The 144,179-nt window shown below is 40.4% G+C and overlaps 5 protein-coding genes and 2 long non-coding RNA genes across 19 annotated transcripts in view; 4 read left to right on the plus strand and 3 right to left on the minus strand.

Moving 5' to 3' along the window:
- LOC111572313 (transcriptional repressor p66 alpha-like) overlaps nt 1–10,357 on the minus strand; it is a 20,162-nt gene extending 9,805 nt beyond the window's left edge. For 2 of the 10 annotated variants that reach the window (XM_023275930.3, XM_023275924.3), the window contains exons 1-2: nt 8,895–9,075; nt 824–1,356 (exon numbers count right to left, since the gene is read on the minus strand). In XM_023275930.3, coding sequence (XP_023131698.2) covers nt 824–1,356; nt 8,895–8,906 — 545 coding nt within the window. In that variant the 5' untranslated portion in view covers nt 8,907–9,075. Of the gene's footprint in view, nt 1–823; nt 1,357–8,894; nt 9,079–9,780; nt 10,055–10,200 lie in introns of those variants that run through there. The other 8 variants (XM_023275926.3, XM_023275929.3, XM_023275927.3 and 5 more) reach the window with 8 other exon arrangements.
- Nucleotides 10,358–18,922: 8,565 nt separating this feature from the next.
- Nucleotides 18,923–28,490, minus strand: mau2 (MAU2 sister chromatid cohesion factor). Of its 2 annotated transcripts, none has more exons than XM_055014558.1 (19): nt 28,091–28,490; nt 27,889–27,906; nt 27,681–27,746; nt 27,404–27,499; nt 27,217–27,311; nt 27,095–27,122; nt 26,836–26,991; nt 26,189–26,335; nt 26,009–26,099; nt 25,828–25,931; nt 25,603–25,680; nt 25,367–25,432; nt 24,380–24,463; nt 24,227–24,276; nt 24,055–24,132; nt 23,838–23,949; nt 23,632–23,722; nt 21,638–21,768; nt 18,923–21,540 (listed from the first exon to the last, which is right to left on the minus strand). In XM_055014558.1, exons 1-19 carry the CDS (start codon nt 28,322–28,324, stop codon nt 21,466–21,468), a joined length of 1,800 nt encoding a protein of 599 aa, XP_054870533.1. In that variant the 5' UTR covers nt 28,325–28,490; the 3' UTR covers nt 18,923–21,465. The 2 variants fall into 2 exon arrangements, with proteins under 2 accessions (XP_054870533.1, XP_023131718.1); XM_023275950.3 differs by having other exon boundaries at nt 21,638–21,765; nt 28,091–28,488.
- A 1,568-nt stretch (nt 28,491–30,058) lies between these two features.
- On the plus strand, nt 30,059–34,501 carry armc6 (armadillo repeat containing 6). Of its 2 annotated transcripts, none has more exons than XM_023275966.3 (8): nt 30,059–30,190; nt 30,448–30,589; nt 32,194–32,279; nt 32,367–32,937; nt 33,050–33,195; nt 33,281–33,412; nt 33,582–33,719; nt 33,822–34,501. In XM_023275966.3, exons 2-8 carry the CDS (start codon nt 30,469–30,471, stop codon nt 34,032–34,034), a joined length of 1,407 nt encoding a protein of 468 aa, XP_023131734.1. In that variant the 5' UTR covers nt 30,059–30,190; nt 30,448–30,468; the 3' UTR covers nt 34,035–34,501. The 2 variants fall into 2 exon arrangements, with proteins under 2 accessions (XP_023131734.1, XP_023131735.1); XM_023275967.3 differs by lacking the exon at nt 30,059–30,190 and adding an exon at nt 30,221–30,374.
- Nucleotides 34,502–35,216: 715 nt separating this feature from the next.
- On the plus strand, nt 35,217–48,307 carry slc25a42 (solute carrier family 25 member 42). 2 transcript variants are annotated; one of them, XM_023275940.3, is made up of 8 exons: nt 35,217–35,611; nt 38,391–38,559; nt 40,636–40,747; nt 40,920–40,945; nt 41,201–41,367; nt 41,479–41,595; nt 42,377–42,528; nt 43,882–48,307. In XM_023275940.3, exons 2-8 carry the CDS (start codon nt 38,467–38,469, stop codon nt 44,205–44,207), a joined length of 993 nt encoding a protein of 330 aa, XP_023131708.1. In that variant the 5' UTR covers nt 35,217–35,611; nt 38,391–38,466; the 3' UTR covers nt 44,208–48,307. The 2 variants fall into 2 exon arrangements, with proteins under 2 accessions (XP_023131708.1, XP_023131712.1); XM_023275944.3 differs by lacking the exon at nt 35,217–35,611 and having other exon boundaries at nt 38,420–38,559; nt 40,581–40,747.
- A 3,348-nt stretch (nt 48,308–51,655) lies between these two features.
- Nucleotides 51,656–72,491, plus strand: LOC118470702 (uncharacterized). Its single transcript, XR_004847832.2, has 3 exons — nt 51,656–55,373; nt 55,582–55,748; nt 65,628–72,491. It is a non-coding gene; the product is annotated as an uncharacterized LOC118470702 (long non-coding RNA).
- Nucleotides 60,904–72,630, minus strand: LOC111572336 (uncharacterized). Its single transcript, XR_002746461.3, has 3 exons — nt 72,489–72,630; nt 69,701–69,795; nt 60,904–61,817 (listed from the first exon to the last, which is right to left on the minus strand). It is a non-coding gene; the product is annotated as an uncharacterized LOC111572336 (long non-coding RNA).
- A 27,211-nt stretch (nt 72,631–99,841) lies between these two features.
- Nucleotides 99,842–144,179, plus strand: part of LOC111572332 (neurocan core protein) — a 49,639-nt gene continuing 5,301 nt past the window's right edge. The window contains exons 1-17 of the mRNA XM_023275972.3: nt 99,842–100,222; nt 112,068–112,147; nt 116,412–116,615; nt 118,400–118,582; nt 119,177–119,351; nt 120,454–120,581; nt 122,073–122,357; nt 122,910–123,053; nt 123,182–123,271; nt 123,367–123,524; nt 125,101–125,263; nt 129,023–130,150; nt 134,785–134,901; nt 139,557–139,670; nt 143,078–143,129; nt 143,332–143,438; nt 143,853–143,935. Of these exons, the coding sequence (XP_023131740.1) occupies nt 112,075–112,147; nt 116,412–116,615; nt 118,400–118,582; nt 119,177–119,351; nt 120,454–120,581; nt 122,073–122,357; nt 122,910–123,053; nt 123,182–123,271; nt 123,367–123,524; nt 125,101–125,263; nt 129,023–130,150; nt 134,785–134,901; nt 139,557–139,670; nt 143,078–143,129; nt 143,332–143,438; nt 143,853–143,935 (3,204 nt within the window). The 5' untranslated portion in view covers nt 99,842–100,222; nt 112,068–112,074. The remainder of the gene's footprint in view (nt 100,223–112,067; nt 112,148–116,411; nt 116,616–118,399; nt 118,583–119,176; nt 119,352–120,453; nt 120,582–122,072; nt 122,358–122,909; nt 123,054–123,181; nt 123,272–123,366; nt 123,525–125,100; nt 125,264–129,022; nt 130,151–134,784; nt 134,902–139,556; nt 139,671–143,077; nt 143,130–143,331; nt 143,439–143,852; nt 143,936–144,179) is intronic.

Consider the following 144,179-nt stretch of genomic DNA (forward strand, 5'->3'; position numbering starts at 1 on the left):
CGTTCAAATAAAAACGAGGCTGGCACCGTGATTACACAGATTATGAATTTCTGTGTTGCACGGGAAGTTGTTAAAGTCAACACACGGCAACGTGAGGCCCGTCTCTGCTCGCCGTCCTCCTTGTGTGTGTGTGTGTGTGTGTGTGTGTGTGTGTGTGTGTGTGTGTGTGTGTGTGTGTGTGTGTGTGTGTTAGTCTCTCCTCAGGGCTTAGCGTCATCATCACTTCCTGTGGATTAATCACTACTCTTCCAAAGAAGTCACGTGACCTCAAAGTCATCATCACGTGACATGTTCACTTTTCCTCCCCCCCACCCCCACCCCCACCCCTACCACCCTCCTCCACCCCCCTCCTCCCCTTGCTGTTCCTTCCACTGTGGAAACCATGGCAACAACCGGCTGGAACCAGTTTGTGACACACGGCTTCATTTTGTGTGAGGGGAGTTTTTAGGGTTCAGGTGGTGAGTAGGGGGAAAATGGAGGTAGACTAAAAGATAAAGTTAAACATCACATCTGAGCACAGGACATGCAAACCCCCACCACCCCACCACCGCCCATCCCATTAGGTTTAAAGAACATCAGGATTACACAAGTAACTTTAAAACATGTCTTTGGTCTTTTCATACACAAATGAAGTGCCATTTATCTTTAATTCCCATAAGTGAAGTTTTTAGGACAGAAAGTCTAGACAAGGAGCCGGCAGTCTTCCAGACAAGCCACATGACTCGTGTAGAAGTTTTCAGCATATTCACATCATTACTTTTTTCCCTCACTGCTCCATGAGGTTGTCACGGCTCAACAGAGTTTACAATATAGTGCTTCTCACCCTTTGGAGGTGCTCATGTCCACGGGCTGCTCTCCCGTCTGAACTTCCACTTTAATGGTGGCCTTCACCTCCCCTGCAGCCAGCATGCCACTGGACGCCTTTGGCTCTGTCTGTCGGACCCGGCTCCTAGTATCCATTGCCGGCTCTGTCCTGGCCTTGCCGCCTTTATCATTGCAGTCAGTCCGATTGTCTGAGCTGGGTTCAACCATCTGCTGTCTCTGGGTCTGATCCTGGTCATCCTTCACCGGCTGCGAGGCCAAGGGTAACGCTAAAGGTAATGGCGAGCCTTTCTGACCCTGCTCCTGCTCCTTCTCGAGCTCTGATGTAGCTGTAGTCCGGCTCTCGCCATCCTGTGCCACTATAAGGTCGGATTTAGGTTTAGTTTGCTCCTCTGTTTCAGGTTCAGATGGGTCCAGTTTAGGTTTTTTGCTTTCATTGTCAGCATTGGAGGGTTCTCCAGACGGTGGAGCAGCCTCCCTCTCCAGCGCCCTCTTCTGGCTGCGTGTCTGGCGGACAGCCTCCTCAGACATCCCCTGCAGACACAGGAAATTAACAACTGTATCATCTCAATTGTTTAATATTCAAACTGCGACTAACAATTATGTTCCTTGTCGACTGATCTGTCAGTTATTTTCTTGATTAATTTATTATTCATTTGTTCTATAAAAAGTCAGAAAATGGCTACAAATGTTGATCTATTTTCCAAATCCCAAGATAAGAAGATTTCATTTTACTGTACAGTTTACAATAGTTTTCAGTTTACTTTTAGAGTAAAGAAACCATAATTATATTCACATTTAAGAAACCACAATATGAACATCTTGGCATTTTTCTGTTTATTAATATTACTCAACTATAATGAATTATCATCATCATCAATTAATTAATGAATTAGATCCTTTCTAAGACTAAATTTAAACTAAGTCTTTTCCCATACCAAAGTTCAATGTCACATTTCACACCAACAGACAACCATATAATACAATCCGAGTCAGAACCGGCAAATATGGTGACAAACAGAATACGTGGCCCAAGCACACTAAATATAAATAGAAAGCTTTTTAATGACAAGCTTGCTGAAGTCACTGGTCTACAAGACAAACCAGAATGGAGTCACTTCCAAAAGGATCACAGAAATTTTGAAATTCATACTGAAAACAGCAGGTTGTAAACCACTTCACGCGACCTAAAATGTAGAATCACTGAAAGCAGTTGAGAAGTCAGTTGAAGCAGCTGGCGTAGGTCTTTAAATATGACTTATTTGCTTGTAAAATAGTTGTAAAATAGTGCTGGAGCTTAAACACTAGAAAACTGCGGTAGTGCAATCTCTGAATGTAGTTAAAAATGTAGTGTCAAGTTTAAACTCTGTAGGCACTGAGATTAAAAAAAAGATAGGTAGGTCCGGAAAGAAGTAAAACTGGTCAAAGTAAGAGCTTAAAGTAGTTAAAATGTCAGCTGAAAATAATGACATAAAAATCATCAGAAGCATCAGTCAAGTTATTTAGCAACAAATGCTCAGCTCTAGGAAAGGATACATGAAAAAAATAAATTTGTTGTCATACTGATGTCAGGTCTGAATAGAGCGAGACAAATAAATTGTGAACAGCATATTCCACATCGCCAAAACTAGATTCTTTTGTAAAGCTATCAGCAACCAAGGCAAACCCGGCAATGTGTAGACCATTAATATTTCTCAGCGTATACAGTTTACTCAAGTTCAAAATAAATGTAATTACAGTCTTCTTAAATATCACAGCTGCACTGCGTGTGTTTTTACAATTTTAATCTCTTATTATTCTCTTAGTGTTACCTTGATAGGCTAAATCTACACTACAGAGCTCTCACCCAATAATAAACTATGATGCTATTTTACTCAAAGTGCAGTCATGATTGTGAACCTATCATTCAGTACTGAAGCAGACAAAACTGACCTTGAATCTGCTGCAAGGGACAAAGCCTGACTAAAATGGCCCCCAGACAAAACATGTTGGATTAGCGTGGTCACATGACCAAGATGTTGACTCAAGTGTAATTCCAACACATCCAATTACCATAATTTCAGTCTGAACCAAAAACCAAAAGAAAAGAAAACATAGGAGTACTCAGTAGGTGCTCAGTGTTTAGTACCAAACAAAAAAAACCCTGAAAGCTGGAAGAACATGACAACACTGTAATCAAGTCAGACTTAAAAGGGATTTGGGGAATATCTAAAATTAACAGAAGCATGATGTCTGTTCAAATATTTACACTGACTCATAAATCCACAGATTTTAGTGACATCTATGTGTTCAAGTGGAATTATTTTTTAATGGTTTTAAAGCCTCCAGTTTGTGTATACCTTTCCCTCTCCGAGTCAGGCACCTTTACTTTCCAAGTACGATCTCCTGTTCAGCACGTTCAGTCCCACCAGATGCTGTCACGCCAGCAGCAGCGGAGACAAAGACGTACGGCGGCTCGCTGTGTCAGACAGACGAGCGCTACACAGTGTACTTGTGCCCTGACAAAAGTGCACCAGTACGTGGTACATAGTGTCACACGTTATCCCTGCAGTGGCTGCCCATTCCCATTCCTCAGGTCAGAAATGAGAGAGGAGACACAGGGAGATGGAAGACCACATCAGTCATTACATGTTTACCTTGATGGTTTGGATAATGGCGTATCACACTGTTCTCTGTACAAAAAATACACTATTTTCATGCAGCGTCTCTTACACACACGTATAAAAAGATGCGGTTCCTAAGCTTGTACAGTTATTAACACGTTGGGAAGGGCAAAAAAGTACTGAGAATACAGTGGTCAAAATCATTACACATTGACTGACTCTCTTCTCTAAACAGCCAATCTGATCAGCCGCTTTACACAGCATCTGGTTTGAACTTCTTGCTCTAGTTCTCTCGCTTTTCTGCCACTTTATGTGTGTACAGCAGAGTTTAACACCACAAATGCCTTCCAGGAGAGCTGTCAAAAGGTATGCACCTTTATATAAACGTTTATTTCATCTCCATCCTCTCTACCATGGTCAGGGTTCAGCACATTTTCAGGTGTGGCTGCTCAAAAACAGTTTTGACATATTTGCTGTCTAATGTGGTCAAACAACACATCGTATCAACTGTTAACTGGGCCAACATCTCAATTTATCTCTGTTATCATCAGGTTTTTGGCATTTCCTTGTTATGTGTTGTGCATGCAAACATCACATCCTACTTTCAGAAATGTCCCTAGCTGGAGAGCTCTGACAGAAACATGAACACTGGGGCATGTAAGCTCTGTCTACAGGTCTCTGATCATTCCCTGCCTTGTGCAATGGCTTGTCTTGAACTGATGTTACCTAACAGTTAGTCAGAAAAACAAGAAACATGTTGGTAAATAATGAATGACATGAATAAATGATCGATAAGCTGAGGCAAAGGAAAAGCAGGAGTTTGATAATGCAGAACACAAGTAGTATTTTTACCCTCATTTTCCATCACCAGTGGTCTGGATAGAGTTGCTAAAACAAGCAAAGAGGTAAATTTAGCAGACAGAAAGCAAACTGTGTTTACAACTCAGTTAGTACAGAAATGGCACAATCATGGTACAGTGTGCAGAAACCTGGATACAGTTACGATCATGTAAACCAAGTATGCCAACTACTTGGGTCCATGTAAACTTAACATCCGGAAGAAAACCAAAACCAGGCAAGGCTCAAAACTGGGATACTATCATGCATGTGCACACGCTCAAATTGATTTTTGTCATTATCAGATGCTTTAAAGGTACACGTGCTGACCCATAAGTCATGTCACACTGAGAGGTTGTCCCCTGCGCTCAAAGTTCACAGAATCTCAAACAGAAAGAACAAATGACATCCACAGACATGCAAAGATTGTTGCTATTTGCAGGATGACATGAAGAAAAAACACTGCACAGTTATATACTGAATCATATTTATGACTGCATGTTACAGAATGGAGACCCAGTCCTCCCAAGAGCGCTGAGGCCCTCAGTCTGCCCAGCGACGTGCTACAGGAAGCTGTGGTTTTTTGGGGGATAAGAAGGACTACAATTAACCCTTACAACCTGGGCTACGTCTCAGTGACACACACGACATACACACTCCTACCCCCTCCTGTTCTCTCAACGCTTATGGCGGCGATCATAAAGCACCCTCAGTGTGTCCATGATGTACCTATACAATATACATGCAGAGTCACAATGCAGCATGAACAGCAATCATCTGATAACAGAGAGCTGACTAAGTTTTTTTTTTAATACTCTGACATCACTGAGACACACATGACATGACCCTTCCCAGGATTCAGTGGGACACACAAAGCACTTTTCCTGAGAACCGGTTTAAACCGGTTGGCTAGTGTGTGTGTGGTGTGTGTGTGTGTGTGTGTGTGAGACTCTGTCAGTGTGTGTGTATGACTGAGAGAAGCTGAAGCTGGTTTTAACCCTTCAGGTGCTGGAGCCGGCGCAGGGCTTCCACACTGACAGCCATTATACAGTGTGTGCACAAAGTGTGTGTGTGTGTGTGTGTGTGTGTGTGTGTGTGTGTGTGTGTGTGTGTGTGTGTGTGTGTGTGTGTGTGTGTGTGTGTGTGTGTGTGTGTGTGTGTGTCTGTGCGTGCGTGCGTGCGAAGGGGTGGAGTGGGGTGTTGTGATGACAGTATCAATTGTGGTGCATTTAGCTGTGAAATGATGCTGGTGGAGGGAGTTAGACATGAGGAACACCACCCAACACCCCACCACCACCCACACCCAACCTTACACGGACACTGACCCTATCTTTGTAATGAGGGATCTGAATGGCTGACAGGTTTCACATTTCATCTCCATGGCACTTTACACACACCTCCTCAAGCCCACACACACACACACACACACACACACACACACACACACACACACACACACTCAGACTGTGGATCAGACACCCACTGACCCACCCAAGAACTTGAACTTACATGCAACCAGTGGAAAGCAACTGAAAGGAAAACTCAACTGTACACGTTTCACAAACTCATGCCATGGAGACAAACTGTCCATTTCAGTATTATACTATTTTTATCAGGAGGCACGTGTGATTATGAAAGAGTCACAGTTGAATTATCTGAGCTACATTATTGTCCTGATAAATATTTAAATAAGATGGAAATCCTCAAACAGCATTAATGGCACTGTAAAGGCTTCATTGCACAGTGAGGGATGGTGGTCATGGTTCTTAAGTTTGCTGAGCCGACTGTTTAGTCGTCACTCTTCTTATATATTTTCATCAATGCAATAGTCTCACATCTACATTCCTTTCACTAGTATCAACAAACATCTTCTGTCAAATCTTTTTTGACAAGGGACAAAGTTTGACTATCTCCACGGAAACATTATTTCTCCTCCTTTGCACAGTAACTAGGCATTTCCCATCCAGCTCCTGGGAAAATTAGACTTCTGTAGCTGGTTTACAACTACTGTCCACTAGTACAAATATGTCATGTGCCACAATGAGACTTTTTGTACTGTGAAAAATGTGATTTTAACTGTCGCACCATAATCATCTGTACAAGCTAAATTAGCCAGTGTAGCTGTTGAGGTAGACAGTGTAACACATATGTATTGAGTCTCACTATTGAACCCTATAGTAAGAGCCAAACCATAAACCCAAACTGTAACTGCGTTTCCAAATGTATTATTAATTAATTATACTATTTAAAAAAATCTAAATGCCTGTGGTGAGAGCTGCCAGGTTTGCAAACAACAAAAGACACCCAAATTTATGTTTAATGAGAATTAGGTACAAAATAAATAACTTATCTCGTATGCTGTTTGAACGCTCCACTGTTTGGAGAGGTTTTAGAAAATATAAGCTGTTGCAACTACACCCAAAAGTAATAAAACTCTAATGACAAAATTGTTGTTCAATCAGTATGCAATAGTCACTTTTAATGTGACACAGCATTGTCGGAAATACTCTGTGGCTCCTGCTTTGTAAAATGACTTCAGTGCTTAGATAAATAAACAGTTTCAAAACTGATTGCAATTAATATTTTTTGCAATAACGTTGCAGCCCTCAGCCTGTCTGTGTGCTCATTACTCCAGATACAGTAGCATAATGAAAACAAACACTACCTTTGTCATCATCATCCCAACTATATCTTTAAGATACGATACATCTTGAGAGTTAATATGGCTCTTAAATACAACCAAATAATATGTTTAGTTTAGTCGGGTTCATTATTAGCACTTAATTCTTGACACTCCATTAATTGCTAATCTGTATTTGATAAGCTAATTCACATGGGTCTTTGAATACTTTTTGTTGTGCTTTTGCAAGTATTTATCTAATCAAACTCAATTACCCAATTAGCAGTCGTGGTGTAATTAAATCACAACGATCAGCACCACATTATCAAATTGCACTGTGTAGGTACTTGACTCTTGACAAGTGTGCCTTTCACCAGTGCAGAATAAGCGTACTTTAAGCTGGTGTCAAGTTTCCACCACTATCACAGCTCTGCTCATCTCTGTCTTCTCTTCCTGCTTCGAGGTGGTTATTTATCTAGTCACTCATGGATCCTGTCAGCCGTCCGTCACTCAATCATCTTTCGTTCCCACCGACAGACTCCCTCCTCAACCATCACTGACGTCTGGGTACATGTACAGTATGTGTTCAGCACTTTATTTACCCACTGACAGACCTTTATCTTGTGAAAACATATTTCTACATCGCTCCAGGGTTAAAAAACAAAAAAAACCCCAAAAAAACAGTGCAACATCGCAGCTACACAACCTTGTAAAACTGCTGCGCCAGCAAAGTATTCTTATCCATTAAGTGGCTGCATATGTCAGAAGAACCAGTGATAGCGATGATGCACTGACAAAAAAACAAAACTTTCATGGCTTGACTACAATAGAAGAATTGAAACTGAGTTAGTGTATTTGAACAGATTAGCTCCAGAGCAAGTCACAGCTACAGTAAACTATTGTGGGTCACTGATTAGCTCAGTTAAAAACCTTAAATCTGTAGCAGGTAACATCCCTGTGTACACAAAACAGGCTGAAAAAGGCAATTAATGAGCAAATTGCTCATATATACTTGATGAAGTCTCTGATGCTTGACCAAACAGCTGCTCTGTGACCCCAGCAGTTATGCGCAGCAGCTTCAAATGCGACCAACAGATGACCCTTTACAGAACAGTGGCTGATTGCACAACGACTCTGGATCAGTCTTGTGTGTGATCACTGGAACAGTGCTTTCTGGAAAGGCTGAATTTCATGAGCAATTTCTGACTCATACGATTTTGTAATTTTAATACTACAAAAAACAGACACACTGGGGTGGGTAGTACAAGCAGCACATCACGCTGCGGATGCACAACTTCCACGCTGTCAATCAGAACAAGCAGTTCAGTAGTCCCAGAATCAAAGCACAACACTCTCCTCTCCTCTGAAAAGCCCTTGACTAAAGGCAACCTGTGTATTGTTTACATGTAAATAACACTTTACAAGGCCTTTGTTCCCATGAACAACTGAGGGTTCATTCCAGATCACCACAAAGAGGCAATAAAGTCTCCTAAAAGCAGCTCGCTTTGGCACCAGACCATCCACAGTATACAAGGCATGCCGGGCTGTTGTACTAACTGATCAATAATTACTGCAAAGAATGCTAAAAATATAGAAGTAGAATCGCAGACTGATTAGTCAACAACAACAAAAAGTGAGAAAATGTACGCACAACATTCAACGAAATAATTGGGGGTCTGGATGTTGGTCTAACTATTTATCATTTTACAAACCAAGACATTAATTAGAAAATAATCAGCAGATTTATTTAATTCCATGGAATCATAAACTAGCAATACAATAGAAATCACGTGACAACTTAATGGCATTAATTTATTCTGTAATGTGTTCCTTTTTCTAACAGTCTAATATTAGTAAACCACGAGCCAGAAAGCGGTCAATGCAAGTGTCAGAATAATAAACTCAATCAAAAGCAGTTTTTTATCAAAAGTGCGATAAACAAAAAGAATCCCAGATGAAGTTAGCAGCTGTAAGATTCCCAACAAAAACGCCTCGTGGTTTTGTGAACATACCATGAGCAGCATCGGCTTCCGTCATGTTCAGTCATTAAATATTAAAAAGCTTTTTGAATCCATCAGAGCGCGTGCAGATAAACAGACAATAGAAAATTACGATATAAAACTGGTTCGATGGCAGAAATCCTGAGGCACAGCTTTGTCCTGGAGCGCTGCACAAACTCTGTGTGGGGAAATGTGTGTCTGTCTGGGTGAGAGGAAGAGACAGGGAGTGTGTGTGTGTGTGTGTGTGTGTGTGTGTGTGTGTGTGTGTGTGTGTGTGTGTGTGTGTGTGTGTGTGTGTGTGTGTGTGTGTGTGTGTGTGTGTGTGTGTGTGTGTGTGTGTGTGTGTGTTCAGCTTTAAGAGGAGGAAGACTACGGTTGTCACAGAGAGAAGTAGGAAGATTAGCTACCAGATAGCAGAACCAACACTGGTGCCACGGGGCTTAAAGCGGGCAGCAGCGTCCACCATTAAGCAACAGTACACCGTCCAAAGCAAACTCAGCCCTTTAAAAACTAAACCCTGCCCACAGTACATGTGCAACTAGCCGGCTTTTTTATTATTGACACCGCCTCGGAGGAGGTGTGCGTGTTATTAGTTAGCGAGCTAACATTAGCTACATCGCACAAACAAAAACACGAAGCCACTTTAGCTAGCATTTAAAAAAAAAAAAAAAAACGACCAACGTCTCAGCGTGACCGGCTCCAGTCAAACTACACAAAGTCTTCCGGACCGGTCGTTCAGCTGCTCGTCACAACATGACCCGCACAAACCCAGAACCGAGCCCGAATCGCTGACCTGGCAGAGCCCCCGATGCGGGACAACCGTCGGTTCGGAAAGGAGGCACAAACTTTCACCCCCGCTGCCCCTTCAAAAAAAAAAGTGCCGCTGTACGGGGCTCACCGGGACTGTTTACCTGGTTGCCCCCTCCCGAGGAACAAACCTTCGGGTCGGAACTCCTAAATTTCACCGACCGGCCCAAGCTCGCCGCCGCCGCCGACGAGCCGTTGGCGATGTAACGTTGTAATCCTCACCTCGTTTACCGACTTCTACCGACCAGAACCAAGTCCGCCGCTCATATTTACGAGCCGGCGTGTTTAAGGAAACGAAAAATAAAATATTTTTTGGCCCGGCGAGCCCCCCCTCTCCTCCCCGGTGCTCAACCTTTGGCTCTGCGGAGAAGTGTTACTTTTCAACAGCCCATCAGCTTCTTTATCGTCACAGATAGGTGGAGGAAAACCTGGCTCCTCTCGACGAGTCCGAATAAAAGGCTCCCCTCGATCCACTTACTAAAAAACTTCGGCTTCACCTAAGTCAACTTACTCGGTAGCTTTGTCGCCCGTTCTTCTCCGATGGTCGACCGAGGAATGTTTAATCTGCAGTTAACCTCGATAAATCGTTGCTTTTTTGAAATCCAGGGGATATCCTCTTTTTTTCGGCCCTCCCCACTGCCGCGTCTGTTGCCAAATAATGCGCCTCAACACACATGGAGCCGCTGCGTCCTCTTAGTGGGCATGCGCACCTCGGCATACCAGGGCGACCGGATCACATCATGTAAGCCACTGACCACCAAGGGCCAGAGCGGGACGACAATGTCAGGGGGCCCCGGGGTCCTCGGAGTGACCCATGACTGTACCGGCAAGTACACAGATCCCTTACAATACACACACACACACACACACACACACACACACACACACACACACACACACACACACACACACCATATTACAGCAAGGACGTAAACTATGCACACACATTTCCACCAAAACACTCCTCAGCATCACATTTGCCTCCATGTCTCACAACATGTACCAAACCCCAAGTCAACACACAACATTTACACCCAGTCTGATGAGCACGGTGAATCTGATTACACCTAAAGCACAGAATCACATGAGACAACCGAGAAAGAACATATGGGACATTATCAGTTCCCACAGAAACCAGAACTAACAGTGCATAACTGATATACAGGAGGGGCAAGAGTGGTGAAGTTGTGCACCGATGTCTGCAACATACAGTGGTGGTTTGTTGGGGAATTTGCACCACTGATGCATCATATCTCTTAAATGTGGGTTCTGGTAGAAGCACCTGTTACTGAATCTAGTCTGCAGACCTTATTTGCTTTGTATGTTGATATAGCATATAGGGAGACGTGCGTAATCAAAACAGTACTTTATGATGTGTTTACATGTCACATATATTTAAATAAAGCGTGTTTACTCACACATGTTAGTTTGCTGTTTCCGATGGAAACTCCGAGGCAGCACATGCTCTGGGACTTGTGGGTGCAGGGGTCAATAGGGGTCAACACCCAGTTTAAGCCTCCTATAATAGGTTAATTAAACCATGGCAGGAAGTTCAGGAAATACTTGTATTCATAGATAGATAGATAGATAGATAGATAGATAGATAGATAGATAGATAGATAGATAGATAGATAGATAGATAGATAGATAGATAGATAGATAGATAGATAGATAGATAGATAGATAGATTACTATTTACCTCCAATGTGTCTACAGACATGGAGATGTGCATCACCATGACATCCTCAGCATCATATAATTATCTCCAATCTCTTCAGGTTTAGCCATACATTTATCTCCCTGACCCCAAATTTAGATCTTAACTATGCCACATTTTATCTTATGTATTAACAATTTAAAAAAAAAAAAAAAAAGACATTCCAGCAACCAATTATCTCCTTATTCTGAGTTACTGTCTGTAGCAGTAAGGTTATATGTCATGAATCCAGTCAACATGTGGTATTTATGTCAGGTTTTAGTGTAAGGATCAGAGGAGGGTTACTTTAATGAGTGGTCGTCCACGCTCGCAGTTACACTCGGATCCAAACGTGCACCTCCAGAACTCTCTCTGTAAAGGCTCCAGCTGGCTTCCTCTTTCATGACAAGACCTGCATCCCTTCAAAGCATCCCTGTGAACTGAACTAATCCTCACTCATCCACAAACACGCATCTAAATACGCACACACACACACACACACACACACACACACACACACACACACACACACACACACGCGCGCACACACACACACACACACACACACACACGTGAACACACACATACGTGGCGTTTGAAATACGGTGATCTAAAAGAAGTAGTTGTCCATAAAGACTGAAGTGGGCTGGGGGATGCTATTCTCCAACAGGTGGGGGGTTGAAGTGCTTTGTCAGCCTCACTCTGCCGTTCTTTAAATGACAAAGAAGAGAGCTCTCTAGATGTTGCTTTGTCATCAGGTCTGATTGTTTCCACTCGCTCATGCTGCCACTCCATCTCCAGAGGTTACAGATTGTCTCGTATGAAGGCAATCAAATCTGCAGCAAGGGCCCGTCTCCTCATAATCACCCAGCAACAGAGCAAAAATCAAATGAAGACCGAAAAACACTCTGGAGTTTACAGGTAATGATGAATCTTTCGGTTAAATATTATTGCTGTTCCTGCGCACCCAGAGATGAGTGGATGTTACCCCAGTCAGTAACAACTCAATTAGAAAACAATCAGGACTGGGGCTCCACTTGAGAACACTGAGGTCATGTCCTTTGTATTTCAGTTTCCTGGGTTGTTGGTTTATTTCAACAAGACTGGGGAGAGTTTACATTTAAGAGTGAAGGGTTTTCAGGTATAAGGCCACACAACAAAACTCTTCAAATGAAAATACAAAAAGTCTGGAACCATTTATGTCTAGAAAAAAAGCGGAAAAGTCAAGGACTCACTTTAGTAATTAGGATGCACAATACAGGCTAAAGATGTCTGTAATAAATTTGTGTCATTTTTTCTTGAAGATAAGAGACTAGTTTCACTGTTGCTGTTGCTAAATAAAAAAGTCAGGGAACTAGCATCTATTTAAATGAATAATCCTCTGGGGACCATGAGTGTTTGTGCAAAACCACACACAGCCAAGTGTCACCGCTTTCCTCTGCAATAATAATAAATGTGGATAAAAATGCACATAGTTGGTGTTTAACTTATCGATTGCAATAATAATATAATAATATAATAATTATAATTATAATTATAATAATAATAATTCAGCACATGTTAATTTTATTACTTTCCAGCCTAATAAATAAATAAATAAATAATTTGTTATTCCCACACTGGGACAGCTTTGTTAAAAAATCTTTCAAAAACATTTGTTGAGACTTGTTTTCTGGTGAGATTTTTCTCTAAGTGGGGGGTGCACTAGGTAGACTTGGATTTTATAAATATTTATGTATACATACGCTGAATTTCTTTATCACTGCTGTACAGTTAGTACACACTTTCAGTATAAATGTAGAATGTGGTTTTGAAATATACATACATCTTTTCAAACTATACACCTCTTCTGTATATATGCATATCAGCCTATACAACACACATTATAACCATAAACCTGTGGGCAGCAGATAACACAATCTGACCTAAACATACTTATTATTAGCCCAAACATTACAGACATCATACCCACTGCTGCCAATATGCTGCTCATAGGGAATTTTGGGATTTATTAGGTTTCCATGTCTAATTTTGTAATCTTGATTAATGATCTAAATTACTACTTATTTTGTTATAGTATAGAATACTATAGAGTTCTAACTGTAATAATTAATTAGTCGGGTTGATTTGCATTTTAAATAATACAGTGTGGTTTTAACCTTACTATTTAAACTTAGATGCATTCACAACATTAACCTTATTTCCTTAACGGAAACCACTTTGTCTCAGCTTGTCGTTGAAATGTGATGTATAAATGACTTCTGGGTGTCCTGCTTTTGCTTTGCCTGTCAAAGCATTTTCTAAACCCTTAATTCTAAAAGTGCTGTATAAACTAAGTTATTGTTATGATTAGCAACAGTTGAATAAATGTAAAAAAGTAAACAAAATAATAGGATTTTTAATACAATAAATCAACCCTGCAGTCTTATAAAATTACAATAAAGAACTGGCAGCTGTGGTTGACAGTATTTTACAGGTTTTACATTGTTGGCAGTGAAATTTACTTAAACAGTTTATTACTGTAAACTGAGATCTACGAACTTAGTCAAACAATTAAAATATGTACACAACAGAAACCCAAAACAATAAAATCTAAATAATAAGGAACATCAGGGTGGATCAGGAAGATCAAAGACAGCAATATATGACATGGTAAAGTCTATTAAATATATTTTAGAAACTAAAGGAAATAGGGAAAAAAAAGAACAATTGCCTAAATCAAGTGTCTGGTGTGAATAGTGCTTTGCAAACTGTCAATTCACACGATAATTTCTTACAGTATCCTGCACTGAACAATCATTCTTGTTTTTAGTTCCAAAAAACATCAGATCTTACAGATTTTAACCATATTTTGGAAAAACAGTCACTACTCTCACAGTTTTTCTGCACTATTATAGTAAATGATTAAGGTGTCCAGTATGCGGTACTTATAATAAAGATCAGGTCATGTGGTGACGCTCTCAGGCTGGACTTTGTGATGTTGTGTTAGAGCTCGCAATCTCGTTTCTTTGTCCACATAATCTGATCGAGAGGTGTAAATGATTTGTTTCGCCTTCCTACCAGTTGTTTATAACCACGAATTACCAAACCAGGAAGCCACAAAGATAAGATAGGAAAATACAAGAATAGATAAGATAAAGTGAGATACTGAAAAGCAGACCTTAATTAATTCTAAAGAAAGATATTGCGTGGAAAAGCAACACAATAACATGAGAACAAATGCAGTGCAAATATGATAGCAATAAGATGATACATCAGTAGAAATAAAAGCTAAAATAAACCAGAACAGAAAAAGTAAGAAGTTGTATTAGCAATAATGTAATGAAGTAAGTGTGCACATTATAATGAGATATTGCACACTACAAAGAAACTGATATTGCACATACTATTGAGAAAATAATACTGCCAATGATATTGATGTTATTTAAGAAGCCCCCCTGGGGGTAATTGTACCTCATGAGTCATTTTCATCAGTGCAACCTTGGTACTTATGCATAACATTACATTTTTTTTTTCAAGTTTTGATGTTGCTTTGACTTTAACTGCAAAATAAATGATAGATAAGAAAATTATTTTAAAATGTTCTTTTAAAACGGGTTGATTGCCGTCAATTACTTTCAAACTGAGCGGCCTAGGACAAAAGCCGTACCTTTGCTGTCACAGATTTTTTAAAAATTCCTGGAATAACAAAGTCAAATCAGCAACCATCAGGGACGCTGAGCCTGCAAAAAAAGTTTTTATTTAAAACTAATGCAAAACCCTCCACAAGACTCTCGTGTAAGCAGTTTAAAAGTCTGTATAAGATAAGATAGAATCAGACTGGCTTAGAAAAGTAAAAGGTAATAATATTAATGATGTAATGTTGCATATGACACTGAAACTGATGTTGCACAAAACTACTGAGAAAACAATACTGCAAATTAAATTGATATTATTGTTTAATTTTAAGAGTCTGATGTTTCAGCTGTCATTCCTGCAGAAAAGAGGTAAACAGATTTTGTACTGCCTCAACATTTTATTATCAAGCATTTGCTCTGATCTCCTCCCATCATCCAAGAAAAGACCTGAAATAAAAATGTACTACAACTACCAGTTACTGAGAAGGAGGCTTCTTACCTCAGGGGGGCGTCTTATCCTGGTTTACCCTGTGTAATTCTTTAATTGATATTCTGGGAGGATGGGGAGTGAATCCAGGTTAAACACTCTGCCAGGTTTAAAAATATATGTGTGCAGTTTGGAGGACAGTGAGGCTTGTGCAGGTGAAGGATCAGGCTGCTATCAGAGAGAGGAGGCCCAGACTGCAGCTCCTCTCCGCCTCTCTCCGTGTGGAGGAGGCCTAATGGCCGCCCGGTACAACATGACAGCTTCAACTTAATCCTCATTAAGCACTGTAACAATGCAGGAAGTAGCTGCTGCAGTCACGATTAGACCGGCGCACTATTTGGCAGGAAACGGCTCCTTTCAGCAGCTATGTCCAAGACACCGTGAGCGTCCAAAAACTTTTCTCTGCCCACCGAAAGCTCCCTGATCGGGGGTAGACCGACTCCCTGCAGCACCGGGCGACGAGAGAGAACCGAGGAGAGGACATGGGATAATTAGAGAGGAATAGTTTCACTTAAATACATATGTTTATTTATAAAAAGACGCAATTAACGATGCGCTCTGGGAGGGTTTCCATTAGATACTGACGTCTAGTTTTCATTTCAGGTCTTTTCTTGGGTTATAGCGGTTTTCCTAGACATCCACTAGCGCTGGAATCAGTTTTCTGAAGAAGTGGTTTACGAAATATTTGACAGCACAAAATGATCCAGCAAACAGGAATCTCCGGGGAACATTTTGTTTACTAAAGGTTTTTGTGCTTAAAAATAAAATACAATCTACATATGCAAACTTTTGTTTACTGATCACATAGGATTTACATTGGAGATATGCATAAGGTTGAGCAAAAATAAATGCTTCTTCTGTTATATGTGAAAGTGTAAGGGTGCACTGTAAAAAATCTGTAAAAATAAATGAATAAAATAAAAAATTAAAAAATCGTGAAAATCTGGCAGTGTAGGTCCCAAGAAATAAAAAAAGTTAGAAAATGGTGAAATACAGTAATGTTGAAAAACTGTAAAAAGTATGAAAATAAAGTAAAAATATCTGTAAAATAATGAGATTTTCTTTTGCTGATTTAAATACAGTAAAACATTGCAACTTTGTGCTCACATTCTAAAAGAACAAGTTGCTATTTGTAAAAATACAACTATCTGATGTGGATGCTATTTACAATTTTGGCCTTTTTAAATTAATTGTGTTATAATTAATTCTTGTGGGGTTTTTTTGTGATTTTTTTCAAATCCGACAAAACAGACAGTATTGTAAAATAATAAAAATGATTTACCATTTTTACTCCACTAAGGAACGCGGTGGAGTTATGTGATGATCAGCATTAGTTTGTCTGTCTGTCTGCTTGTCTGTTTGCAACATTACTCAAAAACAGACTAACAGATTTCAATGAAATTTTCAGGGAAGGTCAGAAATGACACAAGGACCAAGTGATTAGATTTTGGCAGTGATTTGGCTTATAGTCTGGATCCACGGATTTGTGAAAGATATTGGCATGGCCTCAGTGTAACTACGACAACAAGACGCCAGCTGTCTGCTGATGATCACATGACTGCGATCCTACTATAAATCAACTACTGTGGATTTATCAGGACTTATCTGTCGGAAATCATACAGTGACTGGGCAGCCTTGGCAGAGTACTACGCTCTCTGAGTGCTTTTCTTGTTTGTTGTTTTCAAGGGTTTTTTATGTTTGTTTTTGCAGATAACACATGAATCATTTTTCAGTGATGTTAATGGTTATCTGTAATTTACCAAAATTACAATACATTGTTAAAAAAGTTACAGTTGAAACTCTGCCAAATAATGTCAAAGTAAAATATAAAAATATTTTGAACCAAGACAGTGATACATTTAGGTAATATTCTTCCTTGACGTTACTTTAAAATGGCATTTATTTTGCCCAAACCAGGTCTGGGTCTCTTACGACAGCTATTTTTTTTGTAAAACTTTAAGTTTCAATTTAAGATTTTTTGAAAAAACAAAAAATAAATCAAATAAAATACAATGTAGTTCAACATCTTTTTATAGTAGACAAAGGAATGTAAATGTCTGGGCAGTTTCAGTAATATAATAACATCTGTTAAGTTAAATATTCATGTTTTCAAGACCAAACTACTATGTGTAGCCCTAAAGAAGCAACCCTTGCAAGTTTTAGCTCCCTGATTATAAATCCTGCACACATTTTCGTTTGTTCATTATAAATACAGAGTAGCAGAATGTCATTATCCTACATAATAAATGAACACTGGCATGAATGAATGCAGACTTCACAGCAACAACTTCAAAGTCCTCTTGTCTCAATGTCTGAGTAGTTTGTGTTATAACATCTGCAGTTCTTTGACATTGAAATTGAACTTATGGACTTTCCACATCTGTACTAATGCTGTTGGTGTTGCCAGTCTGATGTAAAACCATTTTAAAATCGGGTTATACATGTTACAGTGAGTGTAGTATAAATGTAATGGAGTCACCCCCCTCTGTCTCCCTCTGTAGCTGGACTCCACAGGCCAGCTGCTCACTGAAGACTAACACCCTGACACCCTCTGCCCCTGGTGGGCCTTCATTCATACCTCACATCCACCTCACTGGAGGAGACAGATTTTCAAAAACAACCACAGCACTTACATTGTGTCCCACGGGGGCAAATAGATCATCCTCAATGAGCCGTGGTTGTGCTGTGTTCAAGCAGCAAACATCTGGTTTTCCACTGAGGGTTGAATATATTGTGACACACACCACATTCCTTTTGACTCAACATCTCCTGCAAAACATTCACTGAAAAGCCACTTTTTCAAATAACTTGTCAGAAAAATGGGTGTCGCTACCTCCGATCTGGAACATGAGACCTTTTGATGACTTCTGTCCAAACAGGAGATGATCCTCACCTCTCTTGTTGGTTTGATGACCAATGTATTGTTCTGAGAAATGGTGCTCACACATAATATGCACACTGTGTCGTGGTTCTGTACAACACCACTGTGGCTATAAGACTCCTCCCTCTGCAGAGCTTAATAAAATGCTAATCCACCAAATGTACACTATATTTTCTAACATCAAAACAATGCACTGCATCATAGTTGTTTTCCTCGTGGAAACAATCTTTGCTCAACCATAAGAAGCACATTAACACAACATCCAGTGGTTTCATTTAAAAAAATACTTATGGACATTAGTTAGTAGCATGTGATTACATTTTGTAGTTATTTTTGTCAGGCTTTAATTGCAAATAAAGGCTTTAACCCAGAGATGCTCAATGTGCTTTGCTGGGCCTTTTTGTCAGGGGGCCATTTAATAAAAGATAATTATATTTAAGTAAACATTAAAAGACACAGATTTTAGCTTTCTTTGAAATCACTTTTCCTCAAAATAATCTCAGAGCAAAGGGGCATTTTTAAACATTTAGGATATAAACAAGCAATAAAACTCCAGTTTCAATCAGTTTAATTTCATTGTGAACTAGACATTGGTCGGTGGGCCAGCTGGCTTCATGTTGTGGGCCTGATTTCACCAGCAGGCCTAAACTTGAACATCACTATTTTAACCAGTTAAAACATTTTTTAGGCTAGTGTTAACATCTCAGCTCTTGTGATTGAAAATTGCTCTCAAATTTTCAGAATAAATCTACCATGTGTGGCCTTAAAGGAGTATTCTTTGCAACTTTAAGCTCTCTGACTACACACATGCACACATTTTCAAGCAGCATTTTCAAATGAATGCTATGAAGTTGAAAACAATTGAATGTGTTTTTACTACTGTTGTAGGAATTTCCATACATTTCTGTTTGCCAAGCATGCAGCGGGAGTGCAGTTGATGTCTATACTTTCCATTATCATAACATAAAGTAACCCTGACATAAAGTAATGGAGCAATCACTTCACAGTAAGAACTTAAGAGTCTTCTTACAAATTCCTCTAATGTACAGAAACTAATGGAAACCATTGGATACACTGATCAACTGGAAAACAAAGTCCTTCAAATTAAAACATGACAGCATGGTTTGCATAATGGTTAGCTGTGACGCAGAGTGCACTGTATGTGTTTGTACAATGTAGCACTTTGACTTTACTGCACATTAAAAACGCAATCACCGTTATCTACTCCACCCACTTTACTTCTTTCATTATCTGTAATTTGTGCTAAACGCACTGTCAGTTATCAGTGTTGGGCTGTGTTTATTTATTTTATGTGCAGTTATATACAAGTGCAGGAGTACACAAAGCATCTACATTTTTCCATATTCATAACCAATTCCCATGTTGTCATGTTTCATGTGCTGCAGTAAATCAAGCTTCACAGAATTATCCAATAAAAAAAATTTTTAAAAAAAATCAAGTCATTGAACTTTTGAATTCTTATTTATAAAAAAGTTATACAAGTGTCAAAGTTAAGCAGCTAAAATGAGAATGGGGAAAACACAAATCAAACATTTCCTTTTATAACATGCTGTAAAATGCCAATAAAATAAATGGCATTCTGTTTTATTGCAGTAATCAAGATGCAGATGACCAAACTCAGTAGTTTGTTTGGTAATAAACTATCATTGCAGAAATCTGTATAACTGTGGTAACTATATAAAACTAAAATTGTACATTTCCTACATTAGCATGATTAAATTATAGTCCTACCAGGTGTTTGATAATATATCAAAACTGTAACCAACCATACTGGCAAAGAAAATCAGCATCATTAAATAAATAAGTTATTTAAATACAGATTCATACCGCCATCGTCTGGAAGAAACGAGTAAAACAGGAACTTAGTGAAAAAAATACTATTTAAAAATGCTTCCATGGAAAAGGTAAAAATGTGAGTTTCATCGTGAAACAACATATATACAGAGAGGCAAGAGTCAATCTTATTCAGTAGAAATATTATTGTTACTAATTTCTTGACCGTGAACAAAATGTGCACAGCATACAAACATACACGTTGAGAGTGAAAAGGCAAAAATCTAAAGGGAAGAACAGTCAGGCAGCAAGTTGACTGAGCCGTCGTGTCAAAAAATACTGTTTTTTTTATGCATCACGGTCTCAAAACATGTTAAAAACTATTGGGTGTCAAGCAAGTCAGTGTTTCTATGGTCAGCTCTATTCAAGGTCTCATAACTCGAATTCTGAATTGTCTTCAGCTCAACAAGACACGTTTGTCTTTTTGAGTCAACCAAGTACATATCAACAAACCACTACACTACAACAGGATCACTACAGCTATTTAGTACAATACATATACTGTGTATCTTCACTAATACTGTATCAGAACTGGCCATCCGGTGCTTTGAAAAGGCAGATATTAAGTCCATGCACAACAACAGACTGAATCCAATTTGTCTGTGTCTGACTGGCCAGTGGGTGGTTAAAATTTAACAGTAATTTGACCTTAAAGAAAAAAGTTTTTTTTAATGAAAATGTTACTTTTGCAGTCCCCATAGCTAAAATACTTCCCTGATGGTCTTGCAAGAAGAAGTTAAGAGATGAGCTAAATGAATGGTACAGACCGCTTGTTTAACAGGAAAAGCTAAGCATTTGGGAACAAAACAAATACTTAGGTTTTACTGTAAATAGAGCTTGTAAATTAGTGACTTCACAGCTGCTATTGGGTGGATTTTGTTACTTCTGCACAGAGCCACACTGGCTGTTTCCAGCCTTTGTGCCAAACTAAGTTAGCTAAACCCCGGAGGGAACAGATTTGCCATATAGATCTGACACTTGAGCAATTTTCTCATTTAACTTTTTCATTATGTTTAGGTGGCAGAAAATATGTTACCTAAAATCCAGCCCTGATGCCCCAGTGCCCCAAATAAGTGAAGGAATGCACCAAATGGAAGTCTGCCAAATGACACAGTGCAGTGTGCCTTCTCTTTCTAACTTCGTTACCCTCGATTTCTCCTCACAATTTTATCAGCTGCTCCTGTCTTTCCTCTCTTCTTGCAACAGCTCCTGTGTCTCATTTTCCCTGTCAGTCTTGTTCTCAGAGCAGGCCGGCCAGGCTGGTTGTAGGTCCATTCTGAGGCTGAAACTGCACGGGGGGGAGGCCGTCTGTCCACTGGAACGCAACACATAACACAAAAGTTTCTCAGAAAACACGAGCAGGGTGAGATGAGTCACTGTTTATAGCATGACTTGATCGATGTTGTGCTTACACTGATGAGGTTGTGTTCGGGAAGGCTGCAGGCTGCGATGTGGTCCTGCAGGAGCTGCTGGGAAAAGTTCTGATGCATCTGGGCGGCCTCGTGGGCGTCCATGGTGTTTCCACAGGCCTTGTTCAGATCTGCTGAGAAAAGACCATTGTGACTTTTGATCCAAACGTCTGATCTCAACTTAGATGTATGTAGCTATTGCACTAGGACTACATGTTTCTTGACTCACTTTGTTGTATTGCCTAAATATTGTCGTCTTTTAATTCAGCTGTGGCTTCATTGCTCTGTGATGTACTGAAGCTATAACTGTATGACAAATGGGTAAGTCTCTCTTCTCTGTATGCTGAATACTGGAATGAAATGGTTGGATGGAAAACAAAAAAAGTAGCTTTAATATTTTTCATAGTTCAATTGTTTTTGTACATATAAACATCTGTTCTTCTGTGCTAGAGATATGTTAAGATAATGTTACGGTGTGTTCATGTAACCAGTTACCTTGGAGACAAAAATAAATAAAAATAAATAAATGGTCTAAGTGTGGACCAAGGAAACTAGATTACATCACCAACAACTGTTCTCTGTTAGTGGGGAGCCTAAAAATGGTAGCATTTGTCAGCTGGTCAGTTTATCTTGCACTTCTATCTTTATACTTCCTACCAGCCAGGCAGCTATGAGAAGGGTTTGGATATTTATTAATTTATGACTCGACAATAGATCTGTAGTCATGCAAAGAAAATCTTGGTTAACTGAAATTGTACTAACTTGTCTCATTATTTATTTTACTGAAATGATAACAACAGACTCAGAGCATGATTTCGAACTATATCAGCTGGTGATTACATAACTTAAACTATCGAGGAATATAATCCAGACAAGTTAGCCCGCTGTTTTTAGATGTTATGTCATGTTGGTTGTTGAGGTGTAACATGCAAACTACTGTTTGCAAAGTATACACTTGAATATTTTGAACAAAATGCAGCCACACCGACAACATCTTTGTCATAGTGTCAGTTAGTTTGGAGCTGAATCTGAGTAAATGTTTAATAAATGCTACAGAATTCATATCTGGCTGTCTGCATTAAATTAAGCAAATTCAAAGTTGTGAAAATGCAGGAGTGTTCGCATGTTGCATGAGCTTCCTGTCACCGAAAAAAAGAAAAAAGAAGGATTAATCCTGAATGATTGTTGATGTAGTGCTTTTCTCTTTCGAAAGTAACGCTAGTGTTTATACGGCCAGTGTGAATTGTGTTGGATGACAGCGTATTACTGTAGCTCTGCTCTACATCACATAACAAAACATCTTTTAACAGAGTTCCAGTGAGATCTGATATTGATCACAATCACATTATAAATCCTGACCTTTTACATTTCATTTAGTTCCAGCATCAGAACAAATTGTCCCATTGAGGGTTTATGCTCTACTGCCAGTTTATTAGGTACACCAAGCTAAAACTAATGCAGTCTAATATACACTCCTGTGATACACATCAAATTCATGAATGTCCTAATGTTCACTTTTTGTGTCATAATGCATCTTTGTCTCTGCTTTTTTATCTATACCATTATATCAGTGAGGGCAGGCTAGATAAAAAATTACACACAATGGTTGTATAATTCAACACAGTTCAACACCACCACAAACTGCATCCAAAATGAACGTAACATTGAATCAGGACAAGTGTAAAGCGGTTTTAACACAAATTAATCATTATAACCTTCCTAAGGACATTCACACTGCTGGACTGTTGGATTAGTCTACATTAGCTTAAGCTACGTGCACCTAATAAACTGGTAACTCAGTGTATACTCTACATTGAAACCACTCTATTTTGGGACACTCCGTATACTTGGCTCTTGTGCCCCCTTTGGGCCAAAATGTAAACTAAATCTGTAGAGGACAAATTAAATATTTTTTCATACAGCATTTCAGCTGGTAAAAGGCTCACAGCTGGACATTACACTGTGACATTTTAACATCTTCTGGTTGATAGTTGTACCTTTGAGAAGAGCAGAGGACCAGAGCTGCACAGACATGTCAGGGATCTTGCTGGCCAGCTGCATGGCAGGAACCACCATATTGTTACTTTCCTACAGAACATGCAGAAGCAGACAAGTACTCAAGATCACACCTGCAGTCCAAAGATAACTGCACAACAGCATGTGTAGTCTAACAGATAGGGCATTCGGTGACTTGTTGACTCACCCTGTGGTTGCCTAGAACAAAGAAGATGTGACCCAGTAGGACCAGTGAGCAGGCCGTCAGCCTATTTAGATCCTCGGCATTAGACATCTTCAAAGTCTCCCTTAGAAATCTTCTGTTGATACAAACTGACATGTTAATGTCTCTTATTCTAAACTAAATGACAAGGAGAAATTACTTTTACAGTACACATATTAACATTGTACATAGCTGTTCTTACTTGGCCTCGTTGTAACGTCCCTGGAAGAAAGACAGGAGCCCTCTGATGTAAAACGCTGCAGCTCGTAGACAATGAGAGCTGAAGAAGTCAAAGTTACAGCGTTTTAAAATACATAAAAAACATGGAAAAGGTTTTCATGATGTGTTGTTGTCCACACTGCATCTACAGTTACCTGACAGGAAAGTTGTGATCAGGGTTAATCCTCTCCAAGAGGCTGTACAGCTGTTGATTCAAAAAGGTATTTGAAAGAATGAGCGATGAAAAAACAGACTTATATGTTTTGTACATGTTTAAATGCTTGAGGAACCAGCAGCATTTTCCAAACCTCTTGATGTCTGTTCCCTTCGCGGATGTAAACGCTGGCCAAGTTTGTCACAATAAATGTCCACAGCTCCTGGTGTGTTGTCATCTAAGAGAAAAAAGAAGAGAAGAGAAATACTGACAATCGAGTTGAATAGTTGGACTTTTTTTTTTTTTTTTTTTAAACATTTTTTTATATTTATTGCTGCCACACAGTTACTTTGTGTTTTCAAAAGTGTTGGCTTTTCAGAAACTGATACAAACAGCCTATGTATTTCAGACTTTCTGCTCAAGCTTTTCGTGGCTCAGAAGGTGCCGTTGAGATATGACTAGACCTGACATTAAGATCAGTCCATACACAGGAAAGGCGATGAGTTTTTTATTTGGAATTCTTAGGATTTTAGAGCTGGTGATTTTCCTCTGACACTGGCTAAAATCTCTTTGGGGAGGCAGCAGCATTTTCTCTGTGCAGGAAAAACATGCTAGTGAGTTTCCAATTTCTGGATAAAGACAAGAGTTCAGAGAGAGTTCAAACCCCATAGCAACCTTTTCTAACTTTTTCACCTTCTTTTAACTTTTCTTTTATGTCCAAATTGTGTGAATTACTGCTGGTGACTTTTTTGAACTGTGCTGTCTCTAGATATGCTCGTTGGGAGGCTTTAGCTCTGCTCTCTGCAGATAGAAACAAAGCAATGAGGGAAAAGTGCCAGGTGCAGACAAGCCAGAACAAGTCAGGTCACTGGACAGTTAGATGGACAAGCTAATGGCCCTAGTGAGAAATAAAGGAACTCTGTGACTGTACTGTAAGATGCTTCACAGAGACATGGCTACTGGTATAAGTCTGGATTTCTTTGTTTTCATCAATGGACAATTTAGACACAAGAATAAATTCTTGAGTGGCAAGAAAAAAGGCAGATGGCTGCTGCTTTTTTGACAACAACATGTTGGCACCCTGGTCACAATCCAAAGGTACAAAAAAAAAAAAATCTAATAGAGATTATATGAAACTCACCTGTAGTGCAGCAGTGAACTGTGCCTCAGCGTTATCCATGCAGTTCACCGAGATACAGTAGAGGCCCTGACGGAAAAAAGAGGAAACAGCTGTGAATGGTTCATACTACATGGGACACAAGTACTTCTGTAGCTACTTTAGTCTGGAACCAAGGCTTTTAGGAAAAATTATAAATGAGACATGAGGGAAAGGTCCAAATGTCTGCTTTTTTTTTTTTTTTTTGCATACGGACTTACCAACAATGTATGCAGCTGGGCAGCATGATTTGTAAACAACCTGGGTGACTGCTGGCAGAGCTGACAAACCTGAGAAATCTGAACACAGTTCATCAAAAACTTAAGCTACAGCCACAAAATTCAGACTTTCTCCAGAGAAAGTTGGTGTTGTAGAATCTGAGCTTTTGTTCAGTATCAACAACTATCTGGCAATGTGCAGATGGATCTCTACAGCTGATGACTCACTTCTTGTAAGGCTGTGGCCTTGTGTCCAGTAACCAGCCGGCACATGATGATATGCTCCAGCAGGATGACTTGGAACGTGGACAGGATGGGACTGTTGTCCAGCACTTTGAGAACACACAGATGGATCAGAGTTGATTCACTAACACTGTCATCAAGGGGGAGCGTATTCCAATACACTTACTCTTCAGCTTCTCCAGCTGCATGAGAGCTTTGTCTGTGTACTTCTGTGCCTTCTCCAAGTAGCCCGCCTGCATGGAGTGCATCACTGTCACCTTTTGTACAAAAAACAAGACACATTTTGGGTTGCAGTTTCAGAACATTACACTCTTTTAGAAGCTGTGTGGGTGTGACAAAATCTCACCAAGTACACTAGCACACACATATGCTCTTTGGGGAGCCAGTGGAAGAGAGCTGCTGGATTAGTGGGAAGGATCTCATCATCGTGGAGGGTGGAGATGGTCTGGATACACTGTTGAAGCTGCTTCAGACATGGCTTCACACTCTTTACCTACACCCAATACGCATATAAGGACTATCTGAGCATTAAATCTTATCTACAATGTTAGTTACTTTTTTACCATTATGAAACTGACTACAAAACAAGCACATTAAGCAGTACTTTACTACTAGGTACAACACCAATTTACATTCTAATCCATCAATTTACTCAAGTGCACAAGTTTTTGGTACAAGCTAGAGTTATGGGGCATTGCACTAATTCAGCATGCATAATTATATCTTTTGAGTATTTTATTTTATCTGTATATAGTGTGTGTCTTTTTCTATTTTTTTTATCTACAGCTGGGAATCACAAATCGAAATTTCATCATCTGAAAACATAAAAACAACATAGACTGTTGATTCAAAAATCATCTGCTGAAAAGTTTAACAGTTTCAAACTTTTGGAGGAAAAGTTAAAAAATATTCCAGTTATTACAGTTCTATATCAGAGCCTGGTATTGGTATAATACTGAGAGTCAGCAATGAAATATGGGAATGCTGTTGTACCTGTCCAGCATCCAGGTAGTGTGTAACCTGCAGCACCAGGAAGAAAACTCTCAGAGACTCCTTCTGAATGGGGTTTCCCTGCCAGTTTTCAACAATGGTCCCACACAGCGTCAGTAGTGGGTGCACCTCGCTCAGCTTCCTCTCCATCAGCAGCAGCTGCAGAGTCACAAATGCACAGACGGTTGACAGAACTGCACAGTGAAAAGGCACAAACAATACATAGAGCACATTTAATGAGAAAAAAATTATTTAAGCTTACCATTCCTTTACTTAATAAGAACAGAGATCTGAAAGAAAACAACAAACTGAATGTGAGACAATGCACAACAACCGCTCAATGTGCAGTCTTAGTGTGATCAAACCCAAATCTAATCTGTTTACCTTGTGTATTCTGATCCCATGACTCTTGCATACTCTGCACCCACTCCTAAGAGGTCACAGGCAGACACTAAATCTTTCTCTAGAGTGTGTAGTTGCTGACAGAGAGAAGATCATCACACCTATAATTAAACATGCTCCAATCAATAAACCAAATACCAGTAAGTTTGTAATGCATGACACTACTTACTGCCAGCTGGAAGAGCAGTCTACAGTGCCAATAGGGAGTTTGCTGAGAAATCTGGATGGCCTTCCGCAGCACTGGTTTTGCAGAGTCCACCAAGTTCTTAAACAAACAAACCAATAAGTGCAAGTAACATCTGCAACAGAATCTGCATTATTTTACTTATTTACGTATAGAAGTTATAACCTAACATACATTTATACATGTTTACTAAAGTTTCCCTCCCACTACTTTTTGCAGTGCATTAGTATTACATGATATGTCATGAGACAGATGCACCTACCTGTTGACAGTAGAACTCTGACAGAATACTTGCAGCTTCAAACTTGACATCTTCAAATTGAGAGATCTGATTGACATTATTAAAGAATATAAAACCAGATGATGTTCATATAGCATGTATATAGGGTTTTAAGGGGATGCACTGATGCTGGGGTAACACATTTGGTAGAAGTTTGTATGCATATTCGTGTTATGCATTAAAAGGATACTTGCTGTGATATAAACCACTGAGGAATGAAACCAGAAAAAGAAAGCAGAATATTAGCGTCAGCATCACAGTGAGAATTCATTTTGACAGAGAGCTGCTGCAGTGAACATAAAAAGCATCACACACCGGTGTACATGTCGCTGCTAGTACCTCATTGTACCACAGTCTGCTATCTATCAGACACAAACATGGCTTCTGCTCACCGCTTTCTCCAGGTGAGTCTGGGCCAGCTCGCTGTTCTTTGTGTGTCGGTACAGCACCGAGCCCAGCTGGAGGTGAGTCCGGGCCTCGACCCTCGGAGGCGGCTTGAACTGAAACACAGCCTGCAGACAGTGGACGCAGAGACGGATCTTCGGCGGACTCGACGTGCGGAAATGTTCTGCGAAGCCCAGCAGGGCCAGGTACCAGGGTTCCGGGGTCTCTGTGCTCGCTGCCATTCCGACTACGTCCGGAGACAAAAGCAACAACAACAAAAACGTATCAATTCACCGCTGGGACGACGTCCACCAAGCCAGCGCTCAGCTCCAGTCGCCCGCTCCGCTGTTTTCAGTCATTTGCGCGTATCTGAGAACCAGCGCGAAGCGGGTGTTGCGCATGCGTAGTCTGGAGCGTCTCTGGAAGTTTTGCGGAAGTTGGTGATGAATTTCCGCCACCTGCTGGACGGAGGAGGAAGTTCATTTACTGACCGTCTAGTTTTATTTAGAAAAAAAATAGTGTGCTTGTGATTATACATGTTATGTTGCCGATAAAGCTAACTTTTAAAAGTATGTTTTACGACCTCCGACCATATGCCTCCGACCCAAGCCCACATTGAGAAAGAAGGTGAATCTGTTCTGCCTGGCAACCGCTTCTGATTGGTGGGAAAATCTACAAGCCGGACATGTTCGAATCAGAGCGCTAAATTAATATTTATATTCTTGTAAATAAGTAGTAATTAAAATTCACGTTTGAATTATATTAATATTAAAAAGAATTGCATTGATTTTTATTTAAGGCCTCAGGTTTGAACATACAGCAGTTTACCTGTCTTTAATATTTAAATGAATCAATTCAATGCTTGTGATAAATATTATTGTCAGGTCGTATTTTAATGATAAAATTGTAATTATTTATGTAGATGCGTGTCATAACTAATATTGTATAATCTTACTTAAATATATCCAAATTAATCAAGTGTATTTGTATTTTATATTATATTTTTCTTAATCATAGTATTTAAATTAGTCAGTAATATTTGCATGATAAATAATATTTTAGAGTCTTCATTTTTTTTAAATAGTAAAGGAAATTTGTGTAATGAATAATACGTGTGATATATAAGTGCAGTATATTATGTGTGAAAATAACAGTTTCCCATGTACAATTGCATTTCATATCATATATCTGCTAAACATGGAATCATTTTATAATACTGAAAACGCCTGCTTTATTTTTAAGGGATATAAATGTATCACTTGAAATTGGCCGTTTCATTTCTACTGTGTGTTCCGGGTCTAGGCTGGAAATAATCACGTGACGCCTTTCTCTAATATGTTCCAAAGTAGTCCATTTATATTTTCACATTGTCATTTACCCTCCTATTGTCTTCATTTATGGGCACCAAAAAATATTGTTTCCTTGTCTGAAAAAAATCCAAAAATTCAGAAAAAAAAAAAAATCCATACATTTCTGAAAATGTGCAAAACCTTCAGGAAGAAAATTCCAATAATTTCTTAAAAGTTTCCCTTAAAAGTTTTATTTTTGAAAAATACCTCAAATTTGTCAAGAAAATTCTTGTAAATATTTTCAAAAAATGAATAAAAACCTTCCAAAAAAATCCTAAAAATATCTAAAGCGATTACATATATATCAGTAAAACTTCTATTTTCTTTAAGAACATTCAGAAAAAAAATCAACCAAAATCCAGCGAAATTCGCTGGATTTTGGTTGATTTTTTTATGAATGTTCCTAAACATTTTTAACATTTCTGTTTTTCCACCAAAAAATGTTCAGAGATTTCCGAAAAATGTTGAAAATGTGGACATCAGAAGTTTCTCTGTGAAAATATATACTTTTTCCCCTATTTTCAAACTTTTAAACGGGTCAGTTTTGACCCGCAAGACAACACGAGGGTTAAAATACGTCAAGTTGATTGGAACATGTCGTTTACAGGTTTTGTTTCAGCCGAGCAAATATATGTGTGGGACATTTGGCGCAACTTTCTATTCACTATTCTTCCGCAGCTCGCAGCGACCGCACAGCCGGCAACGGAAAGTGCGTAATTTCATTGAACAGTAAAGCAGAGTGCCTGTCACTGGGCGGAGGTAGGAGTTAAGGGATTTCGCTTGATTTTATTTAAGTGCATGTTCTTAAATAAAAACAAAAAATACATTACATCAGTAGTTTTATTGAACAATAGCTCTTCTTACCACAACGACCAAAGCGACAGCAGAAGAAAAATAACATCCACTAGCTAACAATAGCTGACGTTATCACTAGCTAGCTTGGGTAGGACTCATCAACACAACGTAAGTGATGCTTCTCATCTCTTGACATTACTAATCATTTTTTAAAATTTCAGATTAGAGCTTAACGCGGAATAATGGCTAAACGGAGGATCACACAGGAAACCTTTGATGCTGCTGTCAGGGAAAATATGGAGGAGTTCGAGATGGATCCAGATGAAGCTTTGAGGGAGGCTGTGGAGCAGTTTGAGTCTCAAGGTAAATGTTACAGAAACTGCAGTGTCTCATTGTTGGCTAATGGTTAATGTGCAGTTTTGTTGCTTACTGGTATTAATATTGATATCCACTGACAGACCAAATTAATTTTACTGAAACAGCATGCATGAAACAACCTTAGTTGACCAAGGTGCTGTACAAGTTGTCAGACAGTCAAGAGAGAAAATAGGTGCCATAAGCAAGGCAGGATAAGACTTGAAAAATCTGATTCTCATAGAAGATACATAGTTTACAATATATAAACAAAGTTAAAGAGGATAACAACTTTGACGATCTAGTCCTAAAATCAAATAAACATAGAACACGAAAATATCGAGACCATTAAGAGCAGCCAAAAGCTACTGGAAACACTTGTGTCTTGAGATTTTTCTTCAAAGTATCGTAGGAGAAGAAACACTTCAAAGCGTTGCAGCTGCTTCTGCAAAGACACAGCCTCCTTTACTCACTAGACTCAGTCTGAGGATCTATGAGGCCTCAAGGTATAACACTGGCAGAGGATTTCAGAAATGTAACTTTATGGACATTATTTATATATATATATATATATATATATATATATATATATATATATATATATATATATATATATATATATATATATATATATAAACTTACAGTGACAATCAGAATCACAAAGTGAAACATACACTTGCTAAATGTTACGTATATATATATCTATTATTTCCTCTTCCAAGGCAATGACATCATTTATTGCCAAGCTGCTGATGCTGTTCTTTCTAAAACCTACTAAATTATTTATCAGGACTGGAGCATGGTCTCAAGTGAGACATTTTATAGGAGCCATGAGGTCTGATGATAAATATTAAATATAGAATAGTGCTCAAGAAATATGTGACCATTTTAGGGAATATGCTTTTGGAGGGTTTTTTTGTATTCTCAAATTACAAATTGACACTAGCTGGCTATCCAACACATCTTTTAAAAAAATACTTCAGCCATTGAGTTAACTCTGAAAAACTAATTTCTGAGTTTTCCATGAAAGTAATCCCTTCCTACCTTGAAATGATTTAGATTACACCGTTGTTTTCTCTGAAGTGTGCCAATCTATTAAGTCCCCGCCTCTCTCTCCACCCACCCTTCCACACCCTCCACAGATTCAAAGATATTCTTATACACACCAGCCACTGCTCACATTTTTTCATGCTAATTGTCCACTCCTGAGATGCTAGTTGGTTCTTCTGTGAATTTATGTTGAAGTTTTGACTTTCTCTCTTGTGCACTTGCTGGTTTTGTTGCTCCTCCAAAAAGTTTTGAGGCAACACAAAAGGAAAATCACCAGTGACGGAATAAAAAATGATAATTAAAACAAGATTTTTTTAAATTAGTTTGATCAAAAGGGACTACATTTGCTCAAGCATGATATACATTTTTGTTCATCAAATAGTCAAAAATGACAGCAAAATGGGGAGATATATATAAAATAAAGAAACAGACTCATTCTTTTTACTGCACGAGGGAAGATAATGTTTACTGTTGTGCATGCTGAACCCCCAAAGGCGGAAAACCTCCGCATTTGATGCTGTGTTTACTCAGAACTTTGACACTAATCTTATGTTTGGACGCAGGTGTGGACCTCAATTGTATAGTAAAAGCTGTACCGGCTGTGTCATCTGAGGACAAACAAGAAGAGCAAACACATGAGGTCTTACAGGTGAGTATTGACCTGTCTGGTGAAAAGGGACTGCTTTCTACCAAAATATCTGCTGTCAAAATCTCACTCTGTGTTTATCTCTTGCAGGCTTTGGATTCCCTCCGTACTGGAAAGGACTCTGCTAGTGTAAAGGAGGTGACAGCAGATATAAAATGTTTCACTGAGCAGTGCTCTCTTGGATTTGCCCAGAGGTACCTTGCTGCCCAAAAAGATGCATACCCCATCATCTTCTCCTACTGCAAAAAGAGCATGGAGGAGCAAGAAGCTGTGCTGGCTGCGCTGTCCGCTCTGGCTGCTCTGACAGATGGACAGCCAGACTTGTTGGATGCGGACGGCCAGCAGTTCCTTTTAGATGTCTTAAAGAAGTACCAGGCAGATTCCTCAGTGACGTGTGTCGCCATCTGCGCTGTGCGTCACTGTTGCTTAAAACATGAACAGAACAGGCAGGATTTGGTGAAAGGTGGCGTCCTGCCTCTGCTGACTGGTGCCGTTACTCAACACAGTGGACGTGCCGAGCTGGTCAAGGAGGCCTCTGCAGCTCTTAGGGTCATGACCTTCGATGATGACGTCCGAGTTACGTTTGGGCATGCTCATGAACATGCCAAGATTATTGTTCTTGAGCACAATGGACTGAAGGTTTTAATTGAAGCTGCAAAGGGTAAGGCAAGCTGATCACTCGTATGTGTGTTTATCATAGTAATATAGATTTAGTTACTGCGTTTTCGTTATATTAATGCAGTATCTTTGTTTCTTTTGTACCTTCCCCACAGCTCACCTTGGTAATACTTCTGTTCTGAGTGAGCTGTGTGCAACTTTGTCCCGTCTGGCTGTAAGGAATGAGTTTTGTCAAGACATCTGTGATCTGGGTGGATTGAAGCTCATGATGACATTGCTTGCAGACAGCTATGAGTCAGCGGTAAACAGCGAGGATTATGATACAAATTATTTCAAGATGCAACTTCCATGTTTCTTTTTTCGCTGATGTGTTTTTCTGTGTGCAGGAACTCGTTCGGCAGGTCCTTAGTGCAATACGAGCCGTAGCGGGAAATGATGACGTGAAAGATGCAGTTGTTAATGCTGGTGGGGTTCAGCTCATTGTCATTGCCATGAACAGACACATGAGCAACTCTGCAGTGAGTTAAATGTCACACTTACATGCAAAATGACTATTCAAGTTTTTTTTCTTTCTAGTAGTAATTACAGATGTGACACAGAAAAATGTTATTTTAGGCGATAAAATAAAGTCAAGTCATACAGTGATGAAACAAAATGTTCCAAGATGATGTTCACATTATGCCCTAGGTGTGTGAGCAGGGCTGTGCATGCCTCTCTGTCCTTGCATTACGCAAACCCAACAACTGCAAAGTCATCATGGAGAATGGAGGTGCCTTGGCTGCTGTTCAGGCTATGAAGGCTCATCCTGATGCGGTCAATGTACAGGTAATATAACCCCACTGATAACTGATATGCTCCCTTCAAATGACCAGCCCTCTGATAGCCTTCCATCTCTTTATGTCGTTTTTTTTCTTTCTTTTATAACAGAAACAAGGATGCATGGTGTTGAGAAACTTGGTCTCACGTATGCGTAACTTCAGCCAACTGATCTTGGAGATGGGAGCAGAGACCCTGATAGCCCAGGCACTGAAGACTCATCAAGACTGTGGTGACGTGGCTAAAGCAGCCCTCAGAGATCTGGGATGTCAGGTGGAGCTTCGAGAGTTGTGGACCGGCAAACATGGCAGCCTTACCAACTGAAAGTGGAGAGGAACTTCATGAGGATCATACACGTTACAATGAGTTTGCCTGAGAGCAATTTTAAAGAAAATGAAATGCTGTGATGTTGGTGTATACTATACAGTATGGCCAAAAGCTGAAGTGTATGTACTTGCCTAGCTAAACATATTTGTACAGTGTAGTTGTAGAAAAGCCTTGCAGGTAGCGTGAACAGCAACATTATCAGTTCCACACACAACGCCTTAGAGAGGTTGCATATATTTTCCAGTACAGTCTGGTTGCACATGTTTTCTTTGCATTTTTGTATCACATTTTTGTTAATGTGTGTTTTGTAAAATGAGTTAATATAAATGCATTTGCTGGTATGCAAGTAGTTGCACTGTATTGTGCAAGCTCTTTTCTATAGCCTTTTTTCAGACATGGGATATGTAACATTTCTGGCTTAATCAGTCTATAAAAGGATGGCATTCCCTCATTCTTAATGTTAATGTTCTTCGTGGCTTCATTCAGACATTCCCACCACTGTGACAGAGAGAACCACGGTACGATAATCGTCATCAAGTGAGGTGTAATATTAAATAGTAACTAATAGCAGGCTTATCGAAATGTCAAAACAACTAATTGCCTAGTTTGTTTAAGATTTCCCTAATTGCTTAAAGTCCTGTCCAAGTGTGATGATAATCTAACTTCTTCTTTACCAAGATTGAAACAAAAATATCCAGACAGCTGGATACTCAACCTAACAAACAATTGAACTACCTGTCTGATGTGAAAAAAATCATGTGAACAGTCAAATTTGAAGATTTTGGATGCCTTACACTTTATACTAAAGCCAAATAAGTCATTTTAAAAAAAAAAAACAAAAAACTGAGTTTGTTTATTCATGATTACAGTGTAAACAACATTAAACTGTATATTCTGCATGATCATGATAAAACAGACTTTGGCTCTTTATCTTACTGCGTGTATATGTGGTATTAATATCTGCAAACACTACATTTAGTAAGACTGAGGATGAAAATACTGTAGAAAAAAAAAAGAATTTCCAGTCTACTTGACGGACAAGAAAAGACTTGAGAGATTGTTCCAAGTAATCTCGTTGCCAAGTGTTTCTCCTGTTCACGCCCCTCTTACCGACCTATCCAAGCTTGCCCCACCTCGGTCAGACTTCATTTCCCACAATGCCCCTGCGTTCGTCCTTGTCAAACCTCGCTGTGGCGGCCGAGCTAACGTGAAGCGGCTCGGGTCGCTGACAGGAGTAGTAACGGCAGAAACACAGCAGCATGGAGGATGCCTGTCATTTGAAGTCACCGCTGTACTGGTGGATTTGAGAAATGTGCGGACGACAGTGCCTTTAGCACCGGGACATATTTTCTGTCAAGACTCAGGTTTCCCGTTGATATTTCCACGGCGCTGTTGACGAGAGTAACATTGGCGTTAGTGTAGCAGTAAGCTAACAGCTAGCTTACGTTACTTAACCTGCCATTTGGCTCACTTAGAAATATCTCCCTAAAAAGCCGCAAACAACCCAAATTAACGCACCAAGGGGGGAAATATCAAAGCGTCAGAAGTCGTCGTGCTGGTGTCATATTTATACGGTAAGAAATGTTGTATTTGTGGGCACTGACAGCTAGCTGGCTGCAAGGGGTGGTCGTGTTGTGTTAGTGGGCAAGTTTCGACGAGACAAGCCAGCAGCAGACAGAGGCTCAGTGTTTATCTGAAATATGACCAGTTTGTGCTTGAAGTGTGTCTGTCTTGGCTCAAATAACAACAATAATACCACACGCCAAGGAAAATTGTGACTTATGGGATATAAAGCTTTTTCAAAACTATTACCTAACATTGCAACAGTCTGTACATCAGGAGGCAGACAAAATAACATGAACACCTCATAATATAATCCAGCTCACTACAGAAATACACCTTATTAAATGTGTTCATGTAATTTTCAAAAATAAAAAATGCATATACATTCCTTAGATCAACAGATAATCAACAGTTCATCCCAAACAATTGTGATAATCGATTAATAATCTGATTGCACCGTTTGTCTGTTTTGTTAATGTATAAATTGCAAATCATTTAATTTTTTGGGACTGTTAGTCTGACAAAAATGCAGTTTGAAGCTGCATCATAAACTTCCCAAATGCAGCATTTTTGCATGGATGTTTGATTTGAATCGGTTAACTGAAGTGATCTTATTGTACTGTCTACTTGGTACACTTTCGAGTTACCATAATTTTCATACATTTCCTTTTCTGACAACCATTATGTGACTCAGTTGAGTGGGCAGGTTGATTACAAGAAGCAACTGTTGTGAGTTACACTGTTAATCTACACCGGAGGTCAGCCATATCTGCCCTTTGCAGCATGTATAGTATGGGAACGGGGTATTGAGCCATAGATCAAGCATACAAAGCAAACATAAATAGCCGTCGGGAACAAGGAACTGCAAAGTGATATGCACAAGGAAGGAGGCTGCAGGGAGGGGTGAGGGACAACTTGTCAGTACGGACAGTGGGTGAGGTGAAAAGGGGCCACACCAGGGGTTTAAGTGCACATTTGAGGATCTGGCTTGCAGCCCTGTTGTACTGATGCCAATATTAGTTGCCCGTGACTACCCAGCTTTTCAGCAGACCCTCTGTTTGCACTTGTCTCATCGCTTTTCTCTCCATCTTTTTGTGCTCGATTCTCCTCACTGTTGCTAAAGTCTTTGAACTCTGATATTTCTTAGTGTGCTTTTGTTCTCCCATTAATGCTTTAACAGATATTCAGTATCTACAAATTCTGGACTAAACCTCTATTTGGTGAAGAATTAAAGGCTAAAGGTTGTATCTGTTCAAGGTGCACTTCAGTGTAATAGTTTAATGCTGAAACACCTAGATTGTTAACTGAGTAGAGGAAAGGTAAAAGATGCATCTGTACCATGAGGATAAGTGTTCTAGTAAATCATCACTTTGGTATAATATAATTTACTGCTTCCATCTCATCAAGGATGTGTTGTTTTTTTGTCTAATTTGTACCACTGTTACTGTTCAGACATGAACCAGATCAGTAAATTGGTATTTGTGTAAAAATGACAGATAGTTTAAGATAGTTTGGAAGTGGTGATCTTGGCTATAACCAACATATGTATAGTAAAAACTACGTATTAAATGACATTGTATTGGTGTGCTTTGAACTATCACTTAAATCTGTAGCTCCTTTAAGCTTTTCATGGTTTATTAGGGAGTTTCAGTAATTTTTTAGTTGTCTGGCATGCAACATACTGTTTTTATGCCATTGTAGGTCACAGCAGACACCTGTTTTCAGAAAACAAGTGAAGAAGATAATGCAGCATTTAGTGTCTGAAGTGGCTTTCCCTCAGGAGTTGGTGGAGGCCAAAAACAGAGCTCAGTTCTTCATTCATTCTGATACTTTTTCAGCGGCTTTATCTGTTCTTTTCACTCCTGTGCAGCAGAATTCTATTTTTTTTTTAATTAAATATAACAAAAGATACCTATTTAAAACAGAACAGCAATATTTTATCCCTGGAAACAAATCTAAATCCTAAATGATATGAATAATATTTTGGACATTGAAACACTGCCTAAAGATTGCAGGTTTTGCACATTTGAGAGCTTGTGACTGTGTTCTGAAGCAGAGTTGTTCTAAATGGTGCCTTTCTATGAAACTTGTGTGGTATTTAAGAACAAACCAGTAAGGTTGTAGGGGCTGAAGGTTACATGAATGAGTGATTTTTCTGGTGAAATGATTAGCTCATTGAAAACCATGAAGATGTGCTTGTTTGTAAAAGTAGTGAATAATAATGTTTGTCCTCTGCAGTTCATCTCATGCTTATTAACTAGATGAGCATGAATGTGGTAATACTGCTGTTTGGCATTCTATCAAGAGTGGACCTTCAAATGTGCTTGCGAAGTTCAAACAGACACCTTTCACCTACAAATCCTCAACTGTGTCCTTCAAGAGATTTTTATATAACCTTCATAGGTGTGGCAGTGGACTAAGGGGGACTGGATTATTCTCCATGCAACTATTCACCTGAAGTGTGCATTGTGTTTATAGTTTCTGTTTTCTGTCTGTTATCACAACTTTACATGACACATCTATAGTCTGCAAGGGAATGCAAAGACCTACTAAACAGACTTTGTTTATAGGGGGTAAGCGCTAGGATACTATCTCACTGCTCTCTGTCTTCTTTGTAAACAGTGTTTGAATGACAATTTTTCAGAATCATGATTGTCACTTGATCCTGATGCTGTTATCTAAGAGAAGGCGCTTGCTCACCTAAATAACTTGACATTCGTTTTATATTTAGGCTAACCTAAAACTGACCTCTGTGTTTTTTTTTCTCTGAACTCTTTCTCTCCTCGGTAGCTCTCAGCCCCTGGTGTTGCTGCCCCCTTCCCCGGTGGTTGAATTAATGAGCGTGCTCAGTGCATAGTCCTTGGGCATGGGGAGTGGAGTCCAGGAACAACGGGCATCACTCACGCAGGGAGAAGTGCTGCCGCTGGCTTCGTCCAGTCAATCAGAAGTGAGCTATGAGGTAAAATCATTGGTGACGAATTCAAAGAAAAACACCACTCAACTCTCAAATGTGCATTCAGCTTTTGTAATGAAAGGTTTCTACACTGCAACCCTACACCCAGTCATCTAAGGAAGACCTGTCATTCTGGTTTTCATTGCATTAAGCACTAATGCATGAACATATGGTCTTCAAATGTTCCCTATTCACTGCAATTTTCAACCCTATTTATTATATTCTTTACCTCAGTTCTAAACGCAGGTTTGACTTTTTTCAGCGTTCCTATTGAGACACTACCCGGCTTAGCAGTCTTTGTGACTGAAGCGCCTCCCATCTGTGCCCCGACAATGAACCCTTTCTCAGAGTCTCTCAGATCTTTTCCTCATTTCGATACAAAGCTGCTCAGCATTATTATACATCCCACAGAACATGGTTGGGTGTTAAAGGTTTGTGCACCTATTTGGAAGCATCAGCATTCACTGTGTTTCTCCATGTACTTAGTATTTTTTCCTTTAATTTGTCACCCATCTTTTGCTTGTGACATACAGCTCTGTTATAAAGAATTTAAACATGTGACTCATTTAGAGACAAATAACAAGGCTGGTCAGTTAATGGCGAATATGGGGCAACTCCTAAGACATCAGAGCTGGGATTTATTAAAGTTCTACTGGGTTGGAGTTACTATGTGCAATACTGAATAGTTTCACAAATGACTGTCGGTTTTGATTCAGTTGTGTGTGTTGAATGTGTTCATTTTTTGAGATACAAGGCAAACCACTTCTCTCCAATTAAGCTGTTTATTTTCTACATATCAGTGTTCCAAAAGAATCTTGTACAAGGACCTTTTCTGTTTGGAACAGCATCCCAGAAAAGGATAAAATCGAAAGTGAACACAACATTTTATTCAGTCTAGTATTGTGTGATAGGTCATAGATATAAACATCTAATTCAAATATTGAAATGTGATTGGCTAAAGGTGAAGATAAACCGTTGTTTAGACTTGGTTCTCCCATTAGTTGGCTTAATGTCCATATCTCTTGGCACATGATTCATCCAATCCTCAGGAGCTGCACCATGTAAAAAGAACCTCCTGCAAACTTTTTCCTGCTTTCTACCAGTTAGTATTATTCCATTGTTAGCTGAGATGTGATGCAGCCATTAGTGGTATCTCATCGGGAGGATGTAGGTGTCCCTTAGGGAGGATTATTATGGTTTTCTCCCTCAAACAACCTTGAGTTAGCAGTTTCAGTACAATTAATTGTTACATTATAAGAAAATAGGAATGTGCTGTGTATCAAAGCCAAAATTCTATCTTTGTTAGTGTGTGTGCATGTGTAGAAGAAACATTTTTTGTGACCTGACCTGTCTGTGTCCATCAGAGCTTGGAGTTAGAGCTTAGCTCCATCTCTTCCCTTTTAAAGGTCAAGCACAACTCATGGATTTGTTGCACATTAAATGGCTGTTATTATCAATACTATAACACTCATATTTAATATCAATTTCAGTGTTGAGTTATTAGTTCCTTCGTGAGATAGAAATCCTAACAAATTTCAGTGTTCAGGTAGTAGTGCCTTTGTGAGATAAAAAATCCTAATGTGTAAATAATGACAACCGTAAAACATTGCTGTAACATCATCATGTCATAAAATTATGTATTGAAAATAGATTTCTTCATCTGTTTATGCAACTACGGTTTACTTTTCATTTTTGTGATTACATACTGTAAAGGGAATCTGACATTGCTAAAATTTCTATATTGTTACATTTAAATATAGAATATTTGTGCCATGACTTGACAGCCCTTAATGACAGAAATGTTATGACAACGCACTACTATTTTAGTGTCTTTGTTTTGAGATGAACTGAGCCAGGCTTGGTAGCTTCATTGCCACTTCGGTTCATTTAACGACAGCTGCTCCCATGTGTGAGGTTTTGTGAGCTGGCTAGTCAGATGTGATCTGTTATCCTGATGAAACTCTGGCTTAATGATCAACAGCATCTCAAACACAACTTTGTTCATGGAGCTGGTTGGAAATTTACAGGGTTCACTCTGTTGCTGTTGGTGACCCTAAATGCGATTCCTCCATTGCTGCGCAGGGCCTGAAGCACACTCGGTCTGTCCTCAACTCACTCTTCTCAGGGGCTTTAGCAGGAGCTGTGGCCAAGACAGCTGTTGCCCCTTTGGATAGAACTAAAATCATCTTCCAAGGCAAGTTGAATGCTCTGTTGGTCTGAAAGTGGAAAGTGTTTTTAGACTGCAAATGACCTGAATGAATGACTTGGAATATGTTCTGCAGTGTGAAATTAGGAAAATGTGTTACTGGTGTCACTAAAATTCTGCACAAACGTTCTTTATATTGTTCATATGGTTTGTTTTTCAGTGTCTTCAGCACGATTCTCTGCCAAGGTGCGTTTTAGCATCACATATTTCATGTTGTTTGGCTGCTTCTCTTTCATAACAGTGTTATTTATGTCCATTTCAGTTAACATAAGCCACATGTTTTAGTTTAGTTTGATTCACAGTTAAAATCACGCATGCATACTCGTATTTGTTTTCAGACCTGAAGAATATTTGGAGGGACTTGAAAGGCAAAAATAGTAACAAAAATGGGTTATTGTTCCTTCAAATTGAAAATGTGTACGTGTTTGCGCTGCATTGCAGGAAGCTTACAGGTTGATCTACCGCACCTACCTGAAGGATGGCTTCTTCAGTTTGTGGAGGGGGAACTCTGCCACCATGGTGCGAGTCATCCCATACGCTGCCATCCAGTTCTGCGCACATGAGCAGTACAAGAGGCTGCTGGGAGGCTACTATGGCTTTCAAGGGAAGTAAGTGTCCTGAGTTTTATTTTCTTCTACCTGTTTTTGAACGTCTGTATCTTACGGGAGGTTAAGAAAATTTGGAAAACCAAGACAGATTTGTTATACTGTCTGTTTCAGAGCCCTACCTCCGTTGCCACGGTTACTGGCCGGGTCTATGGCCGGGACCACAGCAGCCATGCTGACCTACCCTCTTGACATGGTGCGAGCAAGGATGGCTGTAACACCAAAGGAAATGTAAGGTCATTTTTTTGTTGCAAATAAATATTAATCAGGTAATATTAGGGGATTTTTTTTTTAAGTGACCAATGCATGGCAGCAAATAATATGAAGGTGTTGCTACATGATGTACAATACTAGTCAAAAGTTTGGACACACCTTCGCATTCAGTGGTTTTTATTTACTTATTTAGTAAATTGTAGATCAATACTGAAGACATCAAAACTGTGAAAGAATACATATGGATTTATGTTGTAAACAAAAAAATTTTAATCTTCAATATTAATCTACAATGTGGAAAATAATACAAATAAATAAAACCACTGAATGAGAAGCTGTGTCCAGACTTTTGATTGATTGTGTATGTTTAGGATGACATTCAACATTATACTTACTAAAAGTCAAAAGGCCTCACAGGAATTTACAGCCAGATAAAAATGCTACAGTACATACCTGGCAAGTCATATGCAGAACAAAAAACATTGATTCAACTCTTAGATCTGCTGGACATTTGATTTTTGTTATGGAGACTGGAAAATCGAGACAACAACAGATATCTTGTAAATATTTTTTTATAGCTGTGCTGCATAGACATCTGCTGTAGTTTGTGTTCCTGTCCAGCTCCTCATTGGCAAGGCACAGCACTGTTGAGCTTGATGCAGATTCAGTTTAACTCTGAGCTATTCATTTTTTTGACTCTGCAAACCAGCAAGCCAGAATATGGTCATGAGTATTGCTTCCACTTTTTTTCCTACCACAAAAATGTTTTTGGTATCTTTTTTATTTATTTCTGTTTTAGGTACAGTAATATTCTGCACGTGTTTGTGCGAATATCTCGAGAAGAGGGTCTGAAAACACTGTATCGAGGCTTTACTCCCACTATACTGGGTGTCGTTCCCTATGCTGGTCTCAGCTTCTTTACCTATGAGACACTGAAGAAATTACATGCAGGTATTGTATTGCTACTCTTAACAGTTCCATACAGTGAAAATCACTTTTAATGTGTTTTGTGGTTGTTATGAACTTGAAAGTAGTAAGAAGCTGGTAGGATATGAAGACATTTACTTCTGCCGTTCCTTAAGCTTCTCCATAACTAGATATGCTCCCAGCTTTACAAGCCAGTAAGAAGTTTACTGAGCTGCTGTGTACTGACTATGAAACCAACCACAGATGCTCAGTCTTCTCCCTGACGGGGACAGGGGCAGCAGTAGCTCAGCAGTATGTAAAGCTACACATACTGACCCGATTAGAAAAGGACTAAAATTATATACTTACATTGTCATTGTAAAATTAATCATCTGTGCAATATTTTGAGCTGAGACATTGAAAGACTTCTGAGGACATATGGAATTTTGATTTACAGAGGATCCTCGACTTACATTAGAGTTCCGTTCGTACAAATCAACGCAAGTCAATTTTTGCCATAAGCCGGAACTCCGGCGAAAATGTAAACGTGTAAATGTTGCGTGCATCATGATATTGATCAGTTCTTTGGAAAAGTCATAAACACCAATGACTTTCATGCATGTATGAGTCAGTTTACAAGAAGATAACAGAATATTGCAATGGACTGATATTGTTGATGATTTTTATTGTTCAGTTCGAAATTAACCTAATGTCAGTGAACGTGCCATGTTTAGTTTGCTCACCTCTGATTGGCTGAGAGTCAGCAGTAGTGTGCAGAGTGAGAGAGAGCTGGGAACTGCGGCTAATTCTGGAGCTAAGTTACGGGGTTTTTGTAGCTATTTTGGCATTGGCTATGGCCCACAGTAGCCTGTGTGAAGGTTCAATAAACGACCAGAAAACGAGACAAAGTCTCACTCATTCATCACAGAGGGTCGCTACAATATGTTGCACTGTTTTTACAATTTGACCGATGTTTGTCGGTGTTTCGCCCTGTTCCAAACGTTTTGTTATATCTAATTTCACTTCCAAGGAGATGACTTTCTTTTCCTTCAAAGCACTGCCATCAGAAGAGCCTGACTCACGCATGGGAGCCTTAATGAAGGACAAAAAGTTAGCAAATGTAGTACAATCCAAGGTGGCGTACAACCAGAGAATGTAAACAAAACTGCCTTATAGCACTGCACGACGATGTATTTGTCCACTCCACTCCTCAACTAGTTCCAGTAACCAGTAACGACGGAAAGCCGTAGGTCGATGATGCCATAAACCGAGGACCCCTGTATTGGCTGAAAATGTGCACAATATGGAATCTGCAAATCTATGTGTATCTAAGTATTGATCTACATTGTTGTTGTTTATATAAAATGCTTATACCTTCCACCGTCCTCCTCCATGTAGAGCAAAGTGGCCGCCCGCAGCCCTACTCATATGAACGTCTGGCTTTTGGAGCCTGTGCAGGTCTGATTGGCCAGTCGGCGTCTTATCCTCTGGATGTGGTACGACGTCGCATGCAGACTGCAGGTGTCACAGGTCACACGTACGGCACCATCCTGGGCACCATGAAGGAGATTGTGTCTGAGGAGGGGGTTATCCGTGGACTCTACAAAGGCCTCAGTATGAACTGGGTCAAAGGACCTATTGCGGTGGGGATCAGCTTCACCACGTTTGACCTTACTCAGATTCTCCTGAGGAAGCTGCATCAAATGGGCTATACTGCCCGATAGTAGAGATACAGAGAAAAGAAAACAGGGATAGTGGGATAACAAGATCCCCGTATGTCCTCTGAAGGGAAACAAAGAGGGAGAGAGTGAAGAAAATGTATTGCTGGATTGAAGCAAAAGCACAGTGGCTCAGGATGCGTGGGTAATATTAAGTTATTCTCTCGCTTTGTCTGTGTGCAACAGAGGCAAGTGGGATGGTACAGAGTACACCCTGTTGTTCTGTACATCTAAGTGCAATATGATCAATGATTTTTTGTGCTTACATGTAAATTGTAATGCATCTACCCTCGTGAAGCAGAGGGGTGTATTACGAAGTGAGATAGTTAGGTACCAATTCATTTCCTGATCCAGTGCAGGTTCTCAGCTAAAGAGAATACATTACATCTGCAACCCTGTTAAGCTAAACGTTAGTAATCCCACTGAATGAAGCCACGCCGTTACAGTAATGCAAACTGTGTTTATTGCGCTGCCATGAGAACTCTACATGTATTCAGTTGGCGATGCAGAAAATGAACAGATATGTTTTTATACTTGGTCCTCATTTGGACCATTTTACACTGCTGGTGATGCAGCTAGTAGAACACAGATTAGAAAATTGATGAATCTGTTGGTATCTATCACAGAGAATAGCCAGTAACATTCATTTCATTTTAATTTGGCCAAAAACTTAAATGATTTAACCGTATCCTTTACTATCGGACAGTACCAGACCTAAATGCACTTATACAGCATCACATTTCAATTAATACATTTCTCCATTCTAATGTGACGTGTTATATGAACTGTTTGTATGAGTGTACACTGACTCTGAAGAGGAACACTTACTTCGTGTTACACCCTTCAGGCCTCTAAAGGCATTTATCAATCAGAGCTTAGAGACTCACACACACAGGTCTCCCAGCTTACATGTGTGTTTGCTGAAAACAGACACTTTCCAATGCAATGCAGGGTTTCACTCATTTGCTATTGAATTTTAAGAATCATTTGATTTATTAAGAGCGAAATATGCCCCCTTTGAGATTTGTCTTGTTCAGAGCTTGTTTTTAGAAATTACACCAAAGGTTATGATCTGCTAGCTGCAGATTATATGATATTAGTATGTTTAAGTAAGACTTTAGCACAGTGTTTCCCATCACAGAGGTTTATAGCAGCTTGGAGCTGCTGGAGGTAGATTAGTAGATTAGATTAATAGATTACAGCCTCTATGAGTCCAGTATCCTTACGCGATACTCTTGAGGATTGAATTCACAACTTTATTAATACTTTCGCCATGGCAGCAGACAGATGAGCTATAATTTATGCCAGTGCCAACAGATATGAAGAGTGCCCATATTGATTTATGTTTGTTTTCACTGTGATCATATCATTGGGTTTATGAAAGTGTTAATTGTGATCGACAGTTTTGTTGTCTGAAATATCAATGCAGATTTTACTCCAGTTTAACCTCTTTTTGACCTGCAGTCCTAAGTAAAGCGCATCAAAGAATTTGATAAATAATTCTCCAAATGTTAGATCTTGTACTCTGAAATAACAGATTAGTATAAACACCTGCACTGTCTAATGTAATCCAAAACAGCAGCCCTCACTAAACCACCTTTGTGAAGTTTACAATGACCCATTGTTGCTGACGCTGTGTGAGAGGTGTTTCTTTAAATATTTGGTGATTTTATTTATTTTCGTGACATTGTTTTGGATTGCAGTATATTTTGGAGGCATAATGTCATCACCCTCATGTGTTTGTTACTTGTGTTGGACACACACGGAGTACACACAGTGTACAAATGTTGTCTTCCATTTGCTGTCGGTGTGACAGCTGCGTGCTTTGCCATTCAAGCCTGTATTGTTTGAAAACTTGACAAGACACTAGTTCAGACTGTGACGTGTTATTAAAATAACTTTAAAACTCACAGTGTAGACCTGTAGCAGTATTTGCTAACGGACTGACTCGACTGGATTTATGCAAACATGTAGTAAAGAGATCATTCGAGTTCTGTTACCGGCATAATTTAGAGCATTTTTTTCATTCTCAGTATTTTTACCTCAGCACAAAATATTATGTTCATGTAGTTGTCGCGTATCGGTGTGTTATGTGGAGTGATAGCAAAAAATGGGACTTTAGGGCTTTGGCTGTATGTGAGACAGATTAACATTTTGACAGGATTGATGCAGGTTTTAGAGTGTCAATAGTTTCTATACTTAGACCACACATGCCGAGGCAGGATGGCTGAGCTGAGCCAGCAGCTGGAGCCAAGTGGGGCAGAGGGCAGAAAGTGTCGTCTATACCAGAGAAAAGCCTAACGAAACTCAACAGGGAATTAGAAAACATGATTTTAATTTTTAGCTTTCAATTAGGGTTTCACAAATGATTATTTATTAGTGATTAATGTTTGAATTTTTGAATAATCGCAAGACAAACCTCCATTTAACAGATGCCAGAACTTGATCTTGATGTTGATAAGTGTTGTGACCGGCAGACGACCTCACCACAATATTGTTTAGAGATATTATTAGACAGAAAAAGAAACTCTTGGAATTTGTGAATCTTCTACAGTAAGTAGGTTGGAACTTAATTTTTTCAGTTCACCGACTGATTGATCCAATGATTGTTTCACTACTAAGGCAGATCATTTTTCATGCTAACATGAGTTTCTGCATGAACATCAGATTTTTTTTTTTTTTGTGACACCTTGCATTTTCTACAGTCACCTTTCAAATGTTAAATGTTGCAAAGAAGCAGTCACAAATGAGCTGAAGTTGTGGTTTAAATCACAAACTGTCACGTCGTTCAATGAGTTTCATCACTTCAGCCCTAATCGATGAAGTGTCCACTAACCTGCCCTTCTCAAACCATCGTCTTCATCCACATCTTCTCAATGCTCATGGATATTGTGATTGTCTTCAAGCAGGATAAATGTAGCGTTCTGGTTCCAGCAGAGAGGCTTGAAGTGAGGAAGCTCCGTGGCGCTCCGAGGGTGATGTTTGCGGTGGTCACACATCAGTTCAATCAGCTGCAGGCAGATGCAAATTTAATCTTTTAATATCAGCTAGTTATCTTTACCCCTTGCCTTAGGTAGCAGGAGGGAGATTTAGCTCAATGACAGCTTGGTCTGTAACCAGCACATATTCTGTCTGAGTGTGCAACAGTGCTGCTTGGTTGAAAGTACACAGTAACTGATAGCTGAGCGAAGGGTGGTTGCTGACTTTTAAGTGCCTAGTAAAGGAATAGTAACATTTTTACTATGACTGAGCTACTTCTACTAACCTTTTTGAAGGTTGCTTCCATTTTCTATCCTTGCTTCAGTCTTAAGGTTATGAGTATTTAAGAGGCAGCACAAGGTTTGAAAGTTAGATGATTGTTAGACTCAGTGACCGAATGTATCACTTCAGGTCCAGTTTTTGTATGTGAATTTTGTAAAACTTAAAACTGCCTTGCAGAATATCGCTGTCTACGGTGACAAATGTGATTCTTAGTTCCCAATTCATTCCAACAAGTTTAGAACTAATGTAGAGGAATGTAGGAACAATTTGACAGCACATTTACAGTTTTTTTTTTTTTTTTGTGTGTGCCCTGATTTCAATTGGAAGAACGTAAAGATAATTATCTTGCTGCGATCTATCTTTAGATTAAAGGAGTTAGATCAGTGCAGCACACTTTAACAGGGAGAGTCTGTAGGACTTGGGGAGACTCCCAGACAATCATTAAATGCCAAAACGTTTTATTTTTTGTTAGTTACAGACTAAAATAATATTTGATGACAGTGGCTTAATGAGAAGAAATAGTGAAACACTACAACAACTAACTGGTGCAAGTTGTGACTTTGTTTCCTCTTGTTAAATCTAATGTAACAGTTTAAACCCTCTTTTTGTGGGTACGCAGACATACAGACATACAATTCTACTGTATTTGTGTGTTGCAACAGATCATCTCGTATGGTTTTGTTCCAGTGCAGCATCTGTTTTGTAAATCCTGGTGATTTGTGCCAACTGAATGTAAACGTACCTACTAATAACCACACCCTGTGTCCAGTCTGTAGTGATGATGGTGTATCTGTAGGAAAGTTCTGAAATATCGAATTCTCAAATAAAACTGGATGTTGATAACAGATCGACTTGTGTTTTATTGTCACTGGTCTCTTGAATGATGCCTGTTTGAGCCTGTGGAGTTAAGCTTGTGTTTGGAATCAAAATGGGGTTTTGATCATTAATGTTTTACTTGGATATTGATGTTTCTGGACAGACATGCGTTCAAAAATTGAAAAAATGATAGAAATGCTGAGTGAGGTGAGTACCTGCTCCAACAGGCAACCCACATCCGTGTATGGTGGAAACTTGAAGCCTGTATTCCACACTAATGGTGAGTATTTCTCAAATGGAGCTATGAGTACCTCTGCTGGTACTAAGCGGTATTTCAGGTGGAAGAAAGGATTTTATAAAATGTTAACCTTAAAAAATATCAAATGTATATAATTCCTGAAATAATGACTGTAATTTAAGTAGTCAAATGCAAATCCAAATAATAAATTGTAAATCAGAGTTGGATAAGCCACTTTTCTTTTTCAATATTGGTACTTTCAGTCAATAATCTTAGTGTCATTGCATGATGGAAAACAGTCACATTTGAAATATAGCATTCAAATGTATTATTTTTAGGTACAAGTGGGTGTATAATAATTATAAAATGATGTTGCAGCCCTTTGCAGATGCTTTTCTTTCTACCAAAAATATTTATTGCTATTCATCAGGTAGCTTTTTGGTAAAAAAAATATTCCACAAGGGGCATATTATTGAAAAAAAAATAATTGACCACTTGTAGCCAGGAACTTGTTTTATCTTTTTTCTTTTTAATGAAACATGTTTGTATATTTGCAGATTCTGTCTTTTTCGATTGCGGGAAGATGTGCAGATACCATTTTGAGGCCTCGTCTGAACAGGTAATTAATCTTTTTATTATTTATTTTGTATGTATGTGAAAGGCTTGTTTCAACACAAGCATAACACATCAAAAATGTGATTTAAATCAGAGCATTTGTACACATCTTAAAACCTAGCAAGAGGGAAATACAAAAGCATATTTATTTGTTATATGTAGTGTAAAATATTGTTTGAAGCAAATTATTGAATTAATGTCCACATTTCTCATTGTTAGAAGGACAATAATTAAGCTTATTAACAAATAACAAATCACTGAAAATAAGAAAAGTGTTGAAAACAATGTAAATAAAGGCAAATTAATGTTGCCATGAACATATGATAAAAACAAATATATATTCTTGAATAAATAAATAAATGTGTGATCATACATGCATCAATTATGAGCAAAATTAGTGCATTTAAAAATATATTACGTTGGCCTAAAGTTCCATTTCTTCTCCGCTAACTGCGCTTATTTATTTGTTTGGGTGTTGGTTTGTTTTTGCGTCACTTTTGGCATCCCATACAAGAGGCGTCTTTGTTTACTCGGGGGACACGTGTTGTGTAATGAGCTCACAGCGACACTAGAGGGGGCTCCATCCCCACGAACCTCCTCCGACTGCAGTCCCTGCCTCTGGCCGGCAGGTGGCGGTGCAGCCCGGCTCCCGGGGCTGCAGGCGGGGAGGTGAGCTGGGTCAGATGGAGCCGCCTCCGCCGCTGCTGCTGCTGATGAGCCCGAGGCCGAGCAGCCGCCGTGAACTTGACCGTGAACGCAACACAAGAATAACCGAGCACCGTAACACTCAACCCGGACTGATTAAAATGACGGAAATTATTAAAATACTGACGACGTGCAAGGTAAGATGTAGATGTGTGTAAGGGTTTGTAGAAAGGAAATAAACCCCCATTTTATTTCAAGAGATTTTTTTATAAGGCGTTTCTGTTCATTCAGCGTCTTTGTTAATCAGAATATTCCGTTTAGTCCGAGGTTTTCTTCTTCAACCGAACCAGCCTCTTTGTGCAGAGGTTTTTTTTTTGGAAGAAGAAAAAAAGCAGCAGAAGAAAGCAGCTATAGGGAAGATAGAGGACTAATTAGAGAGTGAAGGAGGGAGGGATGGATGGAGGCTGTCAGAGGATGTGGTTGCTATAGATACTTGGCATGATGCCGGATGGAGGCAGAGCCAATTTGCATTTATTCAGATGACGGTTGCTCCCACAGTCTCTCTCTCTCTCTCTCTCTCTCTCTCTGAAATAAAAGGAGCAAAAGAACCATTTCTTCCATTTTAATTATTTCCCTCCTTGTAAATGAATTTCCCTTTTTAAACAGTTTTTATTTTAATGCAAAACCCAGTGGAAATAGATTTAAAATACTGCATTAACCTACTTATGGCTGATGAAAAATACATGTGCTATTCTGGGGGATATTATTAATAGTAGGCTGTTTTTATTTAATGGTGTCACGGAGCTAAATGCCAGAAAGCCATGTTATTTGATTCTGAACCAGATTGTCTCTTCTTTTTCTTCCGATTTTTTTCGTTTAATTACCTAACAAATTTAAAATCCTTAATCATCCCATCCACCTACTGTACTCTGGGCCTGTGCACAGTTTAATGTCGGCCTAAATTTGCTCCTGAAGTTGAGAGGAATTCTACATTTGTTTTTGTTTTTTTTCAATCACATCTAAAAGCACAAATATAGGAGCCTTTTTGTTGCCGTTTTGCCCTAAAAGGCAATTCAGTATTTGTCCTTGGATCAGGGTTAATTACGGAGCCCGTACAGTAACTCAGTTAGCTGCAGGCCTGTGAAATAATCAGCAATTATAATTTCCATTTGGTGATATTTTAGTTTAGTGTAAGATGTCTGTTTCTCTCCACCAAAACAGAAAAAAGAATAACAAACACATTTTTAAAACAATATTAATAATAAATTCTATTTTATCAAAACCGTTCTAACAAAAGTCTGAAAGTTTTTGGGGGGGAAAATGGAAAGCAAATTTTTAAAAAGCTCTAAAATTCCTTACTATTTCTTATTTCTTTTTGCAACAGTGACTGTAACTGTTGGTGTTAAAGTTAATTTAAAAAGTGGGCTTGAATTAATTGAATTTAATAAAGCAAACTCCTGTAAACTGCACATCTTAAAATGCATTAATAAGCTTTTTTTGCGGCTGTAGCTAGAAATGTGACAGCATTGTGTCATTATATTGCAGCATTATTATATATTTTAGAAAATCATACTTTTTTTTATTTACTAGAGAAAATAGTGGTCAAAATGTTTGTTCACTTCACTGACCACATATATACACCACTTTATTAGGTACACCTGTGAAATCTACAAAGAGCTCTGCCAGAAATTCTGCTATTATGAAGCTTCTATGTTTCTAGTTTTTGTGGTCACAAAGGTGATGATTTTACTTGATGATTATCGTTGCGGTCATAATAACTGGACTGCATTACATTTAAAAGTATTTCTAATATTCTGTCCACCTCATTAACACACATGACAAAGAGGTAAGTTTAGGAATGAACAGTGCAGAAAGACCTCAGGGTGTTTTTAAAGTGACTCAGCACTGACATCTAGACAGAGTGTGCTGTGATTGGTCTGACTTTTCAGTTAAGAAACAACTCTAAAAATGACTCTGAAAAAAAATGTTTTCCTCACTCAACCCAAAAAACTAATACAGCAGTGAAACCTGAAAATGTGGATTTTGCAATTACTGTAAAATGCATTCAAACACTAATTTCTTTTGAAAAACAAAACACAAGATTTACTTAAATTGTGACATATTTTAATATATTTATTGACACATCTCAAGGCACAACTGGTGGAAATATATATATTAATATCTAATATTACAATTCAGTGACACCGTTGTTGAATGTTGGATTGTAAACCTCTACATAACAAAGTCTTTGTAGCAGAGGTTTAAATGCACAGCAGAAAATCCACACAAAATGCTTCAGTTGTTCCAGTTTTTGAGTCAAACGCAGCCAATCAGGGATTTTTTCCACAACGCCATCAATCTGCAAGAAGACAAGAAGACAGGGGAAATTAGCGATGCACAAAAAAGAGACAGAGTGAAATTGTCATATTTTTCACAGTCTGAATCATTGAGGACAGTGAGATTTCCTGAGATGCGACTCACAGGACTGACGCAGCAGATTTAGAGTCCAATTATTAATTTTTTTTATCTTTTAGGTGTCAGTGAGGAATACAGAAGGGACTCCCTCTTCATGACTACCAATATCTGTCTGTGTTTGAGTCTGCACTCCTTCACCTCTGACCCTTGAAGTCTGGAGCATCAGGAGGACACACAGTCTGCAGGGAACCCCACAATTACACACACACACACACACACACACACACACACACACGGTTCTGCTGTCTGGTTTTGCACCGTCATGACTGAGCAAGATAAGGAGCTGACTAGAGAAGAGAGAAGGGAGCTAATCCTAATTTGTCCAGACTTTAATCCTGACCATAAATGAAAAGCAGCGACAAGAGGACAGACCCTTTGCACATTTAAATTATTCAGCAAAACCCTCCATAAAACCTACAATCACTTCAGGTTGATAGATTTGAAATGTCTTATTTCTGCTGCTGCTCCAACAGCGCAGCCTGATGGGCAGTATAAAAAAAAATAAAAAATTCAAGGTGTGTGTGGGTTGTGAGGAGGAGGAAGTGGGTAGTTATGATTGAAGAGATCAGAGCTAGACTCCGGTCCCTGGGTGGATGCAGGGTTTCAGATATTGGGCAATTATGAGGGGCCTTCCTGTGGCCTGTAGGGCTCTCCAGGGCTCCTCTGCTGCCCACACTGTCCCAACAACCAGCTAATGTATGCAGAGGGGAGCCTACAATCCTGTCTCCACTAACCACACGCACAGAAACACACTTGTAAAGACTGCAATATGACGCGAAATACACAAGTTTTGATTTCAATAAAAGCAGGAGTGAAGGAGGATTGCTGTGATCCTAAAAATGATGCAACAATGAGGAGACAAAAATAGGAATATGAGCTCAAGGAAGACACACAGACACAAGAGGTGGATTTACTATTTCCAGTCACAGCGTATCTTAAAATATGATTCCTTCTCTGCTTCCTGTCTTTTCTGATTCCCTTCTCTTATAATCTTAAAATAACTACAGGAGTTTTAATATCTTTGTGGAAAAAAATAACACCAGATGGCCCCTATGGTAGTCTATAAGTCACATGACTGTATATGAGGAAACTAAAAATAACCTCAGACAGCTGAGTAAAGCTTAAAGCGCTGGAGAACAGTTCTGTTTAGCAAAATTTGGTCAGATACTTGAGATTTTATGTGGACTGTTGTGAAGCTCAGCAGGTTTTCACCAATAAAACCTGCAAAACAGGGTAAAATATAACACATCAGCTGCCTGTCCTCTGTAATATATATTAACGGTTGGGTTATTAAGACCGAAATTACCAGGTTTGACAAGAAAATGCTCATCAACACTTCCAACTAAACTTGGACTTGCCTTTAAAGATTTTCTTTGAGACTAAACTTGAGCTGAAGTACGTAAAAACGGTCACTGACACTTCACTTTTCCAACTTCTCCAACACACTGTTCACGTAATTGTCCACCTCTCCTACAAGTCAATCTGTACGTGATAATCTCACGGGAAACAAGTAAATCTTTTCCCACACATTAAGCAGGCAAAACGCAAGAAGCGTGTGTGTGAGACAGAGTTGATAAAGTACAGGAGGTGTAAAAAGACACAGAAAAAGCCTGAATATGTGCCCATGAGAAGGGTGTATATGTGCAGGGGTGTCTACGGGACTCTCCCCCGTTCCTTCTGTATTTGCCCCCTCCTCCCCCACCACACACACACACACCCTTATTCTGACATTGTGTCCGTCCAACAAAGACGTCCCTGCAGCCCCCTCATTATAAATACATGTCATTGGATCACAGCTCGTCTGAATCCCTGAGTCTGCTGCGCTCTAAGTGGCCGTGACTGAGCCCTGAATGGGTGGCCGAGCGACAGCTATACCAATAGAGCCAACAGTGTGTGTGTGTGTGTGTGTGTGTGTGTGTGTGTGTGTGTGTGTGTGTGTGTGTGTGTGTGTGTGTGTGTGTGTGTGTGTGTGTGTGTGTGTGTGTGTGTGTGTGTGTGTGTGTGTGTGTGTGTGTGTGTGTGTGTGTGTGTGTGTGTGTGTGCGCACGCAGCCTCGGCCTATGGGAATGAAAGCTTCTCAGCAGGACGAGGTCAGAGGTCAGGCTGTCTGTTATGCGCAAGAACACGTACACACACATGCACTTTTCTGGATATTGCTCAAAACTGAGAAATGATGAAGAAAAAAAAGAAGCTGTGATTAAATTAAAACAGTTCGATTCTTTTGAAGTGTGTTAACAGTTAAGGGCTGCATCTATGGAGGAGGTTTGCTTTAAATCTGGGGCAATACGTTTCCTGCTGCCTCAACAACAAAGCTGCACGACTCCAGTCCTGGTTCACTTAGAAGGAGGGAACAAGGTGTGTGTGTGTGTGTGTGTGCAAATGTGTATGTATATGCGTGTGTGTATATGTGAGGGTATTTGTGTGTGTGTGTGTGTGTGTTGAAAGAGCTCATCCTATCTCGTTTTGCAGGGGAAATGCGAAAGTGTCTCTCTCCCTCTGGAACCACAAACCAGGCCACAGTGTTGTACTCTCATTCCTCTCTCTCTCTCTCTTCTATTTCGGAGTCAAAGTTTGCATTTCTCTCAGGGTATAACAAAGTTTTCCTCACTCTACTTTCACTCGAGTTTAGAACCCCCAGAGACGTGACCCGAAGTCGACTGGAAATCAATAATTAAAGAATAACTAATCACCGGCAGTCATGCTAAACTTCCACACGAGTTATCTTACAGTTAGACTTGAGTTCACTGAATGGTAAAAATACAAGGATTTCACTGAACAAATGAATCACATGTGCTTAGTTGTGAGTGATCTAAATAAAAGGGGGACATTTAGTGTGTTTTATTCTATACTATGTCTGTGTGTTGCAGATCGTCCACTGGGTTCATTAATGCAGCACGGCAGCAATGAGAAGAAGAAGCAGCGATGGCGGCTGCCCATGCTAATCACCTCTTCTATCCCACCACCGTCCAGCACGTTTGCCTATATATTATATATATATGTGTCTCCTCCCTCTCACTAGACGAGGACCCTGAATAGCTGCCCGCGAACGCCGCCTGATGGGAATCAAAGGTGCCATGGCAAAGGTTTAAAAGGATAGAAGCCTGCCATCATCTCAGCTGATTGTAAGCTTTTTTTTATTTTTTATAAAGTGCTTTTAGGCATCATGTCTCTCAAACGTGGTACTCAAGCTAGTCCTAGCCTGTAAAGTAGTGCCTGAAATGAAGAAAATTGCTTGAATTAGAATCAAATCTGGTCAGTAAAGAGAGGTATTCATTTTTTTTTTGCTTGTTGAAGATGATTATTTTGGGTATTTTGCTTTTATTTTGGTAGATGCAGCAGTGATGGAGAGGGAATGTGGGAAAGAGAGCAGGGGAATGACACGCAGCAAAGGTCCAGCTGGACAGAAGTCAAACCGAGGACTCAGCTGTTGGGGGAATTTCAGTCCGTGTGGTTTGAACCCTCACCACTTGGCCATCAGGTCGCCAACAAATGTATGAGTAAGTCTCCTGATATAAAATACGTTTATGAAAAAATAGGAGAATCTCACTACTGTAAATAATAGAAGTCTCACTATGTTTTTAGGTTTTTGAACAATATAAGGTGAGCATATCATGTTGTGTGTAGTTTAAATACTGATTTAGGCATTCATCTGTAAAGGCATTCTACATAGATTAATCTTTTTTCAAAGGCACAGGCTTCATAAAGAGTCATTATTATGGAGAGTTCGAAAGTCAATCCAAAAAGTTAGCATTAAGTCAGCTGTGTTTTAGCAGGACTTTACATGTCTGCCTCAATCTAAGAGACAATGATTAATCCACCCAAACACACACATACAGCCCGGTTTGTCCTCTGTTTTAGTTTTACATCTTACATATAACATGATCTATGTTTATAATTAATGTTTCCATTTTCTCTGTTTCTATACAGATACTCAGTATCACAATTAATCTGTCAGTCTCAGTTATATTCTTATAATGCTCAGAAATACTGTACATCTATATGGCCACACTAATTGAACTAAATTGAAACTAAAAGAAGTTTGAAAAGAAATAGTTTGAATCCTGTACATCATATGGCTGCTTACTGAATGTTCAGTTTTGTGAGACATCTGAGGCAGAGACGGATAAAGCGACTTCAAGAGGAAAAATAGTGAAATGGAGAATAATGGAACGCATGTGAGAGAAAACAAGAGAATGAGGGACAAAGAGAGAGATGTGAGTCTTAAAAAAGTGTCAATGCCAGGCTTCCTTTAGGCATGAGTGAGAAACTATGAGCGGTGTGTCAATGGTTCAGAAACACACACACACACACACACACACCCTCCCGCTGAGCCCGATCCTGGGCCAGAGACAGGTCTATGGGTCTATTGAGGGGACTGGGAGGGAGCTGTCCCTTTCTGTAGAGCTAATGAAGCCTGGAACCACCAGCATAAAGGAGTGGAGAGAGTTAGCACTGCGCTCCTTCACCCATTCACTCACTTCCTTCCTTTACACAGCTCCTGATGAGGTAATGCTGCCTCCCTTAAAGGGATACCATATGTAATGCACCTTTACGCATGCACCGCTTTACATCAGGAAAAAAAATTAATCTTTCGCACGCAAAATACTGCTCAGGATCAAGTGGATACAATTACACTAGAAATTATTCACAAATACATAGCTTCATTTTAAATTACTGGCTAGTCACTGTGGTTTTTCGCAAATGTTGTTCAAACAGTGCCTAATAGAGCATTAGTTGAAGACTATTTTCAGCTGCAATTATCATTTTAATAAGGATTTATAGTAGCAGAGCAGTGTATGTGAGAAAGACTTTTTTTTAAATGCAGTGCTTATCTTTGTTGTTAACATCTCACACAGTGTTTCTAAAAAAATTGGACAGTAGTAGAACCAAGGAATAAGACACTGTAGGTTTTGAAAATACAGTAAAAATTTATTACAAAGATTAATTAAAATTAATGCTATAAATATTGTAATTCATCAAATTCAGCCTGACGTAGATTTACTGTTTTTAAATATTTCTTTAGGTCACAATACAAAACTGAAATTTCAGAAACAGAAGACAAGAAGAATGTTTTCTTTCAAAAGATTAGTGATGTTAATTGGAATCTTTTTTATGTTCAAATTATTTCTGAAAAAGCTGAAAGAAATATAATTTCTTCCATCTTCATCTGAAGCATATGTGTGACTTTTAATTTTAGCTCTTTCAATGACAAAAACGCTCTCAGTGCCACTGTTAACGTAACACTAAAAGAAGAGAAACCAGAGATTCTTTTTTTATATTGACTTTTTGTTGACACTCAGAGCATCACCATCCTCCTCCTTTAAGATGAAAGAGCTGTAAGAAAATGGTGTAAATCCAGCGTCTAAACTGGTGCACTCTTGACGATTTCCTCCATGAAATGTGGAGTCTTGGTACAAAGCTGCCGTCAATCAGCGAGAAACAAAGACAGGCACCACACTGGAAAGCCTGAGACCAACGTGTCATTCAGAGAGGAAATGTCACAGAAAGCAGAGATGTGGGGAGAAAAGGCTTCCAGACAACACAATCACACTTTCAGCAGGGGAGGTCTGACTTTAGGCTGCCTGTCTTTCTGCTTGTCTGCTACTCCACTGCGACTACAAGATGATGAAGGAGCTCTTGTCCAAGTTCTACACCCAGACTTGTCCTCTCTGAGCAACCAGACTGAGCTAATAATAGACAGCGGTGCTTATCAAACAGCCCGGCAACTTCATTTGCATCCTACAAGACCCAGACGACAACCAGAGAGGCCCTAGACACACACACACACACACACACACACACACACACACACACACACACACACACACTCATGAACCAGACAACCCCTCCACTGGCCTTGACCCCTGAACTCTAGGGTCCTCTTTCACCTGCTACAACAGTATTCATGCTAGCGGTGCTGTCTCGCCAGCGCCCGACTGTTCTGCATATGTTCTCCGTGGATTCCCACGCTCCGAGCTCGGACCTCCAGGACAGGAGACGATCAGCACTTTATTCATACGGGAAATTATGGAGATCTGCTTTGTATCTGTGTCTGGCTGTCTGACTTTTTTGGGAGTCATGGCGACCACTCCGTCTTCATGACTCAATGCAAAGGGGAGGCTTTTCTTTCTCTCCACCCCCTTCAAATTGATATATAAGTGTTCTTTAATCCCATGTCTGACTGGCACACAAAGAACATGTGACATAGCGTTCAGTCTCGTCTCGAACAAACACTTTATTTTGTGTGCCGCCGTCCAACACATGCGCTTTATCACAGCTCTCACATTGTTCCCACTATCCTTTTCTTTCTTCTTCATTTCAATCTCCGCTAAGGCTGTTATGTTGATTCCCTTTCCTCCGGCACATCAAGGGTAAACCCATGACTCCCCTTTGCCTTTCCTTCCTCTTCCTGATTCTTTATTGTTCGCCATTGGCCGAACGCGACTCCACAAACCCTCATTGGCCGGTGTAACGGACAGAAACAGTGATGCGACCGACACGAGGCTCACTGTATAGTAGGAGTGTTTAAGTGTTATTGTGAGAAAGGGGTTGGAGCGTGTTCCTGCTCTCCTACAGATAATGTGACCGTCAGGACATGGACGGCTGCAACACTCTGCACATTTTTGTCCAGAGGCGTGCAAAACGCTGTGGCTGAATTCGCCTCACTGCGCAGCATATGGACGCCCTCATCGCCGTATGCAAATGACCGAGACACAGACACATGTTCGCAAATGCAGACAAACTAACCCCCCCTCCACCTCCACCTCCACCACCAACCCTCCAGTCCCTCATTAATGGTCCCTCCTAAAGCCAGACGCCCCCCTCCTCAAATAATAACCTCTCCACTTACACCCCCTACTCCATCTTCCCCCCACCACCCCACAGTCTAGATCCCACAACCCTCTCTCTCTGTGTCTTCTCCCTCTCTCAAACCAGACACCCCAAAATCCCACCGCCCCCCCTCCCCCTGCCCCCCTCGTCTCCTCGGCTCCCACGACCAGCAGACAAACCCTATGATTCGCGTGACCGCCATTTTGCTGCCCACAGTAGAGCTAACTGTACAGCCCAGCAGCTGCCTTGATGGGCAAATGCAAATACGATCGCTGCATTGTTGCTCAGCGGTCGCATGAATTAACACCCCACCCACCCACCCACTCCCACCCCAACAACAACAAGAAAAAAAAAAAAACACAAGACCCGCTCAATCAAATGCGACCACAAAAAGCGACGCTCTGCCATAATGCAGAAAACGTGACATATTAATTTACACAGCGCCTCAATCCTCCGACTACAAAAGCAGCCCTGGATGTTATTATGCAAAGTTATGAGATCAGGCTTGTTCAATATTTTTTTTCATTTCGTGAAAGGCGCTTTTTTTCGACGTCTCGGATAGATGTGAAGCGCTTGATTCGTCTCTTATTTCCCCCTAACTGGTGTGTTCTTTGGGAAATAGCGTTGATGTACTTCAAAGCTGCAATTCAGCTGGTCTTCAGGCAGCAATTTTTGTGCTGCTGCCTATTTATATGTTTCATGTGCAGCTCTTTTCTGGCAAAATCAGTCACCCCACGATTTGTTCAGTGCCATGGTAACCAGACACCCATGTGCATGAAAATGAGACTATTATGGTCTGTCTGTCTGGAGTTTGTTGGGCCTATGGATCCCTTCTTAATTAGAATCCATGTGCGTGTCTGAGCTGCTCTGTTTGCTTAATGCTTTCATCTGTGCATTATGTATGTCCGCGTGTTAAAAAAAAAAAAAAAACTGTGAGTGTGCATGCGTGACAGAGCGCTATCTGATTAAACAAAGCCTCGGCTTAATCTTTTGTACAGTGTCACATTTGCATGCGGGCGAATCACATGCAAACATACGCGCCATATGGCCCAGTATATGTCTACACTCTTGATCTCACATGCGCTGAACACCTATCAAACACATTTCGGGGTGCGAATACTTGCATCCCCGAGAGGAAAAAACACCCAAACGACACTGAACGCGCTTTAAAACATCACTTCACTCCCACTTTTGTTCGCCACCACGCCGCCCTCGTAAGGCTCAATTATCAGCACATGCCAACCAGACGATGGTTGGAGGTTATGCAAATGCAATTAGCTTCGATTTGCATTCGACAACAGCTAACGGATGCACAGATGGCAGACAAGAGAGATGCACTCGCCATCTTTGGCAGAGGGGAAAGACTGGCGGCCATTTTGTCTGAAGCTGTGCCCATCTGGATGGAAACAACCGCGCTGCATTGCTGTGACGACGACAGCAGTTTGGGAGCTGTGGGTGCACGATGCTGCTGCTGCTGCTGCTCAAACACTCTCAAGGCCAAGCACATACCATCCATTCACACTCATGCAGATAATAGGAATATAGAGCAGTGTAGTCGTCCCCTATGAATCAAAATGTTCAGATTTGAGTGACATCTTATGATGAAAAATATTAAATTAACTCCAAACATTTCTCAGAGTTGACGAAACACCTTTCACAGCTGTGCTCATCATCCTAAATCATCCTCACAGGGTGCCAACTTACCGTCTCTCTCTCGCACACACACACAGAGGCTATTTTAGGCAGTACATGAGGTAATGAGAGCACATTCAGACTTGTTCACAGAGTGGAAAATGTGGAGTGCTAAAGAGAGATACTTGCCATTTTACCATCTCCACTACAAGGTCTGTCTGCTCTGTGATCTTCAGCCCTCTTTACTGTTCAGTCAGTCAGTTGTTTTTTTTAAAAAAACAGTCTGAAATTGAATAATAATAATAGGCATCGTGGAGGGAAAAAAAAGAGGTTCATACTTCGTGTGCCAGTATTTCTGGTTTGAACAGACACGTGTCTACAGCTCACCATAGTAACGGCAAGCCAAGAGCGGAAGAGAAAATAAAGATCGCACTGTCTCTTTGTCAAATGTAAAAACTAGTTGGGGAATAAACAACGGGTGAGCTTAGGATGGAGAGTGAGTCAAAAGCAGAACTCCCAAACTGGTTTTTAAACAGCCGGAGGCAGAAGGTGGGGTGGAGGGGGGTATGTCAATCTGATGATGGAGAAAAAAAAATCAAGAGAAAGGAGGATCCCTCTTGGCAGTCTTTCAACAATCTGGGTATTGGGTATTATTTGGGGAGAAATCCCCTTCAGCAGAACCACACACAGCCAGTGGAGATCCGGACTGAGGTCCAGTCTGAGGAGCCAGGACTGCAGCTGAGAGAGCCACGCAGGGCCTGTCCTTTGGAGGTCTGCGGGCCCCTAGGCCACACACTTAAAACACAGGAAACCCCACTCAGAGCTGTGAAGGTTCTGTGTTTCATATTGATTTCTCCTGCATGCCGGTAGCTCCAGAGGTGATTCTAGCCTTTGGGGACCTTCTCCATCCTTCCCAGCCCACTCACTAGCTCCCCGCCTGGGCTTCGCTGGCTCTGCTGGACCCCTGGATGGAGGTACGAGCCACAGGAGGAAGAGGCAGAAGATGAGAGCCCATGGCAATGATGATGAGCTGTGCCGGGTCTCTGAGTTCAGTCATCTACCAGCCTTTATTCAGCCTTCCAACCACCCACCCTTGTTTCCATCTGAAAAAAGGGAAAATAGAGAGTGTTTTTCAAAATCTCACCTTTGGCATTCAGCATCCCTCTGCTCAATGCAAATGCAAATGTAAACACTAACACTTTGATTAAAAATATGTGGGAAGAAAACGCCAACTTGGTCTTTTGTAACCTGCCCCAAGGCTCTCGCTGCTATACAGAAACAAATAAAAATGCTCGACATACTGTATGAAACACAGAAGCATCTATTTCTGTTCATATTTTAAAAATCTTGTCCAGAAAATCTAAATATGTCAGGTTAGAATGATTAAACAAAACCCGCAAATATTCTCCAGATGAACAATGTGATGTAAACGGATTCCTTTACTGCGAGGCACCCTGAAAGTATGCTGAAATCTGTTATCATGCTAATACGATATAGCCCTCTATGTGTTTCTTTGTTCTCTTATAAGGAAAAAATGAATTGCAGGGGCCTCCTTCAGCAACCAAACACCCAGTGGCCCCAATTTCTGTCAAACGCAGCAACAAAGACACATTCAGCTCAGCGTGCTTCACTAGAATAACACACAGAAAGTAGCGGGTTAAAACGGCCAAGGTCAGTTATGGGATGGTTTGTTAGTGACTTCGCTGTTATGTGCGTGTTTTCATCGTATAATAGGGGAGCAACCGGAGTAGCCCCCTAGCTTGGCCTGCGCAGGGATGGGGCAGGGTGGGGGAGTGACGTGGGGTGAGATTGGGTGAGCTGGAGGAAGATTCAGACACAATGCTCCCATTGAGAGGGTTCAGACATGGGTGTTAACTCGCCATTCCTTCACACACAATAGGGCCCCCCCACTAGAGCCAGCGTAGGGGGACAATGTTGGTTCAGGGCAGCCCTCCACCCAGTGAGAAAAGAAAAGAGCTGCATTATCAAGATGCGAGGAGAGGGAAGGCTGGAGAGGGGGGGAGACGAATAGGAGATAGAGGGATATGTTTGTGTATGAGGAGGGAGGTAGAAGGAGGACTCGGGGAGAGACGAGCCCTGTGACCCATGGCTTTGGACTTGAGGAACAAAACAGAGAGACGTCACTAATGCAAGCAGCAGCATCGTTGTTCCTACACAATTGAAGATGCACAAGATTTAAATGGGTAGTTCGTAGAAATACGTCCACCTCAACAAGACATCCATCATCAGACTCAATGGTTTAGTTCACCTCGGTTTATTTATGCTTGGTTTTGCACATTGTCCATCTTAGGAGGGATAACAGCTGAAAATGATTGTGCATTAAATAATTAAAATAAAAGTAGATGCTTCAGTAACGTATCTCCTAATCACATAAAGCAAGTTTTCATAGCTTCAATTACAGCGAAAGACACCAACCACATTAGAACCAGTCACAAAAAGAGAAATATTTCTAAAAAACTGATATTTAATAGTGTTTAATTTATATAAGATAACTACTAGTTTTGTTGTTTTATTGTAGAATAATTGTCGAGAAGAAATAGCAGCTGTAGAACAAGTTGTCTGTTAATTTAGATAAAGTCCTGGTGTAGGAGTCGGCCGATGTTTGGCCTTGTCAATTATCGGAAACGTTATTATTTTTTTTGGATTAATGATATTTTATAAACAAAAAAACACACTATTTTGAGTCTGATGCAGCTTTGAATCTGTATCTGAAGTCACCATTGACAAGCTCTGTCCCTCCCACATCACTGTCTGATTGGTTACACGTCACATCCTATTAGCACTGATGGATAAACGCTGAGAAGTTTTCCTTGATTAGGCACACATAAAACATAAACAAAAATATTTCAATGAAGATTTGTGTTTCTGTGATTCTAAATTTCGACAGCAAAATTTTCTTTTATGCTGCAGCCGTATATTGGTTATGAGTTTACTTGATTGCAAATAAATCAGCGTCAGACGAGAAAAAACTACAGCAGTCGATCCATAGCCTAAACAGCACATTTGCGCATATTAAATACACTTAAGGTCTGTAAATTACATTCTGTTTTATGAAGGTAATTTATAATGGTTAAAATTATTCAGCAAAGTGACAAAGCTTTATTGTTCTTCTCAGCTATATTCTTGAACTCTGTAGTTTAAATAGGCCCTTTTTAAAGACACAGATATGATAGAAAATATATGAAATGCTGTCAAGCAGCACTTAATATGGAGTTTGTGAGATCAGAGCTTGTCTACACTGTTGCACACTGACATGGGAAGCAGTTAGCAGTGACTGAGACACCACATGCCTGTTTTAGAAAAGAACATACATTGCTAAGTGTAATTTAAATTACTGATTGCACATACCATGTATACCATGAGACTACAGCGTCTCGCTTTTGATTTTGACCATTTAATTTCTTAATATGCCATTGTCTTTCCCTGTTTGCTGTCTCATACAATAAATATGCATGTAGTGGCACATTAGCAACAGTTAATACAAGCATCAGCATTTTATTTTTGTAGTTCTATAATTGGATACAACTTTTCCTCCTTAATATGATGTAATGGAGATGAAATAACAAATCGCATGTCTTACTTTTGTTATTTCAGTGAAAGACAGAGCCAGAATGTGTATTTGACATACAGTATGTGCACAAAATGAAGGATATCTGCAGACTTTAATGGCATCATGTTTGCAGCAGAGAGCAGGAATCCCATCCTCCAATGATTTCAGCATTTTCGAAACATCTTTAGCGTTTCTCCAAAGACCATATAACAAGCATTTGCTTGTTCGCAGTCGCTTGTTATATACTCTGCGGTTGTAAAGGAACACTGTTTTGGGAGTCAGTTTGGGAGTGAACCTGACAGCGTTAACAAGCCGTTGGTAATGTAAGTGTACATCCATTTCCAGACAGGTAAAATCTCCTCTGGCAAAACAAAAAGGGAGGTTTCTGTTTAAAATGTATAAAGGAAGCTATCAGTTTGACTGCGTTTGAGGCGGTATAGGTGGTGGCAGTGGTGGGGGGGCCGGGTAGCTGGAAAATGTTTATGGAGATCCTGTGTCTCTCTGGGAGCCTAATAGAATCCTGTGGCTGGAGTGAGAGCTCATTGTGCCAGTGTAAAGGATTACACTGGTAAACTGGTAAAACAGGGGAAAGAGCCCAAACACTCTCTACCTCCTATGGAGAGGCAACGAACCATCGAACAATGAGAGGGGAGAGCATACTGCAAGCTGACTCATTTCATCAACAGAAAGGAGAAAGTATTGGAGGAGCTGTGACTGGGGGAAGATAGAGAAAATAGATTAGGGAGTTCATATACATGCATGCGCACGGGCAAAAGGAAAAAAATACAAAAACGCCTGCAAATGGAGCGACGGATAAAAAAAAAAGAAGAAGGGGAGCAGAGGGGGCTGCATGGACGACAGTTTCAGTATTAGAGGGTAATATGGGCAAATGATGTCTGTCTTGCTTGTCTGTCTGCATCCTGAGTGACAGTTTACAATCTCTGAGGCAGCAGGCAGGCCCAGCAGGTCGACTCTTAGGCTCCATACAATCCCTCATTTCCCCAACCGATTTTTTTTTTCCTCTCTTCCCCCATCCACCCTCCACCTTCGGCTCTCGTCTGTTTCCAGCCATCTCTAATCTCCCTCGTTCCTCCACCACAAACACCACCTTCCCTCTGCATTCTGTCTGCATTTTAACGTAATTTTTCTCGTCCTGTCCAAAGTTGATCACCTGTACATTTAAGCACCTTTGACAATTTTAGGCCATGAAATAAAAATAGAACTGCAACAAGGCTGTGTAATAGGATTTCTGACGGGCCTTCTCTTCTTTAGCGAGCTGGTTTACACTCTTTTGCTTTGCATAAATGATGAACTGAATCTTTTGTTTCTCAACTTGCTCTAGCATCTGCTGAAAACAAACCCACGGAGGATGTAATGGAGTCGCCGCACATTTCGGAGGGATGGAAAACGCCTGAGGAGCGCTGTGACCCCCGTATATTTCCCACAGTTTTCCTGGACGACACGCAAGTAGAGCATTATTCCTCCTCTTATTTGCTGTTCAAATGGAAAGCACGCCGGGCATAATGCATCATCTGCATTCTGCAACCTGCCACGCTGAAAGACTCCTCTCCTCCTTCTCTCTCTTCATCTCTGTTCCTTCTAAAGCTGCCGAGGGTGTATTCAAACAGCAGGATACACACTCAGCTAACAAACCTCATTAAGGGCCCATACACACTTTCTCAATGCTAACACTAGCTGTCACACATCCTCTCTCAATGCACACACTGGTGGCCACACTGACCGCAACAAAGCATCTTTACAGAGCTAATTAGAAGGGTCCCCCTCACTATTTGAAACTCATCTGAATAGGAGGGAACATGATAATGAGGAGGAGAGAACGAGATGGAGAAGGAGGGACGGTCGGGAGCGAGGAGGAGAAAAGGAGTCGGTACCCGAGAGCCAGAGAGGATGCTTTGCTAATATATTCACAGAGATAGCCGCTGTGTTTTTCATAGTGTGGAATTAAAGCGAGGGGCTCACGCAGGCAGGGGGAACTGAATTAGTGTGACACCGCTCTGCGAGGCTCTGATGCAGCGACGGAGGCGAGCGGGGAGGGAAGTGAGTGCTGCACCATTTTGATTGGTGTGCCAGTATCTAGAGAGAGATAGAGGGAAGGAATGGGTGGGACCCCACCTTCATGGGGAAGGCGGTAAAAGAGCAGCTGCTGACATGGACGACATTTCACAGAGCTTCATGAGGAGCTTGATTTGATTTTTAACGTGACTGAACAAACTGAAATGAGCACAATACAACACGTGGAACAATGAGACACAAAGCTAATGAACTCGGTAAATGTGGGATGTTCTTTTCCCCTTTTTTGCCTTTTCTGTTCATGCTAATTACTGTTAAAAATCACTGAGTTTACTGGTGATAAAAAGAGACAGGATGTTGTATAAAACGCTGCCGTTTTCTTTGAGCTCCTCACATTTTGTATTTATGGAAGGACAGAAGGTCACATTGAGAGTTCAGCTCGAAGACATTCCTCTGTAGTTGCCATATCATTTGCCAACCTCCCTCTATTTCATGTTTAAATTTTTCTTTTGTGTTTCCCTGAATAAGTGTGTGTGTGACTCTATGTGTGTGTGTGTGTGTGTGTGTGTGTGTGTGTGTGTGTGTGTGTGTGTGTGTGTGTGTGTGAACACAGACAATGCCAAGTTGACAGTTAGGGTCTCGGGTCAAGCACAAGGCCAAGTTTGTCCTCACAGACTAAGTGAATGGACACAACAAAAACTGCAGAAGTATTGCACTATTTCTCCAAAAGGTTTACAAAACGAAACCATAACATTTCAAATGAATCAAATATTACATTTTTTTTGTGATATTGAATTTCAAAAATAATTGTAGTAATATTTAAAATTTGACAAATTGCAAATGCAGTGAGAACAAAGCGGACTCTGCCAAGTCTTTCAAAATGCATAAAGAGCAAAGGGGGGTTAAAAAAAAAAAAAAAAAATCATAATCCAGGCTCTTTTCAGTCCTTAGCAGAATTTTAAGTTCAAGTTGAAGTTATGACCTAATTGTTGTCTCATCAAGCCCAGTGGCCCCTGATGGGAGTGCAAAGCATTCTGGGAGAATAGCAGGTGTCCCCATGTCACAGAGCTTCCCAGACAGCTTGTTAATTTGCACAACTTTTACACACGATCTCTGCCTGGATGTGTGTGTGTGTGTGTGTGTGTGTGTGTGTGTGTGTGTGTGTGTGTGTGCATGTGCGTGTGCATGCGTGTCTATGTATGCGTGTATATATTAGCGATGGGACTTGACCCTAGCGAGCTGCGGCACTGTTTCGCGTCTTGCTGGGCGTGGGAAAAAGACGGGACCCCTTTTCACAGCTGCCTGGCCGAGGCCTGGGCTGCTGGGGGCCCCCTGTACCCCCTGCACACACACCCCCAGTTCCCCCTTGTCCGACTCCCCCCACTCCTCACCCTCCTCCCCCTCCTTCTATCCCATTCAGGCTCCAGCCTACTGGCTTTCAAAAGCGGGACCCCCTTCCCAGCCCTTCATAAATACATCTCATTATTCAAGCCCTAGTTTGCATAGGGATTCCAAAGAGATCTCCACTCCGCTCGTGAGGTCTGAAGCCCCTCTGCCTTTTGGACCGCACAAGTGCAAATTTCGACTTAGTAATCTCCCTGTGTTAATATTTGTTTTAAAACGATGTGTGCACACTTGCAAAACCCCGTTTCGCCTGCCCTGCTATAATTTTCTGATTTGATTCATGTTCATCTCAAAAATTTCTCTCCCACCCTCCAACCCCCCCCCCAGAATGAAGCAGAAAATCTGGAGAAACTAAAGCCGATGAAAAGAGAGTTTAGCATGACTATTAGCAAGTGCTTTGCTAGTCTGTATTCCATCTGCCACAGGCTATTGTACAGTACCTCACACACACACACACACACACACACACACACACACACATTCACACACACTTCAAACCCTCTACTACGCGCTCACCCCCCCCCCCACACCCCCATTCTCCATTCGCTGCAATGCATTACTGCAGAGATTTATCTCCTATCAGCCTGTATAATACTGAGGTTATAATTTACATCCACTTTAGAAAACAGCAGCACAGGCCGGTCCTTGCATATGCTAATATAAAGCTTGGGAAAATCTGGGTGACTCAAAGAACTCCATACTAAATTTGAATAACTGAGCTTTCTATTGAGCTTCAAGGTTGTGGAACCATGAAGATTTGACCTTGCTAACAATATGTACTTACTGTTTAATTCCTAATTCTCAACAATTTAAGGTGGGAATTGGAGGGAACATTTCGACAACCTTAAAGCTGGGAACGTTTCAGTTGCCATCTTGCAGAAATAACTGGAATAAGAAATTCTTAAAGTTTTTTTTCTATGTCTTGGGAGCCGTAAAATTGTGAATTTTAATTTTGAAATTAGGGTAAAAACCAAAAACATCTTGGCAGGCTGTGATCTCAGAGAAGACGATGTATCCCAACTGTTTTGACCTAATGCTGCCATCGCTGAATTATGCATGTTGCTATACCTTCATGCAAATCAATTTCTTGCTGGCAGTAATCAGGAGACTCTGGACAAGGGGAGGGTGGCTCGTCAAGGCATTAGGGGCGAAAAGGACAGAGCCACCCAAACGCTCTTTCCACATGAGCAGGTCCAAACCTTGGGTGAGCCCTACGCCTCGGCTCTCCTAACGGGATAAAGAACCGCAGCAAAGATTACACGGCAACCTCCCCGGCACCTACCACACACTCTACCTGACAAATAGGATCATAGTGTTTAAAGGGATAAAACGCTGAATGTATGAGAATGAAAAAGAGAGCTGCGTGTGTCTGAGTGCGAGCAGGATGAGGAGGGGGGGTTGATGTACAACGTAAAAAAATGTTAATACTTCAAAGGAGAAAGGAATGATGGAATTCAACATGGAGGTCCTACTTGACTCGCTGAAATCAGGCCGTTTTCACCCTCTGTTGCTGCAGGCTACTCTCTGTTGCTGTTACACACTGTATGTATATTCTGAGATATACATGAATGGTGTAAAACTGACATTTACACTGTGTGCAAGTAAAAATGGCAGTAAATGTCTCTTTTAATTCCCCCTTTTTGGAGCAGAGCTTTAAAATTCATTCCTGATGCAAATAATAATAGATTTTTTTTTTTTTTTTAACAAAAACTCCCAATATTTCAAAATTCAGGCTCAGGCTGTCTCTTTACCACTATCTTTTTGACACCCACACACAACCAACTCCAGCCACACAGAATATGGACAACAATCAACCACCAGCAAAGCTCCATCGCTGGCTGATGATACAAAACTATTTGCAAGCCTCCAGCATTTTCAAGTTTGACCTCTTAACTCTGTGTACTTATTGTTATACCCAAAATATATAAGGAAGAAGATGCATATTGGTTCTGCATTTGGCATTATTTTTTGAATATTTACCTGCAGGCTGACTGTTGCTCTTCATTCTGTCCGGTGGCTTTTTGTCTTCATTGTGACTTAACACGAACTTTAGGTCTGACGATGCCGTCATTTTCCTTTAAAGGCAAAAGAAGAGAGAATCAGTGGGTGTGAAGTCACATATGTAGCTCTCATCTTTAATAAAACTTTGTATTTTAGCAATGAATTAGCAGCTTGTAAGGCAAAGAAAGAAACCACAAGACAGAAAGGAGAAATTAATGCATTTGTGTTGACCTTGCAGCTAAAAGCTGTCTCCTAAACTTGTTTTACTTTCGGCACAAGTGCTTCTTTTTTTTCTTCATGCACTTCTCATTATTCTACAAGGTTAAATATATATTGTGTTGCTTGCACACTAAATCATGCTTGAAGTGTTTGTGGGGAGCCAAAAAATGTTAGATGTCACGGAAAAGCCACACAAAACTATTTGTAGTGAATAACTACACCACAAAGCGATGGTACACAATGTTTTATCTGGACAGCATCACAGTTGCTAAGCTACTAAAATGCAGGACAAGACATGAAGAATGTTGCATACAGAATAAAAAGAATAAATTCTAAACAACACAGTCACAGTGCAGATGCAGATGACATAATCCCACAACGTTTTAATCCCTGACTTTCTTTGCATTCAGTCAAGATGGAGGACGTGCAGGTCAAACCGCATGCACCGGCTCAAACTGCACCCTGGCAAACGTCAACAACACAGATACAGCATCTGAGCTCTCTCGTTTAACAGCGCACATCAAATATTGTCAGTTATGGTCTAAATAGAGCATGCTGGGACTTCAGGGATATTCAGTCATCTCTGAGGCTTGCTGATTCTGCTCTAAGAATAGATCAAACTCTGAGCCGATGTCCTATTTTGTTCTTATCTAGCAGGCGAACACGGAAATAATCCACGCAGTGAAACACAAATTTGAACATATCTGCCATGTCTAACTTGGTTTCAGCTCGAGAGCTCGTTCAGAATAGGCTGAAGATGGCCTCTTTAAGCCTACATGTCTGGTGCAGTGTGGTGTTGATGTGTTGCACCCTGCAGGTTCTGGTTTGGGCAGCAACGAACCAAACAGTTGGTATGTGACACCCAGATGATGGAAAAACACTGATAGCAGGTTAGCTCACAGTCTAGTAGTTTCTTCATTTTGCACCAAGCAATGTGCATGTGCATCCAATTACACATCACACTCCTAATGTCAAGTTAATCACAGCCAGGGGACATCACTTAGACTACACCACTCATAAAGGAAATACACTGAGAGGATCAGAGGAGTCAGGGAGTCTGCACTTGCAGTGGATGCAGCTCTGCAGCACGAATTTATACTGTCTAATTAGTGGCTTTAATGAAGACTGTTCCAACTTCTGGGGCCCCACAAGAAATCACCAGAACCAACGTGAGATCTTAGAAAGCGATCTGATGCTGCTGCTGCTGCTGCTGCTGCCAACACCGTCACGTGAGTCTCGATCCGACCAATCATGTGGCCCCTTTAACTATTTCTGTCTCACCCCTCAAGACATGACTGTTATAACACCCACACAGTTATGACAACTACACAACAGCATGCACCGTGGGTTTGGAGCATGATTTGCCACACGCAGCTTTCTAATCGTGTCCAGAAAGTTGATGAAAACGCCGATTTATTGATGCCCAAATAGGCCCCAGCATCACCGCGATGCCCAAACCCCCCCAAAAACAGCAACATTCACGCCCTCGCATCGCAGACACGCGAGTGGCTCTCTGGACGTGTCTCTCCAGAACAAGTGGACCACCACCTCTAAAATCATCCTCCCTCCCCTCTTATTTCCACCACTCCTCCTCGTTAACGGCGGCGGCGGCGCTCAGCTTCCCCTCAGCACCTCGTCCTGCTCCATGCTGCTGCTGCTGCTGCCGGCATCATCATCACCTCCTCCTCTTCCTCCTCCTCCATGGCCAGAGCGAGAGAGGACCCCTCTGGCTCCGAAGTGCTCGGTGTCAGTTCGTACTTTCGGTTCTCTAGCTTTATGAAATTAAAACTCATACAGCTAGATAACCAAAGACACAAACTAACCCGTCGTCTCTTAAAGGGGCCGCCTCTCCGGTAAACAGAAGAAAACAGAGAGAGAGAGAGAGAGAGAGAGAGAGGCTGCCTGTGGTGGTCACACTGATCCGAGAGCCACACACACACACACACACACACACACACACACACACACTACAATAAAAGATATTTATCCAATATCTATTTCACACATCCATCACTACGCGACAGATGGAGTTAAAGTGCAGGTTGTCCGTGTCTGACACACTCACACCTTCACTCACACACACTTTAACTGCCACAGAGACCCAAACTCCCCAACTATGACAATCTCCCACCATCAAATACCAAATTTAACTTGCAGCCACAATTACGCACACTGGTGCGTAAAAGCTAACAAACAAACAAACAAAAAAGCATATACTTTACAAGTGTAACACAAGTCTGGTGCCAAAGCATCGTTTTCTTTTGCACATGGAGCATCCCAAGTGCATGTAGCTGCAGGCCGGACACACTGAACATGCAACTAACCGTTTGGAATCTTATTTTTAGGAGCTTCTTGTGCCAGGTTTCTGCCTCTTGTGTGGAGCATCAATCCTAACGCACAGGCAAAGTTACCTTTAAACGGCCTTCAATTGTGCCGTTAAAGTCACAGCTTTCCAAACCACACAACGCCTGCCACAATCAAACATAAAGATGAAAGCTGCCCACGAGGCTATTTCCATACCGGTTACATCAGTCAGCATCCCACTTACTTGCACATCAGGCTAACTCCACTCCACCACAGTCAGTGTTCTCCAGCAATTCTCTATTCCTGCCTCGGATTTTTCTCGTTTCATTCACTGCCTGACGGTTCGAGCGCATCCGACGAGGACAGGATAGTGCAAAAGAGTAAAATATTGCAGCTACAAAGTGTCTCTCCTCTCTCTCCCTCTGTCTCTCTGTGGACTTGCAAAGCAACCAAACGGTGTCCTCTCCCTCACACATGCAGGCTGTGACTGACAAGTGCGGAGAGTCCACACGGTGAGCAGAAGGGATAAACTCCGCCTCAGAGAGAGAGAGGGAGGGAGGGAGGGAGAGCGAGAGAGCGAGAGAGAAAGAGGCGGGAATCTGAAATTATTAAAGCCTATTTGAAAATGAATGCAGGTGTGAGTCAATCAGGAGCTGATTTCCCCCAATTATGCTCATTAGTCAGGCCTTAACGTGGAGAGGGACGTGCGTAAATTATTTCCAAACGCAAATCAGGATGGGTGCAGATTGAGATGGATGGACTAAGGCTGTATTTTTGGGAAATTAATTACTGTAAAATTTCCCTTAATTAATTTATTTCTGCAAGTCTCGTTTAATGTCGCATGTGTAGAGGCTTTTCTCTTTTGAAAAGCAGAAGCTTTACGGTCCTGTTCCGAGTGCGTAATGGGAGCACAAACTTCTTAAATTCCTTTTAATCTTCTACGATATTCTTTAGGGCTTTTAAGATATACTGGGGAGCAAATAATCTTCAAAGCCCGTCTTTTGATTAGTGCTGTTATTGAAATAGTAAATAGTGGAATGTATTTTTATTCTTATAATTTAAAAAGCAAAAAAACAAAAAACAAAAACACAAGCTGGTGGAAATTTTTGATCATTAAAAAGAGTCAGTTACTGAGATGTAAGCTATTTCAAATACTAATAGTGAGCCCAGTTTGCTCTCCTGCTGTGCACTTTGTAAAATTCCAAATATGTGATTACATAGCCTACATTTTATGGGAGCATTGGGAAACAAGGTCAATTACGTGGCCTACATTCTCATTACTGCACCGTGTGAGCCAATTATACATTTTTAACATTACTGCTGCATTATTATGAGAAAATGCAGTTTGTGGTTATAGCGACAGTAGCATTAGATGGTTTTAGGGATTTTTCCAGTATCCAGATGCTCCATAAAGGAAAGGAAACGTTGCCATAACATCAATTCTTTTTTAATTTAAATGCTATAAAAAGTGTGTGTGTGTGTGTGTGTGCAGCGTGCAGAGGAATTCAGGGTTTGTGTCCTTGGTGCAGGAGAGGCCTACGCCTATATAGCCAAATCCTGATAGCATTGAGGATGTATGCAGCCTTATCGAGGACGATATTATGATGTGAGTGATACCTGGGCTGAGGAGATGAGATAGTGAGCACGATAACAATCACGCCCTTTGATAGAAGAAGCCAGTGGCGGAGACAAGACCCGGATAGCAAGTTGCAATATCTCCCCAAAGTTTGAAAGGATATTTAAAAAGCTGCAGGAATCAGTGAGTGTGTGTGTGTGTGTGTGTGTGTGTGTGTGTGTGTGTGTGTGTGTGTGTGTGTGTAAGTAAACCAATAACAGAAGCAGGGAGCTACAGTCCGGGTTTTCAAACGAAAGCTTGCATCAGATAGCAGTTACATATCTGATTATTGCGCATGGGCAATCTGTTAGAATCATGGAGGTGCAGCTCTCCTGTCAGAGCTGCAACGCAGGTCCGACTCTATACTGTATGAATCTTCTTCTACTCTGCATCATTTATAAATAGATGCAATCAGCTGTGGCCTCTGCTGCTGTCATCCTGTAATTGAACTTACACCACAGACTGCGTTGGCTTGAGAGGAGAGAAAAAAAAGGCGAGAAAGTCCTGTGTAGTTTGAAATAAAATCATTCCTGCAGGATTAGCATGAGAGAGGTGCTCACGATTGCACCTGAGCATGCGCAAGGAAGTCGTGGGAGTAGGTACACGTGGAGCTCTGTGTTAAATGTGCTTGCAAACTTGCAGGGATGTATGTTGAGCTCATTGGATTGATAATTTTTTAAAAATGAAGCAAATACCAATGCAAAGAGTCACAAATGAGTAGAACACGGTTGCAATTGGTGCATTCATTGTTTTATCAATACATTAGTGCAATAATCAGATATGTAACTACTAGCTGATGCAATAAAATGTGTAAAAGTTGCAGGGATTTTTTGTGACATTAGTTCTTGTGTTAGAAAATTATTAATAATTCCTGAGATTTTAAACTGCACAGCAGGCTTGTAGAATATGTGTATAGTATGAGTGCGTGTCCTCAGATGGATTTTCCCACAAACAAGTGACAGGGAAAATTTGCCCCCGCCTTCCCTCACTCCATCCTCCCTTCTCTCCCCCCTCCAAAAAAAAAAAAAAAAAAAAAAAAGAATAAGAAAAAAAAGAGAGAAAGAAGTCAACATCAAGTTCAACAACGTGCCGGAGAGAAATTTACATGACAATCAGGTCTGGGATCCTCCAGGTCCCCCCAACCCGCACAACAGAGTCTGGCGTCAGCCCCGCTACACTTTCCCAGGCTCACAACAATATCTCCCTGCTGAACTCTGCACTGCAGCGCTGCCTGGGGCCTCCTCCTCCTCCTCCTGCTCCTCCTCCTCCTCCTCCTGCTCTACGACCACATAAATACTTCTTACATGAGCAGCGAAGACCCTCATTAAATATTCCGGAGTTTGCGTTAAACCTCAAAGCAGCCTAATTGACATTCTTCCCTGCATGGTGAGAAAAAAAAATGGCCAAACTTTAGAGATAATTTTGCAGCAGCAAGTATAAGCTGAGCAGAAGGCATTGCTGCGTATTAATCTTAATTTTGAAATTATTTTGAAGCAAAAAAGTTTAGTTAAAATCCTTCTTTTATACTAGTATCAATACGAAAAATTAAATTTAAATGGAGGGAAAAGCTCAGTTTTGATATTTAGGCTTTACAAAAATTATATCCAACACGTTATAACATTGCACCCACGCGAATCTTAAAATATTAAAGGCTACTTACAAATTACTGGAGGATAATCCCCAAAAAATTACATCCACATCTCGTTTTTTTTGTTTGTTTTTTTTAAATGCATCATTTAGCAGGTTGTAAATTGAAATCCTCCTTCTTCACCCTGCACTTGATCCAAGATAAAATGGGCTCCATATTTAGAGAGAAAAAATGTGAAGGAGCTAGACTTTACTCCAAAAATCTTTCACCTGCTGCGTAAAGATATTATGTGGAAGAAGAAAAAAAATCCTCTCTTACCGGATAAAGCGGGTCAAACAGGAGTGTGAGGAGCTGCGGCTGCGGGCAGCGAGAGAAGCGAGAGGAGGGAGGAGGAGGAGGAGGATGGTGATGCTGAGGAGGAGGAGGAAGAGGAGGAGGAGGAGGAGGAGGGAGTACAGGCGGCTCAGGGCCTATCAAATTTGTCAAACAGGCCTTATAATATTTGGGCTTGAATAAACGAGGGATATAAAAACAGCCCGAAAGAAGGTCGCTGCTTGGTTTAGTTTGAAGTAGAAAAGATTAGAATTAAAAAATGTGCTGATGTGGTGAAGCAGGCAGGTGATGTAAAACCTGCAGGTCAGTATTACGGATGATTGACTCTTATTTTAAAGGCGTTTTCTTTGTAGGAAATGTATATCATCTGTGTTGCTTTTATTATTTTTTATTTTTATAGAACCCAAACGTGCCCGTGTCTTCCTCATTAACACAATCTGCAGTATAATTTACATTATATATAGGTAATATTTATCTATACTCCTTAAAATAAGACCCCACTCTTCAGATCTGGCTTCACAAAACCTCCATTTTTCAGCCTCACTTGCTTTATTCTCCCGCAAAACCTCAACAGCTGACACTATTTCTGTCTTGTTTTACTGTTAAATATAAGAAACGTGCTGATAAAATAAATACAGCCACTGCATGCCACCTGCAGCTCTGCTTTATGATAATGCAATGCATGCAGCATGTGCCGGTGTTTACAGCCTGTTTACGGTGCAGCCATGACAGAGGAGAATGCCATTTACATTGGAATAATAAATTATCATTGGTAGCTGCACTCACCTGCACACTAGCAAGACGTGGCAGTTTCAAGAGGAAGAGGAGGAGAAATGAATTTTAACGATTCAGATCTTAAAATCGAACGATACTCTGCAAGCTCATGGATTATTATTGTTATTATTTGTAACAGGCACATGCGTAAAGTGAGGGAGCACAGCGTACAGTAAAAATGCAGATACTACAGGACGAAACAGCGACACACTTTGGTGAGAGGGAAGGAGATCGTCATGCAAAAACCTGTTTACAGTATAAAGCTTCTGGAGTCTTTTATGGGAATATTTACTTATTGTGGAAATATGTTTGCTCAGAGATAAATAAAAGAAAGCAGGGGAAAGAAAGTGAGAAACATAGAACTTACTCTGGGGCAACCAAAGTGTATAAATCTAAATGAAAACGTAATATAATCAAATATAGAATTTAATGACTCAAATATGTCATTTGTGGGCTAAAAAAATAGCATTTACCTTGTTGTGAAATGTATTTTGAGATGCATGAAAAAGACAATGTAAATAAAAGCCACAAGTAGAAACTAGCTTTACTGTATTTGTATTTTAAAAATTTGGGAGAATGATGAATGAATAGAAAACGTTGTGCATGTTACATGAAGTAATATTTGAAAATTATAATAATTATCTTTATTTTACTTTTTGTCAGACAAGTTCACCTGTTGAAACTGAGATTGAAATGTAAGTTTCAAAGGTTGAAAGGGTGACTTAAACAAAAGGTTGAAACACTTCATATTGCACATGCATTATTATTATTATTATTATTATTATTATTATTATTATTATTATTATTATTATTATTATTATTATTATTATTATTATTATTATTATTATTATTATCATCAGAGCTCTATTTGTGATGGGCTGCGTGTGAGTTTTAATTCACATATCTACATAGTAGTACATTTATTCTTTATTTCTACATCATTATTTATAATAAATACAGTCTGTCAGGAGATCTGAACTAATTCAAACTGAGACTGTTCTTCATTTTAGTTCTTTTTGCATCACCTGTGAAGCTTTAAAGCACCATTTAAGCTCACACTGGTGTCTGTTAACCTTTTTTATAAAATAGAATTGATTTTGATGCAGAATTTAGGTGCTAGCATCAATGAATCATTAAATATATGTTCTAGTTTGAGATTAGATAATAAAAAACACACACTGAGATAATTCAACTCACTATACCGGTAAAATTTTGTTGCAAACATTATTTTGGTCACTGAGAGCATAAATAAATTCTGAAATGTTGCATTCGGACAATATGAACAATTCAAATAATTATCTCATTTAATGAGATGCATTCAACTTATTTTGATGTCAAAAAAATAAATATTTTGACCTGTTTCATGTGCTTTCTGGCACACATTTTCTCTGCATGTTCTGATTTATTTTAGATTCTAATTTACACTTTATCTTTAGACTGGATCAGACAAGTTCTCCACACTGGATGATCAGAGCTTCTTCAACTTAGTGCACATATGTTGAGAAGAGAATTAAAGGCGTCTGACAGTGTGTGGAATATGTGCTGCAGAAACACTTCAGCGTGTTTGTTTAGAATCAGTTCCGAACCCAGTGAACTTTTAAAGTTTCCAGTAAATTTATGAAGCTCCAGGATCGTGCAGAGCTGATGAATAATGACGAAATAATGTGCTTTTTCATATATTTTAACCTCATCTCTGAGATAGAAATGAAGCGGAGAGAATGCATAGATTTTCTTCCTTTTTAACTTTTTAAAATAGTGTGATTTAAATGTGGCATTTATTTTAAGCAGTGTTTCTAACACAATAATCCTAAATGGGACAATTTAACTCAGCAAATATTCAGCATCATTTCAAATTTAGCTCCACAATATCTTTGTGAATTATATTTTTCCACTCTGCATCTATGGGTTGAATTAAATGTCAGAAGGCAGATGACAACGCCTGGTGTCATAAATATAGAAATATTTCCCTCCTTTATGCAGTTCTGGCTGGTATTTGGTTTACGTAGAGTCTGTGGTGAGTGTTGGTGTTAGTGTTGCATGTTACTGTAGCTCACAGGCCTCATATAGACTGAATCAAGCACCCATCACTGACTCACTGCATCAGGCTCAAGTTTGGCCTGTAGAGGAAGATTTTTGGTGTGAAGTAATTCAAGAAAATAACATAGATTCAAATTACATTAAAAAAAATCAAGTAAGTTATTTCTAATCCTTTAATGATGGCTGACATTTAATTTATTATTATTATTATTATTATTATTATTATTATTATTATTATTATTATTATTATTATTATTATTATTATTATTATTATTATTATTATTATTATTGTAATGCTTGTTTTGGCATCAATTATAGACCAGGCTGCAGAAGAACAAAACACAATTTGAAAATTAAATAATGATAGTATTGAAATAAAAACTAAAGTGCTGTTTTCAAATCTGTAACAGAAGCTTAGTAAATGCAAGATTAGAGTTTTTAATCTTTCCACAATGCAGCCCATGCTCATGATAAAATGCATTTTATAGGAAATTAAAATTACAATACACAGTTGCACAGTTTTTGTGCAGTGCCAATACTGTTCAGCCAATAAACAGAAACCTTTTAAATCTGAAGTCAGCATTTCCAAAATTACACCTTAAATCAGATCAGATTAGAAGCTTTACTGCCTCTATACTGCACAAATACAACGACATTCTGGAAAAAAACAACCCCTGAGCAAAACAAGTACAAAACAAAAAGACAAAAGACACATGTAGATAATGAAGATTAAAAAAAAAAACAAAACAAAACACTAGGGCATTTTAAAACTTAATAAATATGTAGAAATGCATTGCAGAAAGTGTTAGATGTGGCAGTAGGAAAGGCAGATATTATTAAATGCTCCCTTTCAGCAAGAAAAGCACAAAATATGCAAACTAAACAATTCTTAATTTAAAAAAAGAAATGCAGACCTGCAGTGTGTTATGTAAATGACACCGTTAATGAAAACAGTTTAGATTTTTTTTTCAGTCTGATAAACTAAATTAGAAGAGAGGTTTAAAATTGATTATTCTCGCGTGTCATTTTAGCACCTGGATGCTGGCAAAAAGATTTTTATTTTTCGTAGAAACGCACTGAAATATTAAATCTTATCAGACAGACACTTTAAAAGGATGCTAAAATTACAGTCACAGCCGGAGAGAAGCAGAAATGCGCTCCATTCACAGAAAGCGAGAAAAGACATTTTTGGATCAAAGCAGCTGTAAATAGTTCACGAAAAGTTGTGTGCGCCTGTGCGTAAAAGCGCAGATGGAGTTCTTACCGGAGACCTGTGAGCTGCTCGTCAGTCTGCAGTGAAAGAGGGACCGGGAGCCCCTCGTGCCTTAATTTGAGGCCGGCTGGGTTTTATGATAATCAGAGCTGACACCGACCTGTGCGCTCTGAATGGAGGAGGCCAGCCTCCAGCCTGCGTTCCCACGAGCCGCATTCCTCCGGTCAAGTTCAAGCTCAAAGCGCGAGCCTCCATTACTATGCGAGGCGTGCCGCGCGGCTAATTCCAAAAAGGCGCGCACTCCCCGCCGTGGGAGAGTTCGTCACCTCGGACTGAGCTGCAGCAGAGACCACTGGGAGGCTGTCAGCGACACTCCGACACCAGGCTGCTGTTAGTCTCAGACAACACGGAAAGTAAACAGCACAGAGAGACTTCCACAAGTGATCTGCAGTGCAACCATTACGCAGTTTGGTATCACAGTATCACTGTGGCTCTTTTTATCTCCCTTTCAGAAGATTTACATGTTCTACTGTTTTATTTGGAAAGGTTTGATTCACCTTTCTGCACTTACTGATCACAGAGGGCCCAAATATTGGCAATAAAAAAAACCCTAGTAATGCCCAAACTGCCTGTCTTCCACTTGGTGTTTTCCTCTTTAGATGATTCCTCGAACATTTAAACAACACTCATCATCCACAAATGCATTTAAAATCACGGTTTTTTCCATTTTAAAAATTGATTGTGTACATTTTGGTACAGCCCACATAACTGGTGAGGACTGTTTTATCTGCACAAGGAAACTAATGCCAAAAATAAAACTTTTAAAAGCTGGAGAAGCAGTGAAAGTTCTTTTTGGGGCAGTGCCATGTGTGCACTGATAATGATGCTGTTACTGTATGTGGGTATGTGTGTGTGTTTAGGTGCTTTAGATTTTAATAATGCCCCTTAGAGGGCACCTTCACCTATAAGGTCAATGGCCCTGTGGGGACAGACAAGTTAAAATGAAAAGTTTTCATTTGTGGCACACAGAAAACAATAGCTGAAGAACATTTTCGGTTCAGATTAATAATTTTAAATAAAATGGTTTTAAGTGAATGTTTAAGGCATATAAGGGCACTGATGTTCAGATGTTATAAGTCAATGCTCAAAAGCAGTGAGTGAAGTACGTAAAATGTCCTTTATAGATTTATGTAGCATGTTTCAAAACCTTAAAAGACAGTAAATGCCCCGCAATGATTTAATTCTGTTTTATATAACATAACATTTACGACACTTACACACCCTGTTTGTTTCATTTAAGCCTTTGTGCTGGTGCATACTTCTACAGCAATGGCTGTGCCTTTTTCTGTCGTTTTTTTTGAAAATATTAACCCTACATTAACTGCAGTCTTACAATATGGAACCAGAATCAGAATCAGAATCAGAGAGGTTTATTGTCATTGTACCAAACAATACAATGAGATTTGCTGTGCAACACCTAAAAAACAATATATATACACTAAAAAGTTTGGGGGCACCTAGACAATCTCACATTTTCTATGACACTTTTATTCATGTGTTAACATAACTGCACAAGAGTTTTCTAATCATCAGTTAGCCTTTCAACACCATTAGCTAACACAATGTAGCATTAGAACACAGGAGTGATGGTTGCTGGAAATGTTCCTCTGTATCCCTATGTAGATATTCCATTAAATATTCCCAGCTAGAATAGTCATTTACCATGTTAGCAATGTCTAGACTGTATTTCTGATTCATTTAATGTTATCTTCATTGGAAAAAAAAAAGATTTTCTTTCAAAAACAGACATTTCTAAGTGACCCCAAACTTTTGAACAGTAGTGTACATACACACACTCTTCTACACATCTACGCACATTCAATAAAACATCATGGAAAGAAATAAATAAAACAAAGACTGGACAAGAAATTAAACTTCACTAGCTTTGATTACAGTACAGCGGATATTTTGTTGTCTCTTGCCACAAAGTGAATGAACAAATAACTGAACTTGTCACATTTTCTTTGCAGTTTTTGAAAAGAAAATTAATTAAAGCAAATCATATATCTGCACATACATTTTTTGTGTGCTTTACAGGAAGCTATGTGTGCACAAACGCAGCGAAATGTGCTTTCAGTGCTGCTCAAGCTACTTGCTAAACTTCATTTTTCCACCAATTTGCTAGATATTTATTGAGGTATATTTTACACAGTAATCTGTATCTTATCGAGCTTTTCCGAGTCATTTCAGCCTGGTCCAGGTGTCTGCATGTGCATAAGCAGGACCTCAGTGAGAGTGTGATTTCAGAAGCTTCCCACATGTTTGGTGTGTAAGTGTGATGTGTCTCGCCACAGTATAATTGGCTGGTTCAGCCCCAGACAGCGCTGTCCCACCTCCCCATGTTCCTGCATTCGAGGTCCCATAAAACGGTGTCTGGCTCGCTGATCCCACGACCCCCGAGGGAATAAAGCCCTCACTCATGATTTGGATTCTTCAGCTCCGTCTGTGATCGAGAAGTAAAGAGTTTTACATATCAGGAACTTATCCCTCTATTATCCTCACATCACCTCTTTTCACATTAGGATTTAAAATGCTCTCTCCTCTGGCGTTATGGAATTTCTAATTTTCTGTAACAGATGTAAAATTGACATTCACATCTGCAGTTTAGGTCACTTTGATCATCTAAATCCTGCAGCTAACAACAAAAACTAAATGAAACAAATGACTGAATCTCTCAGCAGCGTGCAGCTTTTCCTATTGTTCCGTGTTTACAAGCCCATATACGTCCTTTTTACAGACCTCCTCAGCAGGAGTTTAAAGGCGGGACAACCTCATAAAGACAGTTTACATCCAATTCTCTGAGGTCCAGCTCAAAGAAACAGATTGATCAGTGTGGAGGGAAACATCTTATTATGTAATGACCACAAAGAGGGCTGGCCAGGTCAGAGGTGAGCTGAACCTCTGCCCTCCTCTGAGCCCTGGAGTGTGTCGGTGACCGCGAGGCCGATGATGAACTCGGGGACCGGTGGACAGTGCATCGGGTGACCTTTGGTGTCACTTGCCGGACAGCAGACGGATGTGTCTTTAACTCAATCAGCACTGATCAGTTGACCTGTGGAGGCAGCGATGATGTTGTCTCAGGGGACTGTTGCATCTGGAAGAGAAAAACTGCACGAAAAAACTGCTAATTTGTTTTTCAATTCTCCAGTGGAAAAAGCTACAAGAACATATGGTGACAAGTTATTTTAGATGCCACCGAAGATTTTTTTAATGTCATTTTTATTATTATCTTAATCCTAACTGATGTACACTACTGTTCAAAAGTTTGGGTGCACTTAGAAATGTCTATTTTTGAAAGAAAAACAGTTTTTCAATGAAGATAACATTGAATGAATCAGAAATACAGTCTAGACATTGTTAATGTGGTAAATGACTATTCTAGCTGGAAACAGCTGATTTTTAATGGAATATCTCCATAGGGGTACAGAGGAACATTTCCAGCAACCGTCACTCCTGTGTTCTAATGCTACATTGTGTTAGCTAATGGTGTTGAAAGGCTCATTGATAAAACCCATGTGCAGTTATGTTAGCACATGAATAAAAGTGTGAGATTGTCTGGGTGACCCCAAACTTTTGAATGGTAGTGTATAAACATTAAATACATCATTGATAACACAGTACAACACAACTGTATTTTTAAGAATGATACATCATCACACCCAGGACCACAGTCACAATGTGCTATAAACTCCTTATATATGTCATTCTCTTCGCAAAATGTTAAACTTTTTTATAATACCAGAGCTGCAGTCTGAAAAAAGAAACAAAAACTTAAGGTACACTTATTAGATTTCTTCCAGAGCTTTCAGCCTCATCGTGTGACCTTCCTAAAGAGATTGTTCAGTTGTCTCAGAGAGAGAAGAAATATTTGTAAATGAATAAATGCACGCTTTGTATGGACAAAAATGTGTTATGCAGTTTAATATCCTCTAAACAGCTTGTACACAGCTATTGATGCTTCTCTGGAGAAGTTATTGTTGTTGGAAAATACATTGAAAAACACTTAAATGTCCTTATAACTACTTAAATTAGGTAGTAGTGTGTCAGAAAACATTTAATTTTTACTACATTGCTATTATGTGCTAAATAACTGATAACTATTATGCTTGATCTAATGTTTAACCATATACATATATATGTATATATATATTACTTTCAGAGATCAACAGTGGATTATTTTCGAGGAATAATAACTCTTAATAAAACGATTAAAGTCCAGAGGTCTCATGTGCATCACCATGGTCTGGTAGTTTCAGTGCTTATGGAGATTTCTGATGCGGTGCTGCTGTGTCTTCAGACGCAATTTCATCCTCAGCCAGCCGTGCACAGTCAGACAGCATGTCAGAGACCAAACTGACTGACACGCAAGTGATGAAGTAACTTTGCAACCCATTTAGCTTCTTTTATAAAAATCTAATCTTTTTCATGCAGTTTAAAGCCGTCGTGGTTCAGCTTGGCCTTTGCAAATACGATGCGGTTGTTTCTTCCTGAGGAAAGCTGGTTTCAACGGGACCAAAAAGAGAAGTTCTTTTTATTTTTTGCAAGTGCATGACAGTCAGTCTTAAGCAGGACTTGGTAGGCACTGGTGGGCAGGCATTTTCCACCCCCAGCCCACCACACACACTCACACACACTCAGACCGCAGGGCAGTCATTTTTCACTGCACCCTATGGGCCTCTGACAGGTCTGGGAGAGGGTCTGCCTCCATGTAAGACAGACTGGCAGGACTGACACCTCCGTATAGCAACGTTAATTATGGGCATCTGTTCGGACGCCCCAGTCTGGGGGCCTTCCAGGGTCCTTGGCTGTTGCCATAGGGACGGTGGAGAACCGTTGGTGGTTTGGGGGGCAGACAGAGATCCCGTTATTCTCCTGAGGGGTGGCCAGACATGACCCCCCACGACTCACCCCTTTTGATTTGGGTGGGAACCAGCGAGCAGCCAGCCAGCAGAGAGACACATCATTTCAGGTTCATTTTGCCGACTGTGGGTGCTGAGAGAGAATGACAAAAATGGCAGCGAGTAAAAATATATTTGAGTTTCGGTGCATGGATACTGTATCGCTGTAGGAGAGAATTCCCGCCTTTTTCATGAATATTTCCCAAAATAAAAAAAAAAAAAGAGACATGTTTAATCTTTAATGTAGCTGTTGCTTAACTATGTAAAATTGAGCGATTAAATTGTAAGATGGTGAACAAAATAAAAACCTAAAGAAATTAGAAACACACACACACACACACACACACACACACACACGCACACACACTGCATGAGCACCCTTTATTCCCACTTTGCATATATTAGTCCGTGTCTGTGTTCTGAAATGCATTGTTGTGTTTTCCCACACCTCCCCATTTGATGTCTCTTTTGTCAGTGTGAATAAAGGCAGACTGATGAATGGGAGGAGGACTGCAGCTCCTTCTGAGGAGGACAAACCCTCATCAGGAGGCAGCAGCAGAGGCAGAAGGTGACCTCTGTTGGACAAGCTGTGAACAGCACAGACAGCTCGGTTCCTCCTGACTTGAACTGAACTCTACGACCCTTGTGTTTTTACTTTAACAGGTGCAGAGTGGCTTTTCACAGGAAGCTTTAAACAGCTGCTTTGTCTCCATGTTGGACTGCATGAAACTCTTAAGTAAGAAACAGGAAAACAAAAACTGACTTGGCAAAACTCCAGTACAAAGAAAAACAGCCTCTTGTTCGTATACTGTTTTATCGATGTATCAACATGCAGACAGTGGTGAAAAGTAACTAAGTAGAATTACTTAAGGGTTTAACTTTCATACAGTTTTGAGGTACTTGTACTTTATTTAAGCAATGCAATTTTCCACTACTTTATACTTCAACTCCACTGCATTTCAGACGCAAATATTGTGCTTTTCTTCTACATTTATTTAATAGCTTTACTCATTTTGCATGTTTACTTTAATGATACAAATCTAATAAACAAATACATTTTGATCTGATGTTATAAATAAGATACATTTTATCAATCTCTGAGGGAAAATCTACAAGATACCCAGCACACAGACTATAAAGTAGTTAAATCACCTTTACCACCTCCCATATTAAAGTGATGAACACATGAATGCATCAGAAATTTCATTCAAATGATATTAATTTTTCAGAAAAAAAGCCGTTCTGCATAACAAGCACTTTTAATTTTTGTACTACTTACTGTTATTTTTACTTAAGTATAAGTATAAACACATGACTTTACTTTTTTTACTGTGTGATTAAAAAGGTTGAGGTTTTAGACACATTTCGCAGCTTAATTTATTATGTTGTATCATACAGTGACACACAGGAAGTACTCAGATTCCTTAATTGGGAATAAATAGGAATAACACTCTGTATAAATACTCCAACACCAGTAAGCAAATGTCAGTTTTGTTTTACTGGCATTAAGAGTTAAAGTTCTCATCATGCAGGTCATTGGCCCATGTGAATTTTGAACTATTACTGCTAATACATTCATGTATGAGTGAAATCACAGCACTGTAGCTGATCATTGACACGACTCTGTCTTCTTGGTTACTTCCATAAATCATCTTCTATGAGTTTGTTTTGTAATGAAGTAACTTCATGACTAAACCTTGAAATACTCAAGTAAAGACAAACACCTTCAGATTATTTTGACGTACAGTTCTTAAATTAATGAACTTACTTGCACCACTAAATAAAGCAAAAAAAAAAAAACTATAAAATTCAATTTAATTGAGTATTAATTAAATACATGTATACATATATAAATAAACAATTGTGGCCAGGAAATAAATCCTGAAACGTATGAATCAGGCAAAATATACCTACATTGATTTTCATTTGCAAAGGAACTTTTTCTTTATTATTGTTGTTTAGTTTGTTAGGAGACTTTTATTTGAAAACACAACATTTATTTCAGATCTTCTTTTATTTATATTTGTAAAATATATTTGTAAACAGGTCTCTTAGTGGAAAGTGCAGGAACATTCACTTTAAATATGTAATCACTTTTCTTTTGCTTGTTTTCCCTATTTTTTTAATTTCAATATGGTCTCTGCAACCCTCTATTGGGGGCAATCGTGCTGTATTTTGTTTTCTTCTTTCACAATTTGTACTATATAAGAAAAATAATCCTTTCTTCCACACACAGAAGAGAGAAATTGTTGTCTTTTTATTTTATTTCAGCTCGTGCACATTTAATTCTGCTGTCTTTTATTCATTGTGCTCTGTCACTTTAATGTCACTCTTTTTCCTTTTCTTCTTCCTGTTTTAAATTTTTTTAAGGGTTTAACTTATTGTGGTGACACCGATTCCACCCACTAGATGGCCCTAAAAGATCACTCTGACTGCACCCTGCACCTCATCCTCCCTAATGTGAAGCCACACTGAGTTACATGTACAGGGTGATGCAGATGACAACAATTTTGCCCTGTTAAGGTTTTTACAACACAAAGTTTATTTCACATCTGTAATTCTATGGTGTCAGTGAGTGATAGCAGAGGTGTTGCAGAAGTTTCAGAGAGCTTCCTGTGTCTGAGGCCTGATTCGTCGGAGCACCGAGGACAGACGGAAACATCTTGGTGTCCTTCAAGAAAGTTGCACCAAATGTTTATTAGCACAGAAGTGGCACCAGGGAGCGAAACACAGAGAAAGAACGACTGGTTGCATTGCAGTGATGAGACCATTAGTGGCCCAGCGCTGCAGAAAGGAGGAGACGGAGGGCAAAAGAAGGCGACCTGCTATCAGGGCTCTGAATGTCACAGTTCAGCTCTCCAGAGGCTGCTGAGGTTTCAATTAGACTGCCCTTTATACCCAGGAGGTTAAAGACCAGCTGATCAACGTGGCCTGCTGGTGAGGTGTGTGTCTGTGAGTGTGCATGGGCTTGTGTTCAGGTGTCTTAGAAACGAGACAGAAGAAGAAAGGTTCCTGCGCTTTTAAGTGGCTCATTCTGTCAAGGACGACACAGTGGTGCTGTGATGTGCAGCCGTGAAGCATGGATATTTCTGCTGCTGAAGGATTTACAGGCCCGTCTGCATAATCCTCACACAACACGCCGCCCTCACCTCAGCAGACAGGCAACGCAACAGACACACAGGAGAGGGATGTTCAGAGTCTAGTGGGCAAATGAAGGACGACCTGGTTGCACAGAATCACAATGAGGTATGAAGGGCAAATTTTAGAGTTAATGGACATTTAGCCTGTACTTCAAAGAATAGCTTGACATTTTGGGAAATACCTTCATTTGCATTCTGGTGGTCGATACTGCCGTCACGTTTCTACTGTAAATATGAAGCTGTAAACAAAGGGGGGGACAGTTCGTCTGCCTCTGTTTGAAGAAGCTCCACCTACCAGCACCACTGAAAGCTCACTAAAGGATATAAATGATGTGACATATAGTGTGGAAGTCCTGATGTCACATCCACGTCAATGAAAGAAAGCTCCCATTCAGCATTTTTTCCCCTTGGATTAAAGGAAAAACATGTTCCCAGTGTTTGCTTTCCTATGCTGAGGCAAATCAGCATCCACGGCATGAGAATCAGTTAGAAATGGAAAAACTGAGCACAGAAAAAACACATGCAGCATTATTTACATTTACATAATTATAACTCGGTTTCATTCATGTCCATAATGTTATAATAGTTCGCATTCTTTTGAAGTATTTCTTCTTCAAATTTGTCAATCTCTGCCACCATAAAAGGTAAAAATTACACATACAACAATAAATATCTTTCATTACCTACACATATGGCCTGACAAACAATATACTGTAGAGACATTCGCTGTTCCAGAGCTGTGTTTTCTGATTATTGGTGTGATTTTCTGATGTCAGTGGAATTTTTAATGAGTTTTTCTGACTTTTCTGAAGTGCTAGTTTCGCTGTGGCTCCTTAAAAGCTTAATATTTTTCATAATAACAATGTAGCAAGTTGCGACTCAGCTTCACAGAGCTTTGCAGCTGCTCTCAGCTCATTGTGTAGCTGTCAAGCCCACAAATTCACTGGTTTGGATCGCTTTTAACACAATGTTTTTTTAGCCACAGCAGGCAGCTATTTCCAGCAAAAGAGCTCCAAATAACTGACTGCACACTACCTGCTCAGCACCAAGCTGCAGACAGACCCGGCTAGGGGTTTGGCTGGTGAGCATAGTGGAGCATTTAGCAGCTATAGACTCAGATATTTCCCTCAGAAGTTGAAAAACAGAGATGAAAATAGAGGAGATATTAGACATGACTCCAAATGAAAGCTAATGTTGCTCTGTATCTGTCTGATGCGTAAATGAGCAACTATTTGCTAACAAGTTCTTCATATCAGCTGTCATAGATGATGCTGCATTTACAACCTATTTCCAATTAAAGGCCCCCCAAAAAGTCTGAGGTTCAAGGATATTCGTACACCAACCTGATAGAGTTTCTATGAGATTGTGTTAAAGTGTTTATTAGCGTTCCTATAACAGTCGTGTAACTTCAAGATGCACCATATTTCCACGGGAGCTTTTATGCTTGAAAAAATATGTTGGATTCATGCCGCGCTAATGTTGTGACAAGCCAAATGTATTGCAATTAGGAAAACACACACAGATGGGCATTTTCATTAGAAGCGTTTACTGTGAGTGTGTGTCTGAAAGATAGAGACAGAGAAAAAGGGAGAAAGAGTTTAAATTTCAGGGTTAATGTGAAGGTTTGGAGATAAAAAACTAATCAACATCACCAACAAAACCACTGGAGGTTCTCCGTGAAGTGTTCTTCATGATTTCACAATATATATGTGATCTGATTTGCGCTTTCACTTGTGGACCAAGCTAGCATCCTCTTAGCTAAAGAGAGAATTATATTTCTGTGGAGAGCAGCCTGTGTTTGCAGTGATTGGAGATGGCCATGGTCCATGTTTTCCACCTCAAAAGCAAGCAGCAGAGAGGGCTGGTAGGAGACAAAGACACGACATTATGAAAGGCTTCTGGAGCGGTGTTTACTCCGTTATGAAATATAGTCCTTGAACATCGTGAAGCATCATTGGTCGACACAGAGAGAAAGTGGAGCATGTTTTTTAGCAAAATAGAATGAGACTGAAAAAAAAGAAGCCTAGATAGAAGACCTGGGTGATGAAACAGGGTTAAAACTGGAGTAAAGTAGGTTAAGGAGGGAGTCTGAAGATCTAGTTGATCATTTAGTCAGATTTCTCTCAGTGTCAGGGAGGCAGAGTGAGGCAATAAGAAGGAAACACACTCTATAATCAGGCCAACTAGGGCATGTCTTACCTGCAGCGGTGAAGAAATAAAGACCCACTTGGTTCATTCTTTCATTATAGTGCAATTTTTATCACAGTGTGAAGTTACAGTAGGATATAGGTACTTTACAGGACAGAGGAGCAGGGACTTTAAGTAGATTAACTTAGAGTTAGAAGACTACAGTACAGCAGAGAGCAGAGAAGATATGAGCAGAACAAGTAAAGTGGTGCAGTTCCGAGTGGAGTTACAGCATGAAAGATTGGTGGAGCTTAAAGCATAGTCGAGGTAAAGGGGCCCAACCCTGGTTTTAAACAGCAAATTAAGTTAAAGGACACATGGTGAAAATTCATTTTTATTGTGTTTTGAGGTTGTTTTAAACGTGGAGGTGTAAAGTAAAAACTGTTAAGATATAAAGACCTTGACTTCAGCCATTTCTCAAGTCCCTCAACAACTAGATAGCCTCCAGCTTTTCAGGTCAGTATGTATCTAATGAGCTGCTACATAACAGTTTTTTTTTTTTTTCACTTTTTTAATAATCTGCCTCTCACTGCATCCAGGTGAGCCAATTAGAATGAGCAGTTGCCTCACCAGGTTTATTTACTGTCTAGAGGTGCTTCTGCTGACTTTAAAATGTCTCACCCACGAGCAAAACACACCAAATGTTCTGCTGTTGGCTGCAAAAGTGAACACAAGAGTTTTCATGCACTGTCAGCATCCAAGGAACTGAAGCTCCTGTAGTTACTTATGCATGTAACACATGAGAGGAGAGAAAGCAGTTCTTGGTCCTCTCTTCAATCTGTACATGCTTCCCTTTTTTCCAGTTTTCTAAAACTTCAGGGTCATTTTTACGCAGACGACACCAATATCTATCTAGAATTTCTACCGAATGACTCTGGTCCTATAGACTTGTTTCATCATTGTTTTAAGGCAGTTGGATGCAACAAATTTTCCTAAAATAAATAAAAGCAAGACTGAAATTATTGACTAAATGCTCTTTCTGGCATCCGAATGACAAAGTGAGACACTTTATAGGCAAGCTAGATTCAGAAAAACTCCTTCATGCTTCTGTTACCTGTAGAGTAGACTGCTGTCACACACCTTTCCGGGCCTCACTAATGAGACCATCAGACAATCGCAACCCATTCAAAATGCTGCCGATAGAGTACTGACAAACACCAAGAAGAGAGAAAACATTACTTATTAATGTAGAATTGAGCGTCCCTTCTTATGCGGAATAAATCTGAATGGTCTGAACCAAAAATATATTGGAAATGTGTGTTCTGAGGCCTGGACAGTCGCTAAGATGTGCAGGAACTGGTCAGTTATTGGAGCCTAGAGTTCAGAACAGACACGGTGAAATGGTGTTTAGTCATTACGCTGCTGGAAACAGCTCCAGCTGGAATTTAGACTTGCCTCAAATGTAACTATTTTTGAGAGTTAAATGACACCTGTTCTTTTCCCCGCTGCTTTTAAGAAATCATTATTATTATGACATCTGGTCCGAACTGCCTGTACTTTTATTAAACCTGTCTGCACTTTTACTCACTTAATTTTAATTCAGTTCTTTTTTGTTTCATTATACACTTTATTTCTCACATGCTTTTATGTTATTAATTGTCTTTTTAGCTGTTTTAATAAATCAGTTTTAATTATTCTATAAATCTGTGTGCACTTTATTCATCTTGTCTTGACTGTTATTGATTCATTTATTTCAATGCATTTATTTTATTTTTTCACATTCTATTCTAAGGCACTTTGAATAACCTCTGGGTGGGCATAAGGTGAAATATAAATAACTTCCTTGCTGTGTGCAGTGTGTCTTTGTCGGTGTATACGTGTGGCTTAAGGATAGTGTAATAGCCAAATGCTTTGACAGCAGAGCTTCCTGTTTTCAAAGCTGTGTGGTTTTTATCTGTGGCTGTGATGACAGCGACTGCCACAGAAACTGGATGAAAGCAGGAGGAGGAGAGGGACGAAGGCTAAGTGTGACACGGACCACAGATGCTGCACAGAAGAGCTCATTAGACACACACACACACACATGCTAACATATAATTTCATTCATACCTACACACCCCAATCATGCATGATAATGTACACAATCACACTCAAAGTACACAAGCACCAACACACACACATAAAACTCACACTCACAGCTGCTCCTCCACACATGACCTGAATTTTAACTGCTGAGGTAGATCAGTGCTTAATTGAGCATGTAAAAGGTTTTTTGCTTCTTTTTTTTTTTTTTTCATTTTGCGTGCTTACATGTGTGTCTGCGTGCGGGTGTGTATGTTGTTGGGGGTTGGGGGTCTTAAAGCTGTCGTCCAGTCTGATTTAAAAGCCCTCGCACATCAGCCAAACTGTGAGACGAGCGTAGATACACACAAACGCAAGCGCAAACAAATCGACCCTAAAAATGAATACACTTACAAGATCAAAAATAATCCAAAGAAAAGCATCACCAAAAATAGCCTCACTCTGTCTCAAAGGCATGGAGCTCAAACATTTCTATTATCACTGCAAAACTATTTTTGATTTGGGAATTTGTAGCTCCTTTTGTTCTCTCCTCCTCTAAACTCTCTGTTCCCTTGTTTGCTTATAGTCTCTCCACTGCTGTTTATGATCTTTTATTTTTTCATCCAGGCTGCCAAAATCATCTTCCTCTTTGATTCCACTCTAAGATTTTTTTTAACATCAAGATAAATTTAGACTACTGTTCTGTCCCGTCTTAAAAACATTGATGCCTAAAGCAAAATGATGAAATAAATCCTGACTCATGGCTTTTTCAGGTGCTTTCAACCACATTCCACATTAATAATGAGTAGACACTGGTTGTTGCATAGATGTTACTGAGATTATGAAGTTGGCATCATATGACCTAAGTCCAATTCTTAGTGCACCAGTGTTAATAGAAAACCATGCAGCTCCAGATCTGATGATTTTGGATGTTTTCAGTAAACAGATGTAAAATTACTCATTTAGAATCTCTGAAAAATGCATTTCCCAAAGCTGAAAGGAGGGCAGTGTTTTAACTCATGAAAAGTTAATGTTCTGGGTATACATGGTTTCCTGAACAGTGATGACATGCTAACTAGCGGTCACATTTGTGAGGAGATTGTAACCTATTTTTGATCACAGACGGCATCTGGCGCTGGATGTGAATGTCTTCCTCGATCTTTCCCCAGCCGTCCATCAGCTGAGGTCAGTGCTTATATCATGTGATGGTAGCTGGACCATCTCCAAGGCAACTGGGCAAGCTGTATCTGCTGATGAAGACTGTGAGATGCTGTTCAAAGCTGTGGAAAAATGCTTTTAAAATGATTTTATCTGGCATTATTGTGCAACGGAGAAAGTTGGAGAGTTAAGCGAGGAGTCTACAGTGATTTGACATTAACTGAGACATTGAGAGCAGTTCAGTCATAAGTTTTGGCTACAGATGAACACCCTCGCCACTGAAAAGCAGGCACAATTTCTTCCATGTTTACCACATTACTTGACCGATTGCCACTGTCATTAGTCTTGCAGGTATTTGGCCATAAGCACTGGGCAATTTCACAGAAATCGTTTAAACTTGTCCTGAAGGGGATATGAATGTGTAGAAATATGTTTTTTCATCAAAATCCAAGATATTTAGCTTTAAACTGCAAATGTCAGCCTCAAAATCCTAACCGTTGGTTCTCAAGGCCTTAAATGTGGGCACCAAAGTTCATTACAGTCCATTGACCAGTTTTTGAGATATTCATTGTGGACTGACTGACACACAGACCAACACTGCCTAAAAACCCCACCACCAGCCAATACTTACTTTGCCGCTAATGACTAAAAAGCTACATAGAATGAGTGCAAAGCAAATTTGAATCAAACTTTTGAAATGACACAATTAAAAGGTTTGTTACCAATTAACTGTGATGAAACTAATAATCTGGCTGTGTAGTGTGGTCAGAAGGTGGCAGTATAGGCTACACATGACTGAATAAACCAAAGAAGAACCAAACAGAACTAGTGGCCCTTTGGCAGAAAAATGAGAAGAGGCCTTCAGGAATTCTGTTCAGGTAAGCAGGTTGTTATTTTTCTCCCATGTCAGCTGATAACAACCATGTTTCAAACAGCCTGGAGTCTCTACAAGCTGGAACAGCTAAACATTCACGTGAGTTAAATCTTCACTATCTCAATGTACATTCAGAAAAGTTGCATCGATCTTCCATGAAGTGCATTAACTCCTTTTTGACATATCAAGTGAATATAAAGGAATTTTGGGGGAAATTCAGGAAGTTGTTTTTAATTTTGCATGTTCCATCAACCTTTTCTGATGTGATTCTTCTTATGACTTATTTAGTGCATCTTCAGTTAAGATTTCTAATTGTAACTACTGTTTCCAAGGCCTAGAATGAGCTTCCAGGTCATACTAGTGGTCTCGTGGTTACGGTATGGTAAAGTGTGGCCCCTACCTGGGGTCCTTTTGTTGCATGTCGCACCTCCAGTTCCTATCTCCCTACACTGAATGGCAAATAAAGGCCAAATCTTAAAGAACAAACTTTTATGATCAAAATAACTGATAATATTGTAAGCCTTTTACTTATGCAGTGTCTGAAAATGTGATTCATTGAATAAATGCTTGCCTCTGCAGAAGCACAACGCAAAGCTTCAAGCCTTTTAAGCAAAAGTTCTTCTTCAGTGAAGTTACCACAGATATCATAACGCATGTAATGGTAATCTATATAGCAGCTTGTATTAAAGGACCCAGCGAAGGGAAAATTAGACCAAAGCAAACATAAAGCAGTGGGCCTGTGCTTGGAGGTATTACATGTGGTTAGTGTCGGTGCCAACCACGTCTCCCCGACTTCCTCCATGACTTTCCTCCTGCTGCCCAGATGGGGCCGCTTGGCTCGGAAACATTAAACTCAGCATGGAGGCTAAACCAAGTCTGCCCCATCAGCACAGACCAGAGTTCATAAAATCCAGTTCAGTTTAGACTCCTCTCCACTGGGAGATATCCTGTTTCCCCTCTTTTTTATGTGGCTTGGTTACTGGTTTGTTTGATCTCTTCCTATTAACAGCATGCCCAGCAAATAATAAGCAAACCCGGGAGTCTAAACACAGCAACTCGAGCAGCATGAAGAAATCATGACACCACTGAAAGCCTCATTACTCTCTCTGTTTCCTACTGAGGGCAGCATGCGTTTCTTGGAAGCGTCACTTTGCTCCCGTTAAGATGCCATAATAGCTTTCCAGTAGTCGTTTTTGTGTCATCATCCTCATCCCACCTCCCTTGTGTGCTGTGCGTTCTCCGTTGTGTGTGGATGGCTGCTCCCTTGCTGGAGAGTGATTGACACTGTTTGTCTGTTTGGCGAAGCGCCTGACATTTCTAAAAGTCACAGCTCACATTAAGGCTGAGCCAAACCTCTCTTCACATGTGTGTGTGTGTGGGCATGAATCGCTTCCAATATGCGCACAACAGTATGTGTGTGCTATAAAACTGTGCAATCCAATATTTATTCTCATACACTTTGAGCCTAAACAGACTCTGTTGTCCACTTTCTGTTCCAGCAGTGAAATAGATGTTGAATAAATGTAATTTAGGGTATTTTGTCTATATAACATCCCCCGTGCTGCAGCAGTGCAGCTACAAAGCAAATAAAATACAGCAGAGAACAAATATTTCCATCCCGCAAAGTAAGTTTTAGTGTGCTGATAATCTCGGGGTATTTCACACGTTCACAGCTCCCTGGAGCAGCTCCTCCAGGCCTTTGCAGTAAAACTCTCAGAGCTGTGTTAAGTGCTTCTGCATCTCTTCCCGCTCCTCCTCCTGTCGTGTTCTGAGGGAATTCGGGATGCTGTAAGAGCCTGATGAATCCCCCACTGCTCGGTTTGTCTCTGTTTTCCCCATCACTCGCACAGTGCTGATGAGGGCCCTGTCAACAAAGTTGTCTGCAAATGCTTGTAAAATAAACACACTGACAGGATCAGGAGCATCAGTGCAAGATGTTTACTGCTGCTTGTTTTCCTGCGTGTGGTCCAAGTGTTACTCACACTGTAGGGAACTAAATCTATTTATACAGCCACATTATGGGGATGAGTCTTCCTAATGGAGTGAAAGAGGAAATAACCAGAATGTAAATAATTTCATTTTAAGGTGGACATGTGTTTTAAAGGGAGAGTCTGCAGTTCTGGAGGAAAATTGTTGATTTTTAGATAGTTAACGTGCCAAGTTGATTGTAACTCACACTACAGCCTTTACCCCGTGTCCTGTGCATGAGAATGAGCATGCACAAGCACAAAATACAAATTAGAATAGTGTTGTGTGGATCAGTTGAGCCACTTTGTTGTTTGTTGCCCTGTTCACGGAATCTGATGGAAAGTGTGTTAGATTAGGAATGCATACTCCACCTTTAAGGTTAGGTTTAGGTTAAAGCCAGGGTCCAGCAAGCTGCACTTAAGGTTAAGGTTACAGTAAATCTCCAGGAAAGGAATGTAAGTCAGTGCAATGTGCTCTGAAGTCATGGTGCACAACTGTTCTTGTGTGTGTTTGTAAGTCAGTGACTGCAATTTGCATATATTTTCTCCCTCTGCCTCATAAAAGTGTTATAAAACACTCTATTGTGGTTGGATGCCAACAAAATCAAGCCAAGCACTAACATTTGCAACGAGATTAGAGGCAAAACCAACTATGTTTACACACTAAATACGATTAAATATGACTAAAATATATTGAACTGAGACATCAGGCAGCTTTGTTTTATCTGAATTTTTTCATTTGAAATGGAGATTTTGGGGGAACTTTTCTTTAAATTTGCATTCTGTGCAGTTATTGTGAAACAAAGAGAAACACATAGACATCAAGCATGACGAGGTATTTTGATGGTTGACTGAACCATTTGCCCAGAAAATGTTTGGCTCAGGGTTCGCTGTCACATACGGTGTCTTGTCTAGTCACTTGGTTCTGCAGCCTTTCTGCTGTACGTTTATGAGCTGACAGGAAAAAGGAAAAGCTTCTGAGTCAGCTGGATGTACATGTGTGCCACATTTATTCTTACATCACTGTCAGTGCTAAAGATATCAGGTTACAACAAAAAAAAAAGGCACAATGCCCCCAGTGTTTACGTCAGAAGTCTACACTGTGCACAAAGATCACTTGTTATCTGAGCCTCCCAAACCTCTGAGGACTGGAATCAGATCAGTGGAACTCTGGACAGAAGATCTGTCCTTGGCCTCAATTCTGAGGATCAGATTTTGCAGATGAATTATAACAAATCTTTCCCCTTATATGCAACCTTGTTTACCTCCCTGTTAGTTCTGAATTCCTCCGCAAGTATAAACATGAACTATAAAGACTGTCATATTCATGCAGGTGTCCTCTCTTCCTCTGCAGTGTCCCCACTTTCTGGGTTTGAAAAAGAATCACTGCATTACAGTTCACAGAATATGTTGAGATGTCAGCACAACTTCTATGCTTTCAAATTTATGAAAGATCATACCTTAAATTATGAATGTTTATGCTCCTATCATAGAGTTTTACTTTTACTTTACCCCTCTATAGATTTGCTTCAGCATCTTTCAGCTCATCGTGTATGTTTCATATTCCACAGTTTTACTGTTCTGGTTCAGTCTCACGTCACTCATCATTGTCATTTTCAAAATAAGCAGCAGAGCTGTTGGGCAGCTGCCCAAAGTCACCAACTTTCTGGTGAACATACAGTTGCATGTACGCAAATCTTGTTTCATATTTAGTTGTTTTTTTGTTTTTTGTTTTTTTAATAAAATGAGAAAAATACATCCCCTGCAGGAAACACACATAAAAGTGATCTCATCATTCATTGTTATTTTTTATCCCATGAACTCAGAATAGCAAAAGTATTTGTGACGTGTATAAGAGCACCAGTCAGAGTGAGAACTTAGTAAGCCTGCTTTGACATACTCTGATCAGGCATCACATTATCACCACCTGCCTAATAATGTGTTGGTCCCCTTTATGCTGCTGAAACCCCTCTGACCCAGTGGTGCATGGACACAGGACCTCTGAGGATGTCCTGTGGCACCGGGATGGTAGCAGTGAATTCTGTGGGTCCTGTGGATTGCAGGGTGTGACCTACCTAGATCAGGATTATCCTGGGACATCCCACAGATGCTCAGTAAGATTTGGATCTGGAGAATGTCGATCCTGGGTGAACACTTCAGTTCTGTTGTGTTCCCTGGGCCAAATATTTTTACTTTATTTTCCATGAAAAGAAACAGTGCATTAACATTTGAAGAAATATTAATTTCACTGTGGGTTTGCTGCAGGGGTTGTGTTTACTTCATTTCACTTCAAAAATCTACAAAATATTCCCAGGGGTCCCAAAACTTTTGCGTTAAACTGTGGTGGAGCATTTGGCTGCTGAAGCACCAGATACTTTCTCTCGGAAAAAAGAAATACTTACCCTTAGTCTCTACATGACTCCAAGTGAATGCTACTCCATGTCTGATGTATGTTCACCATTACACATTCATAATGTGAAAAAGTGTTGTGTTCACTGCTTGTTGCTCCCCCCAGTGTCCCAATAATCAGTTAATGCAAGTTTAAGTAGCTTTAAGGTTAAAAAAAATCCTCTTTTACCACAGTGTCTGCTTGACTAATATACTGTACATGATGTTTGAGTGAAATATTTTATCCATGGTTGCACCATCAACTGAATTATGTCTTTACATGCTTTTTTTAAACACATGCCTCAAAATTCAGCATGATATCTTTGAGATCTATAGTTGAATTCAACTGAAGTTTAAGCAGATGTGATCAAAGTTTGGATTTACAGCAAGAGTTTCTGATTCGTGACCAACAGGTGAGTCAGCTGGTTTAAAATGAGGTTTAATTTATCATTATTTGCCCCTTACAAAGCCTCCTGTCTACACAGGTAAAGCTCAATTCTCCACAGCTTTCAGAGATTTTTTACTTTAGAGTCACTGTGATTATCATGATTAGCGGCTCTATTAAGATTCCAAAACCAACTCCTGCCTTCATTTCACCAGGGAAGATGCATAATTCAGAACCATCTTGAGCACAGAGTAACAGACTGCAGACCTACAGTATGATGAATAACAAAGAGGAGTCTGCTGCTCTTTCTTCTCACTTTATCACCGACAGGAATCAGTGTAGGCGCTGAACCTGTTGGTCGGGCTGCTTTAGGTGGCTCAGAGCTGCCATCAGCAACAAACAGAGGAGTTTTGCCTCTTTTGCAGCGTGATGAGGAGGGATGCTGTTTGCTGGGTATTGACCCGGCTGCAGCTGAGGAGATGTGGCCTGCTGGCAGGTTTTGGGGAAGATGCATCTCAGGCAGCTGTTGCAATTAATTCTGCACAGCATTAGTCAGATGTAATGTTATTCCTACGCATATTCATTAGATGGATGCTGCCTGATTTTCTTTCTTTCATTCTTTCTTTTTTTTCTGGTTGAAATGTGTGTAAAAATGTGCAGAAATGGGGGGTCCATGTGGGGGGTTGAACTGATGGTCAGACTGTAAGCTCGTGGGTAAATTCTAATTTAGTTCACAGACACCGGATCAGCCTTATGTAGGAATCGGATTATGGTCATATAAAGTGCACCCCTCCTCCCCCCTTTTCACCCCTCTACTCTCCCCTCCCACTCTCGTTTTCTCCCCCACCTCCTCACTTTGAATGGGGGGCGCTGGAGCCGTCTGCCTGTCACCGCTTGCCTCTTTGTTCAAACGGATCTCGCTTCTTCTCCCCCTCGGCGTTTGCTGCTGGTGAGGAGGGGGGACGAAGGAAGCACCTTGCTCTCTCTCTCTCTCTCTCTCTCTCTCTCTCTCTCTCTCCGTGCGCATCTATTCCAAACTGACAGCGTCTGACGGGATGACCGGCGCGTATAGGGCTGCTGCTGCTCACTGAGGACAGGATAATGTTGAGGAGGGAGTGAGAAAAGTCCAGCACCTGGAGCGCTCGGTTACGCACTCATCCTCCTCCTCCTCCTCCCCCCCCACCACCACCTCTCGCTTCTCTTCTGCCTCTGCAAAGTGCTGTTTCACCCCTTGTTTCCGTCGTTTTTGCCGTCTCTGCACCCTCCGGGAAGCTTTGGAGAGCTCCACCTGCACCGAGGCGCACCGCTTACATTCCGGAGGATTGCACCATTAAGACGCGTCTTTGGTTTGTAGGACACGGTAAGAGTGAAACGCCAGAACATGCCTTTAATCGCATGCGTGCTTTATGAGATCAGTCAATTGGTCAGTGTGTCACATCTCAAGGCGCCTCAGACCGCTCAGATGAAGTGCTTTAATTTCTTGGTTGCCTTCAGGGGGAAGAAAACGCACTTTTGGAGCATCTGGTGCGAAAACACCGGGGAGTTAATTCTGATCGTTTTAGAGTGCTTCTCGCATATCTAATGAAATGCAAGTGTAATAAGTATTTCTTCCTGTCTACCAATCAATGCCTTCCCCTCCGCACCATCTCCAGCCCCCGAGACGCGCACAAATCGCACCCGTTTGGGATATCTTTAATTATTTACAGGTCAAAGCTTTTAATATTGGTCTATATTTACGAGCCATGTAGGTTCATGCATAAATCATCATCCCACCAAGTAGCCTTGTTAGTGTGCCCTTTACATGGTTTCATGATCTCCAGAGATCTTGTTCTTCATGTGAGGAAAGCTTGAATCTTCCACAAATGTTCCTTCCCTGGTGACTAAAGGAATCAGAGGTGAGGATGCCTTCTGTTGGGTGATGTAATTGTGGAAACAGATCTGAACACTTGAACAGGTGTTTGTGAAGTCTATTATGTAAATCAGAGCCTTTTTTCCCCTCAGCAAACAACATGTGTTGAATATCTGCCAGGATCAGACCTTATTTTGGTCCACCTCCAGTGCTGTCACCTGGACATGACATCAAAGATACTCTATAGAAACTGGATTGCTGCTGATTGCTGCTGGCTGCTTCACACTGTTTCATCTTCACATTGTAGCACTGTGCTCTATCTTGCAAACCAACTTTAGTCCAGAGGGAAAATGATCGAAAAGTGAGCGGAAGAAGGGGAAAAGATTGATTGCCTGGTGCCAAGCTGCTCTTCTAGAGTCTTATATTGATGCTCTGTAAACAAACACTGGCATGTACAAATCGCAGAGAATGAGGAGAACAGTTTGGGTCACCTTGACAAATGAGCTGTATTGTCTGAGAATATGAGAGCCCCTGCAGCCCAGTGAAGCCCTTTCTGTTTCCATTCACCACTTCAGTCTGAAGGAGTCCAAGTCCTTTTCTTCTTCGGCCTTGTTAGTGTGCCCACCACCAGCTGTGTGTCAGTGCCATAAAGCAGGATGAGGTTAACTAGGCAACGCGGCGCTATAGAGGAGCTCCAGCTCAGGAAATGTATGTTTGTGAGAGGTAGCAGAAGAGGCAGAGAGGTAGCGCCTGTGGGATGAGATGAGATGAGATGAGAGTAGTGAGGAACGAGGCAAAGAGACCCAGCTGAAAGTTTACAGCATGCATTTTTCATTCTGTCTGGATGTGCATGAGTGTATGCGTGTGTCTGAGCAGAAGGTTTCGAATCTGCTGACATCCATGTGCAAGCCACAGTTGCGTGTGTGTTTGTTTGTGCATGCGTGTATGTAGATGAGTGCACTCATACGAGCAGAGGGATCAGAGAGCGGCGTTGTGGGGAAGAGAAGGGTCTGATTCTAAAATAGAGTACGAGCTCGGTTCAGCTGCCTCGCTGTCTGTTGCTGCACACTTTGCACTCATTCAGCCTCAGTGTTGTTTGTCACGTCTGGCTCGGAGCCGTCTGCAATTCGAGGAGTCATTTTGCATCAGTGGATGAGGGGGAAAGGGTCATGTGAGATGCTTTTAGATGGAGGCGATGCTGTAGAGACCATACATGATGAGTAATCACCGATTTTAGATCATTGGTGACGCTAAAATGCAAAAATCCTCGCCTGGTTCCAGCTTTTTAAGTGTGAGGATTAGCTGTTTTTCTGTCTTGCATGGATGTAATCTGAATATTTCTAGGTTTTATTGGATAAAACAAGCAATCTGATTAAGCTTTTCACTGTTTCCCAGCTTTTTATACACAGAGCCATACCAGTCAAATGAGAAAAGCATCAACAGAGTATTGATAAAAGATTTGAGCTGAAACAATTAGCTTTTTTTTAATCAGTGTACAATTGAATGTCTGGGTCATTTTGAGCAGAAGGAAGTAGTTGCTTTTCAAAATTTAATGATGAAAGATAATCATTAGCAAACTAATTAAACCAGACAGTTCAACCATGCTGCTCTCAGCTGCACAGTTTGCTTATATGAATGCATCTCTACAGCCTTGCTGATGGCGTATTTTCAGTAGGAGCCAAAGGTAATTCTCAGTCAGGGTTTGATATTATTCTCTATGGTAAGAAAGTGCCCACTCTAATATGTCACTTAGGTGATTATGGGTTCTATTCCCCCCTAATACAGTGTTAATAGCTAACAGAATGGGGCTATATAAATGCAAATGAGTACCAGCCCTCGTTTACAGCAGCCAAGGTATGATCAAAATAAGCTTCACCTCTAAAGGAGCCACGGGCTTGTTGCTTTATGATTATGTTTCCCTCAGAACGTGTTTCATTTAAAATCAGAGTGTGATTGTGCGATGCAGCAAATGTATGAGACTTCTTTGTTTTGTTTTGGCTGCAATTCACAAACAGCAGATGCAACTGTGAGCTACACTGTGAGCTGAAGTGGAAATTTTATGATCTCTTTGAACTTTCTGGTTCATTTGCAGCCAGAAGGGGAGTAGGTTTTGGACTAACAATGACCTCACAGTGACTGGAGTGAAAACTGCCCACGCCTTCAGCACTGGACAGCTCCCAAATCACAGAGTCCGCTGAGCCAACAACAAACATTTGTGAAATAGGAGGAGAGCGGTGAACAGTTTGTGTTTTGAGTTGCTGGATGGAATGGATGGGGACTTGATGCTGAACTCTGCCTCCCTCTCCGTGGAATATGGAAAACCTCTTGCGGAGTGCTGCCAAAACCCAAAGGGGATTGGACAAACCGATCCATCAATCAACTTCAGTCTTTAGCCTGGGAGGGACTAAAGCAGCCCACCAGGCCAATCGTTACAAGCGTAGATGAGACCACAGCTGAACAGCTCACCCACACAAAGAGAAAGGTCCCTCTCTTTGTCTTTGGCCGGGGGCTCTCCTCGAAGGTCTGGTGGAAGACAAATGTTTGGCTTTACAGTTGGAGTAGCACAGAGGAATCTCTTTAAGGCAGCACCAAAGTTTAATCAGCCTCTGCAGCACAGAGATTAGAATAATTAGCTACTTTCTCCATGCTCACTGGTTGTTGCACTTATGTTAGTTTTTGATATGTAATGCCATCGTGTTTGAAATATCTCCGTTCAGCAAATCTTCCCTGTTATTGTTAAGTGCTGATGTGAGAATGAGCTGATAGCTCCTGACTCTCCGGGTATTTGGCACTGGTGATAAACACTTGAAGGACAGAGCTCTTTTTTTTTTTCTTCTTTCCTCGCCTCGTTGATATTCCACAGACTCAGCACATCGTTAAAGACAAGGAATTCTTGGATGAAGTCCCACCAGCGTGTCTATGTTTGTGCCTTTTATTCCATTTTATTTCACAGCTACTTGCTTTTCTGGCCGCCTTTTCGCTGGGGATAAAAAAACTTGGTCTCACTGTGGCCTGTTTATGGTGGCTGTGACGATGCAAGACATGCAGTGTGGATGTGTGTGTGTGTGTGTGTGTGTGTGTGTGTGTGTGTGTGTGTGTGTGTGTGTGTGTGTGTGTGTGTGTGTGTGTGTGTGTGTGTGTGTGTGTGTGGGTGTGTGTGTGTGTGTGTGTGTGTGTGTGTGTGTGTGTGTGTGTGTGTGTGTGTGTGTGTGTGTGTGTGTGTGTGTGTGTGTGTGTGTGGGTGTGTGTGGGTGTGTGTAGTGTTTATACACTCAGGATGATAGCTGTGTCTCTTGCACCTGATCCTCTATTGGCTTTGTTACCAAAAGCAAACCTCAGAACTTTCACCTTTGGCCTCTGCTGTCTTTCAGACACAGCTGGTGTAGTGGCCACTTAGACAGCATGCTAACAACCCTCTAGCTGTTTATTTTGACCTCTGACCCCTCAATCATTACTTCAACAGACCTTTTTTTTTGCACAGCATTGAAACTTCATCATTTCAAATTCATTCAAATATGCTGCTATAACATTTTCTACAGTGGATCAAGTGATAGTAGAACTAATGTGGAAGATTTTTAGCCTATTTTAGATCAGGTTTGTGGTTTTGTGGCTGCAGCTTCATTGTTAGGTTCGCTATTACTGCTCTTCTTTTGTTATTTTCTCCATGCAACTACCTTTAGCAACTAGCTGGCAGTGCAGTAGAGCATTTGCTAAAGAACCAATGCACTTATCTGAAGAGTAAGTTGACAGGAAAACAGAGCTAAAACAAGAGTACATATTGGACTTATATCAATCAAAAACATGACTCCTGTAGTGCTGGTTTCATTTCTATTTTTGTGCATGCCAGCCAGCTGGCTAGCTGTATATATAGCACAGTTAGCAACTATAAAAAAAAAAACTGTATCCACTTTTTTTTCCATTTTCGTGTTCATTGAGACATGAAAAAGCATTCCATTATTGCACATTTCTGCAGGGGAAGAAAAATGATTTTAAAAAATGCACAAAATGCTAGTTGAAGCCAAAAAAAAGTTTTAATGATTAAGATATAATAAGGTAGAACTGTGCAAAAGTACATTAACGTTGGAGGCATATCTCTTAAAAAGTTAGAATTAAATAACTTTTACTCATAATCTCAGAATTTTTACATACTATGAGTAATTCTTTACAGTCTGTGTTAAACCTTTATCTATTTTTTTTCACTTTTCCTTGTAGAAATAGCCCACCTGAGGTCCACCACTTGACTCCAAGTACTAATTCTAACTCCCTACTTACAGACTTCATTATATTTACACAAAACAGACTGACGAACAAAAACAGCTTGCTTTTTCTAAGACTTAAAATGAAAACATTTTTCCTCTTCCAGAAACGAGGTCCACTGGTTAGAAATCGATTGAGGTTGGTGTGATTTGATCCTTTTTGATGCGTTACAGAAATGAGCAGTGATTGATTCCACTGAGGCCTCCGTACGGTACTCCCCTGGTTTTCTATTTCCTTTGAAAGCTATGGGTCAATATTCCCTCCTCACGCAGTTATGGGCACACTTATAAATAATGCGTCTCCCTCATATGTTAATCAAATGCATTTAAATTGATTTTTGCACTGAATCTCACATAGTCAAACCTACACCTTTTGCACAAGACACACACACACACACACACACACACACACACACACACACACACACACACACACACACACACACACACCACCGGCGGTGCTAGGAAGAGGCTGAGAATGAAGAGGTGGAGAGAGAAAATGAGCATATCTGAGATCATCTGCTGCAGGTCTGTTGAGTGCAGCTCCGCAGCAGCTTAATAGCACTACAGGAAGGCAGGAAACAGATGGATGTTATAAGAGCTGTCAATCTCTCTCAGGTATGCATGAATCATTGGTGATACATGCATTAAACATCACATCAATATACTTCCTTTTGGGCACCCACTCCGTATTTTCTCACTGAATAATAAACCAAAAAGTTGATACTACCTATAACCTACTTGAAACTATTACAAATTCCAGGTTGTGACCTGTAGAGCTGCTCCACTCCGTCTGTTCCTCACTGGACCTGTCTGTCAAGGATCCCTCAGATTGATCTAAATTGCCTCCTTTCCACGGTTTGCTGCGCTCACATCTAGCCAAATTTTTAACTTGGCCTCTCCTGAGCATGTTATCGAGCTTTAAATAACCCCTGTCCCCGTGCCCAGCGAGATCAATGGTGTCAGTGTGAGAGGATGGAGTGTGTAATCTTGAATCGGATGGACCAGCAGCTTTCCAGAGTCCTCGCTCCATCCGAAACCCGGGCCAGAACTGCATGAGTCATTAGCTGCTTTGAGTGTGATTAGTCACCGCACAGACACGCTCAACACAAAGGCTATCTGTGTGTTCGTCTGCAGGAAGCGAATATCTGATTCAGCTCAGTTTACTTTCCATCTGCCGTGTCCTGGTCTTTTTTTCAGTTTTTCTTGAGCAATTAATGGTGCTGCGGTTTAATGCCAGTTTTATGGCACCAAATCACCACTGTAACCTTCTCTCAATGTTTTTTAATTCATAAAAGCTGCTTCTGTGAACAGATATTTAAATTTCAGCCTCACATTTATTCAGCACGGACTGGCTGCAGCCTTTTTTTCCCCCACAAACAACAAATTAAGGAGACTTACAGAGCAGCTTTTCTGTACAGCTTTCATCATGGCAGTGTGTTACTGTCACAATTTTGATCATGTGACCTTCCTTTCATTCCTCTTCCTTCATCTTCTTCCCTCTCACCACTTTGTCTGTCACTTATCTGGAGCTGTTATTCTGCTGTTCACGCCGCTGCTCGCTGAAGGTAATAGTTTTGTGAGATATGATTAAAGAAGACTGAAAGGAGCAGAATCACCTTTTCTTGTCAGGTCCCTGTAGCAGATACAAGACACACAGTTTGACTCTTATTCTGTAGAACTGGTTCTGTTTCTGTCCTGTAGCAATTTTTATTCTGCATTGCATGTGTAGACACTGATTCTGCTGTTCCTCTTGTCATCATGGTGTTTCCGACGATGTGTTTAAAGAGCTCCCTGTAAAAACTGCAGTATTAGCTGTCGGATTTTACTTCCATCAGAAATTAATTCCTCCAAAGAACAAGAAAATCTCCCAATGTTCTGCCATCACAAAGGCAAAAAAAGAGTTTCTTTATGATAAAAAGGAAAACACAATGCATAAAGAAGATCTCAAAAGCTGCATTTTCCAAAACCACAAACACAAGAGTAACGCTGTAATATTAGATTAAACATTGTATTCTTTACAAGCTGCAAATGTTAAGAATCTCAGCTAGTCGTCTTTGGTGGTGGTGACAGAACTTCACTTTCAGAGCACATAATTAGCAAACTGCATTATTTTGCTGAGTTTTAAAACAACTGTGTTCAGGACTAACTCATCCACTATGCAGAAAGAAAGATGTTAAGAAAGTAAACATTAAAAACTGTGCTCTGGTTTGTATTTATTTTACCACAGTTGACACTGCTCCAGCTATGGTCTTATTCCCTGTTATAGTGTAAAGGTTCCCAAATCTATCAGCTATGCATCATCCAAGTGAAACAGTAAAACCATATTAAAAATACATTTGATCTCAGTGTTGCTTGTCCACGTTTTAATATGTTATTTTATCCAAAAACATCTCATTTTAATTTAACTAATAGGATGCAGACTTTTTGTGAGAGACATCTTGTGTATCATGATAAATGATGGTCTTTAGCATAATAGATGTGTAATATAGCCTTAAAATGCACATTTGGGACTCTTGTAGTTTGAAATGAGTGGGCTGGAAATATGAAAAAGTCATCTGGAGACACAGTTTCACCCAAATCATGGTGTTAATTGTCTAACTATCAGCGACATAAACTGATAAAAAAAAAAAAGACTTTTGTTGTTTCAACCACAAAAATCAACAACTGAAGGAGTTTGCATTCAGATACTTCTGTCTGAAATGCACTGTTTCACAAATTACAGAGATTTTAGAGTTAAAACTGAACCGTAAGTGTCCATGTGTACAGTAAATGGCACGCTGGAATGTAAAGCTGGACTAGAAGAGCAACAGTAAATTAAACATGAAGGTTGTTTGTTGTCTTGCAGAATATAAAAAGGTCAACAACTGAGAGTTCGTGTGCGCAAATGCAGAAAATGAGATACGTTGTGTGTAGGGATTTGATGAGGAGCTTTATTGTAGCTGCATCATTACAGCAGTGTGTGTGTGTGTGTGTGTGTGTGTGTGTGTGTGTGTGTGTGTGTGTGTGTGTGTGTGTGTGTGTGTGTGTGTGTGTGTGAGAGTGAGACAAATCAACATGGGACCCAGCATGGCCTCATTCGCTCGCCCTTTGTGACCGTACACACGTGTGTGTAGCATGACGGAGGCATAAAGCTGTCATGTTGTGCACACGAATGTGATTTATCTCGTCCACAGCAGCAGCTGACATGAGGTCTTCCAGGCTCTTCAAGCTTTATTTTTTCCGAGATATTTTCCCACCAACCGCAGACCTGAAGGAGATTTGGGTCGAGGGGCCCATCTTGCCTGCGTCATGATGATCATGAGGCCAGTTTCTCTCCTGCTTCAACAGATTGACAGCTTAGTGCCGAGCCTCGCAGGTCTGCCAGCCTCGTCTGTTAGCTCTCTTTGGATCTCTGTCACTCCGCTCGCTGGCTCTTACAATGAGCCGAGAATACGTCCTATTCAGGCAACATCGTGAAAATGTGTCAGATGGACGTCCACATTGAAGTCCACTGAAGCATTTTAGAGACTTCTGGCTCTTTTCTCCTCAAGACACAACTGTGCCTGTGAAAGTGAAGAGGGGCGGTTTAGAGGGAGGCGTTCACAACATCTGATGTCTCGTCCTCAACAAAAGGTGCTGCTGGTTAGTATGCTGCTGGTGTGATCGGATGACCAGTGCACTGTATGTCGTAAATCCCCTCTGGTAAAAGTTTGAATGGCTGCTGTCTTTAGACGTACACTGTTGTATGTTGTATAGCATCCATAGAGATTGCCCATAGGCTGAACTCTGTATTCTGTTGGTGTGGATGGTGGCTGTTGGGTTGTTGCCAGTCCCAGGCCCTCAGAAACAACACTCCCTAATACTCTCCGTTTCTAAGACTGGGCAAACTCTCCTCGGTGTCATGACCCTCTCCAAGCCTTTAGAAATCTCTTGTCACCCACCCAGCTAGCTCCACCAATGGTTCAGGCCTTCAACACGCAAAGAGTCCAATAGCTCGACCCCAATCTGTCACAGCCCATCACAAGGTCCTAGCCCACCTTTGGAGATGGGATGCCTCACAGTGTGTGGCACAGCATGGTCTTACACACACCAGAATCCTCTTTTCAAGACTGAAATCATTGCCCACTATCAAAAATTGCACCACAAATTATCATATGTGACAGTGTAGTTTGGTAGGTGTCACTGTGAGCCTTTACCCTCTGAGAGGAATGTTTTTCTTCGACTCACACGCTCCAGTTTTTTATCGCTGAAGGTTTTACTGAGCTTTCACATAATCAGGAAAGAGAGCGACCATTATTCCTGTAGTTTATAAAGGCTTGAACCGGTGTTGCATAATCGTCTTTCTAAGCATAAGGGATGCTGTTGGCATGAGAGGCTGTTACCTTGGTGAATGTAAAAAGGTCTTTTGCTTTCTTGGATAAATTGTTTACTTTATGTAACTGGAGGCTAAACAGCACAAACATGAGGGACGAATGTCTGCTCCAACTGAACTTTTGGATTAAATTCTTCACACTCTGTGAGCGTTAGTAAAGCCTGCATAGTCATGGTGGCATGAAGAACCAATTTTGTCCACAAGTAAATGAATAATTTAGAGACACTTGTGTTGCTTAATTCCTCCCTAAAGTCAGCATCATGAGACAGAGCTGTGTTTTCTTCAAACTGCATACTCTATTCTTCATCTCAGTTTAATACCAGTATGAGGCAATAAAGCTCCGTCTCAGGCATCTCTCCATTGAGCTGAGAAGCTTTGGGCCTCGAGCCAAATCCTCTGGCAAAGTCAGCAGCTCAGCTCTGATGTGTGGAAGCATTTCTTCAATGTTGTTGCTGTAGGAATGCACAAAAATCAACATTTACACTGCAGCATAATTAAAGTTAACCCAATCTTATAGGTACTTTTGCAGTGGTTGTCATAAGTTATCATCATTAGATTTATTGCTCACTGTGTCTGGGACAAGATCCAGTCAGACCTAGAAAGTCTAATGGCCTATTTCCATCAGGTACAAGATCAGTGCTGCATACAGATATTTGTGTGGGTTAAAAAATGTAAGTTGCTGGGGACTGAAGCTCCTGCTAAATGAACATAATACATCCAGCAGTGCCTCCTTCCATCTCCAGGAGTGAAGGGGTTCAGAGGCCATCTTGTTTCATTGAGTGTCAACAATTTACAGCTTTTCACACACACAATACTGCACCTGGAAAACAGCGAACACAAACTGCACTGAATCATGTTTGTGTCGCAGTCTTGTTTATTTGTCTTGACATTATAACACCAATAAATAAAACGGATCACCGTTTGCTGGAAGTGGCTTTTCGATGATTCAGTGTTTCAGGCTATTTCAGGGCTTAGGGTGATATTTTTATAGGTGTTGTCTGGCAGTAACGAGGAGGCTGTAACAATAATAGATGAGGAACTTTTCCATTCAAAACCCTTGTGAAGGTCAGTGTTAGTTTTTGTGTCAGTGAGACCTGAGATGCGGCTCCTTAAGCAGTTGTGGCAGCTTCACAGATGCCGGATCCCACAACACGTGAAAGCTGCTTTCATGGTCGACAGCCCACCCAGAGGAGCGGCATGTGTTGGAGTCTATGTGAACAGGGCATTTAAGATTGGAGAAGAACACTTCTAACAACACATTGAGTTTCCACTGGGTGGAGAGGGCTCTGAATTTTTAGCTCTTCATCACGGAGCAACACAGCTTGGATTTTGTCGCAGCAGATATTGATTAGAGTTGGTCTAATTAGCTTTGAAAAGGTTTGATGAACCAAACAGCTGTGGGTTTGTTCAGGCGCACAGAGGAACAAGCAGCCCTTCGTCTGTTCAAACAGGAAAATCACCAAATGTTTCACCTGACACAAAAATGGATGGTATCGATAAATGGCTTTTATCCAAAGCACTTTTTAGTTTGTCTCTCAGTTCTCTCATTACACCCACACTCATTCACACCAATGGCAGCGAGCTAACATGCAACAAAAGTTAGCACCCGGGGGAAATTTGGGGTTAAGTGCATCTAAACTTCAAGAGTTTCAAGTTATTAGACTGCGTAAAATGAGATCTATTCCCATAATATTTACTGTAAGCTTCTGCACATATAGTAGGTTTAATAATAGGGATTGTATTGGGAGGTTTTAGCAGCCTTGCAGCTATTTACCATATATTGTATCAAGGAAACAGACAAGAACAGCAGTTTACCCAAAGTGCTTTCAAGAAGAGAAATAAAATTGGTGTTGGAAATGTACTTACCAAGTTCAAACGTTAAGATTAAGACCCTGAAGTGGTATTTATGTTGTGAATTTACCTGAGAATATTAAAAATCAGGGTTAAACCATACAAAATTATATAATATGTTAATTTCCCCGACTAAATTCAACAGTAAGGTCGACAGTATTATTAAATATGTAGATTTTCCTGACTACTTTAAGACTAAAGTTAAGATCCTACAAAAACTATTAATTTTTCTACAAACAAGCATGTTTGTGACAGTGGAAAGACGTTCAGCAGAACCAGGCTCAGGGAGGGCGGCTCTCTGCTTCCACTGGTTGGGTTGAAGAACAGAGGAGAGACAAAAGAATAAAAGAGACAGACAACAAACAAGAGAATGTAAACATTTGAAATACCTGCAGTGAGGTACAGGGACAGAGAAAAGCTACACCAAACTAAAGAAGAGAGAAGACACAAAGTTAATAACATGGAATAATGTCGGTGAATGCATAAAGGAAGTGATCATGATGAGCACAAATTCACATATTTGGGTCACCTAATTCATTTCTGTACACAAACAAAATGCGTCAGTATCTTCCAGGGGCATGTCAGTGCTTCGGGTGTCAACACTGGATATGGATGTATGAACAAATCTGTCATCTTGGCATGCAAGTGTGGCTGAAAAAATATTTCATGTTGATGAATTCTTCTTCTAAGATGAAGACACTAATAAATGTCAAATATCTGTAACTCATCTGTAATATGCACACATTTACAGCACATAAAAAATGTCTGCAAGTGCCTTGACACCGTGCATAAAACCTAAATGTCAGAATGTATTTGAGCATGTACAGCTTTATTTAATGTACATTTTACCATTATTCCTAGTCTGTGATTCACTCTTCTGTTTTCTTCTCTGCAGGTCGAGGATGGAGCTCATTCTGTGTGCAGCTGGGCGGCAGATCCTCTTTGCTCTGATGCTGCTGCTCTCTTTAGGCTTGGGTGAGTTCTCCGTCTCCTTCCTGCTCCCTTTATTTTCTTCAGCGGCTTCATCTCCAGCTGCTGCAGGAATTAATCAGCAGTTCTGGATGTACGGAACTAACAATCAGTAGTAACAGATGATGCCAGCGCACAAGTGGACAGGACAGGTACAGGATAAGAAGAGCGGGCAGAAAATAAATGAGAGGAAGAATGGCAGAAAGGAATAAAAGGAGGAGGAATAGCTGGAGCAGAATACAAAGCAACCACATTAATTTTTCCAAAGGCATAAAAAGACAAGACGGGTCTGCACAAATTTGAGTGTTGTAAGTGAAAGCTGACATGCTGAGGATGTTTGCAGACATGCTCGGTGGGACTGAGCTGGAACACCTCCAAACACATTTATGCAAGTTTAGTCGACCATCTGTTCCATTACAACTAGGCATAAAATTCACAATTACGGAACAAAAGACAAAACATCTCAGAGCTGCAGGTCTCTGTTGGATAGTATCGCAGGTCTGAGGTCCCACATGCAGCCTGCTGACTGCCTGTAGTAAAGATAAGTTCCTCTCCTTAATTGCTTTTACTGCGATTGGCATGCGTGATGGTGGCTGGATTTTCATTAAAATGAGAGAGTCTGCATCTAACGATTTCAAAATTAAAACATTACCTTGCTAGACATTGTGCTCTGACAGCATAAAATTCTTGCTCCGCATTCAATCATGTTGTGTCTGTTTTTGTTGCACGATGCAGAATCCCAGACTAAACCAAAGCATCTCTTTCACTCCTCCAATAAAAAAAAAAAAGAAAAAAACTGGATTTCTCCCAAATTGACAACATTTTATCGTCTGAGTCGGTAATTTCCAATTTCATCACCACAAAGCTGCCCTCGAGCACACAGCAAAATGCTACGAGATATCAAAATGCGGCATACGGGTAGTGAAGTTTATAGGACGAGTTGATGACAACAGACAGATGGCAAACAGTGTGCAGGTTTATATTAAATACTGAATAATCATGTAACTTATTTGTGATGTTCTGTGGTTCACAACACAGTCAGCCTGCTAATAACAGCAAGTGGAGTTTAACGAACCTGTCTGTAGGAACAAATTAACCTAGACAACTCTGTGGAGGATCCACATCATCACAGGACATTTCCTGACTATCAGAGTTGATGAAAATCACCTGAATGTGTCAATAAATCTTTGTTTGTTGCACAATGTTTTGAGGGAAACAGATTGCTGCAAGACATGCAGTAGTTGTGGCAGTTGGAGGAGCCTCTGAGATGTGATCATGTTATCACCTCGATGATGTACAGGTTTGTTTTTAAAGGAATAGTTCCACATTTTGTGAAATGTCTTTATTTGTTCACGTGTCTGTGCAGTAAATGTGAAGCTGCTGGTTAGCTTAGCTTGGCTTTGTATGGAGGGTTGAAACAAGGCACTGCAGGAAGTAACTGCTTCCAGATTTATAGTGTTAATTAATGAGCTTGAGAGGTGCTGGTAGTCACACTTTGTTACCTTTAGACAAAGCAACGCATGCTGCTTCCCTTAGTCTCCAGGTTTCATGCTAAGTTTAGAAAACTGACTGCTGGATATGAAGGAGATCCTGTAGCAGCTGGTGAAATATATTTCTACATATGGTTAATTTATCATATCCCAGTATGATATACATCTGTCAGCCACAACATTAAAACCACTCGCCTAATAATGTGCCATGAAAACAGCTTTGACATGTCGGGACGTAGACAAGGAACCTCTGAAAGTGTCCTGTGGGGTTTGGCTTGTGGGTTGCAGGATGAGGCCTCCATGGATCAGGCTTCTGCTGTATTTGCCATTTAGGAAGTTTGGAGGCCGATTACTGCTTTGAGGTCTTTATCATGTTCCTTGTGTCATTCCTGAGCAGTTTTTACAGTGTGCCGGGATGCATTGTCCTACTCGGGGCGATGCCTGGTGCTTAGACGTGATGCTGCAATGGGGTTGTGTGCTTAGTTACGTGTTTAGTTGGGTGGTACGTCTCAAAGTAGCATCTGCATGAATGCCTGGTGTCATTGTGACAACATGATCAGTGCTCTTCTGTTCACCTGGTTTTAATGTTGTGGCTGATCAGTGTATGTGCCTGTTAGCTGTTTCAATGAATGCTCAAATGCTGTGTAAACAATATCAAGCAACATTTGTCCATATGAATAATGCACAGCAGTCGGTGATCTGCTGCAACTGTAATATGCTGTGATGAATATTCTTGGGAGTCTGGGATCTAATCCAGCCACATGTGACCCTGAACAGAAGAAGTGGGTGTAGAAATAACTGCAACATGAATATGTAAATACTTTAAATATATTTTGACACTTATTAGCTTTTTCTACAGGTTTAATCTGCATAACAGGTGGGCTAATATTGATTATGTTCCCTCAAGGGAGAAATATTTAGTTTTGTCTTGGATTTTCAACAACTTGACAACTGCTAAAGTTCTAAGAAAGACTGAAAGATGCAGTTAAACCCTCCAGCAGAAGCTTGTTAAAACTCCTTGGGCTAAGATTTAAATCGAGTTAAGATTTCAAAGGTTAAAAGTGGACATTCTCGCTCAGAATTTTAAAAATATACCAGAAGTGCAGCTTCAGTAAAAGGCACACTAACATGCACCTTGAAACCCTGCTTACAGTTTATCAGTAATCTGCACAGCTCAGTGGACTCTGGAGGAGGACTGACAGGAATAAGAGATGGGTGTGTTGGTGACAGAGTATCCTTTCATGTCACTTCTAGCTCTCTGTTTGTCTTTCCAGGCTGTTTTCTTTTGTCCTATCTGTCACTACCATGCTACAGGCTACGCTTGTCATCCAAACGCTCAATTTCCACCATTCAGTTTCTTAGATTAACTATTTTCCTTCATTCCTCTCTCATTCCTGCTCGCTGCCTTGTTCTGGTGCTCTTCCCTCGTATTTGTGATTACATCTGATTTGGGGGAAGGCAGCGGGGGCGTCTTCAGCGCAGAGAGTTGCTCTCAGGGGGTTCAGCTTGTGAAAGCCGTCCAATCTAAATGCAGATGGAAATATCATTCTGGGATTCAGTTCCACCGTGTATACTATCCCAAATAAGGCTTTCTGGGGTTTTTTCACACAAGTTCTCTTGTTACGCTCATGTTAGTTTTCTGCAAATTGCATTGCGGTTGACTAACAGTGGGAGGAGGGAGCAGAAACAGTGTAGTTTCAGTTTAATATGAATTATGAATGAATATGCAGACATTTGTTTTTGACTTCTATCTTTACAAAGTAAATTAAAGTTGACACAAAAAATAATTCTCTCAGGCTCTTTTTCTAGCTGTTTCTGGAGGTTTCAGCTGCATCACTAGTGGATAGAGTATGGCCAGTTTTCACGGTGATGACATGATTGTCTTTAATTGGGTAAATTTGTTAAATTATAATGAAATTAACTTTTATAGTTGGGATAAAAAGTATTTTCTTTTTAAGAAAAACTCATTTCAATCATCTTTGAAATAGAGTATATCTACTAAAATAACAGAATCCTGCTACAGTAAGGTACAGAGATGATAAAACCACAGTGATGTAGGAAATATAGGATAATGTCTGTACAGGTGATGGTGTTGTCATGGTTACACTGAACTTGTATGCCATGCTAGCCAGACGAGGTGAAGTCCCGATATCAATCTGTGAAGCAAACATGTTGTACGGTGCCACTGATATTTCTGTAGCAGGAAATTCCTTTAAATTAATTAGCTTGAGTGACAGATGGAGTCATTTGTGTGAATAGCAAGAAAAGAGAAATAAGAAGTAGAAATTTAAATAATCACATTAGAGCCTTTGAACCACTGTGGCCTCTCAGAGAGTTTGAACTCTGGTGTACAGGTGTGTGTGTGTGTGTGTGTGTGTGTGCGTGCGTGTGTGTGTGCGTGTGTGTGTGTTGGGCCCTTATAGTGTCTCAGCATCCCGTTCCTTTGCTGTAGTGATAACACGAGTTTCTGGGGAGAAATATGAGTGTGAAATTGCTAATGAATCCCAGAGGTCTTGTTAGAAGACACCTTTGTTAGAAGCTACAGTTCAGCCTACACTTTCTATATATCTTCACTGCTCAGTGCAGAACCCAGCATTACTCCAATCAACCAGCATAGATATTCAAGTCTTTGTCATAAAGTCGTTATCTGCCATTTTCTTCTTTAAGCTGCAGTACATTTGTTGGATCATCGTTACTTGTAATTACCAACTGTATTGTTTTCGCAAAACGTCCTCCAACATATAAAATTGCATAATCAAAGTACTGTCTGTTGTCTCTAGGTGCAGCCTCCTCCATAGTGAACATGCGTAGGATCACCCATCCTACGGTACAACAAACGCTGGCAGGCAAAGCCGTCCTCCCCTGTGTCTTCACCCTCCAGACCAGCTCCTCCCTGCAGCCTCCCCACCTCCTGTGGACTCACACTGGGCCACCAGCAAGAGGACAAGAGGCTCCTCTGGAGAGGATTGTGCTCTCTGCTAAAGGTGAAACAACAACATAATGTTTCTATTTAGCTTTTGATTTATATTCACCTTACTCGGATTTTGATTCTTCAGTACTTCTATATTAACAATGGATCAAATGCAGCAGAGGTTATTCACAGACGGTATCACCAGACTCTGCAGTTCCACCCACCTCAGAGTGTTTCAAGAATAAATCTTAAGGCCTCAAAAGAAAACAATGAAAAAGATCTTAACCATCTGACAAGAGCAGCTCCTGGAGTTAAAGTGAGATAAACCTCCTCAGTGGAGGTTTTACATTATACGTCTAAATGTTCTGAGTGGAATGATTTTAGCACAGTTAAGGCACAGTGCAGATTATATTCATCCATAGGGCACCTTTAAAGTTTAAACCTCTTTCAGATGGTTTTGCAGCCTGAAACTTTACAGTTTGGGTTCAGTCTCACAGCTCTCAGGAGTCACATCATCACACACAGTTGGCAGCTGGTTTCAGTGAAAAAGCTCTCAATACCCATTGTAGCAAATGAAAAACTTAAGGTTAGTGGTTAGCTGGAGAGCACGGAGCATTTAGCAGCCAAAGAGCCATATATCCCTCAGATATGAGTGTAGAGAAAACTTAAGAGATTAAAGCAGAGTGATTGTTTGGCAGGTGGAAACAAACATGACACAGATTGAATGTTGCTCTGTGTCTGTTCGATGTGTAAACAGGGAGCTGTTTGCTAACAAGTTGTGAATTTTATTCTCAGTATCACCTTCTGAAATTAGAAATAGATAAACCAGCTCAGTGGAGGATTTCCTCAGAGATAAACTGTCTGACTGGAAGGATATTAGCAAAATCACAACCAAGCACAGGTAAAATTCATCACTAGACTTAATATGCAGTTCAGTATTTTCAGTGTACCAGACAAACAAAGTGACATTATGAATTTTAAAGCTGCTTAAAACTTAGTTCAAGATTTTCCTCATTAGCATAAAATGTTGACTAAAAAAACACCACATTGTGTTATTTATTAGGTCTTTAACTCTCAAAATGGAGCTGATCTCTTTCATCAGGACGGTGTAGAAGTGGTTTAATCAGAATCTGTTAATAGTGGCCTTAAAACTGAATCCTGATCAGTCCAGTACGTGACATCACATCTCTCCCTCGTTTAGCCCAGAGAGTACACTGCAAAAACATTTTTAATTGTATTTTTTTCTGTATTTTTTTGAATTATAGATAACAGCTAGTAAAATCATTCAAAAAATATTAATTTGCAGATTAAGCTTTTTTAAAAAGTATAAGTAATGTCGATGATTTCTGTTTTGCAGTACATTTTTCTCAGGTATTTATCATGTTAGTTTATTGTTTTTCTGTTATTTTTCTGATGATAATCTGTAGGTTTCCATTATCTGCCTGTCATTTAAAAGTTACTGTTGAATAAGTGATGTTTTCTTATTTTTTTTGCATTTATTTTTCATTTATTGACTATAATTTTCTTGGTAGGGAAGATTCAAACAGCTATATACCACGTTTGAGGTGAATACAGTTTTAATGTGCTGTTTTTTAGTATGTTTTCTGAACGTTTTAAAAAAACATTTTTGCAGTGAAAAGACTGAAAAGCAAATACACAAATCTTTCAAGGAAAATGATTATAAATGTCAGCGTAGGACCCTATTGCTGATAATTAGATATCAAAAATATGTTTTTGAGGCCTAAACTTCATGGGTGTACATCTAGGAACCCTTTTAAAGTTTATTTTTTCACTTCGAAAGTTTGCAGGATGCCAACAGACCCTTGTATTGAAGAAACTTGTCTTTCTGTGCCAAAGGTGATGTAATCAAGGTGAATAAGGCTTTCAGTGGCCGCGTCATGCTGCCAGGATACGCTGCCAATCCTCTGAATGCTACCATGGAGATCTCCGGTCTCCGCACCAACGACTCAGGCACTTATCACTGTCAGGTTGTCGTGGGTAACGACTATGAGAGAGACGCTGTGCCCCTGGTGGTCTCCGGTAAGTGCCGCAGCCACAGACGAGAAAAGTTTAGTGCCACCACACATCTTCCCAAAGGAAACATTTAAAGTGAGCAGAAATGTTGCTCACAGTCTGAACCGCATTAACACAAAAGGCTTTAAAATCCTTCTTCCAGCTTAATTGATTTTTGTGTTTTATTGCAGTCTAGACTTGTTGTGCTAATGTAAGACCGATAATGGCAGCTTTTAGAACAGGAGCACAGCCGACGCCTTTTTAGCTTTTTTAAAAAATTTAATTAAACATCAATAACATCGATTCAGCATATCAATATTATAATGACTGCCTTAATTAGTGTCGCTCTCAGTGCTTGTTTTTGTTATCTAGTTTTCCACTCGAATAATTGTGTAATTCTTTTAATTAAAGTGTTTGGACTGAATAACAATGACAATTTTTCTGTGTGCTCATCTGTGAAATTTCAGCCGAAACTCACATTGTGTTTGATTGATCTGTCTGCGGCCTCAATAACATGCTCTTTGATTACATTCCACTGATTTATTGATTTAAAACCCGGCCGTGTGTCGGTGTAGCCGCCAGATTAAGAGGAAGGTTGGCCACCTGTCTGTGTCTGTGTAGGTGTGGTGTTTCACTACCAGGCTCCCGGCGCCCGTTACGCCCTCTCATTTTCTGATGCCCAGCGAGCCTGCCAGGAAAACTGGGCTCAGATGGCCACGCCGGCCCAGCTGTGGGCAGCGTACCATGACAGCTTCAGCAGCTGTGCAGCCGGCTGGTTGGATGATCAGACTGTCCGGTGAGGAGACGACCACTAACTTCTTTTTCTTGTCACGGCTTCACTGAGTTTGTTGCTAGTCGCAGTGAGCCCTGTTGCTCGTTGAAGAATAACCACAGCTAATGATTTCTCTTATTATTCATTAATCTGCAAATTTGTTTTCATGCTCATTAATGCACGATTAAATAGATTAAAATTCAGGTTTTCCTGTTTAAATACTTTTTTTTCCTGAAGCCAGTCCAAAATTTAAAGATATATAAATGATATAGAAAGGATGATGAGAAAAACATCTAGACTTTGGCATTTGTGAAATTGGAATCAGTGATTTTTGAGCATTTTTTGCTAAAATGAAAATGTAGCTTTGTTTACTAGAAATACTGGAATCGTGGGGAAAACAATTTCTCCTTGCCAAGAAATACTCTTGCACAACACATCAACCAAATCTACAAGTGAAATATAAAAAATGTGTTTACCAGTGAACTTTAGATGTACTGGCAGGCAGATTTTCTTTTATTTGGGTAGATCCAGGCTGCTTGTTTCACTATGATTCCAGTCTTTATGCTAAGCTAAGCTAAGCTGAGTTGAGCTAATCAGTTGCTTGTTGCTCCTTTTAAGGAAGAAAACTATTGTGTTTCTCAAATGTTGAACTTTTTATTCACCAAAATCTTAATCGACTATCATGATTACTTGTTTCTTTTGGTCACTTTATGTATTTTTTAATGAGCCTGCTAGTCCTCTACTTTGTTTTGTGTCTTGTTTGTTCCCTCTCTTCTTTAATCATCTGCTATCTCAATTAATATTCCTCTGTTTTGTCACTTCATCTGCTCCAGAAACACGCTCTTCTTTCCATTGCTGTTCTTTCTTTGCTGTTAATTGTATTTTAATGTATTCCCGTCCGCTGCCCTTTAAAAAAAGAATACAAATAAGAATTTATTCCGAACTGACATTTAGAATCTTAATGAAAGGAAACAGTTTAATAAGCGAGCTGAGATAATCTTTGTACAGTAAAATGTCCACAAGACATTTAGGCTTCGTATTTCATATTATGAGTTTAAAAAAAAAAAAAAATTAAAAAGAAAGCGGTTGATTCCCAGTTATGACTCCCACATGGTTTTCTCCACAGTTATTCTGTCCAGTTGCCAGAGCTTGGTTGCTATGGACACAAGGAGTACTCAGCTGGAGTGAGGAATTATGGGAAGAGGGACCCGAAAGAGCTGTTTGATGTGTACTGTTTTGCAAAGGAACTGGATGGTACGCGCACACACACACACACATACACACACACACACACACACACACACACACACACACACACACACACACACACACACACACAGAGAGGCATAAAACACTTCAAAACACTGATTTTTGCATCATATTCTGCTGCAATGTTCAAGGACAAGTCTGGTGTGGTTTTTATCTTTTGTCATTGTGAATCCCATACAAAGACACAAACACCCATGAACTGATTCTACTCGTACATGTTGTCTGTGCAGCCAAACAATGATATCCAGCTGCTTACTGTAAATTGGAGAGCGCCATTGTAGTGCAAAATCTATGAAAAACACACCTGTAAGTCACACTGTTGCACTGAGTGACATGTTGGCGATAATGTCACACATGCAGAGTGGCTCATTTTCACTACACAGTCTCCTGCAGCTGCAAATGATTGATACTTTAACAAATTAATAAATAATAAACAGCTTGATATAGGCAACAAAAACACAGATTACACCTGTTTGAGTCAAGTTACATTTTCCATTTGTTTTATGAAATGATTTAGCATTTTGAAATAATGAAGTTATTCACATATTTATTATTTTCAGGGCCCCAAGCAGTTCCTGGGCTTTATTTTTTCTCCTGTCACATTTTTTCTCACTCTGAGCTAATTCTTCACTGCAACATAAATTCCTGCTCTTCTATGGAACTGGTACAACATAGATGCAACATAACTGGAAGTAGGGAGTACTACAAGATGTTTTTTTCACTATTAAAAGAAGAAACATGATTAATCAACAGTTGATTTTCTTTTATTTATCTTACAAAAAAAGAAATAACTGTAATCAGCACGTAAAACATTTTTCAATGTGCCCACCTGTGTTACCAACACTAAAAAAAAAAACAGATGATGGCTCTTCATTGTGTAGATATTTTAGTGCTTATGTTTCTAATTTATTTCCATACTTTTCTCGCATTTGTGTAAACACGGCCTGCAGTTCAGCCAAAAAAAAGAGTTGAATCGCTAATGGCTTTACAGTTGTATTATGAGAGCATAGTCTTTGTTTTTTTTACAGAATGTGGTTGGAGCAGTTTTAATTCTGGCAATTTAAAAAAAAAACTTGACATGTAGAGTATATTGATTTTGATGAACTATCACAATTATAAGTTGAAATTTGATAATTTTTTCTGATGAAACCACACATCAAAACATCATTTGTTTACAAACCTTCAGAAAGTTGAAAACCAGAAAATCCTTTCTGCTTTTACAGTTTCTTTCATTAATAAATGGTGTAATTTCAGCTCTTTATTTTCAAAGACAGCACACCTTTCAAACAAGAAGCATAGGGAAGTAATGAAAATATATAAAACCTCCATCCTGTAATACACGCTAGTAGCTTTATATAATATGACTCCATGTGTGATTTGAGAGTCTGCAGTTATCTAACTAAGGTGTCCACCTACTAGAAATTCAACAGACATCATCTGCTTGTTGACGAGCCCCAGTCTGGTTTCTTCGTCCAGGTGAAGTGTTTCACTCCTCGGTCCCCGGCAGACTGTCGCTGTCCTCAGCCTCAGACCGCTGTGTGTCCCTCGGGGGCCAGCTGGCCACGGTGGCACAGCTTTATCTGGCCTGGAGGGCCGGCCTGGACAGCTGCGCCCCAGGCTGGTTGTCTGATGGCAGCGTCCGTTTCCCGGTGGCCTGGCCTCGCCCCGACTGTGGAGGAAGCCAGTCAGGAGTCCACACCGTCTCCCCCAACAGCACTGCTGACAACGCTACAGCACTATATGATGCTTACTGCTACAGAGGTACTGCACCACAGGAGGAAAACAACCTTTTCATCATAAATGTAACTCATTACTGTTGGTTTAGACAGTGCAAAACATAAATACAGTGAATTTACAGTGTGATAAGATAATTCAACATGAAAGAGTTTCATGTTAGCGTCATAAACAAAGTATGCAGATTAAACAGAAGCACAGAAAAGTATAAATATAAGCACATAGCTACCATCTCACTCCCAACTAAAGCCCTGAGAGCTGTTAATGCATTAAGAATGACAATAAATGTCATTGCCACTATTGTAGCTATGGCAACGCTGATTTGTGATCCACAGAACACATCTCACCATCGTGTGTCTGAGAAACTGTTGGATTGACAGAAGCCGTGGAAGAGAGAGAGAGAAAAACAGGACAGGATATGTTTAAAATAAATATCTGGATGTTCAGCTGTCAGTTCAGGCTTTTGTGTTGACTGAAACTGGTCAGTTTAGGCAAAATTAAAACACAGCAAAGCCTTCAGACACTGAACTCCTCGGAGGTTGTCATGTGAACAGAAAATCTCTTCAACTTGTTTCGTAGGTAAAGTGAAGAATTCAGGCTCCATCTCTCAGATCTACACCTCCCTGTGGAAGCCCTGGAGCTATCTAACAGGCTCAAGCGATGCCGACTCCACCGAGACACACGGTCCTGATCCGACTACACAGCAAACCACCACCAGCAGAGGTTTCACATTTAACTACAATCTGTGGTGGCATGAACCCGCTGATTAATTACCCAATCAGTCTTTATAGACACAGTAAGAAAGATTAGAAGTGGTCACAAGTACAATTTCATCCATCTGCTTCATGCAGGGTCTTCAGATGGCAGCGACGTTTCACCGTCTAACTGGACCGGCCTGGTTGACCTGGAGGAGGAGACCTCTCCACACACTGCTGACCCCTGTAAGCCTGATCGCTCATATTGAAGCTTGTAAGAAAGATTGGTTTTATTGATATCCAAAGATGGTGTGAATAATCGTTTACCTTATCGTCTTAAGCCTCAGACCCCTGGTCCTCAGAGTCTTCAAGGTCATTTTTGACCCTCCAGTTAATCCCAGGACAGAGCTCCTTGGACTGGGGGGAGCCACTGGAGCCTGGCCCCGACTCTGAGGAGTTTCTCCGACCTCCAGTAGAACCAACTCCTGCTGAGAAGAAGGTTGGTTTTATGTTTCAGTCAAGACGTTTTAACTCTCTCAACCCCAAAAACTGCCAGCGTCTTTAAAGTTACACCATTTATCAGAGTTAGAAACTGTAAAAACGGAAAGATCTGTTGGATTTTCAACTTGCCGACAGTCCTTGAACTACCCACCTGTGATGTGCAGCTCCATCAGACAACCTGAAGCTTAAAATCTTGATATTTAAATCATTTTAGGTCGTAAAATTTTCCCATAAGTAAACCATTTGAACAGATCGGATTAGTGCTGCAGCTATTGACTGTTTTAATAATGGAGTATTCTATTGATTATTGTGGCGATTAATCGAGTAATCATCCGTCTCCATTTTACATTCTGCACTTGGCATGCGTGTTACAGCATCAAAAGCAGAAGTGAGCGCAATGTGCAACAGAAATAACCGTTGAGCGGAACACAGGCGAACATCTGCACTGTATCGTGCAAATATAGTCTAGTGAATAGTGGATTAAATGAAGCCTCGAGGAAGAGAATTTTGTCTTGAGGAATTTTAGTAATCAAATTACTCGAGGAATCTTTTCAGCCCTCGATCAGATTCTGTAAAAAACAAACAAACAAAAAAACACACTTCTGATCAACTGAGAAGCCATTAGTGGCTGCTGCAACCAACATCCATCCATCCATCCATCCATTATCTATACACCGCTTATTCCTCACTAGGGTCATGGGGGGCTGGAGTCTATCCCAGCTGACTCAGGTGAAGGCAGGGGACACCCTAGACAGGTCGCCAGTCTGTCACAGGGCTACATATATAGACAAACAAGCACTCTCACATTCACACCTACGGGCAATTTAGAATAATCAATTAACCTCAGCATGTTTTTGGACTGTGGGAGGAAGCCGGAGTACCCGGAGAAAACCCACGCATGCACAGGGAGAACATGCAAACTCCATGCAGAAAGATCCCGGGAAAGCCGGGACGCGAACTAGGGATCTTCTCGCTGCAAGGCGAAAGTGCTAACCACTACGCCACTGTGCAGCCCTACCAACAGCCACATGACAAAAATTTTGTGACCTTTTTTGGCTGAACTAGATTGAACTGCAGGCTGTGTGGAGCAGATAGGAGACAAGTATAGAAACTAAAAAATGTAAATATCAAAATATCTACGCTACTGGTCAAAAGTTTGGGGCCACTTAGAAAAGTCCTTATTTTTGAAAGAAAAACTTTTTTTTTCAATGAAGGCAACATTAAATTAATCAGAAATACAGTCTAGATACTGTTAATGTGGTAAATGACTATTCTATCTGGAAACGGCTGTTTTTTTAATGGAATATCTACATAGGAGTACAGAGAAACATTTACAGCAACCATCACTCCTGTGTTCTAATGGTACAGTGTGTTAGCTATTTGTTGCATTATAGCTTGACATGTTTGCGTTCTTTCTACTTGTAGCCATGTTTGTGCTGTTTCCAGAGAGGTGCAGGACTTTATATTGCAGTGAAAAATTTGCCGACAGAGGGCAGGAATTTGACAGGAGTGTTCAGAGGGTTAAATACTGAAGCAGAGTCACTAAAGTACTGTCTGTTCACTTACTATTTTAGGCAATTTCAAAGATTGTGAAGTCCATTTGGAAGCCTTGGAACTACCTGGTGGGCACTGAAGATGAGGAGGGAACCCAGACACCAGGTGAAGAAGCATCAAAAGAGAATGTAGCTACAAAAAAGACTGACGAGGAGTCAAATCCATCCAGTTCAACCTCACCAGGTGAATAGATTTCTACTGTTTGTAACTAGTGAATAAATCATCGTCGGTTAAGTGGGATGTACTAACCAGACAGTGGTTGCCGAATTTTGTTTTGTGTTATGAAGCACAAGGTTTGATGGCAGTTTATGGGTGTGGATTTTGTTCTGTCATTTGCACAGTCTGTGATTTTAGGGGTTGGCAACCTAACACGGTGCCGCGCTAATTACAGTGCAAACAAGCAGCTTGGAACAAAGTTTATCAGAAAACAAGGACGTTGACGGGACAAACGGGGGAGCAGAGGCTTTCGGTGAGGAGAGCAGAGGAGTTATGTTCAGCATGAACTCCTGTTTCTGTAAGAAAAGCAAAAGTAGCTTGAGGTCTGGAGACAAGCTCAGGTCTTGCTGACCTTTCTCTGTATTTCAGGCTGCCTCTCCTGTATGGCTGCTGTTGTTGTCAGATGTGACAGCTGATGAGTTTTAGTTGTAAGCACCTGCTTTCCTCCGAGGCTGCCTTTAAAATGTAGCATATTGTACTTTTTCTTTTTTGGGGGGGGCTTTTTATCCACATTCAAATGTGCAGTTTTAGGTCGCCGAAAATAGACCTTTTGGAAAATTCCTTCCAGGGTGACGGTATTGGTATAAACAGAGGAAAATGAGCCTTGTGGAAATCATGACTCAGACACACTTTTTCGTCACTGTGGTTGTGGTGGAACGGCCAAAAAAATGACATCCTGTGTTTTTCCCAAAATGCTTGTGAAGGAGAATCTATAGGGGACATTAGAAAAGAGAATCGTGGTACCAAGAGAATCTGCTCTTACACTTGGCTACGTAATAATTGGACAGCGGATGATGTTGACGTGTGTCTGCCTTGGATGGTGTCGCTTTGATGTTGATGCTGCATGGAACTGTGGGATGGTGTTATCTCTTTCACTTTTGTATAGGATGGACCAGTGTGTTTTATGTTAAAGGAGATAAGAAAGGAATCACTGAAGCATGTTTCCTTAGAATTTAAAGAATTGGAGCTGCTCTTATCACGGCTGCCACATATGGAGGATTTCACTCAGCTAGAAACCTTCTTAGCTGAAGGTATATTCATTTCAGGCGTGTTACTATGGATGGAGATTATAGCCTGAGATAAAATCTACATGTGTAAAACAGTATGTTTTTTAACTTTTACCAGTTGTGTGGAGCATGCTAGTGTCAAGTAATAAACATTTACATGAATATTAAGAAAATTTAATTAAATATTAAAAGGAATCCCCAAGACATGATTAAAAAAACAATTTACCATGCGTTAATTGAACCATTTCTGCAATGTAAGTTTAAAGGAGGCTTATAAATCACGTGTAGACAGGAAAGAGGACACTATGTCCAAGCTCTTCTAGGAATCGCTCTAATTAAGTCTAATTAAATGTCACATAATTCAGCAGATCACTATATGTCATCTAAAGTGCAGCTAAAGCTGTTGAGTTGCTTCGCTGAAAATATTTTTTTTTAACTATTTAAGCAGGAACTCTTTTTGCCCAGTTATTTTACAGGTGTTTCTAATTTTATTAAATATGCATGAAAAATGGTAAAATCACAGGGAAAAAATCCTACTGGTTTACACTTCTTAACCTTAAAAAATGTCCACATCAAAAATCTGTATTTTTGCAAAAGGTAATTTATTTATTTAAGTGTTTAACTGTAAAATCACAAATTTTTTTTTACTGTATTTAAATTGGCAAAAAGAATATTGTCATTTTGTAGATATTAGAGCCAATATTTAAAAGAAAAAAGATGCAAAGAATTAATGATTGAAAAAGAATACATTTTTTAACTTATTTTACAATTTTCCCCGTTTGTTAAATTACATATAACAAGTAAAAACTCTGACAAAAAATGGCAAAAAACGGCCATAATGTTCACATCAAATAAACATATTTTCACAAATCTTTTTTTCCTTCTTTCACCATGTGTGACCGTAAATTTACACTGTTTTACTCAATCAGTTCAGCTTAAAATATCATTATTTTACAGATACTTGCCGTTATTTTCAACGTCTGTGCAGTTTTGAATGTTCTTCAGTACATGCTTTTACATATTTTTTTCTGGCATTCTTGCAGTCAGGTTTTTATCATTTCCATACAGATTTTATTTGACCTTTTTTTTTTTTTTACAGTGTATCTACAGAACGAGCTGCCCCTCAGGCACGAGAATTTGAGTTTCCTTCAAATATAAATGCAGACAGATGATGGAAAAAGTGTGAAATCCAGCTCATCAACCCGTTTTCCCATTTCCTACATCTCAGGGGTCCTGCAGGTTTACAGCTCTTTATGTGTTGGCAGTGGATGAAAGTGGTTTCCAAATGGCAGGCATCTCCATTCAGGGTTTGTTGAAACCGTGTTACAGAGTTGTTGATTGAATTCGGAGGCCGTTTGTGAGACTGTAGTGGTTTTTAGTTTCATTCTGTTTGGCCTGACTGTATGTGTGTGTGTGAGTGTGTGTGTGTGTGTGTGTGTGTGTGTGTGTGTGTGTGTGTGTGTGTGTGTGTGTGTGTACGTGTGCACATGTGTGTGTGTACGTGTGCACATGTCTGTATCTGTGTGGCTCCACAGAAGCTTTTATGTGCATTTTTAAAGGACAATCTATCATGCAATCATTACAGTGAACTATAATTAAACAAATTCTGTATTACAAATGATGTCAATGTCTTCGAAGTATTGCTAGCTGCCTAATGCTGCTTTCAAATTGCATGAAATGGATGATAGAGACAAACTAGATATCTAAAGTAGGTTGTGTGAGAATTAAAATAGCATTATAATGACAATATAGAACCTTATTAATTCATTTTGTTTTTGTTTTTTGTGCTGCTTATTCTCATCAGTGTGGTATATCTTCAACAGGAATTTCTTCAAATGTTGGCATAAATGTTCACATGAACTCAACGATGAGCTAATTAGATTTTGGTGGTCAAAGGTCACCTCACAAAACAGCTCATTTTTGGTCATAATTCAATGCACTAATCAAGACAAAATGTCACACACCCATGTCTGGATAAATGATGAAGTGATGGCATTTTACATTCAATAGGTTGAAGGTCAAGTCTAGACAGACATGAACGTAAACTCCAACCTGACAGGGTGGTAGTTCCAGTTAAATTTAGTTCAATTTTACTTAATTTGGTAATGATATTTGTTTGTTTTCAGGCACCTACAAAGTCAGATTTAATAGGGCTATCACAAAAAATCCTGTTACATTTGTGGTAATTATGACTCACATGTTGACATTTACAAATCAGAAACTATGTTATGACATGAGCACAGCATAATATTTTGAAAGCCCCCTTTTACATTTCTTTTAAACTAAGAGTCTGATGTCGCTCACCTGTCCACCTGCCTTTGCAACTGTAATACTTTTTTATTTCTTCATCCGTCCTCTACACACACTATTCTCTGGTTACATTTATCCCAGACATCAGTGTTTAACATAATATAGAGGAAAATGTTCAGCACTATCAAGACCTTTTCTTTCAGTGTTTTTCTTCTTGTTGTCCTCAGAGCTTTGCCAGCTGGTGTTGCTAATATTGAAGTGAAGACAGTGCTGTTGCAGTGATAGAGAAAAACAGCTGACGGAAATCTCAGACAGCTTAGAAGAGTTTGTTTTGCTGCCTTTGGCAAAGTGGAGAGAATCCATAAGATGATTTTCACTTTGTCTTTTGAACCGTTCTCTCTGTCTACTATGATTGCACTCCTGACTTTCCCTGTTTTTCTCTTTTTGTTTGTTTTTGCAACCCGCACAGGTTTGTTGTCTTGGGGAAGTTCATGGTTCAGCAGCCCCTCGAGGCAGAGCACCCCACCAGCCAGCGAAGATTCACCCACTCATCTGGCATCCACTCTGACTGCCTCCTCTAACTCCATGACTGCAGAGAGCACCAAGAGCTGGGAAAACTCAGAGACGTCCACCTCCTCCAGCCCTGCGCCTGAAATCACCTCTTCCGCCGGGGAAACCTGGATCCGGGTTGAAGCGGAGACCACGACCCAGCTGAGTGACAAGAGGGAGGAGACGGTGACCTCCAGAGCCAGCGGTAGAGGAAGAGGAAGGGGGAAGAAGAACAGGGGGGAGGACAGAAGCAGAGGTGAAGACAGGGGGAGAGGAGAGGAGAAGGGGAAAGCAGATGAAGAAGGGAGCGGTGAAATTACCGGTGCAGAGGCCAAAGGTGAGATACAAGTCTCACGCCGACCAGTTGGAACAAGCAAACCCAGAGAGAGGTCCAGAGAAAGATCCAGAGAGAGGGGTCACAGGAAAGGGCAATCCACCACTGCTACCACCACCACTACCACCACCACCACCACCACTACCAGTACTCTGGAGGCTACAGTTTTGACCGTAACTGGAACAGAAAGTGACTTTTCTGCATCTACTTCACCAACAACAGAAAACTCCTCCCAGACGGCCTCACTAGAACCATCTCAAGCACCGTCTTCTTCTCCGTCCACCTCACCATTCTTCTCTCAATCATCCCTGTCTGAATCCCAGTCCATCGTCCCGTCTCTTTCCTCTTCCTCCTCCCCATCTCCAACCACTTCCTCACCTCCATCCCATTCCCAAACCCCGTCCCTCTCACCCTCAACGTCATCACCTCTTTCCCCATCACAGACTGTTGGACTGGGAGTCTCGGTTCCATCCCCCCTCTCAGACAACCAGGACGGCCCCTTTGACCCGTCCACGTTGCTTCACTTGGTCCCAGTGGAGAAGGTGGTCGTGAACGGTTCTCTGGATTACCCTCCATCACTGTCCGGACCCACAGATGAGGAGGAGCCCACTTGGTCCCATGCCGTGGGGTCCGGGGCCCTTTTACCCGGCAACATGGAGGAAGAAAGCAGCAGAGGAGGAGCCAACATTAGTACCACAACTCTCAGCCCTGCAGGTAAGCATCACGTGTCCTTATCAGATATTTTGTGTAAAGCACAATATGGTAAAACAGAATCAGCAGTGAGGCAGGCATACTTTAAACACACCCACTGGTTATTGAGTCTTATTTGGGAGAGAAAACAATGGCAAGCCATGAGAGGATTACCCAAACTTTCTGCTTTAACAGTCCATAGCTGTTTCTGTCCCGCCTGCCTGTTTTATCTGTGACCTATTGTACTCAGAATAGCAAGCAGTTTCTTCAGCACTACTTCTGTGAGTGATTATTATGGACTTTGAGTTTGCTCACTGTCCTTTTTTTTTCCTCCAACAAAATTGGTTCTGATTTTCTGGCCAAAATATCATCTTGTCTGCTGCTTCAACATTTTGTGGGAGTCTAATTTCTGCTGTCTCACCATCTCCGTACCTTCAGTGGTCAGACTTATTTGTTACACATCAGCTTTGTGCAAGAACTGTAGGGGTGTCGACTGTAAGGGAAATGTGAGGATAAAGTGTGCTTATTTTTTAATTGTCTTATTAGCTAACTTTCTATTTTCCATGTTGACAAGTTACCTGGTTGTGTTCATAGATGCTGAGTGTGGAATGAGAGATGCAGTAACTGGAGTTGATCTAAATTCGGATGTTCTTTAAGGCTGCAATGACTGATTGTTTTTCCACTTGTGGGTAGGAAATTAAATTGGGAACATTGACATATCACCTGTTAAGCTGATGGAGAACTTGTTAGCAAAAAGTTGCTTATTAAGATGTTTTGGAGCAACATTGGCTTTCATTTGTAGTTGTGTTTCTGATCCAGTGGTCTCAATCACTCTCTATTAGCTCTGCTTTTGGCCTCCACCAACTCACACTGTTTTTGTTTCAGCTGCACTTTGCTGGAGGAGTTGTGTTGCTCTGTCATTCTTTTTGTAGATTATTATAATGCTGGAACTTTCCTCCTCTGCCAAACTATTGCAGACTGAGAGTCATTTTGTCATGCAGTATTTTGGTATATTCACAGCCTTTGTATTCTGCCATCTATAAATCTATCATCACCCAAACACATTTTGCAATCATACAGCCTCTTGTCATTATACTCCCACCTCCGTGCTTCACTGTCAGGACTATGCTTTCACTGTGGTCATCCTGACCAGGTTCACACCAAATATGTTGGACCCTGTCTTAGTCGAACAAATTCATCTTGACCATCCTGTGCTCCATCAGGCATCTTTTCATGTTGTTTGGCAAACTTTAATCTTGCAGTTTTGTGCCGAGAGAGACCAAGTTAAATTCTTGGACACTGTTCACAGAGGCTGATGTTGTGCAACGACCTTCACGCTGTCTGAGCTCATACAACGTTGATTGTCGCAGATAACCTCTGTGCCAAGTCTGACACATTTGCCTGTCTGTTTTTTTGGAGCTAGATTTTGAAACCAGCTCAGTGTCTGTGGCATCATTTTAGCTGGACAGAAACTGTGGCTCTCATTAGTGGTAATATTGCTCATTCTGTACCTCCTGATTACTGCTGCAGCTGCAGTTTCCACTGATTTTAAACTGTTCACAAATTCCCCCTGTATCCTTTTCTATTTTTGTGAAGCCTTATGGCATTTCCATTTTTTTAAGGATTCCTTTGGTAATTATATTCCATGTGGAGCCATGATACAGACATGCAGATAGACAGAGATAGTCACAGGTGATTTTATAACCATGTTCATGCAATTAGGCTAATTGGAAATTTCAGGTGCCCTCAATTTTGTTTCACTAATGCCAGATTCTCTACCTTCCGTATCAGTGATCATAGGCTCATTCACTGTTGTTTTTTGAATTTATACATTGAAGCAGCTGTATTTTAAATATAATCTTTCTCAAGTATTTGTTTTTGATTGTTCAAAGAAGGAAATACTCTTTGTCACCTTAAAAATCTCGCAATTGTAGAATGGTGATACAGGCTAGAGCAATTTGACATTTAGGTGATATTGCACAGTGTTGTTCTGACTTCTACTTTGTGTTGTATTCGTTGTAGTAAGGTCTCATGAATTGCTCCATTCACTGTTATCACAGCCAGCAGAAATGTCAGTCGAAACCACAAAAATAAGGCCCTGGTTGTAAAAAAAAAAAAAAAAAAAAGAAAGGTAATTATCTTTTAAGAATACCTTTTCATTTCTTTTCCTGTGACCTTGCCACTGGCTTGTGAATTCAAACATTCAGTGTGTTTTCCACATCTACATATCTTTTACTCCCACCACAAGCAGACACCACATCCCTGCCACATACACAATCTGATGATTAAGTCTGCAACACAGTACATCTGAGTGAAGCTCCTGGCTGGCCACCTACTTATTTTTTTATTTATTTTTTTTGCTTGATAATGAGAGCACATACAGGAAACATCCCATCACTGAGTGCTTGGAAGCCCCTTGGGCATCATGCTATCACACATTTCTATGGTGATTTATTCTTCCTCCCTTTGAAAGCAGCTCATGTCTGCGGCAGGCATGGTGAGACGCCTGCTCCGAGTGTGAGGAGTCTGCGGATGGAAAACAGCTGTAAACTGTATCGACAAGAAGCCGAGGGCAACCATCTGGGCTGCTGGTGCACAGTATGAGGGTTGATTGATTGACTGAGAGACCCTGGAGTCATGCAGGCAGAAGGCCATAAACACACAAACATGCTCTGATATCTCTGCTACACAAATAGTAGAGGTGGATGGATGCACTTGCAGGAGATTGGAACAGAATAATGGCTGTCAGCTTACATCTCTTTCTCATGCGCACATTCCAGGCTCCGGCTAAGTCCCTCGTGGCTCCGGTTTCATGGTGGTGGTCAGTATTTGCTCTCCTGACTGGATCACAGAGCACTTCATCAGTCAGTTCAATCAATGAGAGAGAAGAGAAAATGAGAGCCTGAGGTTGGATTCAAGGACCTTCAAGAACAAAGCACTACCACAGAGCGAGCTTCTCTGCTTAGTCTGACGTTTTTAGACAGATTTTGTTAAGTCCTCTGTAGCATTTAATTTACAATCAGTTTCTTTGTTTCCACCTTTCTCTTTGTGCTCTCCTGCCTTCACAAATACCAGCTCTGACTTGTGAGGCCGGCAGTGTTTATCCGTAAATCACATTTCCTAGATAACCCATATTTTCTCTGTGTTAGTGATTACTCGAAGCTGTGTGTGACGTGCGGATTAATACTTACAGGTATCTCAGCGTTGCCGCAGCAAAGTATTATCCCCTAACTGTCCTATCTCTGTAAACTTATTAGTTGGATTTTGCTGTTGCCAGCTTATTGTTGTTTGTACCGGTGGTGTCAGCCGCTGAGCAGAGCGAGGGACAGTCCACTATGTCACCTCCTTCTACAGACTATTGATTTTTCTGCACCACTCGCTTTAATGAACGGCCAATCGCACAAGGTTTGTCTTTCACACACACGCACACACACACACGCTATAGTAAATCTGCTTGTCATAACAGTTGATATTTGTCAAGATGTGCCATGACCTTGACTGATGCAGAGGGTGCATGTGCACGTTGTGCCAGACTGCTGTACATTAAATGAAATGCATGGCTGGTTTTAGCACCTGACTTCAGCAGAATTCAAAGCATGAGCAGAGGGGGAGTATAGATCGCAAAATTTATCATAGGCTTGCAGCCGTTGAGAAATCTTGCTCAGTACAGGAGTCCTTTTTGATTGAAAACCTTCAATCTTCTCTTTGTCCCTGAGCCTTTATTGTGCCCTGACGGTAATTCAGAAGATGTGAGCTTGAGATGTCTGCTTCTGGTTAGTTATTGAACAGGCTCGGCCTCGGGGCTAATCATAGCCAGGGTATTGATTTTCGCTCATCGCGCCATGTAAACACAAACACACAAGCCTGCACACACAGACATGCACAGTGTCAACCTCACACACACCACCCCCTCCTGAGCAGCCCTCGGTGTCACAGAGAGAGCTGGCAGAACAAAGACTCCCACAGCCCAGCTTTTGCGGCCAGAACGAACGAATGGCGGTTTTCAAAGACCTTAAGTTGCTATAATGAGCGGCTCAGGGGAGAAACACGTGGTGGTGTGTCAATTGATATGGAAATTTGTAATTGTGGAAGGGGACCACACACACGCACACATTTAGGGAGTGAATAGCCGGGCCGAGGCGCTCGCTGGTAGGTCTGCTCGTTTCTGTTGAGGATGGCTAATGTCTGAAGTTCTCACGCTGCCCGCTACACTCGCTGGAGTGAGCCGAGGCTTGCTTTCCATATGGTAACCATGACAACTGTGGCTGTGAGTGGATGGCGAGGTTGAGGCTCTCTGGCTTCTGATCCCTTTGAAAAGAGACGGAGTGTGAAATGGATATGCATGTGTTGTAACCGCTGGTTTTGGCTGAGCTGTGCTGATGGAAAATTGAGCGGTGCATTTTTACTGAGTCATACACTGATTTTTTTTTTTTTTTTTTTGTATCCAAAATCTAAGCAGGGGGGAGGAAATTAGGGTTTCAGCCATCCAACTTTAGAGGATCAGTGTGGAAATAAGTATTTTCAGCTTAGAAACATCTGTTTCGTTCTTGCCAAAACACCAAAAACATTATGAAAACCATTTTCATTTATAGTATCACCAATTAACTGCCTTATTCTCCCGACTGCCCCCCCTCACCCCATCTGTCCGTCTCTTTCAGCTGAGGTGGAGCCCTGCGTGACAAACCCATGTCTGCACGGAGGGAAGTGCCTTCCACAGGGAACGGGCTACAGCTGCTACTGCCCACAAGGATACACTGGGGAGAACTGTGAGATTGGTGGGTGATGCTCACACATACACACTCACACATCCCACACAGACACACACACGCACACAGACATAATGAAGTCAGCCCTGCATCTGTCTCTAACGATGGCTTAACGGCCGATTTGCAGGTCAGAGGTCAAGCTGTCCATCACAATGTGAGGGGAGGATGAGGTCTAAAGGTTATGTTCAGACGGTGAGAGTTAGGAGATGCATTTCCTCAAGGTCAAACTAAGAGAGCTTTCACTTCTCAGATTTTTATTTTGCACATACAAAATTCCTTGCTAAACTACTTCGCAGCAGCAAAAGGAAAATACACACATATATATATATTTGCTCAAGGCATGACCTAGATAATGGTCACATAGAAGTCTCAGCACAACAGTTCTCTAACCATTCTGAATGCCTAATTATGGGTGTGAGGTGTGACTGCATTATGATGACTTCAGATGATGTTTTTTCATAATAAAAATGCACATTTACAGTCAAACCTGTGCCTGAAACTATGGATTTCAGCAAAAATATGCTCTGTATTCGTTCAAAACAGGTTTTTAGTATATTGTGTGTTCACACTGTTCACAAAAATGAAGAAATAAGATATATTTAAAAGTGCCGACATGCAGGATAAATACAGCTCATTGTTTAGTGTGCAGCTGAGTGACACTGCTGTCCCATAATGCAATGCACAATGGAGATGAGAAGCTGCTTACAGCTGAAACAATAGATTGATGGTGGCTGCGAATCAGCTCTAAAAATAATCGCACAAATGTTTAATATTAAATCTGAGAAAAAACATTTTGTGAAGTGCAATGGACAGCAGCTTCCAAAGTTGTGTTTTACCTGTGAGTATAAAATTGTATATATAATAGGGATATGTAGTGCATAGTTCATATTGTAATGAATGAGTTTGTTGGACGGATTTGAGACAAAATTCAAGAGTTTCAGATTAGGAAAACAACAGATGTAAAGTCTCTCGGGTCGTAGACTGTTTATAAAAGATGCCTCTGTGTGGAAATTACTTGTTTGACTGCATTCTTTCTAACCGCCAACAGGGGGTGTTTAAATGTTTAAGAAAATAAAGCTACTTCTCACTGGGTTTATTACCTCAGTAAACATCTCCCTAATGAGTTTATGATCTCAATCACCACTTTAAAGTCTCCTTCAATACAGCATGATGTTTACTTTGTAAATTATGACCCCATGTAGAGTAAAATGAATGATGAAGCTGCTTTGTGACTGACAAGTTGCTACTGTATGGATGTGTGTCTTGTTCTTAAGTTCTCAGGTAGATTTGTCCTTCACTCGCCAAAACACCAAGATGACAAATTCAAAACTTTATTTTTTAAAACAGTAGTCCATTAAGCATTGGTTGGTGTCACGTCCATCTTTTATATACATTCTGTGGCCGTGACAGTGAACACAACACGCACAATAATGAAACCATGAAACCAGATCATCTAAATAGACTGCAGCATTAATGCCAATAATTACACCTGTGATTGTGAAAGTTTATCTCAACAATGTGGTGAATTCCTTGCTTTAATTTGCTCAAACATGTCAAAATATCGGCATAGATTTCCAAAGTCATATTGAGATTCTGTACATTGATATTGTGATAGAATATTCTGCACATCCACCCCACATCCAGCTGCATTTTAAATGAAAAGCGTGTGAGCCTCGTCGTGTCCCTCCACATCCCAAAGTAGACACCAGAGACATCCCTGCACAGGTGCCGTGACACTTTGACACTGAGGTATAAATCTGTCTTAAGGGTCCTAATTTGTTCATTAACACCTGTTCAGCTCATTAGGCAGCCATTCCTCAAGGAAGCGAACACTTCATGAATAAATCAGCCACATACAGTAGCGTTTTTATCTGCATTCAAAGTCCTGCTCGGGCTGTGAACGCTCAGTGCTTGCTAAGTTTTGCGTGTTCAGAGTCATAGAGAGATGGACGGACAGACAATCAGACTGACAGGCAGCAGCTGATGCGTGGGCATGCTGGTAGGCTTTGTTATGGATTTGCAGAATTTGCAGTATTAGCTCTCTGAAGAGCAACTTCCCCCTCTGCATAATGGATGAGAGGGACAATGGGATCAGACTTTTCACACTGAACAACAAAGAGCTGGACTGATTTTAATGGGAAACAGAGCTGGCGGTGTGTGTTTAACTGTATGTGTTTAACTGTGAACTTTCTCATCTTGAGGTCACCCAAGGTCACCCTGCTCATAATAAGGAAAGGGGCTGTTTCATATTTATCTCTTTAAAATGTTGTATGTTAATCTTCTGTATTAGTGTCCTCATTCAACATGTATTTCTGTGAAGAATCTGAGGTCTGAGCTACTGCTTGTTCGTGGGCATCTCTTTTCTCCACTTGATGAAAAACATAAAAAATAACAAAAAAATTCTTGACTAAACATACTGATGTGTGATTCTTAGGCAGATCTTTTTGCTAAACATTTAACACAGGCCCTAACAACATTTGAGTTATATTAGACTGAGCTATGCATACATGATATATTTTGACCCTCTGAACCCCAAGCAGATTCTGGGCATTTTTCCTCTCCTGTCACATTTTTACTCACTGTAGGATCATTTTTGCTGCAAAATAAAGTCCTGAACCTCTATGGAAACAGTACAACCATGACAAGAAGTAGCGGGACGTCAAAAATGTCTTAATGTAGTACATCAAATTTAAAATGCCATCAATCATAAAAAAAAAAAAAAAAGCAAAAGTTTAATTTCTTTGACTATTAAAAAAAAGAAAATACCTCAAATCAGTTTAGCTGAAAAGTCCCTTAGTGTTTGTCACGATGCTGTTGGTCATAGCTGAGTCACTGATTGGTTTCATCATAGCTCTGAGAAGTGCAGAATTTTTTTCTGTTTTAAAATAAATGTGGTTAGCGAGCTGCACAGTGGCTCGATGGTTAGCACTGCTAGAAGATCCCTGGTTTGCGTCCCGACCTGGACCTGCCATGTTTCTGCATAGAGTTTGCATGTTCTCCCTGTGCATGCATGGGTTTTCTCTCAGTACTCCGGCTTGATTTTTACAAATATGGCATGTATAATGAAATGGCTTTGACAAAATACTACAATTTTAAGGTTGCATTTGGTTAGTTTTCCAAATGAAACCACACACTGTTACTTCAAGAAAGATTAGACAGTTTAAAATCTGCCCCCCTTTTTTTTTTCTATTTTTGCAGTTTCCAATTCCTACACGTGTTGACTTTGTATGATTTAAACCACTGAATCAGATTGTGAAAGATGGTATTTTTAAGAAATCTGAAGTAGACTCTTAAACTGATATTTGATCTCCCGCATGCATATTGTTTCACTGATGACAACTTCTAACGAGTTGGAAGAGTGAGAAATCTTAAAAGAAATGACATTAGTATAAATCTCTGGATTTGGACTTTGTAAAAGTCCTCAACAAACAGCCTCATTTTCTCTCATTCATCTTGAAAGAGGTACCATTTTTACAAACGGATAAACAACCTCTGCTGCCAGATTAAAGTTATATCATTTATTTTTAATCCTCAGCAACACCAAAAATAGGAAAATTGGATCTTACAAAAAGACACAAAAACAATCTGACTTAGTCTCACATCAGTAGCCTGCAACATACTTCACTGACCAGCCACAAGTTAGGCCAGATTAAAAATGAATCCCTCTGCAGCCAGAACTCAGTGTGTCCAGTGATGACAGTCTGAAATGTGAAAATCTTGGATAAGGCTAAAGGTCACGTTAGTTTGATCTGTCTGACACTTTTAGCTCTTCGCAGCCACTGACCTTTCTCACTGTTCAGATTTTTGCTCGGAACTAAGTAACCGTTAAGATGTGAGGAAACACTCTGAAGTGAGTCTGAACTTGTAAGTAGCTTTCTTTTTGCACTCTCGCTGTGAGTTTTAATAGATTTGTGCAGTCCTGGGGTGTATCTATTATTCTGGGTTCCAAAAAAACCCCACAGTGCTGAAAGAAGATTACATGCCCTCCATTTACAATGATAAAGTGATACTTTATTGATCCCTGTGGAGAAATGTTCCCTTTGCCTGTCTTTTTTTTTTCTAAACAGAGGGGTTAGAGAGCATAGATAGCCACAGAGCAGCAGCCCTGGAGCTGGAAAAGATTTTGGTTGTTGCTGAAGGCCTTTTCAGCTTTGGGGAAGTCTCATCAACCAAATTTATGTCTGTTTTTCAACTGCATTAAACGAAAAGCAATGCAATATGCAGGCTGCTTTTTCTTCATCGTGCAGTTGTCTGTAAATGGAGACAATGGACAGAGACAAAAGAATAGATTAGACATACATAAAGTCAACCGTAAGCTCCGTAAACGCATAAAAAGGAAGGTAATAACACTCCAAAGGCTTTTAGAGTGTCTTCCTGTGTGAGAGGATGGGGATAAATAAGGAATGTAGAGGGGATTAGGCTGTCTGTATTCTCCTCACACTCTGTTTGAATTATGATAATGTACTCACTAACAAGGACACATTTCAATGTTTAAAGCAGAACTAATAACCAGCTCATTTTGTGTGTCGGAACCTGAATGGAAGCTCACACAGTCTGTGTTTTTTCTGTATGAACAACATCCCTTCATCAGAATACGTTCTCTAAATTTGAGCCCTAATGAGATCTGCATCCCGTCTGTTCTCGCTGCCTTTTCTCCCTCGCAGATGTTGACGACTGCCAGTCCGAGCCTTGTGAAAATGGAGGCACTTGCATCGACAAGATTGATTCATTCCTCTGCCTTTGCCTGCCCAGCTACGGAGGAGACACATGTGAGAAAGGTGAGAGGCAGAATAAAGCGGCGCGTACTCGTGGATAAATAACAGATTACTCCGAGGTGTGTGTGAGATGAATTATCACATGTTCGTTGATGGCATGAAATGTTGCCGGACTGTGTAGCACCAACAAAATCATTGCATTGTGGCGTGTGCAGCCACAGTGGTGAACCTGTTAAGATCCCCATTCATCTGATACTGGCTGTAAAAGGTTTGTTGCTAACCGTGCTGCTGGTGGCAATAATGCTGATCAGTGTGCAGCGTCTGTTTCCACTGTATGTCAAAACACAATATCACCAGGCTGCATCTCTTCACAGCTATCAGAGGATGTATCTGTGTGTGTCACAGGCCTGCAGGGTGACGAACACAAACTGAATCTACTGCGTGCAAAAAAGACATACACACCATTTTCTAAGCATCAGTTACTCTTTGCACATTTAAAGTCAACGTCTGTCATGCAAACACATTCCTATATGACTGTGTAGTGGATTGTAAGAATCAAAAACATTTCTTTATTATACTATTTTATGGTTCAAGATTGTATTTTATCTGAAACCCAAGCAGTTTATGGGCTGTTTTTCATTCCCGTCATGTTTTTCCTCACTCTGGACTCATTTTTCACTGCAATTTAAAGTCTTGCATCTCTACGGAAATGGCGCAACTATGGCTAGTTGTAGAGAAAGATCTAAAAAAAAAGAAAAGAAAAGGCTTTTGTGGAATATAGCAAAGTAAAACAGGAAAAAGTTAAAAATAGTTTTTTTTTATTTTAACAAAAATTTAAAAAACATACAACATTTTGTGCCCACAGGCGACTCTACATACTATAGATGTTCTTCTACTTACATTTTTTAAAATCTGTTTTCATATCTCTCTGCTCTGTGCAAACACTGCCTGCAGTTCAGCTGAGTCCATTTAAAAAGTACCTGAGATTTTGTCACATGACAGTTATGGCTTCAGGGTTGTGCAAATGAGCGCAGAATCTTGTGTAATTTTATTTTATTTTTTTAAATGAGACGTGCAGAGTAAAGTGATTTTAATGAAAAATCATTGTTTTAAGCTTTGATTTAGATACTTTTCCAGTACAACTTGACAGATGACTAGCATAAGGATTGTTGGAAAGCCGAGAATCTAATAATTCCTCCAGTTTTTACTGTTTCTTTCTATGATAATTATGGTGATTATTAAACAAAATATATAACATGTCTGGGCTGCACAGTGGCGTAGTGGTTAGCACTTTCGCCTTGCAGCAAGAAGGTCCCTGGTTCGCGTCCCGGCTTTCCCGGGATCTTTCTGCATGGAGTTTGCATGTTCTCCCTGTGCATGCGTGGGTTCTCTCTGGGTACTCCGGCTTCCTCCCACAGTCCAAAAATATGCTGAGGTTAATTGATTATTCTAAATTGCCTGTAGGTGTGAATGTGAGAGTGCTTGTTTGTCCATATATGTAGCCCTGTGACAGACTGGTGACCTGTCTAGGGTGTCCCCTGCCTTCGCCTGAGTCAGCTGGGATAGACTCCAGCCCCCCCCCGCGACCCTAGTGAGGATTAAGCGGTGTGTAGATAATGGATGGATGGATATAACATGTCTTTCAAACCTGGCAGCAGCTTTTGCTGTTCAGAGTGTTAAAGGTCCTCTGTTGAGGTTTCTGAAAAGAGACAAAAGCTACATTTACACTGAATGCTTTTTCACCCGACCACAGTGAGATCTTCCTTTTTCTTCTGTGTTCCAGTTTGCACATAACCTGGTTTGTTGGCACATTAATACCCCCAACTATTGATTAGGCTAAACTACAGCCCAATGCCGGGCTGCTTTCTTAATCCCACCCCTGCTGAATTTCTGACCATTCACGCCCACATAATATAGAGTTCCATTGATTTTGTGTCTTCTCTGGTCCCACAGGGAAAACACATTATTTTAAATTGTAATTTGAATGTATTACTCTGTAGTACCTATCAGTGCAGTGAAATTACAATTACATTCATAAGAATTAGTTAGCTTGGGGCAGTAGGTACCAATTTAACACAATTCTTGATAACATTTTATTTAATATATGCAATAAAAAGTGCTTTATCTTTAAATGAGATGTTGCTTTGACAAAGGTGAAAGATTTGTCCGTGCTGTATATCAATAATTTTGCACAGATGCTGCAAGAAAGTCAAAATCTTTTTCATCTTTGTAATTAGCAGCTGAGAAATTTGTCTAAATGTCTTTTCAACCTCATTTATTAACTGTATTCTCCCGGTAAACGCTAACCAGAGACTCACAGTTTATTTTTTGACCATCCACTCCCCATCCTTAGCAAAGGTAAAACCCATTGCAGTTCTCTAATATAAACATTTGTTGTTAATACTGTGTTTTTTCTTTCAAATACATTCCAAAAAGAGCCGATTTATCCAGTTTAGAAGAACACTAATAGTGTTCTTCTAATGAAGTTCAAGGAGATCTAGAGAGAAGACAGTATACAATCTAAAAACAAGCAGAACTTGGAGAACATTTTTGTAAAACATGAAAAAGCCAGAGGAAACAATTGATTCAGGCAAGTTCGGTCTAAAGCTTCTCCCTGTTTCCAGCCTACATGCTCAAGTAAAATAAGTAAGTGGGTAAGAATCAGTCAGAATCAAGGCTGGGGAGGCAGAGAAACCAGTCAGGGAAATCGAGCTGGCAGATGTGAAGCTTTGTTTCTAAATTTAAACCGGGCTAAGCGAGGACTGAACTGGCTGGAGGTAAAATAGTTTGATGCAGGCAATCTAATATAGAAAAAAATAAAATCTGAAGGTAATCATCGAGGCGTAGGGCAGCAATCAACCCCGAGGTACTTGCCTCTCATCTGTCCATAACTCAGCCAAAAAAGGGGAGGCAATCTAATCTCATGAATATGTGCATTGTGAATAATAAACACAAACACAGAGGCAAGATTCACGAGTGTCTCTGTGGCACTAACTGCCCTCCATACACCCTCTGTAACCCACACACACACACACACACACACACACACATGCTGATTCATCACCTCACTGGCTTTAGCTTTAGCCACCTCCAGATCTCTCCTCCTCATGCGAGTGTGTGTTCGTGTGTGTATGCCGTGCACTGGTAGTAATGAGGATTAATGAATATCTAACCTTTGCAGTTATAAATGATTCCACAGACCTTGGTGTTATTAATGAATACCAATCGTGCAGAGAGAGGGCCACATGTGCTGTGAATTGAAAACGAGCCTGTATAATTACAGTTCGTGTATTTAGCTTCTCGAGATGCCAGAGTCATATATTTTAGTCTTTATTTGCCAAATGAGACAGAACACTTCAGCTTCCTCTCTGCTCGCATCCTATACAGACTTATTTTAATCTTACTCTGGCTTTAACTATGATTTTAGGAAGAATTCATTCAACTTCTCCCACTTCCTCTCCTCTTTGCAGACATCGAAGGTTGTGAACATGGCTGGAGGAAGTTCCACGGCCACTGCTACAGGTAGGACTGATGCAAAACTCACTGCGCTGTGAAAATAAGTGGAGTCCCAGTATTGCTACCTGCAGCCATAGGTGACTCATCTACATGCATTACTCTTCATTATCCCTGACATACTTATTGCACTGCTCTGTTCTATTTAAACTTGTCTCGCTGCATTATATATGAAATATGTATTTTCCACTTTCGCTGCGTCTTCCCACAGGTACTTCACCCACAGACACACCTGGGAGGACGCAGAGAAAGACTGCAGAGAGCACAGCGCTCATCTCAGCAGTGTCACCTCAGGCACTGAGCAGGAGTTTATCAACGGTACGTGTGTCTGTTTGTGTTTCTGTTGATTTGGTTTTTATTGAGTTTTATACATTTTCATGAAAAAAAGAAGAGGAAAACCCCCCGAAACAATTCAAATATCATCCAACACAACGGAGGTCTGCAGAGTGAGAAACAAAACATAAAAGGAAGTAAAAGAAAAGCATAAATGTGATATAGTGCAAACAAGGTGCAGAAAATTGAAGCATGACAGTAAAAGTATGCATAAATGTAGTGATTTGTTCATTTACAGTATAATGAATGGAGATTGTAGAGGAGAAAACAAGAAGAGGAGGGAAGTGACAAAATAATGCACAAATTAAACCATGTAGGAAAAGAGACCAAAGAATAGATTGATACAGTGTAAGACTTTGTTAATTTACTAAAAGCAAATTATGCTGCTGCTCATTCTAGGTCTTGGTCATGACAACGCCTGGATTGGTCTGAATGATCGCACAGTGGAGGAGGACTTTCAGTGGACTGATGGCAATGATCTGGTCAGTTTTCAGTGATTCTGGCTCGAAAACCTTCAAATGATGACGCTTACGGCTAAAAAAAAGCAACAACACCAATCCAACATTGGTGTGGTTTGATCGGATGTAATGAGCCCTGCAATCCATCAACCAGGTTCTGACTGATCTCTGATCTACTCACACAAGCATCAAAACAGTGGCTCAGATAAAAACTGAAATCCTGTGTGGAATATGTTGGCAGACAATTTTGTGTTCACGTAGGACCTCA

This window comes from Amphiprion ocellaris, chromosome 10 (assembly GCF_022539595.1).
Source record: "Amphiprion ocellaris isolate individual 3 ecotype Okinawa chromosome 10, ASM2253959v1, whole genome shotgun sequence".
NCBI classification, from domain to species: Eukaryota; Metazoa; Chordata; class Actinopteri; family Pomacentridae; genus Amphiprion; species Amphiprion ocellaris.

Coding starts and splice junctions, on each gene's coding strand:
- mau2 (XM_055014558.1), bottom strand. CDS start 28,324: ATGGCAGCGAGCACAGAGACCCCGGAACCCTGGTACCTGGCCCTGCTG. Junction 27,500..27,680: donor CAGAGTTCTACTGTCAACAG/GTAGGTGCATCT, acceptor TGTTTGTTTAAG/AACTTGGTGGACTCTGCAAA. Junction 23,950..24,054: donor GGACGTTACAACGAGGCCAA/GTAAGAACAGCT, acceptor TTGTATCAACAG/AAGATTTCTAAGGGAGACTT.
- armc6 (XM_023275966.3), top strand. CDS start 30,469: ATGGCTAAACGGAGGATCACACAGGAAACCTTTGATGCTGCTGTCAGG. Junction 33,196..33,280: donor CAGACAGCTATGAGTCAGCG/GTAAACAGCGAG, acceptor TTCTGTGTGCAG/GAACTCGTTCGGCAGGTCCT. Junction 33,720..33,821: donor CTGATGCGGTCAATGTACAG/GTAATATAACCC, acceptor CTTTTATAACAG/AAACAAGGATGCATGGTGTT.
- slc25a42 (XM_023275940.3), top strand. CDS start 38,467: ATGGGGAGTGGAGTCCAGGAACAACGGGCATCACTCACGCAGGGAGAA. Junction 41,368..41,478: donor TACTATGGCTTTCAAGGGAA/GTAAGTGTCCTG, acceptor TGTCTGTTTCAG/AGCCCTACCTCCGTTGCCAC. Junction 41,596..42,376: donor GCTGTAACACCAAAGGAAAT/GTAAGGTCATTT, acceptor TTTCTGTTTTAG/GTACAGTAATATTCTGCACG.